This window comes from Bufo gargarizans, chromosome 1, assembly GCF_014858855.1.
Source record: "Bufo gargarizans isolate SCDJY-AF-19 chromosome 1, ASM1485885v1, whole genome shotgun sequence".
NCBI classification, from domain to species: Eukaryota; Metazoa; Chordata; class Amphibia; order Anura; family Bufonidae; genus Bufo; species Bufo gargarizans.
This window is the reverse complement of record NC_058080.1, coordinates 221,834,271-221,978,449: the sequence shown is the minus strand read 5'-3', so window position 1 is coordinate 221,978,449 and position 144,179 is coordinate 221,834,271. Positions and strand designations below refer to the sequence as shown.

Below are 144,179 nucleotides of genomic sequence, written 5' to 3'. Positions count from 1 at the left end.
ATAGTCAACTTCTTCTGACTATAGTTTGTCCCCCATCTATAGTCTTAAAATTTGTCAAGAACTTTGTTGCTGGGATTTATTAGCAGATTCTGTCCTTACAATGTCAACTGTCCAAACCAATAGTTTTATGTAACAGAATAGTCATATGTCCATCAAGTTCAGCCTCCCACAGCCAGTGTTAATCTCTTACTAAGCAGAAAAAACAAGGGCAATATTTTGACAATATTTTATTAGTCATGCAACATACTGAATAATGTGAAAGAAATATTTAGAAGAATAAATTAGGCAAGATACAAACACAAAATTGTACTGCTGAAGAAAAAATATTCAGGTTTAAAATGTGCATGAGCCCAAAACATATTGTTCAGGTATTCCCTTTTATTTTCCCAATATTTTACAGTGTGTGGCACCTGTGTGAACAGCTAGGTGTCAAAATACTGAATGAAGAAGCTCTCCCTCCATCTCTCCCAGTAAAAAGTCCCAGCACAATCTAAAGCACTAATCAGCAACTAACTTGCATCCACTTGATCAGCTACATGAAAAGATAGTATATAATGGATGCTTAGAATTTTACCATTGTCATAAGTGCTTCAGAAAATGATGTTCATATAATCAAATGTAGCATGAATACAATACAGCGGTAACAAGAATACAACCATTTAGCGATATTCTATGTGACTGAAAATTAAAATTTTATGTACAGATGTGTGCTTCCTTAGTTGCCGGAACTGCCTGCCTGAACAGGCAAACTGTATTCAAACGCATGTCATTTTTTCTGACTGATCAGGCATTTTTCAGACTTATCAGAATCCTGATCAGTCTGAAAAATGCCTGATCGGTCAGAAAAATGCATTGCAATACCGGATCCGTTTTTCCGGTGTCATCCAGCAAAACGAATCCGGATCCGTCAATGCGGCACTTTGAATGCGGTACTAATACATTCCTATGGAATTAAGGCAAGTGCATGCTGCGGTATTATCTCCGTCCTGAAAAGTCAAAAAGACTGAACTGAAGACATCCTGATGCATCCTGAACGGATTTCTCTCCATTCAGAATGCATGGGGATATAACTGATCAGTTCTTTTCCGGTATTGAGCCCCTAGGACGGAACTCAGTGCCGGAAAAGAATAACGCTAGTGTGAAAGTACATTTACCTTTTCTCTTGGCTTGAGATATCCCAAGATGAGTGGCAAGAGATGACCAACCTTGAAAGAAAAACGTTAAAACTTTAAGTAATGCTAAACATTTTTTCAAAGCTTTTGATCTCGTGTTATTCATTTTGGGACAACTTGAGTCATAATGAAAGGCAAGGAACAACGTATCTAATGCGTATGGTTGAAACTTATTTTTGAATACCCTATTACGGAACAGTGAGTAAACAATAGGTCCCCCATTCGGGACCCTCATCTAAAAACCACAGCAGAGAGCAGGTTTTAATTTTAATGGTGTCTGTGCAATGCTTCAGTTCTCCTGTGGTGGCACTGTAAGGAAACTGAACACTTGCTCTTTGGTTCCTCCACAGATACAACTGTTCCTTCAAGTTCCTGAGCACAGATGCTGACTCCATTCACCAGTACATGCTATGTATAGTATTTGTCTTCTTACATTACATAAGGGCACCAGGTCTGGCTCAAGCATCATCCTCAGCAGCACCTATAATTATGAGAATGGTTCCTCATAGTCTACCTAAACATTATGCTATCATTTTATTGTTGGATGTGAGAATGTGAGAAAACAAAGGAAGGAAAAGGCTATATTACCCACATTTCTCATTAGATTTAGGCAGGTACCTTATGTATGTAAAGATTACTATGAAGTGCTGTCCCCACAAAAAAGTTACGTGAATCAGCATACTAAAAATTATTTTTATTTTATTTATTGAAAGCAAAAAAAAATTGACCAAATGTAAAACGAAAGAAAAACTCTGTTAACATGTAATACAAATATTAGCAGTAGTATTCGGGCCTGGATCCTTCACTTTTGTAAGTAACCTGTGAGTCCATACTTGACCTTGAGCACAAAAGAAGCCTCTCTGATTCCGTTGTGTCTCTGCGTGTCCATAGATCACCGCCAGTGTTTATCGATCTTGGTCTAAGGGACAGGGTCTCAAATTTGACGTAAGTCTCTTTTAACAGGTCTTCTTCAGGAGGAGACCGGGGCTTACGTTGTAGTTTTATCACTTTATAAAGTAAGAAGATGATGATGGGCAAAACCGCAATGCAGGCCACGCTGCTGGCTATTACTAAGACAGACACCTGGGAGTCACTCTCCACATTTCTAAGCAGAACGTCCGTAGAGAACACAATACATTGGTCTTTCTTTGGTGGAGCTGATTTTGGGCAGACACAGGCCATGTATTTTGTATTAGGTTGTAGGCCGTCAATTGTGACTTTATTTTTACTTGGATCTGTGCTTAGGCGTAGCATCTCTTCCTCACCATACTTTGAATAGAGCACTGTCAAAGACGAGCTATTTGTGGTGTTTAGCATCCTCCATGTTAGTGTGACCCGATCCTCAGTTTCAGTAATAACTCTCAGATTACGGACAACAGAATTTGTTTCTGTATTGGCAGCCACATTTTTAAGTGCATCTCCTTCTTTATTGCTTGGAGAAAGTTGTGTTTTCTTGCCACCAGCCGCCTGTGTTTGGACTTTGTTAATTTTCTGAGGTTTCTTTTCTAGGACCCGGATGGTTGTCGATGTGGCAGAAGTGGGCACTACAGTTGGTTCTACTGTTGTTTGCATTATTGGTGATGTAGATATTTCTGTGGGCAGTGAAAAGGATGTTGTGCTTGTTATGATAATTTCTTCCTTTACTTCTGTTAGCATATTAATTGTCGGATCTGCACCTAGTCTCCATCCGAGTCGTGATGGTGATCCCGTTGTAGTGACCACACCGACGACTAAGACTGTTATTGATGCTTCTGATATGCCTGCCAAATTCTTAGCCTTGCAACGGTATTCTCCTGCGTCTTTGTAGGAAATACCATTCATACTTAGAATTGACCATCTCACACCATCTGCTGGAGACTCCTGGATAACTGTTATGTAAAGAAAATAAATCCCATTTAGAAAAAAAAAATCATTTTATTAACAACATTTATCTGAGTGTCAAATCTGATGTGCAATATATCTAATACAGCTACTCTCCAGTATGCGTCTTAATCATAAGGCTTTTGTCAAGGAAATTAGGTAACACTAGATTAAAGATATTGAGGTATGAGGTATAATAGAAGCAGTGTGTACAGATATACAGTATATATAGCAGTGTACTGATATGTGAGGTACGAGGTATAATAGATGCAGTGTGTACGGATATATAGTATATATAGCAGTGTACTGATATATGAGCGACGAGGTATAATAGATGCAGTGTGCGCAGATATATAGTATATATAGCAGTGTACTGATATGTGAGGTACAGGGTATAATAGATGCAGTGTGTACAGATATATAGTATATATAGCAGTGTACTGATGTGAGAGGTACGAGGTATAATAGATGCAGTGTGTACAGATATATAGTATATATAGCAGTGTACTGATATGTGAGGTACAGGGTATAATAGATGCAGTGTGCGCAGATATATAGTATATATAGCAGTGTACTGATATGTGAGGTACAGGGTATAATAGATGCAGTGTGTACAGATATATAGTATATATAGCAGTGTACTGATATGTGAGGTACAGGGTATAATAGATGCAGTGTGTACAGATATATAGTATATATAGCAGTGTACTGATGTGAGAGGTACGAGGTATAATAGATGCAGTGTGTACAGATATATAGTATATATAGCAGTGTACTGATATGTGAGGTATGAGGTATAATAGATGCAGTGTGTACAGATATATAGTATATACAACAGTGTACTGATGTGAGAGGTACGAGGTATAATAGAAGCAGTGTGTACAGATATACAGTATATATAGCAGTGTACTGATGTGAGGTACGAGGTATAATAGATGCAGTGTGTACGGATATATAGTATATATAGCAGTGTACTGATATATGAGCGACGAGGTATAATACATGCAGTGTGTACAGATATATAGTACATACAGCAGTGTACTTATATGTGAGGTACAGGGTATAATAGATGTAGTGTGTACAGATATATAGTATATACAGCAGTGTACTGATATGTGAGGTACAGGGTATAATAGATGCAGTGTGTACAGATATATAGTATATATAGCAGTGTACTGATGTGAGAGGTACGAGGTATAATAGATGCAGTGTGTACAGATATATAGTATATATAGCAGTGTACTGATATGTGAGGTACAGGGTATAATAGATGTAGTGTGTACAGATATATAGTATATACAACAGTGTACTGATGTGAGAGGTACGAGGTATAATAGAAGCAGTGTGTACAGATATACAGTATATATAGCAGTGTACTGATGTGAGGTACGAGGTATAATAGATGCAGTGTGTACGGATATATAGTATATATAGCAGTTGTGAAAATCAGGGGTTTAAGCAGCTCTCACCTGCCAAGGATTCCACTAGTATAGCGCGGACCGGCTCCTTCACCCGAAGTAGGAGAAATATAGATATGAAGAAAAAAAGGATTGGTTGGTCCAGCTTGTATTCGTGGTAATCCAAAGCTTTATTCAATATTCAGTAAAATCCAGGTACAGGAATGCAGGTCTACATGTTTCAGGCACAATAAAATCCTAGCCCTTACTCATGACTAATGAGTAAGGGCTAGGATTTTATTGTGCCTGAAACATGTAGACCTGCATTCCTGTACCTGGATTTTACTGAATATTGAATAAAGCTTTGGATTACCACGAATACAAGCTGGACCAACCAATCCTTTTTTTCTTCATATATATATATAGCAGTGTACTGATATATGAGCGACGAGGTATAATACATGCATGTGTACAGATATATAGTACATACAGCAGTGTACTGATATGTGAGGTATGAGGTATAATAGAAGCAGTGTGTACGGATATATAGTATATATAGCAGTGTACTGATATATGAGGTATAATAGATGCAGTGTGTACAGATATATAGTATATATAGCAGTGTACTGATATGTGAGGTATGAGGTATAATAGATGCAGTGTGTACAGATATATAGTATATATAGCAGTGTACTGATATATATATGCAGTGTGTACAGATATATAGTACATACAGCAGTGTACTGATATGTGAGGTACAAGGTATAATAGATGTAGTGTGTACAGATATATAGTATATACAGCAGTGTACTGATGTGAGAGGTACAGGGTATAATAGATGCAGTGTGTACAGATATATAGTACATACAGCAGTGTACTGATATGTGAGGTACGAGGTATAATACATGCAGTGTGTACAGATAGATAGTATATACAGCAGTGTACTGATATGTGAGGTACGGGGTATAATAGATGTAGTGTGTACAGATATATAGTATATACAGCAGTGTACTGATATGTGAGGTACGAGGTATAATAGATGCAGTGTGTACAGATATATAGTATATATAGCAGTGTACTGATATGTGAGGTTTGAGGTATAATAGATGCAGTGTGTACAGATATATAGTATATACAGCAGTTTACTGATATGTGAGGTACAGGGCATAATAGATGCAGTGTGTACAGATATATAGTACATACAGCAGTGTACTGATGTGAGAGGTACAGGGTATAATAGATGCAGTGTGTACAGATATATAGTATATATAGCAGTGTACTGATATGTGAGGTATGAGGTATAATAGATGTAGTGTATACATATATATAGTATATATAGCAGTGTACTGATATGTGAGGTATGAGGTATAATAGATGCAGTGTGTACAGACACATAGTATATATAGCAGTGTACTGATGTGAGAGGTACGAGGTATAATAGATGCAGTGTGTACAGACATATAGTGTATATATAGCAGTGTACTGATATGTGAGGTATGAGGTATAATAGATGCAGTGTGTACAGACATATAGTATATATAGCAGTGTACTGATATGTGAGGTACAGGGTATAATAGATGTAGTGTGTTCAGACATATAGTGTATATATAGCAGTGTACTGATATGTGAGGTATGAGGTATAATAGATGCAGTGTGTACAGATATATAGTATATATAGCAGTGTACTGATATGTGAGGTATGAGGTATAATAGATGCAGTGTGTACAGATATATAGTACATACAGCAGTGTACTGATATGTGAGGTATGAGGTATAATACATGCAGTGTGTACAGATATATAGTATATACAGCAGTGTACTGATATGTGAGGTATGAGGTATAATACATGCAGTGTGTACAGATATATAGTATATACAGCAGTGTACTGATATGTGAGGTATGAGGTATAATACATGCAGTGTGTACAGATATATAGTATATATAGCAGTGTACTGATATGTGAGGTATGAGGTATAATACATGCAGTGTGTACAGATATATAGTATATACAGCAGTGTACTGATATGTGAGGTATGAGGTATAATACATGCAGTGTGTACAGATATATAGTATATACAGCAGTGTACTGATATGTGAGGTATGAGGTATAGTACATGCAGTGTGTACAGATATATAGTATATACAGCAGTGTACTGTTTTTTAAAATACAAGGTGTAATTTTTACCTAGTCTTGCACATATCAGCACACTGCAGTATATACTATGTATACCCACTGCATCTATTATACCTCTTGCCACGTGACCATCAGCAACATGTGACTTGTGACATCACACCTTCTGTTACCCACTGCATTCTAGCTTCTACCGAGTATTATAATACAGTGTGTGTGCACTGTATTCAGGGGGCACATATAAGAGGCACTATACATAAAGGGGGCACATATATAAGAAGCAATATACATAAAGCTGGCACATATAAGAGGCACTATACATAAAGCACGCACATATAACAGGCACCATACATAAAGGGGCCACATATAAGAGGCACTATACACAAAGTGAGCACATATACGAGGCACTATACATGAGGCACATGTATGAGGCACTATATATAAAGGGAGCATATATAAGAGGCACTATACATAAAGCAGGCATATATAAGAAGCGCTATACATAAAGGGGGCACATATAAGAGACACTATACATAAAGGGAGCACATATAAGAAGCAGTATACATGAAGGGAGCACATATAAGAGGCACTATACATAAAGTGCGCACATATAAGAGGCACTATACATAAAGGGGGCAGATATATGAGGCACTATACATAAAGGGGCACATATAAGAGACACTATACATAAAGAGGGCACATATAACAGGCACTATGCATAAAGGGAGCACATATAAGAGACACTATACATAAAGAGGGCACATATAAGAGGCACTATACATAAAGGGCACATATAAGAGGCAATATACATAAAGGGGGCACATATAAGAGACACTATACATAAAGAGGGCACATATAAGAGACACTATACATAAAGGGAGCACATATAAGAGGCACTACACATAAAGGGAGCACATATAAGAGGCACTATACATAAAGGGAGCACATATAAGAGGCACTACACATAAAGGGAGCACATATAAGAGGCACTATACATAAAGTGCGCACATATAAGAGGCACTATACATAAAGGGGGCAGATATATGAGGCACTATACATAAAGGGGCACATATAAGAGACACTATACATAAAGAGGGCACATATAACAGGCACTATGCATAAAGGGAGCACATATAAGAGACACTATACATAAAGAGGGCACATATAAGAGACACTATACATAAAGAGGGCACATATAAGAGGCACTATACATAAAGGGCACATATAAGAGGCAATATACATAAAGGGGGCACATATAAGAGACACTATACATAAAGAGGGCACATATAAGAGACACTATACATAAAGGGAGCACATATAAGAGGCACTACACATAAAGGGAGCACATATAAGAGGCACTATACATAAAGGGAGCACATATAAGAGGCACTACACATAAAGGGAGCACATATAAGAGGCACTATACATAAAGGGGGCACATATAAGAAGCAGTATACATGAAGGGGCACATATAAGAGGCACTATACTTAAAGGGGACACATACAAGTGGCATTATACACGAAGGGGGCACATAGAGGCACTCTACATAAAGGGGCACATATAAGAGGCACTATACATGAAGGGGGGCACATATTAGAGGCACTATACATAAAGGGGCGCATATAATTGGTGCTATACATAAAAGGACACATATAAGAGGCAGTATACATAAAGGGGGCACATAGAAGATGTTCTGTACATAAAGGGGCACATATAAGAGGCACTATACAGTGGCGGAAATAATTATTTGACCCCTCACTGATTTTGTAAGTTTGTCCAATGACAAAGAAATGAAAAGTCTCAGAACAGTATCATTTCAATGGTAGGTTTATTGTAACAGTGGCAGATAGCACATCAAAAGGAAAATCGAAAAAATAACTTTAAATAAAAGATAGCAACTGATTTGCATTTCATTGAGTGAAATAAGTATTTGAACCCCTACCAACCATTAAGAGTTCTGGCTCCCACAGAGTGGTTAGACACTTCTACTCAATTAGTCACCCTCATTAAGGACACCTGTCTTAACTAGTCACCTGTATAAAAGACACCTGTCCACAGAATCAATCAATCAAGCAGACTCCAAACTCTCCAACATGGGAAAGACCAAAGAGCTGTCCAAGGATGTCAGAGACAAAATTGTAGACCTGCACAAGGCTGGAATGGGCTACAAAACCATTAGCAAGAAGCTGGGAGAGAAGGTGACAACTGTTGGTGCGATTGTTCGAAAATGGAAGGAGCACAAAATGACCATCAATCGACCTCGCTCTGGGGCTCCACGCAAGATCTCACCTCGTGGGGTGTCAATGGTTCTGAGAAAGGTGAAAAAGCATCCTAGAACTACACGGGAGGAGTTAGTTAATGACCTCAAATTAGCAGGGACCACAGTCACCAAGAAAACCATTGGAAACACATTACACCGCAATGGATTAAAATCCTGCAGGGCTCGCAAGGTCCCCCTGCTCAGGAAGGCACATGTGCAGGCCCGTCTGAAGTTTGCCAATGAACACCTGAATGATTCAGAGAGTGACTGGGAGAAGGTGCTGTGGTCTGATGAGACCAAAATAGAGCTCTTTGGCATTAACTCAACTCGCTGTGTTTGGAGGAAGAAAAATGCTGCCTATGACCCCCAAAACACCGTCCCCACCGTCAAGCATGGGGGTGGAAACATTTTGCTTTGGGGGTGTTTTTCTGCTAAGGGCACAGGACAACTTATTCGCATAAACGGGAAAATGGACGGAGCCATGTATCGTGAAATCCTGAGCGACAACCTCCTTCCCTCTGCCAGGAAACTGAAAATGGGTCGTGGATGGGTGTTCCAGCACGACAATGACGCAAAACATACAGCAAAGGCAACAAAGGAGTGGCTCAAGAAGAAGCACATTAAGGTCATGGAGTGGCCTAGTCAGTCTCCGGACCTTAATCCAATCGAAAACCTATGGAGGGAGCTCAAGCTCAGAGTTGCACAGAGACTGCCTCGAAACCTTAGGGATTTAGAGATGATCTGCAAAGAGGAGTGGACCAACATTCCTCCTAAAATGTGCGCAAACTTGGTCATCAATTACAAGAAACGTTTGACCTCTGTGCTTGCAAACAAGGGTTTTTCCACCAAGTATTAAGTCTTTTTTTGTTAGAGGGTTCAAATACTTATTTCACTCAATGAAATGCAAATCAGTTGCTATCTTTTATTTAAAGTTATTTATTCGATTTTCCTTTTGATGTGCTATCTGCCACTGTTACAATAAACCTACCATTGAAATGATACTGTTCTGAGACTTTTCATTTCTTTGTCATTGGACAAACTTACAAAATCAGTGAGGGGTCAAATAATTATTTCCTCCACTGTACATGAAGGGGGGCACATATTAGAGGCACTATACATAAAGGGGCGCATATAATTGGTGCTATACATAAAAGGACACATATAAGAGGCAGTATACATAAAGGGGGCACATAGAAGATGTTCTGTACATAAAAGGGGCACATATAAGTGGCACTATTTCTAAGAGGCTCCAAGCATGTGGCGCTATATACAGGGGGCACAGAGCATGTGGGACTAGCATTGCGGGCGCTGTGTGTGGCACTGTAAACAGAGGGCACAGTGCATATGACACTATATACAGAGGGCACAGAGCATGTGACACTATATACAGAGGGCATAGAGTGTGTGACACTATATACAGAGGGCACAGAGCATATGGCACTATATACAGAGTACACAGAGCTTGTGGCACTATGTACAGAGGGTTTAGAGTACTGTATTTGGCATTATATACAAAGAAGCCATTCTGTGTAGGCTACGTTCAGTGACTAAGATTCCTACATGCGATCCTGGCCGGGGGGGTTAATAGTCCCAGGTGTCTAGAGCTTATCCTGGGAAGTGAGTGTACTTGATTTTATTTCCTCCATCTCTAACACCAACATTGGAGTATTTGTTTATTCTGTACTAAGTTTCATCCTTAAAAAGACCCATTTGAGGGTCAGAAACAATTTAGTATAATCTCCATCACTAATATTGACTAAGGGATTTGGCGCCTATCACGTGTTTCTTTTTACAATGGGTGCAAAGGGTTCTTCCCTTACCTTACCTTTCTCATTTTTTCCTGCACCGCCTATTTTTTTCTAGTATTATATACAAAGGCCACAGAGTATGTGGCACTGTATAAAGAGGGCACAGAGCATGTGGCACTATATACAGAGGACACAGAGCATATGGCACTATATACAGAGGGCACAGAGCATGTGGCACTATATACAGAGGACACAGAGCATATGGCACTATATACAGAGGGCATAGAGCATGTTACACTATATACAGAGGGCATAGAGCATGTGGCACTATATACAGAGGGCACAGAGTATGTGGCACTGTATAAAGTGGGCACAGAGCATGTGGCACTATATACAGAGGGCACATAGCATGTGGCACTATATACAGAGGGCACAGAGTGTGTGGCACTACCATTGGGGACCCTGTGTGTAGCACTAATGCTGCTATTATATTCAGGGCACAGCATGTGGCACTAAGATGAGTTTGTGTTAGTATGCAGGGTGCCAATTTGTTGGTAAAGACTGAAGCTGAAGACATCTTCTCGGCAAAATCTATGGAGCTGAATTGTGGCCGGGAGATGTCATCATGGTGGCCTGAACCAGATGGAGAAGAATTCTGTAGGAGACATCCCCTGTAAGTCACTAAATGGAAATGATCATTCTGCTACTGACTGTGTATGATGAGTGCTGTAGTCACCTGGATGATCTACAGCTGATGATGGGTGGTAGCATGCTGTTTTGTGCAACAGCAACTCCCAGCATCCCTTTACTGCTGTTCAGGCCATGCTGGGAGCTGTAGTTTCACACCTTACAAGCTTATATGGTGAGGGCTGACCTGACTACTCAAATGGTATCTGTATTCAATTTGTAAAATCTGATGATGTACAAACCGGATTCCCAAAAGGTTGGGACACTATACAAATCGTGAATAAAAACTGAATGCAATGATGTGGAGGTGCCAACGTCTAATATTTTATTCAGAATAGAACATAAATCGCGGAACAAAAGTTTAAACTGAGAAAATGTACCATTTTAAGGGAAAAATATGTTGAATCAGAATTTCATGGTGTCAACAAATCCCCAAAAAGTTGGGACAAGGCCATTTTCACCACTGTGTGGCATCTCCCCTTCTTCTTACAACACTCAACAGACGTCTGGGGACCGAGGAGACCAGTTTCTCAAGTTTAGAAATAGGAATGCTCTCCCATTCTTGTCTAATACAGGCCTCTAACTGTTCAATCGTCTTGGGCCTTCTTTGTTGCACCTTCCTCTTTATGATGCGCCAAATGTTCTCTATAGGTGAAAGATCTGGACTGCAGACTGGCCATTTCAGTACCCGGATCCTTCTCCTACGCAGTCATGATGTTGTGATTGATGCAGAATGTGGTCTGGCATTATCTTGTTGAAAAATGCAGGGTCTTCCCTGATAGAGATGACATCTGGATGGGAGCATATGTTGTTCTAGAACCTGAATATATTTTTCTGCATTGATGGTGCCTTTCCAGACATGCAAGCTGCCCATGCCACACGCACTCATGCAACCCCATACCATCAGAGATGCAGGCTTCTGAACTGAGCGTTGATAACAACTTGGGTTGTCCTTGTCCTCTTTGGTCCGGATGACATGGCGTCCCAGATTTCCAAAAATGAAACCGCCTGAGCTTGTGGATCTTGCTTAGAAATGGCTTCTTCTTTGCACTGTAGAGTTTCAGCTGGCAACGGCGGATGGCACGGTGGATTGTGTTCACTGACAATGGTTTCTGGAAGTATTCCTGAGCCCATTCTGTGATTTCCTTTACAGTAGCATTCCTGTTTGTGGTGCAATGTCGTTTAAGGGCCCGGAGATCACGGGCATCCAGTATGGTTTTACGGCCTTGACCCTTACGCACAGAGATTGTTCCAGATTCTCTGAATCTTCGGATGATGTTATGCACAGTTGATGATGATAGATGCAAAGTCTTTGCAATTTTTCGCTGGGTAACACCTTTCTGATATTGCTCCACTATCTTTCTGCGCAACATTGTGGGAATTGGTGATCCTCTACCCATCTTGGCTTCTGAGAGACACTGCCACTCTGAGAAGCTCTTTTTATACCCAATCATGTTGCCAATTGACCTAATTAGTGTTAACTGGTCTTCCAGCTCTTCGTTATGCTCAAATTTACTTTTTCCAGCCTCTTATTGCTACTTGTCCCAACTTTTTGGGGATTTGTTGACACCATGAAAATTTGAATCAACTTATTTTTCATTTAAAATGATACATTTACTCGGATTAAACGTTTGATCTGTCATCTACGTTCTATTACAAATAAAATATTAACATTTGCCATCTCCACATCATTGCATTCAGTTTTTATTCACAATTTGTTTAGTGTCCCAACTTTTTGGGAATCCGGTTTGTATATATGTACTGCACATGGTTCTGGTGCTATATTTATGTAGTGAACTTGGTTCTGGTGCTGTATTTGACTTCTAAGCTTGGTTCTGGTGCTATATGTATGTAGTGATCTTGGTTCTAGCACTGTATTTGTGTGTTTAACATGCAGCTGATGCTATACTTCAATCTAATACTATCAATTCACACCTGAGTTCGAGCCACTGTCACAGACTCTGTCAAAAATACCAGACAGAAAAGTCCTGCATGGAAGACTTTTTTGTCCGGTAAAGAAGCAGCATTCTGAGCAGACCCCATTATAGTCTATGGAGTCTCTTGAGCTCAGAAGTTGGTAAATCTGACCCCTCTAATGACCATGCTGTTGCTACGGACTCAATCATGTCCTGTATCAGGGATGGCACATGTGTGAGCGATCCCAACATGAAAACGCAACCAGCTGCCGCCTTTTAACAATTTAAAGCCCATTTACCTATACCGCCACTATATGGTAGGCGGAGTTAAACAGGCTAAAGGTGGTCCGCTACACATGGGCCAGTGCAGCGAGCTTACCAACCAGGCTAAAATTTGCCAACCAGCCATGTACATAGGCAAGGGAATAACGATGCAACTTCTATGCAGAGATAGAGTATGCATTATGTAGTCCATGGACAAGCAGCAGCATTACATGTCAGAGCGGCACATTTTCTAATTTGTGACATGTAATTCTTACATCCACCAGTCATGGCTCATGTATACAATGATATGTAGACAAAATTGGGGTCTGCACACTCAGTCAAATTTGTGTTGGTGCTAGTGAAATGACCAGATGGTCAATGTATCAAGAAAAGAGGAAAATCGCTGCAGTCCAATGTTATGTTGCAAATAAAGATATAGTTTATTATCCTGTACACAGTGATAACTGCAAGAAGATCTCTATCTGTCTGTAACTGTACACAAGCTGCTTATGCCAGGGCAAAGCTTCCTTTTCTTTTTGTGGATTTTTAAGCAATTGCCTAATCAGTAGCAGTAGTTACTTTAAAAAAAAAAATTCACCCATTGTTGTGCTGCCACTTAATTCTCCGGCCCTAGGCACCTGTCGCTTTGTGCCTACTGGTAAATACAGCCCTGCTTGCACAGGAAAACTGCTATCTTCAGTTCTCTGAAATTCGAATCAAGAATGAATGGAAATATCACGCAAAACTGCTGACCACACAAAGGGCTAGGGAAAGCAGGAGAAATATACATTTTGAGAGCCTGTTATATAATATCAGGAGTAGAGAGAATATGACATTTTATTCTGTCAGGCTCTGCTTCTGCAAGTACCCAGGCAGAGCTTCACTGAAATGCTCTCTGGATTGAGCTGCTTCATAGCCCCTCAGCTCTGCTTTGAGTGACAGCAGCAATTTTATCCTGTTTGGATGTTATAGCTGTCCCTCACAGCACAGGGGAGAAGTTGTGCAGAGCTGTATTTACAACAAGGCACATGAGGGCATGTGCCTAGGGTGTCGGGAAGGAGCGGGGGCAGCACTTTACAGAGAAAACGAATGATTTGTGTTGATTATTTCACCTTAGTGCTGCTTCTCATGTCTCCTTATCGCTTTATTGTAGCTTCAAGTCAGGAGATTTAACCCGCATATTGCTTAATTACAGCTAATGTAACAGTCATTTCTGCAGGCAGTCAGGTTAAGGGTTAAATCCGGACTTGGTGCTGCAATAAGTGGTAAGGAGACATCAGAGCAGTCAGATTAAGGGCTCATGCACACGACAGTATTGCTTTTTCATTGTTTTGCGGTCAGTTTTTTACGGATCCGTTGTTCCGTTTTTTGTTTCCGTTGTGTTTCCGTTTCTTTTTCGCTTTTCCGTTCCGTTTTTCCGTATGCCATATACAGTATACAGTAATTACATAGAAAAAATTGGGCTGGGCATAACATTTTCAATAGATGGTTCAGCAAAAAACGGAATGGATACAGAAGACATACGGATGCATTTCCGTATGTGTTCCGTTTTTTTTGCGGACCCATTGACTTGAATGGAGCCAAGCACCGTGATTTGCAGACAAGAATAGGACATGTTCTATCTTTTCACGGCACAGAAATACTGGAATACTGAAACGGAATGCACACGGAGACACTTCAGTATTTTTTGCTGAACCATTGAAATGAATGGTTCAGTATATGTACCGCATACTGAACTAAAAAAACGTCCAGTATACTGAACGCAAAATACTGTTGTGTGCATGAGCCCTAAGAGAAAGGTGAGGCTAGTATAGGACCAAATGGACACTGCCAACCAGCAGAGAGGATTTCTCTGCCTGTCACTCGGCAGACCATTACATAAACCACACACTGACATGAAGGTAGAAAAGTTCCTTAGTATAAATTTAAGATTTTTTTTTTTTTAAGCGGCCACAGAGTAAAGGTAGCCATACACCTAGCAATATTTAGGACTGATCCAGAATACAGATAAGTGATGTTAAACTAGTTTGTTCTCCGGCCTGTGAACATGGATGCATTTTTATGTTGACCACTCATGGATGATGCATCCTTGTCTGTTTTTCTTGAAGACCCACTCACTTGAGTGAATGAATTTTGAGGAAAAATCTGAGCTGGATAGTGCATGTTATGATTTTTCCAATTTTCAACCATCCATTTATGAGATGCCTTTGGACTTGTGCATTAGGGTTATATTTTACTGACAACTGTGTAAGAGTATATTTAGATGAAATGTTTTTGACCAAACAGTCAAAATTGCATTAAAAAAAGGCAGTCAAAACAGCAGCCAGTTTTATGGGTTTGTTGCTGTTTTGTGATATGGTTATTTGCTATGCATTTTATCCAGGTTAAAAATGTGACATTAGTGTGGTTTACTTGTATAAACTGCATGGACAATAACCACATCACAAAACCACAGCAATAACGGTAAAACCAAGTGCGTTTTCAACAGCCTTCTTTAGTACATGGTCAAAATCATTCAATCAGGAAAAATCAGGCAACTTTAACCAAACTAATAGGGGGTGTAAACACTAAACATGCCTAAGGCAGCATAAAGATTAAATACAGCCTTGGGGTTGTGAAGCAGCTCAATGCAGTGAGTACTTCACAGTGAAGCTCTGCTTCCTAGGCACTTGTAGGAGCAGAACCTGGCAGAATTACACTTCATATTCAGACCACTCCTGATAATGAGGTTATGTTAGTCCTGCTCTTCCCAGCCTCTACCTTCCACTGTCAGGAGTTTTCCCATTAATTGTATACTTTGTCCCAAAGTTTGTACATTATACCCGCATGCTCTCTTGATGATGCCATAATATGTATTAACCGTTACCTGTATAATTAGCAGCAGAATTGTTAGTTCTGCTCCAGATTAATTGTGGGGTAGGCGAACCAGTAGCATCACATCGTAGTAGAACATTGCTGCCCAGTGGGGATGTAATTTTAGTGGCTGAAGTCATCACAGAAGGCTTGAGACATTGTTCTAGTTCAGCTTTTTGGAAAATGATGCCAGTAAGAGATTCAGGCCCACTGCAGACCACTAGAGTATCCAGGAATACCACTTGTGGATCCACTATCTTTGATAGTTCAATCAGCTTTGAAATTCGGCAGTCGCAAAACCAAGGGTTGTCTTGTAAGCCTTGAGTTAGAGAATAATTAAGAAGTATTTAGTTTGATGGAAAAATATTGCCCCCCAAATTTGCAATTGTAAATTACAATTCTAACAGGTTAGTAATAAAAGTGGATATACACAAGGGTTGCTTTACCACTAGATGTCACTGTATTCCTAAAATAACTTGATAAACACGTATAATACTGCAACAGAAATTTCTTAATATGATCCTGCATTGTAAGTGGGTCTGACAGGAGTTGTGCAAGATTTTTTTAATGCCCCTCCCCACAACCGGCGGAACCTGTGAAGGGAACTATACTGACCTGTTCCTCACCGCTTGGTTCCTGTTCCCTGGGTTCCTTGCTGTCTTCACTGCTTTTTCGGGCCCCACATATATAATACCTGCATGGACCAGGTCACATGTGCTGCTACAGCCAATGTCTGGCCTCAGCAGTGACATTCCAGCAGTGGCCAGAAGTGCAGTTAATATAGCTGCTGACCCCAAAAGCTGCAAATGAGTGTCAGGGACCAGATAAGTCAAATTCCCTTCACAACTCCCATCGTGGAGGGTGGATTTAAAAATAAAAATGGACAACCCCTTTAGTATTAAAAAGGACCTTTCACCAATCCTGACATTGTGAACTAAGTATACAGACATGGAGAGCGGCGCCCGGGGATCTCACTGCACTTACTATTATCACTGGGCGCCGCTCCGTTCTCCCGCTATGCCCTCCGGTATCTTCGGTTACTAAGTTATGGTAGGCGGAGATTTCCGTCACTAAGTTATGGTAGGCGGCGTCTGCCCTTGTTCTGCTGTAGTGCTGGCCAATCGCATCGCAGAGCTCACAGCCTGGGAGAAAAGAACCTCCCAGGCTGTGAGCTCTGCGCTGTGATTGGCCAGCGCTAGAACAGAACAAGGGCAGACTCCGCCTACCATAACTTAGTGACCAAAATCTCTGCCTACTATAACTTAGTGACCGAAGATACCGGAGGGCATAGCGGGAGAACAGAGCGGCGCCCAGGGATAATAGTAAGTGCAGTGAGATCCCGGGGCACCGCTCTCTATGTCTGTATACTTAGTTCACAATGTCAGGATCGGTGAAAGGTCCTCTTTAAGTAGACATAAATATGTTTTAGAGATAACAGTTGCTGGGTCCAGTATTATGCATATTGCATAAATTGCCAATGATCAAAGGTCATAGGATTCATTAAATCTGAATAACAATACTATATTTATTTAAAGGGTTTTTCTGGAAGTAGAATATTGATGACCAATCCTCAGTATGTGATAGGTGAGACTCCAATATCGGGCACTAGCACCGCCACCCATCAGATGTTTAAAGAGCCTATGGCACTGGTGAGTGCTGCGACCTCCTCACGGCAAACCAAGCACGGCTCTGTACATTTTATACTTTTCTGGAGCACATGTTGTTAAATGATGTAATTGTAGGCCACTGAGCTCCCATCTGTGGCCCACCTCCTCCTGCCCAATTTTCAAAAAAGAGGTGAGGGTGTCAGAAAAAGCTAAAAAGTCACAAATGTTGTCACAAACTGATGACAAAATGTTAGATTTTTGGTGTAGATGCATAATAAATGACCCCTATTGTATCACTCCTCATGTTTAGACCTTCACTGTGTGACATAATATGTTAAGCTTCCATGCTTCTTTAAACAATGTTTTACAGTATACAATAGGAGTCGCTAATGAGATGGTTCTCTTTCTTGGGAGATACCTCTTTGCATATTCATTTCCTATGGAGCATTACTTATAAGTCTCCATTCCATGGTGCACTTCTCAGGGATCTCAAGTCTCCCGGACGTTCAGGGAGTCTCCCGCTATTAGATAGCGGCTCCCTGACGCCCGCATGTGAAACAATATATCCCGGAAAGGTTTACTCGCAGTAAACCTTTCCGGCAACCTGTAGCAGTGTCCCCTTCTCGGCGCGTGCGCACAATGCAAGAAGAAGCTGATGCCAGCAGTCCGCAACGGCGCATCAGGCTGAGCATGTGCGCACGCACGGGATCTCAAAGCGGGAGGAGGGGGAGGGAGGTAGAGGGAGAGAGAGAGGGAGAGGCGGCACTGAGGAGTAGAAGGCGGTGCTGGGCACAAACGGCGATGCTTGGGCACCTTAATGATTGACAGGTTAGTAAAAACCTGTTTTTGTTCGTGAAAGAAAGAAAAAAAGAAAACCTCCCAAATATGAGAAGTGCACCTCCCGGAAATGAGTTTTTGCAGGTTGGGATGTCTGACTTCTAGTAAGTCTCCATACAGAGCTGGTCTCTTTAAGGAGATTCAGCACCTTGTCTAGACAGCTTACACAACAAATGAATCTACATATAAAGTTGAGTAACTTTGCCTATCTCTCTGTTTACCTTGTACTGATCCAGATTTACGGTCCGCTTTATAGCTTAGAGCTGAGGGCACAATTCTCTTAATTCCTTGCTGGCTCAGTGTCTGAACAGAGCTTGCTCTAGTGATTTGCAATCTGAGAAGTGTAACCTTTAGGGCTCATGCACACGACTGTATGTATTTTGCGGTCTGCAAAACATGGATCCGCAAAAAATACGGATGACGTCCGTGTGCATTCCGTATTTTGTGGAACGGAACAGCTGGCCCCTAATAGAACAGTACTATCCTTGTCCATTATGCGGACAATAATAGGACATGTTCTATATGGTTCTGCATACGGTCTGCAAAAAAACCGGGCACGGAAAGAAAATACATACCTGTAGCATGAGCCCTTAGGCTACCTGCACACGGGTGCAGGTTTCAAAACAGAAATTTTGTGCACATTTTTCTGCGTTTATGCATGAAATCTGGACCAAAATCTGCAAGCCTGCACAAAAAATTTCTAAATCCGCACAACTGGTCAATTTCAGCACGGAATAAAAACAATGGGCCAGATTTATCATTAGCTCAGGTCAGAATAATGGAGTGAAAAAGTCCCCGAAAAAGTCCCAAACGCTAAAACTGCGCACGAATTTGCGACTTTTTTCTGCTCTGCACTATGCTCGCCAGTTTTCTGAAAGTGGGCGTGTTTTCTTATGTAAATGAATCTCTAGACATATTTACTATTGGGACTATTTAAAAAGTCGCAATTTCACTCCAGTGAGGACCATGCTTATCTTATAAGACTTTTTAATAGAACATGCGACTTTTTCATAAAAACTTGCAAGTTTTTCGTAAAGATGTGCGACTTTTGTAAAGCTGATTACTGACGGATAAACTGCTACCGTCAAACCACATTTATTACAGTCTTAAAGGGCCGATCATAAATCTGACTTGGCTAAAACTGACTTTAGCCATATGTGAAAGTGGAGTAAGCTGTCAGAGTCGTGATAAATCTGGCCCAATGTTTACATGAGATTTACCAAATTTTATTCACTTTGCTGGCACCGGATTATGCTGCAGTTTTTTGTAAGGCAAAGTATGGCCCCTTTTACACAGGCGAGAATTCCGTGCAGGTGCAATGCGTGAGGTGAACGCATTGCACCCGCACTGAATCCGGACCCATTCAATTCAATGGGGCTGTGCACATGAGCAGTAATTTTCACGCATCACTTGTGCGTGGTGTGAAAATTGCAGCAAGCTCTATATTGTGTGTTTTTTTTTGCACAATGCAGGCCCTATAAAAGTGAATGAGGCTGTGTGAAAATCACAAGCATCCGCAAGCAAGTGCGGATGTGGTGCGATTTTCTTGCATGGTTGCTAGGTGACGATCGGGATGGGGACCCGATCTTTATTATAAGGGAAAATAATAGCATTCTTAATACAGAATGCTAAGTAAATTAGGGATAGAGGGGAAAAAATAAAATAATTAAACTCACTTCATCCACTTGTTCGCGCAGCCCGGCTTGTCTTCTTTCTTCTTCTTTGAGGACCTGGGAGAAAAGGACCTTTGGTGACGTCACTGCGCTCATCACATGGTCCATCACCATGATGGACCTTGTGATGGACCATGTTATGAGCGCAGTGACGTCACCAAAGGTCCTTTTCTCCCAGGTCCTCAAAGAAGAAGAAAGAAGACAAGCCGGGCTGCGCGAACAAGTGGATGAGGTGAGTTTTATTTTAACCCTGAATCCCTAATTTACTTGGCATTCTGTATTAAGAATGCTATTATTTTCCCTTATAACCATGTTCTTAAGGGAAGAAGTTCGGGTTAGGGTCACAAAAGGTGCAACACCAAGTGATCAAAAATGCGTATGTCCCACAAAATGGTACCAATAAAACAGTCACCTCATCCTGCAAAAAATTAGCCCCTACATAAGAAAATCTCTAAAAAAATAAAAAAACTATAGCTCTCAGAACATGGACACATTAAAACATATTTTTTTGTTTCAAAAATGCTATTATTGTGTAAAACTTTAATAAATAAGAAAAAGTATACATATTAGGTATCGCCACGTCCGTAACAATCTGCTCTATAAAATTGTCACTTGACTGAACTACTCAGGTGAATGCCGTAAAAATAAATAAATAGAAACTGTGCTAAAACAACCAATTTTTTGATCACCTTGCCCCATAAAGTGTTATAATGAATGATCAAAAAATCATATGTACCCAAAAATAGTACTAATAAAACTGGCACCTTATCCCCTAGTTTCCAAAATGGGGTCACTTCTTGGGAGTTTCTACTGTAAGGGTGCATCAGGGGGCTTCAAATGGGACATGGCATCTAAAAACCATGTGGAGTTCCTTTTCTTCTGTGCCCTGCCGTGTGCCCATACAGCAGTTTATGACCACATCTGGGGTGTTTCTGTAAACCACAGAATCTGGGTAATAAATATTGAGTTTTGTTTGGCTGTTAACCATCGATGTATTAAAGAAAAAATTGGATTAAAATGGAAAATCTGCCCAAAAAGTGAAATTTAAAAATTTGATCTCCATTTTCCTTTAATTCTTGTGGAACGCATAAAGGGTTAACAAAGTTTGTAAAATCGGTTTTGAATACCTTGAGGGGTGTAGTTTCTACAATGGGGTCATTTATGGGGGTATCCACTATGTAGGCCCCACAAAGTGACTTCAGACCTGAACTGGTCCTTATAAAGTGGGTTTTGGCAATTTTCTTAAAAATTGGAAGAATTTCTTCTAAACTTCTAAGCCTTCTAATGTCCTAAAAAAATAAAATGACATTTCCAAAATGATGCCAACATAAAGTAGACATATGGGGAATGTTAAGTAATAAATATTTTATGAGGTATCACTTTCTGTTTTAAAAGCAGAGAAATTGAAATTTAGAAAATTGCGAATTTTTCAAATGTTTGGGTAAATTTGGGATTTTTTCATAAATAAAGGTGAAATATTTTGACTCAAATTTATGACTATCATGAACTACAATGTGTCTCGAGAAAACAATCTCTGAATGACTTGGATAAATAAAGGCGTTCCAAAGTTATTACCACATAAAGTGAGATATGTCAGTTTTGCAAAATTAGGCCTGGTCAGGAAGGGGGCAAATGGCCCAGATGGGAAGTGGATAATCAATTTAGTGCCCCAAGGCTGGGTTACAATATATATATATATATATATATATATATAAATGAAGAAAAATGGCGGCACTGGCTCCCAAGTGAGAAAACGGGTGCACGTCCCAAAGGGAATGGATTGACTTCCCTGATGAATATTCTAGGAAAAATGAGCGGCACTCCAGAAGTAAAAATGGTGAACCCTTTATTCACACCACTGGTGTGAATAAAGGGTTCACCATTTTTACTTCTGGAGTGCCGCTCATTTTTCCTAGTATATATATATATATATATATATATATATATATATATATATATATAGGTTAGATTTTATCTACTATTTGTGCATAGTGGGGAAAATTCATTAAAGGGGTTTTCTTGCTATTTGTAACTGATAACTGATCTTCAAGCAAATATGGTTAAGCTACTCCTAGGCCACATCACTAATTGTCGTGGATTGTAGGGTAAGCAGCGAGAAGGCTTTGGCACTCAGAGGAGTGACGGGCCTTCTCAAACAGTTGATCGACGGTCTCGGGTGTCAGACCCCCACCGTTCCAATGCTTATGACCTATCCACGCTATTTAATAACTTTTCAATAGGTGCTCAACAACCTTGTCATGGAGGTGGACCTTCATCTACATTTGAAAAATAGTGTGATTTCTAAAAACCAACTTGCGAATCCAGAGATAATACAGTATAATAGTCATAGTATTGGGTGAGTAATGCAATTCCACTGTTGGGCTGGCCCTCCAGAGTACCAGAGGATCCTGTAAGCCGGAGCACTGAAGCAAAAATAGGATCCTAATAAAACAGGGCTTCTGACCAGTGATGGCTAGTTTGCCGTGTTCGCCCGCAAACACATGCGAGCTACCATCTTAACTGACAAGTCCGGCGATGCACAGGTAAGTCCTTTTCTGTGCGCGAGCCGGTCTAAAATGAAATGCGGTCTCCGGGTGCAGGCAGTTCCGAGAACAGCCCGATGAAGGCCCCCGGCGGCTGTTCTCTGAACTGCCTGCTCCCGGTGACCGCATTTCATTTCAGACCGGCTCGCGCACAGGTAAGGACTTACCTGTGCATCACCGGACTTGTCAGTTAAGATGGCAGCTCGCATGTGTTCGCGGGCGAACGCGGCCACCTGGTCATCACTGCTCCTGACATCTAGCAGAAGACAATCTCATCTGCAGCTGATTTTGGGTCTAATAGCCTCAGTAGTGGACATACAATACATGAAGCCTGTGCAGCTGCAATAGGAAAAGGGGTCCACCAACATTTTACCAAGAAAATACCATTGTTTGCTCAGGCCTGTTTCATTGCTCATAAAGGGCTTTTATCTGATGTCGTAGCTGTTATTAGTGGATTGCAATCCAGAAGAGAAGTTGGTACACCATTAAATAACTTGCTATTAACAAGTCCCATGCCCTAACTTTCAACAAACTAGCTATTTTATAAAAGGGGTCCTCATACTTTTCTTGTACAAGGACCCTTTGTAGTCTATGTCCACCTAGAACAAGATATCCTATTACATTTTCTTGATAAGTCCTGTATGTGCCATAAAAGCAAAAATTACTTTGAAGTGGACATGAACTTGCTCTGTCCCACCGACTCTATAAAAATATCACATGATCTACCGTATCAACTTTTTTTTGTCACCTCTCCTGACAAAAAATCATAATGTCAAATAATCAAAAAGTCTGTCCTGCAAAAAGCAAGCCCTCAGACATCTATGTTGACGGACAAATCAAAATGTTATGGATGTTAGCAAATGGCGATGAAAATAGAACAGATTTTTAATAAAAAATTATTTTATTATACAAACGTAGTCATTAAAAAACTATATATATGTGGTATCGCCATAAGCGTATCGACCTGTAGAATAAACCATTCATATATACCACATGGTGAACCTCATTAAAAATAAAAAACACTGACAGAATTTTAGTTTTTGCTCACCTCATGCCCAAAAACAAGATAAAAAGTGACTGGAAAGCCAAATGTACCCCAACATGGTGCCAATAAAAACTAGTTTGACCCACAAGAAATGAGCCCTCACATAGCTCTGTCAACAAAAAAATAATAATTCCATGCTAGAAAATCCAGATGCTGCTCCTTCCCTTCTGAGTCCTGACATAGCCCCAAACAGCAGTTACCACAAATGAGAAAAAGAAAGTTTGGGCCTAAAGCCCAATTGTTTGTAAAAGAAAAAAAAGGAATTTTAATTTTCACAGCCAAATGTTATAAATTCTTTGAAACGCCTGTTGGGTCAAAATATGGTCTCTTTTTGGGGGTTTCCACTGTAGGGGTACCTCTGAGTCTCTTCAAATGCAACATTGTGCCCAAAAACCTTCCCAACAAAATATGCCCTCCAAAAATTATATGGCGCAATGTGCCCATACAGCAGTTTACGATTACGTACGGGCCTATTATTTAAACTGCAGAATCAAGGTAATAAATATTGAGGTTTGTTTTGATGTTAACTCTTGCTGTGTTACAGGAAAAATGGGTTGAGATGGAAAATCTGCAAAAAAAAGTGACATTTTTAAAAATTTCACCTCCATTTTGCTATAATTCTTGAGGAATTTTAGTTTCTAAAATGGGGTAATTTTTGGGTGGTTTCTATTATGGAAGCGCCTCATAGTGACTTTAAAACTGAACTTAAAGAGTTGATTTTGAAAATGTTATTCAAAATTTAAAAAATTGCCTCTAAAATGGTTCCAACATAAAAAAGAAATATGGTGAATGTTAATTAATAACTCTTTTATGAGGTATCTATCTGTCTTAGAAGCAGAGAGATTCAAATTTAGAAAACTGTGAATTTTTCAACATTTTCTGAAAATTTTGCATTTTTTCATCAATGTAACTTTACCACTAACATGAAGTACAATGTATCACGAGAAAACATTCTCAGAATTGCTTGGATACGTTAGTACCACATAAAGTGACACATCTCAGATTCGCAAAATTAGGCTTCGCCAGAAGTGGGGGAGGGGGGGAAATAGCCTGATCTTGAAATGGTTAATCCTTGTAATCAACGTTGATAACTTTGTAGAGATATTCTTTTGCTATGACTTTCTTAAATTTTCTAAAAAAAAAAATATATATATAATAAAATCTCAATTATTCAAGTTTGACAATGTCCAAAAGGGAATGCATAGTTGTTGTTTTTTTAATTGTTGACCAAAGGACATATTTGGCCTAATTAACATGTCACATTTCCTCTGTCCTCCCTCAGGAACGGCTTGGTGTAAATTAAAGATTGTAAAATGGTTGATCTGGAACAGTTCATTAATTAAAAGATTTAGAAGCAGGTGAAATAAGGATGAAGATTTACGATGTGTGTTTGAAGTCAGGACTGTGTGCCTTAAACACATGACTGAGATTAAATGATTTCTGGAGTACAAGGCAGCTAATTAGGAAATCCCTGCTAATCCTGCCTCTCGCAGTACACAGACTGGGGTGCACACTTTGTGTCAATTAGTGCACGTGTCATGTACTTAAACTAACATAACATGTCTTCATTGACAAAGTGACTAAAGATATTCATGAAGCAATGCCTTATGGATCTGAAAACACAGCGCAGAACATTTTCCCTGCAATAGTCGTAGGCTCTCATTCATTTTCCTATGTGAACACTGGTTTTCAGACAGTATTTTACTTAGTAGTCATCTTATTCTTCCTATGCCAGTTCTGCAAGAACAGAGACAAAGTTGGGGTCATTTATCAAAGTGGTGTAAAGTAGAACTGGCTTAGTTGCCCAATCAGATTCCACCTTTCATTTTCCAAAGGAGCTGTGAACAATGAAAGGTGGAATCTGATTGGTTGATATGGGCAACTAAGCCAGTCCTACTTTACACCAGTTTGATAAATTACCCCAATAATGTCTCTTCAGTAGAAGTACCTGCCAAGTAGGGATGTAGAGACAGATTTTGTTTAACTGCATTGAAGCTTTTCGTTTTTTTCATATAAGTAAAAATTTAAAGGGGTATTCTGGTTGTGTGACGAAACCCCCTATCCAAGGGACAGAGATAACTATTAGATTCATGGGAGTCCCCCCAGTGGGACTGGGCTGTTCTTGGCTATCTTCAAAACTCCATGAGAAATAAATGATCAGCTGCTATGTTCCTTTTGGGGGTCTGACACTTCTTGGCTGTGTTCTGGTTCCTAGACGCTTTCACTTTGAAATAATTCCACTCACAGTTGATCATAGAATATCTAGGAGGGATGAAATTTTGTAAACTGACTTGTCCCAACAGTGACATCCTATAACGGTTACTGAAATTCAGTGAGTTCTTTGGAATGACCCTTTTGTTCATAAATGTTTATGAGACTGCATGGCTAGGTGCTGGACTTTATACATCTGTGGCAATAGGACTGAATGAAACATCTCAATTCAATGTTTAAGAGATGTGTCCTAATACATTTGTCCCTATAGTGTATGTCTGACCTTCCAGTGATGCAACACTGGAGAAATTCTAAATCAAAAATTATCTCTGACCCAATGTTTTCTTATCTGGTCAGTTTTGTTCCTGGTGGCTTCAGTTTTACAGCGGAAGTTGGACAGAAAAATGTTGCATGCAGAATTTCACAGATCAACTTGTCATCAGTGGTGTTCGAATTAGGACAGAAACTGGCTGGACACAACTGATATAATGTATATGAATCCAGCTTTAAAGGGGTTGTCTGGTCAATATATGGAAACTAGTTTGTATAATGGGGAGTAAAAAAGGGAGTTTGTATAATGGGGAGTAAAATGGGGGGCCAGTCAACCCGGAAAAAAAAAAGTAACAATCAACTAAGTTTAAGACCCCAATCTCTTATTTATAGGTTAGAAACTTAGCACTGATCATATAGATAATGGCACAACAGGGTCATTAGAGAAGGTGATGGGTAGAGAGCAGTTTCAGGGTACAATACATCTACCACAGGCTCTTCTCTAGTTGACTGAGAGCTCATGCACACAAGCATGTGTGCCCGTGCCTGTGCTGCGGACTGCAAATAGCAGTCCACAATGCACGCCCACAGTCCGTGTATATGCTGTTTCTGGGGTGCAGAGGTACGAACCGAAATCCCACGGAAGAGCTTCATAGTGCTTCCGATCCATGCCTCTACTCCGCACCACTCCGTATCTTGAGGATTGCAGACCCATTCAATTTAATGGAGAGTGCACAAGGCCGGGGCCTGTATATTGTGGACCCGTTGTTTGCGGGCACTGGGCACACACGCTCGTGTGCATGAGTCCCGACAAGTGTTTTCCCAATCAGTAGTTTTAAGAAGAGGCAAGCATGCCTTGTGCCTGGCTCCATTCTTATCTGTACCAAAAATATATTTAAAAAATCTAACCTTTTCCCCAGTAGAACAGGAGTTTGAAGTATTTTTTTTCTCTAATACAGCTGAGATGAAACAAATTATGGATTGAATCATAGATGAAAAAGAATGCCATCACTTTTACACATTGCCACTTTAAATGAAATGGTAGAACCCTTTTTTCATTTACATATATGCAAATGTGGTTTCAGCAGGGAAATTTCGAAATAAGGGTTCTTACACACATGAATTTGGCTATATCATTTGTTACCTGCCAGAAAAGTGCTTCTAGGCGGGCAGGGGGTTGGCACCTGCATTTTTAGTGAAGTTTCCTTGTGTTTCCTGGTATTTTTTGCACACAGTATGGAAGATTTATCAAAACTAAAATAAAAAATACAGTTGCGTGCATAAGGCCTATTACACTACACTTGGGCAGGATTTGCGCCGATGGATGATAAACACATCCATCTGTATTCCTTATCGCCAGTCTATTACACAGGCCGATTCAAAATGAATCTGGGAAGAAGATTGCTACTACAGTCGTTCCTGTTTTAGTTAGTTCTGTTGATTATCGGCAGCACATATCTGATTGCACATGGAGATGTGCTAAAGATAATTGTGCATGTTTAATCCTGATGAAAGATGCAAATCAGCAGACAAACCATTAAAAGATGGGGTTATTTCTTGAGGTTTCCACTGTACTGGTACCTCAGCACTTGCACGTTTGCAAGTTTGACATGGAACCCAACCCCATTGGAGTAAACCTGTGTTTCAAAAGCTAAATTGGAGTGGTTTTTCTACCTTTAACCCTTGTAAAAATAAACACACATAGGGTCAAAATGCTCATTACATCCCCATATTAATTCCTTGAGAGGTGGCTTCCAAAATTATTCCTTTGAGGGTGTTTCTTATGTTTTAGCAATTTAAGGCCTCTGCAAACCTGAAATGGTGCCTGAAAAACCGACCGAGCCCAAAATCCACAAGGTGCTCCTTCAATTCTGTGGCTGGTATTTGAGGCAAGTAGCACTCTAGGACCACATATGGGATCTTCCTAAAAACTGCTGAATCAAGGTAATAAATGTGGGGTTCTAGTTTTATTTTATCACCTTTTTTGTTCCAAAAAATGTATTAAAACTGAAAAACTGCAAAGAAAAATGAAAACTTCCACTTTTGCATTAATTCATGTGAAACACTTAAAGGGTTAGTAAACTCGCTAAATGTCATTTATGGGATCATTTATGGGATCATTTATGGGGTGGGGGTGTTTGTGAACTGAATTGGTCCCTAAAAAAATTTGATTAGGAAATTGTTTTGAAAGTAATTGTAACCTCTCCAAAAAATAAAAATAAATGTACGATTTAACTATGATGTCAACATAAAGTGGACATGATAAATTACTAAACTAGTAAACGCTATGGATACATTTAGCATTTTTATTATTGCATTGTACTCATTTTGAGCTAAAATCATTTTTTTCAATTAATCTTAATTAAAAATGTTGAGCCCCTTTATCTGTACAGACTTGAGATTCTCTAGTAGCATGCTCTGTGTTTTAGAACTATGTTCTGTCAGTCAGCTCAACTTACAGTTCCTTATCTCTGCTCTCAGACCTTATAAAAATGTATTATAGCTCAATTCTTATCTCACTAATAAGAATGTGGCTTAAATAAGTGTTTTTGAGTTATTAGTAAGTTAGATATAAGGGCTATTAGATGACTGGCACAAAGTGAAAGTGCGATTCTCACAGCTAGGCAGAAGTTAACCCTTTATGACAAAGCTGCTGAATATTGAAAAAATAATTTTAAGCCCAAGATGAGTAAAATGCAATCATAAAAAATTGTCCCGAAGTTATTATTTTGTGAGCTATGTCTATGTCAAAAGCAGAGAAATACAAATTAAGAAAATTGCTAATTTTTTTGAAATTTTCTTTCAATTTTAGATTTTTTTTAAATTAATTAAAAAAATATATACTAACAAAAAAATAAATAGATATATACTAACATAAAGTATGATGTGTCATGAAAAAAAAACTGTTTCCAAACTGTTTGGATAAGTATTCCAAAATTATTACCATATGAAGTGACGATTTGAAAAATGGGGCTGGGTCCTGAAGCCCCGAATAGGCTTCATCCTTAAAGAGGACCTTTCACTAGTTTAAAAACCTAAAAACTAACTATATCAGTGGGCAGAGCGGCGCCCAGGGGTCCCCCTGCACTTACTAGTATGTCTCGGCGCCGCTCTGTTCACCCGGTATAGGCTCCGGTGTCTGCAGCTCCCTCTGTTGTACTGGGTGGAGTTTTTGTATTAGGCGTGTCCCTTGCTGCAGTGCTGGCCAATCGCAGCGCACAGCTCATAGCCTGGGAGTCCCAGGCTATGAGATGTGCGCTGCGATTGGCCAGCGCTACAGCATGGGAGAATGAGACGACGACAGGTTCCCCTGGGTGGAGCCTAACTATGAAGATTCCGGAGGCTATAACGGGAGAATGGAGCGGCGCCCAGGTATAACAGTAAGTGCAGGGGGATCCCTGGGCGCCGCTCTACATGTCTGTATAGTTAGTTTAGATGTTTTATTCTGGTGAAAGGTCCTCTTTAAGGGGTTAGAATATAAAAGTATTAATAAATGGCCAAATTGCCACTTTCTTATGTTGTGTCTCCTCCCCCCCCCCCCCCCCAAAAAAAGTGATCTAAAAGTCATGCATAACCTAAAATGGTGTCAATAATAGCTACAGGGTGCCCCATAAAAAAGAGACTACCTGGCTCTATAGATTGAAAAAAGTTAGGGTTGTCAGAATATGGCAATGCAAAGGAAACATTTTTTTTTTAGTTCATTTTTTTTTTACTGGACACAAACAATTTGGTATAGCTGTAATTAGGGATGAGCGAATCAACTTGGGTTGGGAAACCGAGTTCGGGAAAAGGTATTTAATGTAGAAACTAATTTTTGAAGTTATTACCTGAAGTCTCGCAAGACTTTGCGAATTAATAACTTTGGCTCATCTGAGCCAATGCATTCTAATACTGTACAGAGCGCTCGCTCCGTGCTGTATTCAAACTGAGTTTTATCCGAATAGACTTTGGATGTTTCATCCAAAGTCGATTCGCTCATCGCTAGCTGTAATCATATTGACCCGTAGAATGTGTCTTTTTACAGTGAATACAAACAAAACCTGTAAAGCAAAGGCACAATTGCATTTTTCCCAATTCCACCACATTAATATTCATTTGGAATATTAAATGGTGCCTTATAAAGTACAACATATGGATATGTGCATGGAAAATATAAAGGTTATGGCACTTGGAAAGCGGGAGAATAAAAAAATGAAAAATTGCTGCAGCAGGAAGGATTTAAAATATATTACATTTTTTCACAGAAGGTGTTAAAATCACTGAAGACTATCTCAAATTAGAGTATTGGGGTTCCCCAATCCCATATTGCAGCTGCTGTGAATTAAGAGGTGGCCACACATGGTAGGTTCTCTTCATTCACTTCTATGGAAGTTCTGAGAATAGGTGAAAAAACATGCTTGGCTTTTTTCAGAACTCCACTAGTAGTGAATGAGAAAAGCAAGCCTACTCTGTCAGTACTCCATTTATAGCAGCGTTTGGATGGGCATCAGGGGATCCTGTGGGTATGCCATAAACACCCAGATGGGAAAAGCCTAAGGAACTATTTGGTATTTAAAATAAAACAATGCACATTTCATGAATTGCATTTTTAGGGCTTTACCTAGGATGATTCTTGGGTAAAGTTGCTCTGTACCCTTTAATGCTGGGTCAGAGAATGGAGGCCAGATGTCCAAAAGATCAGAAGGCAGAGTGGTGAGCTTGTTGCTGGAGATGTCCAGGTATGTGATGTTCTTTAGGTAGCGCGCTGCCTCAGCTGGGATAGTTGCTATCTTATTGTTATGTAGGTCCAGGATCCGCAATCGAGGCATCTCCAATAAAGATTCCCATGGAAAAATTGATATAAAATTTCCATCTAGACGTAATTCATGCAGCTGCTTCAGATTGTAAAAGCTGCTTGAGTCAATGCTAGTAATACTGTTGTAGGTGACCCAAAGATATTTCAGATCGACCAGGTAATAGAAGGCTTCAGTAGGTATTCTACGGATAACAGTTTTTTCAACCCGAAGTTTAACAGTGTCCACTGGAACGTTGATAGGAATGTCAACCATGTCAGGATCATTGCACAAAACAGACCTGATAAGGCAAATAAAAAGACAATGATGTTGGGTAGATAACATTTGCACACATCTGAAAGTCAACAGGTAGTTAAACAGTTAAAAAATAAAATTAATTACAAAAAAGCATATTTTTTGTGCTGCCATGTTTGGAGATTCGTAGTTGTTAGTTTTTAGTTTTCTGTCAACTGAGTTGTGTTATTTTTTTCCAAGATGAGTTGATGTTTTCAGTGGTATCACTTTCAGTCGAATTTACTGATCACCAGGGGCGTAGCTATAAGGGAAGCAGGGGAAGCGACTGCTGTGGGGCCCAAACTCAGAAGGGGCCCACCCAGGAGATGGACTATAAGATTTTATTATCAGGGCCCCTCAACAGTATTATTAAATGACATTATATACAGTAACACAGTAAGAAATGGACTGAGTGACTGCCGGGCCTCGTCTGAGAGTGTGATCTTGACTATCTACGTGAGTGGGGGTTGCACTGGAGGAGGGGGTTGCTTAGAATTTTCTAGGGTGGGGGTCCCTTTCAAAAATTTGCTGTGGGGCCCAGTCATTTCCAGTTACATCATTGGGTGATCATTTTTCATTCCATTGCTTTTTTAAATATTAAAATATTTTTTAACTAGGGGACTGGCCCATGTGATCACTTTACCGGTATAATACATTACAATACTTCTGTTTTGCAGTGTATTATGCCTGTCAGTGTAATGCTGACATGCATCTTATTAGGACCTGCTTCTGGTGTACTAAGGTGGTACACCTGGGGAAACTTAGGCTCCCAACTGCCATAACAACCCTTCAACATCCTTTGGTTACATCAAGGTGTAGAAGGTGGGGGTAACCCATGACTTGAATGTCGAATGGCTTGAATGGCTCCTATCGCCGATCCTGGTGGCAGCAGCATAGTGTTACAATATATGTTGTAACTGACTTCCCGACCGTGTCATACTTTTCTGGTGGATGTCAGGAAAGGGATATAAAGCAGGTTTGTTAAAAATTCAGTATTAGAAATCTAATGTATGCCTAAAAGGGTATGGATTAAAGAAAAACATGGCTGCCAAAAACACCTGTCCATGGCTGGTGTCTGGCATTTCAGCGCAGCTCCATTGATGTAAAAAGGGACTGAGCTGTTATACAACACATAACCTGTGAACAGATGTGATACTGTTTGTGGGGGAGAAAAAAAACTTAAGTATTAACCCTTTAAGCAAATCAGTGCATTAAGTAGCTTTAGGGAGATATTTTAATCGCATACATAAACTTCAGAGGCATATTGCACATAACCATCCCTACACTATACTTCTGAACCACCCTACACTATACTTCTGAGGTCTTGCTTTACTCTTTCTTCAACAGCAACTATTAGGGTCCACCATGGCCACACAATTTAAATTGTTGGTGGATCCCTATGAATTTACAATGTCCTATAATAAAATGAAATCACATGTTCTCTGCATATAAGCAAAGCTGCACATATTATTCACCTGTCTGAAAACTTCATATCTCTATCTATCTATCTCATATCTATCTATGTATCATCTATATATCTATGTATCATCTAATATCGCTATCTATTTATTATCTATCTATCTTATTTGTGCTGTTCATTTACCTATCATGTACTTACTTTGCCCCAGTTCCATCACTCCTCCCATGAAAAATACAAGTGCACTGTGAAGGGCAGAATGCCTCAAGTTTGGCAAAAATCTGTACTGAAAAATAAAAGAATATATAGAAAATCATGGCTTCTGTTCAATTAGGAATAAGTCACCCAATGTTGAGACTTCATTGTCCAAGCCATGCAAGTAGCCTTCAGAGAAATGATGCTGGGAAGGTACACCCTCATTTAGTAATAGGAGATTACATGAGATTAGCAGAGATCTGGAGTTACTTAACCTTCAAATGTGTTCTCCGGAGGACTGCAGGGTCACGCCGTGCATACATAACGGTGGAGTGTCATTCCATCAAGTACGTCCTACACCGATGAATGACACATGGACTGATTACATTGATGTAATTGTAAAAAGTATCTTCATAGAGGTAGGTACCTGCATATGCCACATGCATGATTATAGGGATTAAAACTAACTCAAACAGGACCAGCCCAGGTTATTAGTGGCTCCTTGAGTGAAAGATTCTACGTATTCCACTCCTGTGAGACATTTGTGGAGTACAGATGAAACTCGAAAAATAAGAATATTGTGCAAAAGTCCATTGATTTCAGTAATGCAAATTAAAAGGAATTGCACTAATGCAGCTTAAAATTAGAATTTTGTGAAAAGGTTGGATATTCTAGGCTGAAAGTGTCACACTCTAGTCAGCTAATTAATCCATACCCCCTGAGCAAAGGGGACCTCAAAATTGTGACTTTGGGGTTTCATAAGCTGTAAGCCATAATCATCCAAATTATAACAAAGGCCTGAAATATCTCGCTTTGCATGTAATGAGTCTGTCTCATATGTTAGTTTCACCTTTTAAGTTGCATTACTGAAATAAATGAACTTTGCACAATATTCAAATTTTTCAGGTTTCACCTGTATGTCTACCCAGAATACAAGGCCCCCTTTACCCAAGCTCTGTGGGCCCTGGCATCTGTTTAGGTCTACCAGGTACTAATGCAGCCCTTGCCCTTGAACGTGTGCAGCGACTTCTTCCAAGCAATAAACCATTGTGACTACATAAAGCTGCAGACCAGATTTTATTTTATGCAAAGCAACAGATTCTTGGCTTTCAACAATCAGGACCCTTTTTCTCATAGTCAGATTTGAAATATTGGCAGCCAAAAGCCTTCTGTTTTTGATATTCGTTTTCAAATCACATATTGATGACCCTAACTCAATATAAGGACCTAAAAGGGTTATTCCACGAGTAATGTAAAAAACTGAAAACTTATTATCTATTACATGACAATCTCTTTCTAACAAATCTAGATCCAGCCCTGTGCCTCACGTGGATCCAGAGATCTCCCCAATCATTGCTCAAATTTCTCTGCTGGATTTATTTCAAGATGGCAGCTCAGGGGACGTGTCCTTTATCAGGGGTGTGTCCTTTCTGCTGCAGCTGGTACCAGTTGAAGGATGGAACTGAGCATGTGCTTCCGTCTCAGTGAGCTGGACAGAGAAATTAGAAAAGCAATAGGTGGGCCTATACAGATAGATTCCATTGAATAACTCAGTGGATATACTAAATTACAAAGGTATACATATCCAGGTGCTGGTTTGAAAACTGTAGAATATTATTTGGGACAACCCTTTTAGGTTAGTGTAGGCAGATTTTAATATGTTACCTTTATTTTTTATTATAAGCCCCAATGCTGTCCAGCCCCTAAAGGAACCTTGACCACCAGTATGCCTGCATAAGTATCAGACCAGAGGGCAGCTGCACTCCTACCTCAAGGGATTTTATGTGTGTGTATAGTGTGAGCAATAGGTAAGTATTTAGAAGAAATAGGCTGATTTCATACACAGTTTATTTGAACTGTGTTTTTAGGGGGGTACAGGGTAAGATATTAGTTTAAAATCTATAGTGAATGATGAAATTCACTACAGACAAAGCGTTTTCGTTTTTGCATGATGATTTTTGTAATGTTTGTATTTGTGCCATTTTGAAACACTGCATGCTCTAGGTTTTGCATATTTTCATGTTTCCCATAGGAATCTCTATGGGAGTGTAAATATCACCTAAAAAATGTAAAAAATTGATTTAAAAAAAAACCTGCATTTTTTTACCACAAAAAAATGCATACAAAAAATAATGTGTGAAATAAGCCTAAATTTTGTTGATGTGAACAAGATCGAAAAAGTGAGACGTAGGGCACAGTCTTTGATCCATAATAATATGCATAATATTAATCAGTTCAGGACCACCCATGGACAGTCTGGACAGTCAGGTTTTATCTCTACAAAGATGTTTCTGGACATCCTCACAAACATGGCAGCTGTATGAAGATTGTGCAGCTGCAGGAGCAGGGAGCGGGTTGTCAGTAAAAGCTACTATTCCCATAGAGAAGGCAGAGATTTTTTTATACGTTCCCTGCCTTCCCCATTGCTGTATGCACAATGTTTAATGAGCATTATGTATTCAAATCAGGCAGTAGCAATGTTGATTCCTGCTTTGGTCCTAGTAAACTTGTAATGAACAGGTGACTGTATGAGCTGCTGGGTCTTAGCAGACTTAAACATTATGGCTTTTGAAGTGCCATGCACTAACAAAAACATGAAAATATGTCTGGTCAGGAAGGGCCTAATCTTGAACTGGGTTATCTGTTGACTTATATAGCTGGGCATACACATAAGATTAAAGTAAACAGTATCATCCTACAATCTTATGTGTATGGGGCCCTCCTGTTGGACAGTCTGTAGATAATAGTGGAAAAAGGGATTTCAACATGTTTGATCCTTTTTTCCTATGATAGATAAGCTGCTATCAGAGGTATATGGCAAGTGCTTCTTCACCTCTACCCATTGAAATAAACATGCTTGCTCTGCCAAGTGTGCATGTGTACAATCAGGAGATATAGCTGTTCAAACAACATATACTTTATGTATACAGCTACGAGGTTCACATGAGATTCTGAGGCTCATTCATATACAGACGTGACATCGCTTACAGATGGGAAGTATACTTGACAGTCAATACTGGCCAGGTCAAGGTGCCCCCTATTAAAGATCCTCAGATCAGACCCCCATATCAAACCTCAAGAGATCCCCCATCAGACCTTCATGTCAGACCCCCCATATTAGACCCACTGTGAGACCCCCATATCAGACCTCAGATCAGGACTCCATGTCAGACACACTCCCCATATGAGACCCCCTTTAGATCTCCATGTGAGACCTCAGATTAGGACTCCGTACGAGGCGGGGCTCCCATATCAGACCTCAGATCAGACCTCAGATCAGACTTTAAATTAAACAAATTAACTCACCTCTCCTGCTCCATCAGCAACCTGTCCAGTTGCACTCCCTCAACTTCTCTGGGTCCATTCACTACGTCCTGGCATTGTAGGTAGTCAGCACAGTGAAGTGTAGCCCCAAGGAGACCAGGGAGGAGGGACATACATCGCTTCACCTCCCGCCTCCTGCACACTAGCGAAATGGAAACCACTAGTATTCACTTTATAAGACGCACTGTATTTTATAAAGTGAAAAATGCAGTGCCACTGTGGCTTAGAGGCCAGTCGCAACTGCGACCCCTATAGCTACGCCAGTGGCAGTGGGGCCCCCAGGAGCAGTGGGCCCCAACAACCCTAACTTGACACATATAGAATAGTGTCCTGTGTTTTTAAATTTTTTGGAATTACACATACATTTAAAGTGTACCTAACCTTTTGAACAATTTTATTAAGTGAGCGCTGTAGTGGCAGGAGCACACATCATTGTCTCTGCCTGGGCCTGCTCCTCTACGCTGAAGCCTGGCACAGCTCGCCTGATGTGGTATGCAGAGCTGTTAGCAGAGCAAAGTGAGCACAGGCTGGACCTCTGAATAGCACATTGCGGCTCCAGCCTGTGCCTGCTCTATTCCTGCCTGGCATAACGCATCGGACATGCTGTGCCAGGCTTTAGCAGAGCAGGACGGGCAGAGGCAGGCATAGCGTTGTGTGCTCCTACCAGTACAGCGTTCCACCGTGGAATCCGTACTCCCATACACCAGTGATATGTCAGCAGTGTACGAGTGTACGGATTCCAAGGCGCTGTAGACACTTGAACCTCTGCTATTTTGTAAAATGTGAAAAAATAAATAAAATTGTTCAAAAGGTTAGGTACATTGTAAATGATGTATTGCCCCTTGATTACATAAGAACAAGGCTAGAAAGTTAGAATATGATTAATCCTTTTCACATCCAACCACCATGTTCCACCAGTTCGCAAAGACATGTCAGCTCTGCAGGTTTTTGTAAACATCTCATTTCACGTGATATATCCTCGCTGTTTGTGTAGTTGCCATAATTCATGGCTGCCTTCACATATCGCATACCAGGAATATTTGTACAGCACTAGTCGTTCCTATCCCTGGGTCCGTATATCAGGTACTAAAATACAAATAGTAAATTGCTGCTACATGTAATAATAAAGAGCTATAAAACGACTATAGTTTATTTGCTTTAATGTATGTGGAAGTGAAAGTACAAAAATATTTATATTCTAAAAAAAATGGTCTGCATCATGCTGCCATCCAGCGGATGAGGGACGACTGTGATGGCCAACAGTGCATGCTTATATGGATTGGGGAAGAAGCCACATACTGTGACATCACTGTGTAATATAACTTTCCCATGACTTCAGTGCTTATTATCTATGTACTGTGACATCACTGTGTAATATAACTTTCCCATGACTTCAGTGCTTATTATCTATGTACTGTGACATCACTGTGTGTAATATAACTTTCCCATGACTTCAGTGCTTATTATCTATGTACTGTGACATCACTGTGTGTAATATAACTTTCCCATGATGTCAGCGCTTATTATCTATGTACTGTGACATCACTGTGTAATATAACTTTCCCATGACTTCAGTGCTTATTATCTATGTACTGTGACATCACTGTGTGTAATATAACTTTCCCATGATGTCAGCGCTTATTATCTATGTACTGTGACATCACTGTGTGTAATAATCCTTTCCCATGACTTCAGTGCTTATTATCTATGTACTGTGATATCACTGTGTAATATAACTTTCCCATGATGTCAGCGCTTATTATCAATGTACTGTGACATCACTGTGTGTAATATAACTTTCCCATGACTTCAGCGCTTATTATCTATGTACTGTGACATCACTGTGTAATATAACTTTCCCATGACTTCAGTGCTTATTATCTATGTACTGTGACATCACTGTGTAATATAACTTTCCCATGATGTCAGCGCTTATTATCTATGTACTGTGACATCACTGTGTGTAATAACCCTTTCCCATGACTTCAGTGCTTATTATCTATGTACTGTGACATCGCTGTGTGTAATATAACTTTCCCATGATGTCAGCGCTTATTATCTATGTACTGTGACATCACTGTGTAATATACCTTTCCCATGACTTCAGTGCTTATTATCTATGTACTGTGACGTCACTGTGTGTAATATAACTTTCCCATGATGTCAGCGCTTATTATCTATGTACTGTGACATCACTGTGTAATATACCTTTCCCATGACTTCAGTGCCTATTATCTATGTACTGTGACATCACTGTGTAATATAACTTTCCCATGACTTCAGTGCTTATTATCTATGTACTGTGACATCACTGTGTAATATAACTTTCCCATGACTTCAGCGCTTATTATCTATGTACTGTGACATCACTGTGTAATATAACTTTCCCATGATGTCAGCACTTATTATCTATGTACTGTGACATCACTGTGTAATATACCTTTCCCATGACTTCAGTGCTTATTATCTATGTACTGTGACATCACTGTGTAATATAACTTTCCCATGACTTCAGTGCTTATTATCTATGTACTGTGATATCACTGTGTAATATAACTTTCCCATGACTTCAGTGCTTATTATCTATGTACTGTGACATCACTGTGTAATATAACTTTCCCATGACTTCAGTGCCTATTATCTATGTACTGTGACATCACTGTGTAATATAACTTTCCCATGATGTCAGTGCTTATTATCTATGTACTGTGACATCACTGTGTAATATAACTTTCCCATGATGTCAGCGCTTATTATCTATGTACTGTGACATCACTGTGTAATATAACTTTCCCATGACTTCAGTGCTTATTATCCATGTACTGTGACATCACTGTGTAATATAACTTTCCCATGACTTCAGCGCTTATTATCTATGTACTGTGATATCACTGTGTAATATAACTTTCCCATGACTTCAGTGCCTATTATCTATGTACTGTGACATCACTGTGTAATATAACTTTCCCATGATGTCAGCGCTTATTATCTATGTACTGTGACATCACTGTGTAATATAACTTTCCCATGACTTCAGCGCTTATTATCTATGTACTGTGATATCACTGTGTAATATAACTTTCCCATGACTTCAGTGCCTATTATCTATGTACTGTGACATCACTGTGTAATATAACTTTCCCATGATGTCAGCGCTTATTATCTATGTACTGTGACATCACTGTGTAATATACCTTTCCCATGACTTCAGTGCTTATTATCTATGTACTGTGACATCACTGTGTAATATAACTTTCCCATGACTTCAGTGCTTATTATCTATGTACTGTGACATCACTGTGTAATATAACTTTCCCATGATGTCAGCGCTTATTATCTATGTACTGTGACATCACTGTGTAATATAACTTTCCCATGACTTCAGTGCTTATTATCCATGTACTGTGACATCACTGTGTGTAATATAACTTTCCCATGACTTCAGTGCCTATTATCTATGTAATGTGACATCACTGTGTGTAATATAACTTTCCCATGACTTCAGTGCTTATTATCGATGTACTGTGACATCACTGTGTAATATAACTTTCCCATGACTTCAGCGCTTATTATCTATGTACTGTGACATCACTGTGTAATATAACTTTCCCATGATGTCAGCGCTTATTTTCTATGTACTGTGACATCACTGTGTAATATAACTTTCCCATGACTTCAGCGCTTATTATCTATGTACTGTGACATCACTGTGTAATATAACTTTCCCATGATGTCAGCGCTTATTATCTATGTACTGTGACATCACTGTGTAATATAACTTTCCCATGACTTCAGTGCTTATTATCTATGTACTGTGACATCACTGTGTAATATAACTTTCCCATGACTTCAGCGCTTATTATCTATGTACTGTGACATCACTGTGTAATATAACTTTCCCATGATGTCAGCACTTATTATCTATGTACTGTGACATCACTGTGTAATATACCTTTCCCATGACTTCAGTGCTTATTATCCATGTACTGTGACATCACTGTGTAATATACCTTTCCCATGACTTCAGCGCTTATTATCTATGTACTGTGACATCACTGTGTAATAACCCTTTCCCATGACTTCAGTGCTTATTATCTATGTACTGTGATATCACTGTGTAATATAACTTTCCCATGACTTCAGTGCCTATTATCTATGTACTGTGACATCACTGTGTAATATAACTTTCCCATGATGTCAGCGCTTATTATCTATGTACTGTGACATCACTGTGTAATATACCTTTCCCATGACTTCAGTGCTTATTATCCATGTACTGTGACATCACTGTGTAATATAACTTTCCCATTATGTCAGTGCTTATTATCTATGTACTGTGACATCACTGTGTGTAATATAACTTTCCCATGATGTCAGCGCTTATTATCTATGTACTGTGACATCACTGTGTAATATACCTTTCCCATGACTTCAGCGCTTATTATCTATGTACTGTGACATCACTGTGTGTAATATACCTTTCCCATGATGACAGCGCTTATTATCTAAGCACTGTGACATCACTGTGTAATATAACTTTCCCATGACTTCAGTGCTTATTATCCATGTACTGTGACATCACTGTGTAATATACCTTTCCCATGACTTCAGTGCTTATTATCTATGTACGGTGACATCACTGTGTAATATACCTTTCCCATGACTTCAGTGCTTATTATCTATGTACGGTGACATCACTGTGTGTAATAACCCTTTCCCATGACTTCAGTGCTTATTATCTATGTACTGTGATATCACTGTGTAATATAACTTTCCCATGACTTCAGTGCTTATTATCTATGTACTGTGACATCACTGTGTAATATAACTTTCCCATGACTTCAGTGCCTATTATCTATGTACTGTGACATCACTGTGTAATATAACTTTCCCATGATGTCAGCGCTTATTATCTATGTACTGTGACATCACTGTGTAATATAACTTTCCCATGATGTCAGCGCTTATTATCTATGTACTGTGACATCACTGTGTAATATAACTTTCCCATGACTTCAGTGCTTATTATCCATGTACTGTGACATCACTGTGTAATATAACTTTCCCATGACTTCAGCGCTTATTATCTATGTACTGTGACATCACTGTGTAATATAACTTTCCCATTATGTCAGCGCTTATTATCTATGTACTGTGACATAACTGTGTAATATACCTTTCCCATGACTTCAGTGCTTATTATCTATGTACTGTGACATCACTGTGTAATATACCTTTCCCATGACGTCAGCGCTTATTATCTATGTACTGTGACATCACTGTGTAATATACCTTTCCCATGACTTCAGTGCCTATTATCTATGTACTGTGACATCACTGTGTGTAATATACCTTTCCCATGATGTCAGCGCTTATTATCTATGTACTGTGACATCACTGTGTAATATAACTTTCCTATGATGTCAGCGCTTATTATCTGTGTACTGTGACATCACTGTGTAATATAACTTTCCCATGACTTCAGTGCTTATTATCTATGTACTGTAACATCACTGTGTAATATACCTTTCCCATGACTTCAGTGCCTATTATCTATGTACTGTGACATCACTGTGTGTAATATACCTTTCCCATGATGTCAGCGCTTATTATCTATGTACTGTGACATCACTGTGTAATATAACTTTCCTATGATGTCAGCGCTTATTATCCATGTACTGTGACATCACTGTGTAATATACCTTTCCCATGACTTCAGTGCTTATTATCTATGTACTGTGACATCACTGTGTAATAATCCTTTCCCATGACTTTAGTGCCTATTATCTATGTACTGTGACATCACTGTGTGTAATATACCTTTCCCATGACTTCAGTGCTTATTATCTATGTACTGTGACGTCACTGTGTAATATAACTTTCCCATGACTTCAGTGCTTATTATCTATGTACTGTGACATCACTGTGTAATATAACTTTCCAGAAAACCACAGAAATAAGATAATAATGCACTTAATAAAGCAGATGCAAGCACTATATATGGACTAAGTCCTCACTCTGATATGATAATGTCTGAGACACTTAGTCAATATATTTTGATCAAAACACATCTAAGCCCGCCTACCGAGCGTCAAGGTGGTCTCAGGTCAGGCGGGTCCTACGCTAAACCTACCTAAGCCGTTGGGCTTCTATGTTCAGGAGCGCAGACGCCGCACATATGGTGTGCTGCTCCTAGTAACCTCAATGTGCATCAAGCAACCAATGGGAGGAGGAGCAAGCACAGCCATATGTACCACCTAATTAAGGCGCTCATTGGATAGGGGAGGGGGGCAAAAGTGCAGAGGAATGCTACTCCCAAGGATACTAGGTGCGCATTCACACTTGAAGGTGCCACTCCCTCAAGCAAACACTACATAAACAAACAAATCACAGAAAAAACTAAGATAAAAACATCCTGCACAATATGATACAAGCATGACTTTAGTGCTTATTATCTATGTACTGTGACATCACTGTGTGTAATAACCCTTTCCCATGACTTCAGTGCCTATTATCTATGTTCTGTGACATCACTGTGTAATATAACTTTCCCGGGGCGTGGCCTGACTGAGAATGTGAGCGGACGCACGGCTCTGAGCTCCCGGCTGCTCTATCCTGTATATACTCCTTCCACCCAGGCTCGGACTGGCCCACAGGGGTACAGGGGAATCCCCCGGTGGGCCCCTGAGTAAAGTGGGCCACTAGTCTCCCACCCCCTGCACAAGTGGCACATAACACTGTAGACTTACTGCACTACATACATATATTCAATGTACAGCACCTCAACCAGCCTATGTTAATATAAAAACTTGTTAGATTATTTATTATATTTAAATGCATGCGTACGGTGGGCCCCCAAATTAAATTTTACTGGTGGGCCCTAGGTACCCCAGTCCGACACTGCTTCCACCAGATTGCTGGTGCTTTCTTTACCTCACGCCTCTAAACAACCCGCAGGAGTTCTGCTTTTGTCCGGCTGCAGTATGGGGCGGCAAAGACCACGAGAGAGGGACGGAAAGGACGGCGATGGTGCTACTCCGCAGAAGCAAGATGGCGCCCCGCTGGCAGGGAGGCAGGCGGATGTTGCGGCGCACCTGGTGAAATTTACACGTGTGCCTGCTCCGATGCCCCCCACTCCCGAATCGGGAGCCCTTACCAGTGACTGGCCGCCGGATCCTGTAGTTTAGGAGCCCTCTGATGCTGCTCATGCTGTCGCCCAGGTCAGTGCTAGCACTCTCAAAATGGCGGAGCTGGTGCCTGAACCCACTATGAAGGACGTTTTTGTGGCTGTGTCGCAATGTAATTCTGCATTAACTGCACTAACTACCTCTGTGAGCAGCTTGAAGGAGGACGTAGGCCTTATTCGTCAAGACATGAGGCAAGTTAAGGAACGGCTGGGGGAGATGGAAAGTCGTAGAAGTGTGCTGGAAGATCAAATGCCTCCTGTTCGGAGGGACATGCAAAAAGTGATTCATAATGTCACCATGCTTATTGCAAAAACCGACGATATGGAAAATCGGCTATGCCGCAATAATGTCCGCTTGATTGGGGTGTCTGAGCGCTCTGAAGGCGCTGATCCTGTTGCCTTTGTTGGAAAATGGCTGCTGGACAAAATCTGCAAAGATAAATTGTCCCCAATATTTGCTGTGGAGGGGGCACACTGGGTGCCGTTCCGCCCACTGCCTCCTGGGGCGCCGCCACGCACACTACTACTGAGAGTACTTCATTTCCATGATCGAGATACCATCCTGCAGAGTGCTAGAGACTGCGTCGATTTAACCATTAATGGGAGTCAGGTTTCCCTGTTTCTGGACTTCTCAGCCGAGGTCCAGAGGAAGAGAACAAGATTTCTTGATGTCAAAAAGAGGCTGCGACAACTACAACTACCTTTTTCCATGATCTACCCCGCTAGGCTGTGGGTAGTAGCCAAGGATAAGTCGCATATGTTCGAGGACCCGGAGGCAGCGTGTCAATGGCAATACCACCTGATTGACTGTTATTACTAATATCAGGGTCCTTTGGCATAGCATGCTACTCCTGTGGAATTTGTCACCCTCTAGTGCTTTGAGGTCTAGTGCTCTGGGGTACATCAGTATGTTTAGAGAGGTATGTGATGCTAAGCACCGGGGGTTCTATCCCTGATGTTAGGGGCATGTCCCCTGTTATCTGTTCACCTGTTATGGAGCCAGTTGGGAGGATTTCCTAACTGTTAGGTAGCTGGGATAGTGAGCCCTAAGTTCAGCTACAAAACTTTCGTGTTTTTGACGCACGGCGTCTACTTGTTTCCTCTAGTTCGGGATTTTTTTTTTCCCTAGTCCTTCGCTAATGAGCAAGACGGTTTTATCTGTTCCTTCATGGTTGGGAAGGGTGGGGTGGGTTTATTGGGATGATGAGCATACAAATGTTGGAGACCTTAAAGGGACACTGACAGGGCCAATAAGCATATTAAGGTATATATATGGCAGTACAGGTCTTATAATGGGTATTACAATCATCTAAGTATCCCCCCCTGTCCACATTATACATACAGTAAACTTAAGTTTTATAACCTGCTCCAACGGTCTTCAATCTGCCCAAGGGGCGGCGTTTCACCTCTCTTGCGCCCAGCCAGCCTCCCCCAACTGCCGCCCCTTGGGGCCCTGCGCATGCGCCGGATCTTGTGAAGTCGGGGACAGTAAGCGCCGCCCAGCGAAGTGAATATTGATGAGCTGGGCGGCGCTTACTGTACCGGACTTCACAAGATCCAGCGCATGCGCCGGGCACTGTTAAGCGCAGCGCTTCAGAGCGGGGACCGCAGAAGCCGCCCAGCAAACTGAATATTCATGAGCTGGGCGGCGCTTCAAAGCGGCAGTTGGGGGAGGCTGGCTGGGCGCAAGAGAGGTGAAACGCCGCCCCTTGGGCAGATTGAAGACCGTTGGAGCAGGTTATAAAACTTAAGTTTACTGTATGTATAATGTGGACAGGGGGGATACTTAGATGATTGTAATACCCATTATAAGACCTGTACTGCCATATATATACCTCAATATGCTTATTGGCCCTGTCAGTGTCCCTTTAAAGATTGCATAGACATGTGGCATGGGGGCAGCGGTAGATCCTGTAATTTCTGGCTTCATTGTGATTATGGGGACACCTAAAATCATTGCTTGGAACGTGAGAGGCCTGGGACAGGCCGCCAAGCGCAATGCTGTTTTTTAGGCACTGCAGACGCACCAGCCGGCTGTGCTATGCTTGTCCGAAACACATATTGTCACCACCAGACATCTGAGGGTCACAATTCGCGACCCTTATCCGCCTCCTCTGATCCCGGACCTGTTTAACCAGATTGTTGGGGCTAAAGTTTTTTCCAAGTTGGATCTAAGAGGGGCATACAACCTGGTCAGGGTCAGAGAAGGAGACGAATGGAAGACAGCCTTCAATACCCCTGAGGGCCATTTTGAGAATTTGGTTATGCCTTTTGGTTTGATGAATGCTCCAGCCGTCTTTCAGCATTTTGTGAACAGCATTTTTTATCATTTAATGGGGAAATTTGTATTAGTGTATCTAGATGACATTTTGATTTTTTTCTCCTGATTTCAAAACACTTACGTCAGGTCTTGCTCATCCTGCGGGAGAATAAATTGTACGCTAAACTGGAAAAATGTGTGTTTGCGGTTCCAGAAATTCAATTTCTGGGGTTTCTTCTCTCCGCTTCTGGTTTTCGCATGGACCCCGAGAAGGTCCGCACTGTGCTTGAGTGGGAGCTTCCTGAGAATCAGAAGGCGCTGATGCGTTTTTGGGGTTTTGCCAATTATTACAGGAAGTTTATTTTGAATTATTCCTCTGTTGTTAAACCACTCGCTGATATGACCAGAAAGGGGGTAGATTTTTCCTCCTGGTCGGTAGAGGCGCGTAAGGCCTTTTCTAATATCAAGGAGAGTTTTGCTTCCGCTCCCATCTTGGTACAACCTGATATTTCTCTACCCTTCATAGTTGAGGTTGATGCTTCTGAGGTGGGTGTGGGTGCGGTCTTGTCTCAGGGTCCCTCTCCTGCCAAATGGCGACCGTGTGCCTTTTTCTCGAAGAAACTCTCCTCCGCAGAGAGAGAGAAATTACGATGTGGGAGATAGGGAGTTGTTGGCCATCAAGTTGGCTTTTGAGGAGTGGCGCCATTGGCTAGAGGGAGCCAGACACCCTATTACCGTGTTTACCGACCATAAAAGTCTGGCCTACTTTGAGTCAGCCAAGCGTCTGAACCCGAGACAGGCCAGATGGTCTTTGTTCTTTTCAAGGTTTAATTTTGTTGTCATGTTCCGCCCTGGGGTTAAGAATGTGAAGGCGGATGCCCTGTCACGTTGTTTTCCGGGAGGTGGTGAATTTTGAAGACCCGGGTCCCATTTTGGCTGAAGGTGTGGTGGTCTCTGCTCTTTATCCTGAATTGGAGGCAGAGGTTCAGGTAGCCCAGTCAGAGGCTCCTGATCTTTGTCCTCCTGGGAGGTTGTTTGTGCCTCTCGCTTTAAGACACAAGATTTTCAAGGAACACCACGATACTGTCCTTGCTGGGCACCCGGGGGCAAGAGCCACAGTGGATCTCATCGCTCGGAGATTCTGGTGGCCGGCGCGTCGTAAGTCGGTTGAGGGTTTTGTGGCAGCCTGCAAGACCTGCGCTCGTGCCAAAGTCCCTCATTCACGGCCATCAGGTCCTCTCCTTCCGTTACCCATTCCTTCCCGTCCTTGGACACATCTGTCCATGGACTTCATTACGGACCTGCCTCGTTCTTCGGGGAAGACTGTGATTCTGGTGCATTTCATTCCTTTTCCTGGCTTGCCCAATGCTAAGACGCTGGTGCAGGCATTTATTGATCACATTGTCAATTTGCATGGTATTCCTTCAGACATAGTCTCTGATAGGGGCACACAGTTTGTTTCCAGATTCTGGAAGGCTTTCTGTTCTCGCTTGGGGGTTCGGTTGTCATTCTCTTCTGCTTTCCACCCGCAGTCAAATGGTCAGACAGAGCGCATCAATCAGAATCTGGAGACATATCTGCGCTGTTTTGTGGCGAAGAATCAGGAGGATTGGTGTTCTTTTTTGTCCCTTGCTGAGTTTGCTTTAAATAACCGTCGTCAGGAGTCCTCTGATAAGTCACCATTTTTTGGTGCATATGGGTTTCATCCGCAGTTTGGGACATTCTCTGGAGAGGGGTCTTCTGGTTTACCTGATGAGGACAGATTCTCCTCGTCTTTGTCATCTATTTGGCAAAAGATTCAGGGTAATCTAAAGAGCATGAGTGAGAGATATAAGCGTGTGGCGGATAAGAGACATGTGCCTGGTCCGGACCTGAATGTTGGTGATCTGGTGTGGTTGTCTACTAAGAATATCAAATTGAAGGTTCCCTCCTGGAAGTTGGGTCCTAAGTTTATTGGGCCTTACAAAATCTTGTCCGTCATCAATCCTGTTGCCTACCGTCTTGATCTTCCTCAGACTTGGAAGATCCATATTGTTTTTCATAAGTCCTTATTAAAACCTTATGTCCAACCCATTGTACCCTCGTCTTTGCCTCCTCCTCCGATTGTGGTTGATGGTAATCTTGAATTTCAGGTCTCTAGGATTGTGGATTCTGGTGTTGTCCGCGGTTCTCTCCAGTACCTCGTTCATTGGGAGGGTTATGGTCCTGAGGAGAGGATGTGGGTCCCAGTGACGGACATTAAGGCCACTCGTCTCATCAGGGCTTTCCATAGGTCCCATCCTGAGAAGGTGGGCTCTGAGTGTCCGGAGTCCACTCGTAGAAGGAGGGGTACTGTCGCCACCAGACATCTGAGAAGCTCTGACAGACGTCCTTCAGAACCTCCTCCTTGAGGTTCCTTTTGTTTTGCTTTCATTTTCTCATCTCGTTAGCCTCTCTCAGCTGTCATGTAGTTGCACTGATTGCATCCCTTTAAATCCCTTCCCATACTGCATCACTTTGCGGTTTATATTACTTCCTGGAGTGTGTGCATGCTGATCCTACTTCTGAGTCTTCTACACATAAGTTTTGTTCGTTCATTTGTGTTTTCCTGTTTGCTGGATCCCAGGTGACCCTGACTACCTCCGTATCAAGTGTAGGGAGCCGGTGGTCGTGTCCCTTCACTATTATAGGGTGTTCAGGTGTTATACAGTCGAGGTACGAGGATATGCGATCATCTACCATTGAGATTTTCACATAGGCTGAGCAGTTAGGGAGAGAGCCAGGTCTGATGCAGGGCTCTCCCTTTTGTTCCTTAGTTTTGGATCCAGTCAGTCGGATCTTCATTTTGTGTCTTCTAGTTTCCTGTACACCTTCCGTGACACATATTGTTCCGGAGAGAACGAAAAGCCTATGTAAAGCGTGGATATCGCATCACTTCCACTCCACATATTCTGCACAGTCGAGGGGGGTGAGTGTGCTGATACACAGGAGCCTCCCTTTCCTGTCTAGAAAGGTGTCAGTGGATAGTGAGGGCCGGTTTGTATGTCTTGACTGCACTTTCTTTCATTTTCGCCTGATATTAGTTGCTATTTACATACCTCCTCCTTACTCTTGTGAAGTTTTGAAAGCAGTGCTGACCTTTACTTCCAGGTTCCCAGGTGTACCGGCCATTATGGTGGGAGACTTCAATATGTACCTAGTTAAAGCCTTAGATAAATTTCAGCCGGGTGGAGCCAGAGAGGACCCCTCCCCAACGTCAATTGCTAGACTACTCCAGGAAGTTGACCTCTGTGATCTCTGGAGAGCCAGGAACCCCGGGGTGATGCAATACTCCTGTTACTCATCTTCTTATCGCTCCCTATCAAGAATAGGTTGCTTACCTGCCCCGCGGTCTTTCAGATAATTCCCCTATTCTGGTGGTACTAAATTTGGGTGGAGATGGGAAAGCTCAGAGAACACTGTGGAAACTTAACCCCTTCTGGATGCAGCTGATGGATACAGGGGATACTGTTGCCTCGGCTCTGACGGAATTCTTCAGCCTTAATGCTGGGTCTGTCAACCCCGGTGTGGTCTGGGAGACCATGAAGGCATATGTTAGGGGTTTATATTAAGCTGATTAGTGCCCATAAAACTAATAGCAGATCGTTTCATATTGAGCTCTCTAACAGAGTCTACGCTGCAGAGGCTGATTATGTGGCTGATCCAACAGAGGCTAATGCTACAAAATTATTAGAAGTGCAAAAGCTACTAAAAGAACACCAAACTCATAGGGCAGGGGAGAAACAGTTTTTTTTCGCAGCAGAAATATTTTATGGAGGGAGAGAGGGTTGGTCATCTCCTAGCCACTGTCATCAGGGCCCAGGATGGTCCCTACTGTGTTTCCGCTATAACGGATGCATAGGGGTCTGTGGTGGGGGGTGATGGGGAGGTGCTGGAGGTGTTTCATGCTTACTATGCGGAGGTCTATAGGTCTAGGCTCCAGGTTACAGCGGAGGAAAGAGATAGCTTCTTACAAGCCATTCAAATGCCTTCTCTGTCAGACGACCATAGAGAATTGCTAGATGGCGGTCTTACGGTGGAGGAACTGGAGTTGGCGGTGCAATGCCTTCCCAATGATAAGGCGCCAGGGGGGGACGGGCTGCCAGGGGAGTTTTACAAGAAACATCAGGAGGTTCTCGTTCCGCACCTGTTGTCTGTTTTCAACACTTCCTATGAGTTGGGTGTGTTGCCAAGTTCTATGAGAGAGGCGGTGGTTGTGGTTCTTCCTAAGCCCGGAAAGGATCTCACTAAGGTAGACTTATACAGACCCATCTCGCTTCTAACGATATCAAACTGTTGGCCAAGGTACTGGCGAATAGATTGCTCTCTGTTATCTCCCATATTATTGAGGACCAATGTGGCTTTATGCCAGGAAAGGCTACCTCCTTTAATTTGCGCCGGCTGTTTCTCAATTTGCAACTACAGTCGCTGTCGGGGGGTGTGTCCGGCGGTGGTTTCACTCGACGCTGCCAAAGCTTTTGACAGCATTGAGTGGTTGAGTGGGACTACCTGTGGGCGGTCATGTCAAAACTGGGATTCGGACCGGTGTATATTAAATGGGTACTATAGTCAGCCACGGGCCCGTGTCTGGGTCGACGGAAGGCTCTCATGGATGGTGGCATTGGAGAGGGGAACTAAGCAGGGTTGTCCTTTGTCGCCCCTCCTTTCTGGTATTGCGATCGAGCCATTGGCATGTGTGCTGCGGTCCACCCCGTTGATTAGAGGTCTGCGGAGAGGGGAGGTGGAGGAAAGAATTTCGCTATACGCGGATGAAATGCTTCTGTATGTTTGAGATCTGGCTTCATCGATAGATCCTATTATGACGTTAATATCAGACTTCGGCAGTATATTAACTGGAATAAGTCGGTCATTCTCCCGCTGTGCCCTCTACCTCAGTCCTTGTGCCTGAAGCATGTTGATCTCAAGGTGGTTTCGTAATTTAAATATCTGGGTGTTGATGTCTCGACCAACCTGCAGGCTTATATAGCAGATAATCTGTTACCGTTATTGGTCAAATTTAAAATAAAAACAGCTGTCTGGAATAAGCTTCCCCTCTCGGTGGTAGGTCGAGGGAATCTTATCAAGATGATTTTTATGCCACAGTTATTATACATCCTACACAACTCGCCAGTTTGGGTAGCTCAGCGTCACTTCTATAAGATTCAGCAAATTTTCAGTTCATTGGTATAGAAAGCCAGTCGAAGTAGAATTCGGTATGAGACTTTACAGAAAGGGAAGGAAATGGGGGGGCTTGCTCTGCCGAACCCCTTTTTATATTTTTTGGCAGCTCAACTACAGCACTTTAAAGGCTGGGGTGGGACAACAGGAGCTGGGAAAAGCGGGGAATTGGTCACATGGGCAACCGGGTATGGTCCTCCAATGGCGATTCTGGAAAAAGACCTGGTGGAGCCAGTGAAGTCCCTCCCAATCTTTAAACTAATGCGCACAGTATAGGCTAAATCTCGGGAGGTTTTAAATGTAGCGGATATGCTCAACTTATCACCGATCTGGAATAATCCTAATTTGGTGGAGTTATTTGGGCTGTCTGGTTTTAAGGGTTGGGAGCGTAAAGGGCTGTGGAGAGTAGGTCAGCTTTATACCCAGGGTACCCTGAAGCAGTATGAACAACTCCGTACAGAATTTGAGCTGGAGTCCAGGCAATTCTATAAGTACCTACAGCTTCGGCATGCCATAACCACACAGACCAAAGGTGGGCCATTGGTTTTTGCTTCCCACCAGGTGTTGTTTATGCTGGCGGAGGCGGGACCCTCTAGAGGGGCGATTTCTAGGGCATATTGGGCAATGCAGGAGGAGAATCTGAAAAAATATCCATTAACGATTAGAAGCAAATGAGAGAAAGATGTAGGCCCTATCTCAGATGCTCAGTGGAAGGAGGTGTTGGCGCTAACTCCGGCTTTGTCACTTAGTGAGACGGCGAGATTATCTCAGATCTTTCTTCTGCATAGACTCAGATCGCCACTCCTTCTGGAGAAGATAGGGTCTCGTCCTGATTCCTCTTGTCCAAAATGTAGGATGGATGAAGCTGGATTGTTGCATATGATCTGGAGCTGTAGGGCACTACATAAATATTGGTCGAAGATACTGTCTTTGATTAATAAAATATATAGTGCTACGTACATGCTAGATGCTAGGATGTGTATACTGGGGTTATTCGACTCTGACTCCTTACAGCCTCCCATTAAGATAGGCATAAATAGGATCTTATATCAGGCCAGGAAAACCATTGCTGCTGAATGGATTAATCCGTCTCCTCCTAGTTTTGCGGAATATAACTTTCCCATGACGTCAGCGCTTATTATCTATGTACTGTTACATCACTGTATAATATACCTTTCCCATAACGTTAGCGCTTAATATCTATGTACTGTGACATCACTGTGTAATATAACTTTCCCATGGCGTCAGCGCTTATTATCTATGCACTGTGACATCACTGTGTGTAATAACCCTTTCCCATGACTTGAGCGCTTATTATCTATGTACTGTGACATCACTGTGTGTAATATAACTTTCCCCTCTATTACTTAGTTTGGAGATATCCCAAATTGTTTTGTTATTGATAGCGGATATTATTAAAAAGACTATAGAAGTACAAATAGAAGGAGATCCAGCAGTGTGTGTATTAGGAGGCACAACACAATTTCGGATTTAAAAAATGGATAAGAGGGTACTTTGCAAACTCCTATTTCAGGCAAGCCTTATTACGGTATAACTAAAAAGTGGATTGAAAAGGACCCACCCTTGGTGGCAGATTGGAGGAGATTGGTGGAAAATATGATAAAGATGGAGAGAACAATATACAATAACAGGGGAATGAAGGACTATTTTGATAAGTTTTGGAAAGGATGGTTAACCAATAAGAATGCATGAGATAAAAGATTAGGAGTATGAAGATGATTAAGAAGAAGGAAAAGGAGAAAAGAGAAAAAATAAAATTTATATTAAAATATTATTATTATTTTTTTCTCTCTCAGGGGTGGGTGAGAGGAGGTAGGGTAAAAACATAAATAATAGAAAATATTTAGTTGTTTTATATAATTATGTATTTTGTGTTTTCTTGAATATGAATAAAAAAGAAAAAGAAAAATACCTTTCCCATGACTCTAGTGCTTATTATCTATGTACTGTGACATCACTGTGTAATATAACTTTCCTATGACTTCAGTGCTTATTATCTATGTACTGTGACATCACTGTGTGTAATATAACTTTCCCATGACTTCAGTGCTTATTATCTATGTACTGTGACGTCACTGTGTGTAATATAACTTTCCCATGATGTCAGCGCTTATTATCTATGTACTGTGACATCACTGTGTAATATACCTTTCCCATGACTTCAGTGCCTATTATCTATGTACTGTGACATCACTGTGTAATATAACTTTCCCATGACTTCAGTGCTTATTATCTATGTACTGTGACATCACTGTGTAATATAACTTTCCCATTATGTCAGCGCTTATTATCTATGCACTGTGACATCACTGTGTAATATAACTTTCCCATGACTTCAGTGCTTATTATCTATGTACTGTGACATCACTGTGTAATATAACTTTCCCATGACTTCAGTGCTTATTATCTATGTACTGTGACATCACTGTGTGTAATATAACTTTCCCATTATGTCAGCGCTTATTATCTATGCACTGTGACATCACTGTGTGTAATATAACTTTCCCATGACTTCAGTGCTTATTATCTATGTACTGTGACATCACTGTGTAATATAACTTTCCCCTGACTTCAGTGCTTATTATCGATGTACTGTGACATCACTGTGTAATATAACTTTCCCATGACTTCAGTGCTTATTATCTATGTACTGTGACATCACTGTGTAATATAACTTTCCCCTGACTTCAGTGCTTATTATCGATGTACTGTGACATCACTGTGTAATATACCTTTCCCATGACTTCAGTACTTATTATCTATGTACTGTGACATCACTGTGTGTAATATAACTTTCCCATGACTTCAGTGCTTATTATCTATGTAATGTGACATCACTGTGTGTAATATAACTTTCCCATGACTTCAGTACTTATTATCGATGTACTGTGACATCACTGTGTAAAATACAGTTGCCAGAAATAGTATGTGAACCCTTTGGAATGATATGGATTTCTGCACAAATTGGTCATAAAATATGATCTGATCTTCATCTAAGTCACAACAATAGACAATCACAGTCTGCTAAACTAATAACACACACAGAATTAATTGTTAGCATGTTTATTCTTGCAATTGTGACTTTCTTACAGTGCTTATTATCTATGTACTGTGACATCACTGTGTGTAATAACCCTTTCCCATGACGTCAGCGCTTATTATCTATGTACTGTGACATCACTGTGTGTAATAATCCTTTCCCATGACTTCAGCGCTTACTATCTACGTATTGTGACATCACTTTTTTTCTTAGTTTTGTGACATCACTTTGTGTGTTATCCTCTACAGCGACATCACTGTGCATATAATCCCTGCACTGTGACATCACTACGTCTATCATTCCTGTGCTGCTACTTCATTTTGGCTGTTCATCATTGTGTACATTAGACAGTTTTTCAGTAAATGAGATGCAGAGGTTGCAGCTATACATAGGAACTAGTGCCTGATCTTCCAACAGTTCTGATAAATGCGAGTGAAATAAAGTGGAGATCCAAACAAATACAACGCTCTGTTCGATTTTTTTTTTTTTATTATATATTAGGATTGGATACAAAAAAGGGCAGATTAGCCTTCCTTTACATACATATCCTGTCTTTATTATTCACTCCTAGTTTTAAGTAAAAAAAAAAAAAGAAAAACATGGAATCTGCGCTGTGTGTTCAGGACCTTACAGAATGCACATTAAAACTAAGAAATAACTGGTCTTAATTTTATTAATTTAACTTGTTGAGTATGTCCTGCAGTGGTTTGACTAATACTCACTAAGGATTTCTACACCTTTCACAATGTGAGTACACATTCTGCAATTTATTACAGTAATTACTGGCCGAGCCGATTCAATGCCAATTTTAATAAATCATTTTTGCAAACAAAAAGTGAAATTCTATTAGTATCAAAAGAAAAGTGTCCTGTATAGAATATGTAGCTGTCCTACTAAATGTGGTATAAGATTACCTTCTTGTCACTATTATCATAGTGATGATGCAAAAGTTTAGGAATTTACATTTATTGTCCTAAATCTGACAATATGTATTTGATCGAATTTATGTATTTAGTCACAGATTTTGGCATGATCAGCCAAAAATCGAATGTGTATAAAACAGCCTAACAATCCCAGGAAGGGCAGAACGATCAGACGTGTTGAATTACAAGAGCACTTGTGTTCATGAGGAGGTTGGAGGAGACAGCTCTTGGACATTTGTTCAACAGCTATCTAATGTCTATTGCCAGCTTAAAGGAATACAATATAGAAAACCTATGCTTAGGATAGATCATCAATATCTGATTGGTGGGGTTCTGACTCCCTGCACCCTCACTGACAACCTCTTTGAGGAGGCCACGCTCTGGTCAGTGCTGCGGCCTCCTCACAGAAGACCCACACCAGTCAGATATTGATGACCTATCCTGAGGATAGGTCATTAATATTGAACTCCCAGAAAACCCTTTTAACTAAAGACCATTTAGTCTAGAAATTGCTGACAATATATATATGACAGATACAGTAATCGGTCTGTTCACTTAGGGTGAGCGACCAATCTCTCAACATTAAAACTGCTCAGTGCATTGGGTTCACAACTTCACATATTTTATGAACAATTATTCCAGGAGACTTCTATTATTGTCCATACAGAAGCTGGATTATTTGCCAAAATTTGAGCTGCGTTATGTTGTCAACGTGCTTTGGGAGATGCTCATCGGAAAGTGGTTGTCTAGAGTCACCTCTTGATGTGACTTGCACCGAACCATAGACAGGATTGCTCTCCTGAACCTGAAAAAAGAGGGTAGTTTTAAGGCTTAGTATGCATATCCATTTATAATATTTTAAGGTGAATGCCTACCATATTCTCCAGATCAACATATGGAGAACTAGTGCCTGATCTTCCAACAGTTCTGATAAATGCGAGTGAAATAAAGTGGAGATCCAAACAAATACAACGCTCTGTTCGATTTTTTTTTTTTTATTATATATTAGGATTGGATACAAAAAAGGGCAGATTAGCCTTCCTTTACATACATATCCTGTCTTTATTATTCACTCCTAGTTTTAAGTAAAAAAAAAAAAAGAAAAACATGGAATCTGCGCTGTGTGTTCAGGACCTTACAGAATGCACATTAAAACTAAGAAATAACTGGTCTTAATTTTATTAATTTAACTTGTTGAGTATGTCCTGCAGTGGTTTGACTAATACTCACTAAGGATTTCTACACCTTTCACAATGTGAGTACACATTCTGCAATTTATTACAGTAATTACTGGCCGAGCCGATTCAATGCCAATTTTAATAAATCATTTTTGCAAACAAAAAGTGAAATTCTATTAGTATCAAAAGAAAAGTGTCCTGTATAGAATATGTAGCTGTCCTACTAAATGTGGTATAAGATTACCTTCTTGTCACTATTATCATAGTGATGATGCAAAAGTTTAGGAATTTACATTTATTGTCCTAAATCTGACAATATGTATTTGATCGAATTTATGTATTTAGTCACAGATTTTGGCATGATCAGCCAAAAATCGAATGTGTATAAAACAGCCTAACAATCCCAGGAAGGGCAGAACGATCAGACGTGTTGAATTACAAGAGCACTTGTGTTCATGAGGAGGTTGGAGGAGACAGCTCTTGGACATTTGTTCAACAGCTATCTAATGTCTATTGCCAGCTTAAAGGAATACAATATAGAAAACCTATGCTTAGGATAGATCATCAATATCTGATTGGTGGGGTTCTGACTCCCTGCACCCTCACTGACAACCTCTTTGAGGAGGCCACGCTCTGGTCAGTGCTGCGGCCTCCTCACAGAAGACCCACACCAGTCAGATATTGATGACCTATCCTGAGGATAGGTCATTAATATTGAACTCCCAGAAAACCCTTTTAACTAAAGACCATTTAGTCTAGAAATTGCTGACAATATATATATGACAGATACAGTAATCGGTCTGTTCACTTAGGGTGAGCGACCAATCTCTCAACATTAAAACTGCTCAGTGCATTGGGTTCACAACTTCACATATTTTATGAACAATTATTCCAGGAGACTTCTATTATTGTCCATACAGAAGCTGGATTATTTGCCAAAATTTGAGCTGCGTTATGTTGTCAACGTGCTTTGGGAGATGCTCATCGGAAAGTGGTTGTCTAGAGTCACCTCTTGATGTGACTTGCACCGAACCATAGACAGGATTGCTCTCCTGAACCTGAAAAAAGAGGGTAGTTTTAAGGCTTAGTATGCATATCCATTTATAATATTTTAAGGTGAATGCCTACCATATTCTCCAGATCAACATATGGAGAACTAGTGCCTGATCTTCCAACAGTTCTGATAAATGCGAGTGAAATAAAGTGGAGATCCAAACAAATACAACGCTCTGTTCGATTTTTTTTTTTTTATTATATATTAGGATTGGATACAAAAAAGGGCAGATTAGCCTTCCTTTACATACATATCCTGTCTTTATTATTCACTCCTAGTTTTAAGTAAAAAAAAAAAAAGAAAAACATGGAATCTGCGCTGTGTGTTCAGGACCTTACAGAATGCACATTAAAACTAAGAAATAACTGGTCTTAATTTTATTAATTTAACTTGTTGAGTATGTCCTGCAGTGGTTTGACTAATACTCACTAAGGATTTCTACACCTTTCACAATGTGAGTACACATTCTGCAATTTATTACAGTAATTACTGGCCGAGCCGATTCAATGCCAATTTTAATAAATCATTTTTGCAAACAAAAAGTGAAATTCTATTAGTATCAAAATCAACAGGCGAAGGGGGCGTTTTTTTTTAAAGGAGGATGCGGCGGCTACCAGCAAGTAACCGCCCTACTTGCTGGTAGCCAGGTAATTAACATATTATAAAAGTGCGGTTTTTAAAGAAACTAAGCCACAGAAAAAGGGAAGAGCACTATATATTGAATAATCGCACTATAAGGATTTTAATTAGCCCAAAAATGAAAAATGACTTTTGGGGGGTGACAGAAGCCTTTTAACTAATATAAGCTTTAGTGTGTCTTTTACAGACTGAGGTCATGATGATGTTTTTTCACCAAGTAGAGGACTCATTAGTTTATCTGCATCTAAAGCATTTACAGTAATGGAAAAGGAAAAAAGAATATGGCAATATGGAAATGATGGAGAGTGTTATATGTTGTGATCAAAGTTCCAAGATCATTTCTTTACATACAGTTGTTCCACAGATTTTTTTTTTGTCAGGCATCACTTTTTTTTCTGACTGACAGCACTGTTTTTCATCTTCTTTTTTTCAGGACTGTTGATGGATGTGGATCCACTGTGTCACTTAAATAGCTTTGGCTTGGGGCTACTCCTAAGGGCATTATCTAAGTTGCTCCCCAGGTATTCACCTTTAACCTCTATAAAGGGACCTAGACTTTGCTGCAGGGAACAACCAGGCAGCTACCTTTTGAAGTAGTCTTGGTTCAAGTGACCACTGACTAATGCAGAGCACCGGGGGAACAGGCAACAACCATAGTCATGGTGGGCAGCTCAGGGTCAGAACAGAGAACAGTTGGAGATCAGGTCCACAGAACAGGCAAATTAAACTAGAACCTATTGCTCAGGCACCTTCCCACAGGAGAAGGTGCCTACAGTACCTCAAGGTAACCAGCCATTAGGGTTAGGGTACTTGTGTGCTGGCCCTTTCAGAGCCAGAGGGAGCACACATGCACGCAACCTACAGGCAAAGAAGAGCATTGTCGACAGAAAGCAGGGCTCAGCCTGCATGGAAGGAGCAATACTACTCGTGTTGTCAGGACCACCGGGCAGGAAGAGGAAGACCCCGGTGGGAACAAACTGCTGAAGCCCTGCAGCTATGGAGCCAGTGAGCAAGGCGGTGGCAGTGAGAACATTGTTGAAGTGTTCACTGTGCCTACTAGATGAAGGTGTACATCTTTTGTTGCCCGAAACACTTCAGAATTCATCCTGCTGCTTTTGTCAGCAGTCACATCATAAATAAATACAAGAGAAACAGTTCCATTGGCAGCCATACATGCTCATGCCATGACTCTGGTGAAGTCTTCTTTTGATTGTTGACTTTGACACACATACACCTACCTCCTGGAGAGTGTTCTTGATCCGGCCAACTATTGTGAAGGGTGTTTTCTTCACCAGGGAAATAATTCTTTGGTCATCCACCACAGTTGTTTTACGTGGTCTTCCGGGTCTTCTGGTGCGTTCCCTCTTTTTAAGAAAGTTCCAAACAGTTGTTTTGGCCACACCTAATGTTTTTGCTATCTCTCTGATGGGTTTGTTTTGTTTTTTCAGCCTAATGATGGCTTGCTTCACTGATATTGACAGCTCTTTGGATCTCATCTTGAGAGTTGACAGCAACAGATTCCAAATGCAAATAGCACACTTGAAATGACATTGTAATGGGGATAATTAGGGAATAACACACACCTGGCCATGGAACAGCTGAAAAGCCAATTGTCCCATTACTTTTGGTCCCTTAACAAGTGGGAGGCACATATGCAAACTGTTGTAATTCCTACACCGTTCACCTGATTTGGATGTAAATACCCTAAAATTAAAGCTGGCAGTCTGCAGTTAAAGCACATCTTGTTTGTTTAATTTCAAATCCATTGTGGTGGTGTATAGAGCCAAAAATGTTAGAATTGTGTCAATGTCCCAATATTTATGGACCTGGCTGTATGTAACTGAAACTATTATTGTATGTAATACCTCTAAGGTATCTACTGGCAGTAAACAATAGAATTATTTCCTGACATATACATCAAATAGATGCCTTAAATTTGATGTGAGCCTAAAGAACAAAAGTTGACATGTAATAGTAAAAAAAAAAAAGATAAAAAGGCACTTACTTTTTATTTGCAATTACATATATGCAAGGATTGTAGAAAGTTGAAGACTTGGCAAAGAGCGGAGCTATGATAGCCATTGCTGGTGAAATGTGTTTAGGATCCCCAAACGATGACCACAGGCAGACAATAGAATATGGGGACCAGGCTACCAGAAACATCAAAATCATCACTACAGACATCTGCAAACAGAAATGTGGCAACACTCACTATCATTACTAGGTCACGGTTATGTTGTATTTTAGGAATACGTGCTAAGTAATATAAACATGCTCATATTTTTGTATATTTACTATTTGTTTTATCACTGAATTATTTGCTTCTGTGTTACTGCAAGAAGGTGGTACTGGTAACAGGTGAATTGAAGGTAATTACCTTTTTATTATCTTTATATTAATACATTGCAGAATCAGTCTACTAACACTATATGGGGGAAATCTACTATGAAACTTGCACCAGTTTTCTGGTGTAAAAAATCTGCTAATCTTGGCATATTGGTTTTGTGCAAAAATGTCACCACCAGACATCTGAGAAGCTCTGACAGATGCCTTTCAGAACCTCCTCCTTGAGCTTCCTTTTGCTTTGCTTTCATTTTCTCATCTCGTTAGCCTCTCACAGCTGTCATGTAGTTGCACTGATTGCATCCCTTTAAATCCCTTCCCAGACTGCTCCACTTTGCGATTTATATTCCTTCCTGGAGTGTGTGCATGCTGATCCTACTTCTGAGTCTTCTACAGATAAGTTTTGTTCATTCATTTGTGTTTTTCTGTTTGCTGGATCCCAGGTGACCCTGACTCCCTCCGTATTAAGTGTAGGGAGCCGGTGGCCGTGTCCCCTCACTATTATAGGGTGTTCAGGTGTTATACAGTCGAGGTACGAGGATATGCGATCATCTACCATTGGGATTTTCTCATAGGCTGAGCAGTCAGGGAGAGTGCCAGGTCTGATGCAGGGCTCTCCCTTTTGTTCCTTAGTTTTGGATTCAGTCAGTCGGATATTCATTTTGTGTCTTCTAGTTTCCTGTACACCTTCCGTGACAAAAAATGTGAAATTTTTTGGTTGTTGGCCACTCTTTCCACTTTTCGAAAAAGCAGATCGATCTTAGTGGGAGGGACAGATTTGCTATTATTTATGATTTATTATTTTACTGATGTAGTTTGCTTTTTTGGTGCATTGACTGCCAGAAGATGAACAAACTTAATACACATAATACACAATCAAATTGGTTCATCTTACTCGAGTGCACCTCTGATTAAAGGGGTATTCTTATCTTAATAATCACTGTTAAATATGTTAATGATTTGATAGTGATCATTTTTCTAAATACATGTTATTAGCCAATTCCCACCCTTTTTTAGAAAATAAGTCCCCTCTCACCTGATGTTGTCTTTGGTCTCCCCTGGTTACGGCCACCTCTCCTGTCGAATCCCGCCGGGCCGCGCTTGCGCAGAAGACTGAAGATTCTCTCCTGGCCGGGCCGCGCAATGTCCTGAACGCGCATGCCGCCGTGCATGCGCCATGATGACTTCTTCCTGGCCAGTATAGTACAGAGCCGCGAACGCGCACGCCGACTCTGTACTATACAGGCAAGGAATAAGTCACCATGGCGCATGCGTGGCGGCGTGCGCGTTCAGGACATTGCGCGGCCCAGCCGGGAGAAAATCTTCAGTCTTCTGCACAAGCAGGAAGTGAACGTCGCGCTCAAGGAAGGTAAGTATGAAAAGGGAAGATGAGAATACCCCTTTAACCCCTTCCCGACCTATGACGTGTATACTCGTCATAAAACACTGCTAGTTAGTGCTCCATGACGAGTATATTCGTCATGGCATTAAACTGTCACCATGTCTGCAGACATGGTGACAGCGCTGAGTGCCGGCTGTTACACACAGCCAGGCACCCAGTGTCAATGCCGAGGGGGGTCCTGTGACCCCCCCCCTATCGGCGATTGCTTCAAACCGCAGGTCAATTCAGACCTGCGGTTTTTAGCGCTTTATGCCGTTTCTGATCCCTGCGGTCCCTGACCGCAGGGATCAGAAACTTTAAAATTACCAAAATCACGTTTTTTTTACCCCCCCCTGCACCCCTGAATAGTATTATGTGGGCGGGTGGTGCAGGGGGAGGGTTGCGGGCGGTGCGGGCCGTGCGGGAGGCGGGCGGTGCGGCAGGCGGGATCGCGATCCCCCGCCCGCCTCCCCTTCAATAATCGTTGGTGTACAGTGGGTATACCAGGGTGCCAGCACATTGCTGGCACCCTGGTATAAACGGCTGACATCGTTGATGCGATGTCAGCCGTTTAACCCTTTCCATACAGCGGTCCGTACGGACCGCTGTATGGAAAAGGTTAACAGTAAGAGAGAGCTCCCTCCCTCTCCGATCGGGGGGCTGCTGTGCCTTTGCAGCCCCCGATGGGAGAGGGAGAGAGCCCCCAGACAGTCCCCCGCCAGCCCCGTCCTCACCCTTCCCCGTCTGCGCAGTTGTGACAGACGGGGAAGGTTCCCATGGCAACAGGATGCCTTCTCAGGCATCCTGCTGTCCATGGTACTGAACAGATCTATGCTGAAAGCATAGGTCTGTTCAGGCAAACTGTAAGTAAAATACAGTGCAGTACTGTATAGTATATTGTACTGTACTGTATTATACAGACATCAGACCCACTGGATCTTCAAGAACCAAGTGGGTCTGGGTAAAAAAAAATGTTAAAAAAAGTGAAAAAAGTAAAAGATAAAAAAAAAACATTTATCACTGAATAAAAATAAAATAAATAAAAAACGCTACACATATTAGGTATCGCCGCGTCCGCAACGACCTGATCTATAAAACAATCATGTTAATTTCCCCGCACGGTGAACGCCATAAAAATAAAAAAATAAAAACTATGAGGAAATAGAAATTTTGCCCACCTTACTTCCCAAAAAAGATAATAAAAGTGATCAAAAAAGTCACATGTACGCCAAAATAGTGCCAATCCAACCGTCACCTCATCCCGCAAAAAATGAGCCCCTACATGAGACAATCGCCTAAAAACTGAAAAAACTATGGCTCTCAGACTATGGAGACACTAAAACATGATTTTTTTTTGTTTCAAAAATGATATTATTGTGTAAAACCTAGATAAATTAAAAAAAGGTAGACATATTAGGTATTGCCACGTCCGTAAGAACCTGCTCTATAAAAATACCACATGACCTAACCCCTCAGGTGAACACTGTAAAAAAAATTAAATAAAAACGGTGTCAAAAAAGCCATTTTTTTGTTACCTTACATCACAAAAAGTGTAATAGCAAGCGATAAAAAAGTCATATGCACCCCAAAATAGTACCAATCTAACTGTCATCTCATCCCGCAAAAATGATACCCAACCTGAGACAATCGACTAAAAACTGAAAAAACTATGGCTCTCAGACTATGGAGACACTAAAACATGATTTTTTTTTGTTTCAAAAATGATATTATTGTGTAAAACCTAGATAAATTTAAAAAAGGCAGACATATTAGGTATTGCCACGTCCGTAAGAACCTGCTCTATAAAAATACCACATGACCTAACCCCTCAGGTGAACACTGTAAAAAAAATTAAATAAAAACGGTGTCAAAAAAGCCATTTTTTTGTTACCTTACATCACAAAAAGTGTAATAGCAAGCGATCAAAAAGTCATATGCACCCCAAAATAGTACCAATCTAACCGTCATCTCATCCCGCAAAAATGATACCCAACCTGAGACAATCGACTAAAAACTGAAAAAACTATGGCTCTCAGACTATGGAGACACTAAAACATGATTTTTTTTTGTTTCAAAAATGATATTATTGTGTAAAACCTAGATAAATTTAAAAAAGGTAGACATATTAGGTATTGCCACGTCCGTAAGAACCTGCTCTATAAAAATACCACATGACCTAACCCCTCAGGTGAACACTGTAAAAAAAATTAAATAAAAACGGTGTCAAAAAAGCCATTTTTTTGTTACCTTACATCACAAAAAGTGTAATAGCAAGCGATAAAAAAGTCATATGCACCCCAAAATAGTACCAATCTAACTGTCATCTCATCCCGCAAAAATGATACCCAACCTGAGACAATCGACTAAAAACTGAAAAAACTATGGCTCTCAGACTATGGAGACACTAAAACATGATTTTTTTTTGTTTCAAAAATGATATTATTGTGTAAAACCTAGATAAATTTAAAAAAGGCAGACATATTAGGTATTGCCACGTCCGTAAGAACCTGCTCTATAAAAATACCACATGACCTAACCCCTCAGGTGAACACTGTAAAAAAAATTAAATAAAAACGGTGTCAAAAAAGCCATTTTTTTGTTACCTTACATCACAAAAAGTGTAATAGCAAGCGATCAAAAAGTCATATGCACCCCAAAATAGTACCAATCTAACCGTCATCTCATCCCGCAAAAATGATACCCAACCTGAGACAATCGACTAAAAACTGAAAAAACTATGGCTCTCAGACTATGGAGACACTAAAACATGATTTTTTTTTGTTTCAAAAATGATATTATTGTGTAAAACCTAGATAAATTTAAAAAAGGTAGACATATTAGGTATTGCCACGTCCGTAAGAACCTGCTCTATAAAAATACCACATGACCTAACCCCTCAGGTGAACACTGTAAAAAAAATTAAATAAAAACGGTGTCAAAAAAGCCATTTTTTTGTTACCTTACATCACAAAAAGTGTAATAGCAAGCGATCAAAAAGTCATATGCACCCCAAAATAGTACCAATCTAACCGTCATCTCATCCCGCAAAAATGATACCCAACCTGAGACAATCGACTAAAAACTGAAAAAACTATGGCTCTCAGACTATAGAGATACTAAAACATGATTTTTTTTGTTTCAAAAATGATTTTATTGTGTAAAACCTAGATAAATTAAAAAAGGTAGACATATTAGGTATTGCCACGTCCGTAGGAACTTGCTCTATAACAATAGCACATAATCGTACCTGTCAGATGAACGTTGCAAATAATAAAAAATAAAAACAGTGCCAAAACACCTATTTTTTGGGAAATTTTCCATTTTAATCAATTTTTTCCCGTAACAAAGCAAGGGTTAACAGCCAAATAAAACTCAATATTTATTGGCCTGATTCTGTAGTTTATATAAATGCCCCATATGTGGTCGTAAACTGCTGTATGGCCACACGGCAGGGCACAGAAGGAAAGGAACGCCATATGGTTTTTGGAAGGCAGTTTTTGCTGGACTGGTATTTTTGACACCATGTCCCATTTGAAGCCCCCTGATGCACCCCTAGAGTAGAAACTCCAAAAAGTGACCCCATTTTGGAAACTACACCCCTCAAGATATTCAAAACTGATTTTACAAACTGTGTTAACCCTTTAAGTGTTCCACAAGAGTTAGTGGCAAATGGAGATGAAATTTCAGAATTTCTATTTTTTGTTACTTTGCCTCACAAAAAGTGTAATATAGAGCAACCAAAAACCATATATACCCTAAAATAGTACCAACAAAACTGCCACCTTATCCCATAGTTTCCAAAATGGGGTCACTCTTTTGGAGTTTCTAACCTAGGAGTGCATCAGGGGGGCTTCAAATGGGACATAGTGCCCAAAAAAACAGTCTAGCAAAATCTGCCTTCCAAAAACCATATGGCATCCCTTTCCTTCTGCGCCCTGCCGTGTGCCCATACAGCGGTTTGAAACCACATATGGGGTGTTTCTGTAAACTACAGAATCAGGGCCATAAATAATGAGTTTTGTTTGGCTGTTAAACTTTGCTTTGTAACTGGAAAAAAAAAAAGTAAAATGGAAAATTTGCCCAAAAATTGAAATTCTGAAATTTCATCTCTATTTGCCAATAACTCTTGTGGAACACCTAAAGGGTTAACAACGTTTGTAAAATCAGTTTTGAATACCTTGAGGGGTGTAGTTTCTTAGATAGGGTCACTTTTATGTAGTTTCTACTCTAGGGGTGCATCAGGGGGCTTCAAATGGGACATGGTGTCAAAAAAACTGTCCAGCAAAATCTGGCTTCCAAAAACCATACGGCGCACCTTTCACTCTACGCCCCGCTGTGTGGCCGTACAGTAGTTTACGGCCACATATGGGGTGTTTCTGTAAACGGCAGAGTCAGGGCAATAAAGATGCAGTCTTGTTTGGCTGTTAACCCTTGCTTTGTTAGTGGAAAAAAATGGGTTAAAATGGAAAATTAGGCAAAAAAATGAAATTCTCAAATTTTATCTCTATTTGCCAATAACTCTTGTGCAACACCTAAAGGGTTAACGAAGTTTGTAAAATCAGTTTTGAATACCTTGAGGGGTGTAGTTTATAGAATGGGGTCATTTTTGGGTGGTTTCAATTATGTAAGCCTCACAAAGTGACTTCAGAGCTGTAGTGGTCCCTAAAAATTGGGTTTTGGAAATTTTCCGAAAAATGCTTCTAAACTTCTAAGCCTTGTAACGTCCCCAAAAAATAAAATGTAATTCCCAAAATGATCCAAACATGAAGTAGACATATGGGGAATGTAAAGTCATCACAATTTTTAGGGGTATTACTATGTATTACAGAAGTAGAGAAACTGAAACTTTGAAATTTGCTAATTTTTCCAAATTTTGGGTAAATTTGGTATTTTTTTGTGCAAAAAAAAATTTTTTTTTTACTTAATTTTACCAGTGTCATGAAGTACAATATGGGACGAAAAAACAATCTCAGAACGGCCTGGATAAGTAAAAGTGTTTTAAAGTTATTCACACATAAACTGACACTGGTCAGATTTGCAAAAAATAGCCTGGTCCTTAAGGTAAAAAATGGCTTGGTCCTGAAAGGGTTAAGATTGGGGTGTGAAACACCAGTCTTAATAAATTCCCCCTGTATATTACCAGAATTTTGCTAAATGCTTTAGTATGGAGCAGATTACGTGTATAATGAAAAATATACTACGGCCTATCCTCCTTACCTTTGTAACATCAGCTTGATCGGACCAGTCCAAATTGCCACCTCCAAGGCTGTTTCGGCTGTCATATCCCTTCATTGTGCGGGACACATTGTAGTAACAGTAAAACATCACCAGCAGTGGCACAATAAAATTGACCACAACTACAGTCATTGTGTAGGATATAAATGATCTGCAGGAGAAAAAGCAATATTAAGTTTGCAATGTAAACATAAAATGAAATATTACCATTGTAAAATGCAACAATAAGTGGCTAACTGAAGAAAGCCATCATCAGATGACTGAAAGGGCTCATTCACACGGCCGTTGTTCGGCCGTTCCGCGCATTGGGGGCAGCAATTTGCCGGGCACCATCCGTGCGGCTACTGAGACGGATCCAGACCTATTCAACTTGAATGGGTCCGTGATCCATCCAAGCCGCAAAAAAATAGAACATGTTCCGCGCCGACCTTCCGGATTTCGGACCTATTGAAGTGAATGGGTCCGCATCCGTGATGCGGGGTGCCCTAGGCTGGTGCCTGCATTTTGCGGACCTGCTGTTTGCGGCCCGCAATATGGGCACAGCCGAACAGTGGCCGTGTGCATGAGCCCTTAGGTGTGTGTACTTCTATATCTATATATACAGCAATCAATAACTTGACACTTAACATGTTAAATATACAGTTACAGCACACTTTAACCTTTTCTCGCTCTGTGCCATAATAGTATGTCAAGGATGGTTGATAATATTTTGCAACATACTATTACGGCTCGAGGTTACACAGCGGGCACTCCTCTCCAATGGCACAAAAAAACAGCTCGTACTGGGTAAAAGTTGGAAAACTTTCACTAATATATATATATATATATATATATATATATATATAGTACAGACCAAAAGTTTGGACACACCTTCTCATTCAAAGAGTTTTCTTTATTTTCATGACTATGAAAATTGTAGATTCACACTGAAGGCATCAAAACTATGAATTAACACATGTGGAATTAGATACATAACAAAAAAGTGTGAAACAACTGAAAATATATCATATTCTAGGTTCTGAAATGAGCTTCAAGAGGTAGTCACCTGAAATGGTCTTCCAACAGTCTTGAAGGAGTTCCCAGAGATGCTTAGCACTTGTTGGCCCCTTTGCCTTCACTCTGCGGTCCAGCTCACCCCAAACCATCTCTATTGAGTTCAGGTCCGGTGACTGTGGAGGCCAGGTCAACTGGCGCAGCACCCCATCACTCTCCTTCATGGTCAAATAGCCCTTACAGAGCCGGGAGGTGTGTTTGGGGTCATTGTCCTGTTGAAAAATAAATGATGGTCCAACTAAACGCAAACCGGATGGAATAGCATGCCGCTGCAAGATGCTGTGGTAGCCATGCTGGTTCAGTATGCCTTCAATTTTGAATAAATCCCCAACAGTGTCACCAGCAAAGCACCCCCACACCATAACACCTCCTCCTCCATGCTTCACGGTGGGAACCAGGCATGTAGAGTCCATTCTTTCACCTTTTCTGCGTCGCACAAAGACACAGTGGTTGGAACCAAAGATCTCAAATTTGGACTCATCAGACCAAAGCACAGATTTCCACTGGTCTAATGTCCATTCCTTGTGTTCTTTAGCCCAAACAAGTCTCTTCTGCTTGTTGCCAGTCCTTAGCAGTGGTTTCCTAGCAGATATTCTACCATGAAGGCCTGATTCACACACTCTCCTCTTAACAGTTGTTCTAGAGATGTGTCTGCTGCTAGAACTCTGTGTGGCATTGCCCTGGTCTCTAATCTGAGCTGCTGTGTATCCATCTGACTTCTCCACAAGGCAACTGATGGTCCCAACCCCATTTATAAGGCAAGTAATACCACTTATTAAACCTGACAGGGCACACCTGTGAAGTGAAAACCATTTCAGGTGACTACCTCTTGAAGCTCAACAAGAGAATGCCAAGAGTGTACAAAGCAGTAATCAAAGCAAAAGGTGGCTAATTTGAAGAACCTAGAATATGACATTTTCAGTTGTTTCACACTTTTTTGTTATGTATCTAATTCCACATGTGTTAATTCATAGTTTTAATGCCTTCAGTGTGAATCTACAATTTTCATAGTCATGAAAATAAAGAAAACTCTTTGAATGAGAAGGTGTGTCCAAACTTTTGGTCTGTACTGTATATGTATATACAAACCGGATTCCCAAAAAGTTGGGACACTATACTAATCGTGGAGACCAGTTTCTCAAGCTTAGAAATAGGAATGCTCTCCCATTCTTGTCTAATGCAGGTCTCTAACTGTTCAATCGTCTTGGGCCTTCTTCGTGCACCTTCCTCTTTATGATGCGCCAAATGTTCTCTATAGGTGAAAGATCTGGACTGCAGACTGGCCATTTCAGTACCCGGATCTTTCTCCTACGCAGCCATGATGTTGTGATTGATGCAGAATGTGGTCTGGCATTATCTTGTTGAAAAATGCAGGGTCTTCCCTGAAAGAGATGACGTCTGGATGGGAGCATATGTTGTTCTAGAACCTGTTCCAGATTCTCTGAATCTTCGGATGATGTTATGCACAGTTGATGATGATAGATGCAAAGTCTTTGCAATTTTTCGCTGGGTAACACCTTTCTGATATTGCTCCACTATCTTTCTGCGCAACATTGTGGGAATTGGTGATCCTCTACCCATCTTTGCTTCTGAGAGACACTGCCACACTGAGAAGCTCTTTTTATACCCAATCATGTTGCCAATTGACCTAATTAGTGTTAATTGGTCTTCCAGCTCTTCGTTATGCTCAAATCTACTTTTTCCAGCCTCTTATTGCTACTTGTCCCAACTTTTTTGGGATTTGTTGACACCGTGAAAATTTGAATCAACGTATTTTTCCTTTAAAATGATACTCGGATTAAACGTTTGATCTGTCATCTACGTTCTATTACAAATAAAATATTGACATTTGCCATCTCCACATCATTGCATTCAGTTTTTATTCATAATTTGTTTAGTGTCCCAACTTTTTGGGAATCCGGTTTGTACAATGTTGCGCAGAAAGATAGTGGAGCAATATCAGAAAGGTGTTACCCAGCGAAAAATTGCAAAGACTTTGCATCTATCATCATCAACTGTGCATAACATCATCCGAAGATTCAGAGAATCTGGAACAATCTCTGTGCGTAAGGGTCAAGGCCGTAAAACCATACTGGATGCCCGTGATCTCCGGGCCCTTAAACGACACTGCACCACAAACAGGAATGCTACTGTAAAGGAAATCACAGAATGGGCTCAGGAATACTTCCAGAAACCATTGTCAGTGAACACAATCCACCGTGCCATCCGCCGTTGCCAGCTAAAACTCTACAGTGCAAAGAAGAAGCCATTTCTAAGCAAGATCCACAAGCTCAGGCGTTTTCACTGGGCCAGGGATCATTTAAAATGGAGTGTGGCAAAATGGAAGACTGTTCTGTGGTCAGACGAGTCACGATTCGAAGTTCTTTTTGGAAATCTGGGACGCCATGTCATCCGGACCAAAGAGGACAAGGACAACCCAAGTTGTTATCAACGCTCAGTTCAGAAGCCTGCATCTCTGATGGTATGGGGTTGCATGAGTGCGTGTGGCATGGGCAGCTTGCATGTCTGGAAAGGCACCATCAATGCACAAAAATATATTCAGGTTCTAGAACAACATATGCTCCCATCTAGACGTCATCTCTTTCAGGGAAGTCCCTGCATTTTTCAACAAGATAATGCCAGACCACATTCTACAAACCGGATTCCCAAAAAGTTGGGACACTAAACAAATTGTGAATAAAAACTGAATGCAATGATGTGGAGATGGCAAATGTCAATATTTTATTTGTAATAGAACGTAGATGACAGATCAAACATTTAATCCGAGTAAATGTATCATTTTAAAGGAAAAATACGTTGATTCAAATTTTCACGGTGTCAACAAATCCCAAAAAAGTTGGGACAAGTAGCAATAAGAGGCTGGAAAAAGTAAATTTGAGCATAACGAAGAGCTGGAAGACCAATTAACACTAATTAGGTCAATTGGCAACATGATTGGGTATAAAAAGAGCTTCTCAGAGTGGCAGTGTCTCTCAGAAGCCAAGATGGGTAGAGGATCACCAATTCCCACAATATTGCGCAGAAAGATAGTGGAGCAATATCAGAAAGGTGTTACCCAGCGAAAAATTGCAAAGACTTTGCATATATCATCATCAACTGTGCATAACATCATCCGAAGATTCAGAGAATCTGGAACAATCTCTGTGCGTAAGGGTCAAGGCCGTAAAACCATACTGGATGCCCGTGATCTCCGGGCCCTTAAACGACACTGCACCACAAACAGGAATGCTACTGTAAAGGAAATCACAGAATGGACTCAGGAATACTTCCAGAAACCATTGTCAGTGAACACAATCCACCGTGCCATCCGCCGTTGCCAGCTGAAACTCTACATTGCAAAGAAGAAGCCATTTCTAAGCAAGATCCACAAGCTCAGGCATTTTCACTGGGCCAGGGATCATTTAAAATGGAGTGTGGCAAAATGGAAGACTGTTCTGTGGTCAGACGAGTCACGATTCGAAGTTCATTTTGGAAATCTGGGACGCCATGTCATCCGGACCAAAGAGGACAAGGACAACCCAAGTTGTTATCAACGCTCAGTTCAGAAGCCTGCATCTCTGATGGTATGGGGTTGCATGAGTGCGTGTGGCATGGGCAGCTTGCATGTCTGGAAAGGCACCATCAATGCAGAAAAATATATTCAGGTTCTAGAACAACATATGCTCCCATCCAGATGTCATCTCTTTCAGGAAAGACCCTGCATTTCTCAACAAGATAATGCCAGACCACAGTCTGCATCAATCACAACATCATGGCTGCGTAGGAGAAGGATCCGGGTACTGAAATGGCCAGTCTGCAGTCCAGATCTTTCACCTGTAGAGAACATTTGGCGCATCATAAAGAGGAAGGTGCAACAAAGAAGGCCCAAGACGATTGAACAGTTAGAGGCCTGCATTAGACAAGAATGGGAGAGCATTCCTATTTCTAAGCTTGAGAAACTGGTCTCCTCGATCACCTGTACTGAATACCCTATAATGACAAAGTGAAAGCAAAATGTTTGAAATATTTGGCAATTTATTGAAAATGAAAAACTAAAATATTGTGTTGACATCAGTACGAAGACACTTTACTCAGGACTTAGTTAAAGCATTTTTGGCAGCGACTGCAGCCTCCAGTCTTCTTAAATATGATGCCACACCTGGCACACAGTTTGCACACCTGGATTTGGTTCTGCCATTCTTCTTTGCAGATTCTCTCAAGGTCTATCAGGTTGGATGGAGACCATTGGTTTACAGCCATTTGCAGGTTTCTCCAGAGATGTTCAGTTGGGTTCAACTGTCTGGACCACTCAAACGTGTGGGACACTCAAGAACATTCAGAGAGTTGTCTCTAAACCATTCCTGTGTAATTTTGGCTGTGGGCTTAGGATCATTGTCTTGTTGGAAGGTGAACCTTTGGCCCAGTATGAGGTCCAGAGCACTCTGTATTTTGCTCCATTCAGCTTTCCCTCAAATCTGAACAGTATCCCTGTCCCCGGCACTGAAAAACACCCCACAGCATGATGCTGCCACCACCATGCTTCACTGTAGCAATGGTATTGTGCAGTTTATAAGCAGTGTCTGGTTTCCTTCAGACATGATGCTTAAAATTGTAGCCAAAAAGTTCAATCTTGGTTTCATCAGAGCAGAGAATCTTGTTTCTCACAGTCTCAGACTCCTTTAGTTCCTTTTCTTGTAAACTCCAGGCAGACTTTCATGTGTCTTTCACTGAGGAGAGACTTATTTCTGGCAACTCTGCCATAAACCCCATATTGATGGAGTACTGCAGTGATGGTGGGCCTTCTGGATGTTTCTCAAATCTGCATAAAGGATCTTTGAAGCTCAGCCAGGCCCTTCTCCTACCATTACTTAGTTTGGTGGGCTGCCAGTTCTAGGAAGAGTCCTGGTTGCTCCAAATTACTTGCACTTTTACACGTGTATTCCATGGACCAAAATAGATTAAACAGTTCCTTTATTCATAAATCCATTCGATATTCCATAAAAAACTAAAATTCAATAAAACATTACATACTCCATTCTGCCACGTTTAGACTGCCACGTCTCTGTGCATTACAATCCATGTGCACTCAGTCGGCGTTTCTATACAGCAACATCCACAAGCGCTGGAGCAGCAATATTGTACAAAGCTGAAGTGCAACGTTTTGGGGGACATGCTCCCATTGTCAAGCACTTGTGCTTGATGGAACTGCGGTATATGAGGAACTTGCTACATTTTCTATTTTTTGGATGTTCCAAAATACTTACAGTTCAGAATTTTGGAGGCCACTGTGCCCTTGGGAACTTTCAGTGCAGCAAAAAAAAAATTGCACCCTTCTCCAGATCTGTGCCTCCAAGCAATCTTGTCTCAAAGCTCTACAGGCAGTTGTTTCCTCCCTGTGACTTGATTTGACTTCTTATGATTGCTAAGTCACCTTTAAAATCTTACTATATGTCAAGACGTACATTACAGGTGTGCGGCATAAGTGCGGCGGTTGCATACAATGCATTTGTAAAACATTAAGACCCTTTCACTTTTTTCACATTTTGTTATATTGTGGCCTTATTTATGCTAAAATAAAAAAAATCATGTTTTCCCCAAGTTTTCAATCTGCACTCAATACCTCATGAGAAACTTAAAACAGAAATGTACACATTTTAGAAATTTATTATAAAGGAGAAAAAAAAGATTCACATGGACCCCTTGCTATGACACTTGAAATTTAGCTCTCAGGGGCTCATATTTCTCTTGATCATCTTTGAGATGTTTCTACACCTTGATTGGAGCCCTCCAGTCGTAAATTCAGTTGACTGGACATGATTTGGAAAGACACAGCACTGTCTATATAAGGTCTCACATCTGACAATACATATTTAAATATCCTGTTTGCAGATGGGAGAAACTTCCAGAAGGTGGATTTATGGAAGAGTGGCCAAAAAGAAGCCTCTCCTGAGTAAAAGATACATGAAAGCCAGCGTGGAGTTTGCCAAAAAGCACCCACCTAAGGATCCGACTGTGAGAAATGATATTGTGTATTCAGATTGAACCAAAATTAAACTTTTGGGACTCAATTCTAAGTGTCATGTTTGGAGAAAACCAGGCACTACCCAATACTATCTCTACAATTAAAGGGGTTGTCCGGGTTCAGAGCTGAACCCGGACATACCCTTATTTTCACCCCGGCAGCCCCCCTGAGCCTAGCATCGGAGCATCTCATGCTCCGATGCGCTCCAGTGCCCTGCGCTAGATCGCGCAGGGCACAGGCTCTTTTGTTTTTAATAACACACTGCCGGGCGGTAACTTCCGCCCAGCAGTGTGTTCGGTGACATCACCGGCTCTGAGGGGCGGGCTTTAGCTCTGCCCTAGCCGTTTTACTGGCTAGGGCAGAGCCAAATCCCGCCCATCAGTGCCAATGACGTCACCGGGGTTCCTGTCAGCCCCATGGAGAGCCCGGTACGTCACCGGAACTCTGAAAAATGCCTTTGCCCTGCGCGATTTAGCGCAGGGCAAAGGAGAGCATCGGAGCATGAACTGCTCCGATGCTCATGTCAGGGGGGCTGCCGGGGTGAAAATGGAGGGCTGTCCAGGTTCAGCTCTGAACCTGGACAACCCCTTTAAGCATCGTGGTGGCAGCATCATGATGTGGGGGTGTTTTTTTTTTTTTCCAATTTAGATTTTATTGAAATTTTTGGCACAACAAAAATAGAGACGTGTGCACATTCAAACAATGTTAACAGTTCAAGCACGATGTCCACAGAACTGTGTTGGGCATACACCCATCATCACATAGTACAGCTCATGAAAGAATATGAGGTAGACATATCTAATGTAAAAACACGTAAAATTTCAGTAACATATAAACATACAAGACGCTGGACAAGGGGGTAGGGGGAAGGAAAGGGGGGGGGAAGGGTACAATTTCTACTGAAGCTGCTAAACCTGCGCATCACGAAATGCGGCTGAAGAGCGAAAGGTTTCCCACGGGCCCCAAATCCTCACATATCGTGCGGTGTCTGCGGGCGAAATGCAAATGAGATCTTCCAACCTCTGATACAGAGAAATTTCGTCAAACCACTCCTCAGGCGAAGGGGGAGAAGGGGATTTCCAATGCCTGGGGATCACCGCCTTTGCCGCCTGAACCATATATTTTAGGAGGGATTTCTTATATGCCGGGACATTCAGGACACTATCGAATAACAAAAGAGCTTCTGGGGAGTTTTGGATAGGGACACCTGTGACCTCTTTAATTATTCTATGAACGAAGTTCCAAAAGGGCCGTAAGCCGCTACAGTTCCACCACACATGGATCATCGTGCCTTCCTCTTTAAGACATCTCCAACAACGGTCCGATACCGTCGGGAACCATTTGTGGAGTAGTGCTGGCACTCTGTACCATCTAGATACAATTTTGTAGCTCGTTTCCTGAGCTTTGGCCGAAACCGTTGATTTGTGTGCTAGAAGGAAGCATCTGTTCCACTGGGCTGGGGTATACTGATTCCCCAAGTCCCGCTCCCAGGCTTGACAATATGGAGGAAGGCACGAGGATCGCTGGTGTATCAGTAGTTTGTATACTGCGGATATGGGGTGTAAGGTTGCTGAGGAGGAGATACACATCCGCTCAAACTCAGTGAGTTTTCTGGCCAGAGTGTGAGTTCCCCTCAGAGAGGTGTAAAAGTGTTGGAGTTGTAAGTATTCAAAGGAATTGCGGGTTAGTGGAGCCTCTAAAATCTGGGCCAGGGGTTTAAGTGTGGGGCCAGAGAGAACATGGCAGAACCTGATCGGTCGGGTTCTTGAGCTTTGAAGAAAATGTTTAGAGGAGTGTCCTGGAGGGAATCTAGGATGATCCGTGATTGGTACCAGAGGGCCTTTAGGGTCAATCAGTGAGGTAGAGCGGCCAATGGATGCTAAAGTTGCAAGGGTATGGTGAGCAGAGAATGACAAATGTAATGACAGTTGACGTGGAGAGCCTACTAAACATGGGAGGGTTGAAACCGCGCACATTGAAGTATCCCTAGTAATTTGTACCCACGCCTTGGGAGAATCAGCACGTGTCAGGACCAACAGTCGGGCATATGCTGCGGAATGATAGTATAGCCTGCAATCTGGAAGACCCACCCCTCCCGTTTCCTTGGTGCGGGTCATTATCTCCCATTTTATCCGCGGTCGGCCAGGGGCCCATACAAATTGTGTGAAGCACCTACGTAGTTGGGACCAGAAACTAGACGGTATATGAAGGGGAATAGTCTGTATAAGGTACAATAGTTTCGGCAAAAGGGTCATCTTTACTATACTAATCCTTCCAAACCAAGAAAAATCTCGTTTACGCCATCCGTCTAAATCTTTTTGGAACTGCAGGAGGAGGGGCGCAAAGTTCAACTTATGAAGTCGTGAGAGGTCTGCTGTCAATTTAATCCCCAGATACGTTATGCCCTTAGGCAGCCAGGCAAAGGGAAAAGAAGCCTTGAGAGCTTGGGTCATTTCACTTGTCAGAGTGACGTCTAAGGCCTCCGACTTGGACATATTAATCTTAAAATTGGACCAGGTACCAAATTGAGATATTTCTCTAAGTAAGGACGGCAAGGAGATACGTGGGTTGGTTATGTATAGAAGGAGATCGTCAGCAAATGCCGCGCATTTATACTCTCGTGATCCGATCTTTATTCCCGTTATGTCCGGGTTGGCACGAATAGAGGCCAACAGGTGCTCCATGACCAGAACGTATAACAAAGGGGACAATGGGCATCCCTGCCGTGTCCCATTATGGATTGGGAAGGGGGGGGAAAGGGCACCATTCACTTTGACTCTAGCGGTGGGATGTTGGTACAGTGTCAGGACCTTTGACAGGAATATCGGGCCCAAACCTATATGTGAAAGGGTCTCCTGGATGGCGCGCCAAGAGATCCGGTCAAAGGCCTTTTCTGCATCTAGGGAAAGCACTATGAGGGGGACTTTTTTAGATTTGGCATAGTGGATGATGTCGAGGGTTTTAAGAGTGTTGTCCCGGGCTTCCCTCCCCGGCACAAATCCGACCTGATCAGCGGAAACCAGGGAAGGCAGATAGGCGTTCAATCTGTTCGCCATTAATTTGGCGAAGATCTTGAGATCTACGTTTAAAAGGGAGATAGGACGATAGCTGGCACACAGGTGGGGGTCTTTTCCTGGCTTCGGAATGACCGTAATATGTGCCTCCGTGGTCTGCGCCGGGAAGGGGAGCCCAGGAGACACTTCATTGAAGACTTGGAGCATAATAGGGGAAAGATTGGAGGAAAAGGCTTTGTAAAACCTAGCCGTGAACCCGTCAGGGCCTGGGCTCTTGCCACCCGGGAGCGATTTAAGTACAGCACGAAGTTCAGTGTCCGTGAATGGAGCCTCTATAGCGGCAGAATCAAGCGCAGAAAGTTTGGGAAGTAGGAGGGGTAGGTCAGGGTGACTGCCTATTACTTGAGGGGATGTTTGGGGCAGGTTGTAGAGCTTCGAGTAGAAGGAGTGAAAAGCAGCCGCAATATCAGCGGTTGTGTGGATCATACGATCCTGGCAGGGGCGGACTGGGCCGGGGGGCAGGGGGGCAATTGCCCCCCGGGCCTCCCTGGCTTGCTGTCCCGGCCGGGCCGGAATAAACATCCGCTTTATGCCAGGGAGACGGGTAGCAGGGGAGCAGTGGAGGCGTGTTGCGGCAGCCTATCAGACAGGCCGCCGGACCGGCGCAGGCGGCGCGATGACGTCATCGGCGCGATGACGTCATCGCGCCACCTGCGCCGGTCCTGCGGCCTAACTGAGCCGCTGCCGTAAAGTGATTGCAGTGTGTGCTGGCGCCTGGCTGGAGGCGGGACCGGAGTAGTCCAGAGAAGCAGGGAGGTAAGTATGTCTGACTGACATTTTATTTTTTTTTCTTTATTTCTGTCCCTATCTGGCTACTACTGGGCTGGCACTTTATGAGGGGGGTGGGGGGCAGGGGGCACAATCTGGCTAGTGGTGGCTACTCCTGGCACATTATAGGGGGGCCCCCCCCTAATCTGGCTACTACTGCCAGTAGTAGCCAGATTAGGGGGGCCCCCCCTATAATGTGCCAGGAGTAGCCACCACTAGCCAGATTGTGCCCCCGTGCCCCCCTGCCCCCCACCCCCCTCATAAAGTGCCAGCCCAGTAGTCTACTGGGCTGGCACTTTATGAGGGGGGTGGGGGGCAGGGGGGCACGGGGGCACAATCTGGCTAGTGGTGGCTACTCCTGGCACATTATAGGGGGGCCCCCCTAATCTGGCTACTGGGCTGGCACTTTATGAGGGGGGTGGGGGGCAGGGGGGCACAATCTGGCTACTCCTGACACATTAGTGGGGGGGCCCTATCTGGCTACTGGCACATTAGTGGGGGGCCTATGGCTACTGGCAGATTATAGGGGGGGCCTATGGCTACTGGCACATTATGGGGGACCTATGGCTACTGGCACATTATGGGGGACCTATGGCTACTGGCAGATTACAGGGGGGGCTATGGCTACTGGCAGATTATAGGGGGGCTATGGCTACTGGCAGATTATAGGGGACCTATGGCTACTGGCACATTATGGGGGACCTATGGCTACTGGCAGATTACAGGGGGGGCTATGGCTACTGGCAGATTATAGGGGGGGCTATGGCTACTGGCAGATTATAGGGGGGGCTATGGCTACTGGCAGATTATAGGGGGGCTATGGCTACTGGCAGATTATAGGGGGGGCTATGGCTACTGGCAGATTATAGGGGGGGCTATGGCTACTGGCAGATTATAGGGGGGGCTATGGCTACTGGCAGATTATAGGGGGGCTATGGCTACTGGCAGATTATAGGGGACCTATGGCTACTGGCACATTATGGGGGGCCCTATGGCTACAGGCACATTATAGGGGGGCCCTATGTGGCTACTGGCACATTATAGGGGGGCCCTATGTGGCTACTGGCACATTATAGGGGGGCCCTATGTGGCTACTGGCACATTATAGGGGGGCCCTATGTGGCTACTGGCACTTTATAGGGGGGCCCTATGTGGCTACTGGCACATTATAGGGGGGCCCTATCTGGCTACTGGCACATTATAGGGGGCACTATGGGGACATTAGCTCAACTGGGGATATTACAAGGGGGTATTTTGTGCACTGTCTATTATAAGGAGAATTATTTCTACTGGGGGGGTGGGGCATTATGGTGGGCGTTATTACTCCCCCATGGTATGACCCCCTAGTAGCAGCCCCAGCCTCTCCCTGCTCTGTGACCCCTCTGCCCCTTCTCCAAATCCTTATTATGAAATCTTTCTCATTAGGATAAAACACAACATCAGCTCCGCTGAGCCCCCGGCCAAAGCGTGGAAGTGGCGTCCGAGATCCCCAAGGGTCAAGTAACTGTAAGTTTTCAAATGAAATATGTTTATGTTATACACATATAGCCTACACTGTGCCACACAATATACAGTTTCTCCTGCAAAAGTCATCAAGTGTCATGGGGGGGACACAGAGCAGCGCCCAGCGGGGAGGAGAGAATACACGGATGCAACACTGTATCAGCCAGAAAATGACACTTTCGGCATTATACCAAAAATGCAATTTTCGGCTGATGTGTTTCGGCGGCCGATATATCGGAGCATGCCTAGTTTATTTTGTTTTACTGTGTTCTAATTTACATGGCTGACGAAAGTGGGGGGGGGGGGGCTCAGTGGGCCTCTGGGTGTTACTTGCCCCCTGGGCCAAAAGTTGCCAGTCAGCCCCTGGATCCTGGGAATTTTTGATAGCGGGAATATGGGAGGCTGCCAGTCTCCCCTTTAGAGCCCTCGCCAACATACGACCACTTTTATTCCCGTATTCGTAGAATTTACTCCTGCAAACTTGCACCATACGTTTATAGTAGACCTCTAGGAGGCGCTTAGCTTCCATACGTGCATTCTGGAGATCATGCAGGGTTTGCAGGGTAAGTGCTCGTTTGTGGGCAAGTTCCAGGGAAGTGACTCTTTGTAGAGCAAGCTTAAGTGAATGGGCTTTCTCCCTCTTGAGACGGGAGCCATGCTTAATGAGTACACCTCGAAGAACACACTTCAAGGCCTCCCATCGGATTGGTATTGGGGTAGAGTCCTCCTCATGATCTGATAAGAAGTTTGTTATACTGCCAGCCAGGTCAGCAGCGCACCCCGTGTCAAGAAGGAGACTTTCATTCAATCGCCACGTCCATTCCTGTCTAGAGAGGAAGGGCAAATTCAAGGAGCAGTATATGGGAGCGTGGTCAGACCAAAGGATAGTTCCTATTTGCGTGGAGTCAAGCCAGGATAGGGCCGATTGCTGGATAAGGATATGATCAGTGGGGGTGTTTTTTATGGTTGGGACAGGGAGACTGGTCAGGGTCGAGGTATATCTGAATAGAGCAAAGTACATATATATTCTTAAAGAGGTTGTCTCACTTCAGCAAATGGCTTTTATCGTGTAGGCAAGGTTCACACAAGGCACTTACTAATGTATTATGATTGTCCATATTGCCTCCTTTGCTGGCTTCATTAATTTTTTCATTGTATTATATACTGCTCGTATCTATGGTTATGACCACCCTGCAATCTAGCAGCATGGCAGTGCTTGCACACTATAGAAAAAAGCACCGGCCTTTCTGGTGGCCAGGACTGTGGGAGCATGTATAGGCATGCATGTGCAGGAGTTCTCGTCCCGGCCATCTCAAATCTGCACTACAGCGGTGGCCATAACCCCTGACAATGAGTAGTGTATAATATGATGGAAAAATGAATCAAACCGAGGCAATATGGACAATCACAATACATTAGTAAGTGCCTTATATTAACTTTCTCTACATGATAAATGTCATTTGCTCAAGTGAGACAACCCCTTTAATGAAAACCTGATCCAGGGTGCTCTGGAACTCAGGCTGGACCAAACTTCACCTTCCAACAAGACACTAACCCTAAGCACACAGCCAAGATAACACAGGAGTAGCTTAGGGGCAACTCTGTGAATGTCCTTGGGTGGCCCAGTCAGAACCCTTACCTGGAAATAGCTGTCCACCAACAGTCCCCATCCAACCCGACAGAGCTTGAGCAGATCTGCCTATATGAACATAGGCTGGTTGAGGTGCTGTACATTGAATATACAGTTGCAAGAAAAAGTATGTGAACCCTTTGGAATGATATGAATTTCTGCACAAATTGGTCAGAAAATGTGATCTGATCTTCATCTAAGTCACAACAATAGACAATCACAGTCTGCTTAAACTAATAACTTAAACTAATAACACACAAAGAATTAAATATTACCATGTTTTTATTGAACACACCATGTAAACATTCACAGTGCAGGTTGAAAAAGTATGTGAACCCCTAGACTAATGACATCTCCAAGAGCTAATTGGAGTGAGGTGTCAGCCAACTGGAGTCCAATCAATGAGATGAGATTGGAGGTGTTGGTTACAGCTGCCCTGCCCTATAAAAACACACACACACCAGTTCTGGGTTTGCTTTTCACAAGAAGCATTGCCTGATGTGAATGATGCCTCACACAAAAGAGCTCTCAGAAGACCTACGATTAAGAATTGTGTTTCACGGCCGTGAAACACGGCCGTGTGCATTCGGCCTTACACAGATGCAACAGATCTTTACGAATGTATTAATGAACCTGCGTCAATGAGAAAAAAGTATCTTTAGTGTTTCTTACGCATCATTTTTCCTCCAGTTAATTGTACATGTAGCTCCAGTTGGGTCTGGGGCGTAACTTGACCATCCCACAATGGGCATTACAGACCAGAAGACGGCATTTATCCAAGCCGCCAGAATCATGGCTGCATAGTGAAAGCTTGTTATTCTTCTTCCTGGGAAAAGAAGATCTGTCATTCCAGCAGCTGACAAATCTACACCATATAAGTGAGTATAATAATAATAACTTCTCTAAGCTGAAGGTCCTTTTAGACGATACAGCAGGCGATTCCAGGCAATCTCCAGTCTGCTCATCAGTGGAGGAAACCGCTGCATTTACTTGCTGCAATCTCCTCCACAGCATGGGGAAGAGTGATCGCTAATGCCATCGCTCGTCCCCATACAGACTCGTTGTTTTCCGGCAGCAGAGGCTGTTTACACAGCACGAGCGGCTGCCTGCAAACAATAACAATAATTTCTATGTCTACACAAATTATCGAATTACCGAAGAACAAGCGTTTCACGCATTCATCGTGTAGTCGGCAGCACCATTACACCACCAGATAATAGCTAATGAGCATTCCTATGGACACTTGTTAGCGATCTTGCAGAGAATTGCCCCATGTAAAGGGCCCTTTAGTTTGAGTAAAACCACAGAAAGAGTTCACATACAGTAACTGTTAAATCCTGGCCCGCGAGGAGAGGGGTACCCTGAAGCTCCTGGGGCCCCTGCAAAATTTGTAACAACTAGCATGCATATTTATAATACTGGTGTATTAAGAATAAGTGGTAGAAGAACCTTTGGTCTCTTCAGACACCAGAGCCTGGATGCAACTGCACCTTCTATAGCTACGCCCCTGTCTTTGACTGTTCAAGTTATGCAGAGCCTTACCTCTGCATAACTTGGCACATTAGTGATTATCATCAATAACATCCCTGTATATCTGCAACACTTACCCCATACAGTTAGGTCCATATATATTTGGACAGAGACAACATTGTTTTGTACATTACCGCAATGGATTTGTAACAAAACCATTCAGAAGCAGTTGAAGTTCAGACTTTCAGCTTTAATTCAGTGGGTTCAACAAAATGATTGCAAAAAAATGTTAGGAACTAAAGCAATTTTTAAACTCAATCCCTTCATTTCAGGGGCTCAAAAGTAATTTGACAAATTAAATAATTGTAAATAAAATGTTAATTTCTAATACTTGGTTGAAAACCCTTTGTTGGCAATGACTGCCTGAAGTCTTGAACTCATGGACATCCCCAGACGCTGCGTTTCCTCCTTTTTAATGCTCTGCCAGGCCTTAACTGCAGCGGTTTTCAGTTGCTGTTTGTTTGTGGGCTTTAACAAGTGAAATGCATGCTCTATTGAGTTCAGATCAGGTGACTGACTTGGCCATTCAAGAATATTCAATTTCTTTGCTTTAATAAACTCCTGGGTTGGTTTGGCTTTATGTTTGGGGTCATTGTCTATCAGCAATATGAAACGCCGACCAATCAGTTTGGCTGGATTTGAGCACACAGTATGTATCTGAAACCCCCAGAATTCATCCGCCTGCTTCTGTTCTGTGTCACATCATCAATAAACACTAGGGTTGCACCGGGTATCGAATTATCGATACCCAATCGATACTTTTGAACCAGTATCGATTCAATTGCGGTATTTGCCTTTTACCGATACTAGGCTGCGCTACTGCACAGCCTAGTATCAGAGAACAGGGAGTGCGCTGCTCTCAGCGCGCTCCATATTCTCCTCAGCAGCACAGGGTAGAAGGAGTCTCTCCCTCGCTCCCCCCTGTGCCACTGCTGCTGCCAATAAGAAGAGAGACTGGAGGAGGAGGGGAGGGGCTGTTGCCACTGCGCCACCAAAGAAGATAACTAATGTTTAATACAAATACAGGCAGCTGGTGCCGGCAGCAGAATCACATAGCCTGCACCCGACCTCTATGACAGGGCGCTGCGATCTACGGCAGTTAACCCCTAAGGAGCTCTATTACGGTGAATAGGACAAGGGATCAAAAGATCCTAGGTTCTAGCCCCTAAGGGGGCTAATAGTTATTAAATAAAAAGTAAAAATAAAAATAAGTTTAAAAAAAAAAAAACACCAAATATTAAGTTTAAATCACCCCCTTTCCAAATTTTAAATATAAAATATATAAACAATAAATAAACATATTACATATTCCATAAAATGTGGAATGCACACAGCTTTTTTGGTGTTTTATTTTTTTCACGTGGTATCGAATGGTATGAGGTATCGCATTACTTTTTTATTGTATCGAAATCGAATCAAAATTTTGGTATCATGACAACCCTACTATTGACCCAGTGCCACTGGCAGCCATGCATGCCCAAGCCATCATACTGCCTCCGCCGTGTTTCACAGATGATGTGGTATGCTTTGGATCATGAGCTGTACCATGCCATCGCCATACTTTTTTCTTTTCATCATTCTGGTAGAGGTTGATCTTGGTTTCATCTGTCCAAAGAATGTTCTTCCAGAAGTGTGCTGTTTTTTTAAGATATTTTTTAGCCTTCTTATTTTTGAGGCTTATGAGTGGCTCGCACCGTGCAGTGAACCCTCTGTATTTACTTTCATGCAGTCTTCTCTTCATGCATCCTGTAGAGTGTTGGTCACTTGGTTGGATGTTCTGAAAGGGTTTCTCTTAACCATGGTAATTATTCTGCGATCATCCACCACTGCTGTGTTCCATGGGCGTCCAGGTCTTTTTGCACTGTTGAGGTGACCAGTGCTTTCTTTCTTTCTTACTCAGGATGTACCAAACTGTAGATTTTGCCACTCCTAATAGTGTAGCATTTTATCGGATGGTTTTTTTCTGTTTTCGCAGATGAACGATGACTTGTTTCACCTGCATGTAGAGTTCCTTCGACCGCATGTTTACTTCTCAGCAAAATCTTCAAAATGCAAGCAACACACCTCAAATCAACTCTAGGCCTTTTATGTGCTTAATTGAGAATGAAATAATGAAGGACTTGCCCACACATGCCCATGAAACTTTGAGTCAATTGTCCGATTACTTTTGGTGCCTTTAAAAACAGGGTGCCACATGTAAAGGAGCTGAAACTCCTAAGCCCTTCATCCAATTTTAATGTGGATACCCTCAAATGAAATCTAAAAGTCTGGACTTTATGTCTATATCCATTATTTAACTATCACGAAAAAAAATCACTGAAAAAAAGGATACTAATGCACTTCTATGTTCAGGAGTGCAGACTCTGCACATATGGTGTGCTGCTCCTAGTCACCTCTATGTGCATCAAGCAACCAATGAGAGGAGGAGCCCACACAGCTATATGTACCACCTAATCAAGGCGGTCTGTTTGATAGGAAGGGCAGAAGTGCACAGGAATGCTACTCCCAAGATAAAATAGGAGCGCATTCACACTTGAAGGTGCCACTCCCTCAAGCATATACTACATAATAAACAAAAAATGACAGAATAAACAAAGATAAAAACATCCTGCACAGTATGCTAAATAAATATGCGGATGTCCCTGGCCACATTCATGAAAAAAAGGATAATAATGCACTAACAAAATAGATGCAAGCTATTTATGTAAGCTGAGATCATGTAGTATATGCTTAAGGGAGTGGCACCTTCAAGTTTGGTAGGTTTAGCGTAGCACCCGCCTGACCTGAGACCACCTTGGCGCTGGGTAGGTGGGCACAGATGTTTTGATCAAAATATATTGGCTAAGAGTCTCAGATTTCATTACATCAGAGTGAGGGCTTGGTCCATATATAATGCGTGCATCTATTTTGTTAGTGTATTTTTATATTTTTTTCTGTGATTTTTTTTATGAATGTGGCCAGGGACATCCGCACATTTATTTACCATACCGTGCAGGATGTTTTTATTTTTGTTTATTCTGTGATTTTTTGTTTATTATGTAGTATATGCTTGAGGGAGTGGCACCTTCAAGTGTGAATGCACTCCTATCTTATCTTGGGAGTAGCATTCCTGTTAACTTTTGCCCTTCCTATCAAACAGACCGCTTTGATTAGGTGGTACATATAGGTGTGCTTGCTCCTCCTCTCATTGGTAGCTTGATGCACATGGAGTTGACTAGGAGCAGCACACTATATGTGCAGGGTCTGCTCTCCTGAACATAGAAGCCCAATGGCTTAGGTAGGTTTAGCGTAGGACCCGCCTGACCTGAGACTACCTTGGTGTGGGGGTAGGCGGGCACAGATGTGTTTTGATCAAAATATATTGGCTAAGAGTCTCAGATTTTATCATATCAGAGTGAGTGCTTGGTCCATATATAATGCTTCCATCTATTTTGTTAGTGCATTATTATCTTTTTTTCTGTGATTTTTTTTTGTGAATGTGGCCAGGGACATCCGCATATTTATTTATCATACAATGCAGGATGTTTTCATCTTAGTTTTTTCTGTGATTTTTTTAGTTTATTATGTAGTATATTATGCGCTCCTATTTTTATCTTGGGAGTAGAATTCCTGTGCACTTTTGCCCTTCCAAGCATATTTATTTATCATACCGTGCAGGATGTTTTTATCTTAGTTTTTTCTGTGATTTTTTTTGTCCATTATATACAGTTGCAAGAAAAAGTAAGTGAACCCTTTGGAATGATATGGATTTCTGCACAAATTGGTCATAAAATGTGATCTGAACTTCATCTAAGTCACAACAATAGACAATCACAGAAATAAATCAAAAATAGGGCCCGCTCACCTCTGTCCCCTCAGGGCAGGTGCTCTAGTCCAAAAATTGAGACACCCCTCAAAGCAAATTGTGAATAGAAAAATAGGTTGGACTGGCACTCATATAGAGAATATAAACATGGTTTATTGAGTATAATTAAATAAAAATGTGAAATATAATTTTTCACCTGTCACAAATAAATTTTCAATAAAATGCAATGAATACACTATTCAAATCTAAAATCTTATTAAATCACAAGAAAATAAAATAATATATATGTAGTGCAGGAACCGCAGGCACCAGCCGTTCTCTGGACCCAATGGTTCTAGTTGTTAAATCCGATAAACAATGGTGCCACCGGTTACTGCAAACCCATATGGTATTCTCTAAAACAACAGTTTAATTTCCATGTATTATTCCAACTTTCCCTAATCAAAGTCCCACATATTAAGAAAATCCCAGATGCGCAAAGTTCAAGGCTTTCAATATATTGGTACTTGAAAGGTATAGCAACTTTTCAATAAGATAGTGTGTCTTTATCCTTGATGTTACAGAACGTCGTTTGATAGTTAGTGCTTGAGATAAATCAATAGTTCCTGCACAGCAACTTTTCTAGGAAAACAGTGTAGCAATTTCCATAGCTGACACTGTTACAATCAAATTGTCCGCTGTTTTTGGTTACCGGCAGAATATTTTCTTTACATGGAAGGCTATTGATTAATCCACTATATAGTGCGGCTCTGTTCTTTTCCTTATATAGTAACGGCGGTGATCACCGTGGTAAGTGTCACTTCAGTTAGAGGGTTATGAATTCCCCCACAGGTGTGGGCTTACCTCCGCCTGTGCTCTGCTCCGTGGGACTAGTAGGTGGTCTTTTTATGCCACTCGATATGCCGGCGTCCCGGCTGCGGTATTCGCGTCCCTCGTGTCTCTTCCCTGCTGCTTCTCACATGATGTTCCTACGTGAGGTAAGCAGTCGCTTGTTTCTGAGCGCTAGCGGGATGACGTATCCACTCTTTTCCAGTGCGTATCCAGGAAGTCTTTCTCTTTGTAAAAGTACACTTTTTCTCCAAAATAGGATTCGGGGTCTTTAGTCTAGGGTATTACCCAGATGCTCACCAAACGCGTTTCGGGGAGACGCTGTCCCCTTCCTCAGTGGTATCGCCCCGATTCTATTGTCCCTGCATTTTATAGTTGCTATTGGTATTTTTGAAAGTCCGTCCTGGATCCCAATTCTAACCAAAATCTGGTCTGGATCTCCAAGATTGCATATTAATCGCCTTTATTGGGATAATTGTGGTGCGTTTTTTTTGCACTGCATTTTTTCTATATATATGGAGCGGACAACACATTATAATACATTATTACTATCTATATAATCCTGTGTTTTCATACTATTACACTCCTAAAAAGGCTAAAATTCATGCTCTTCACATGGACAGAAGTTACTAACCATGTGAAATCACACGTATATGTTATTAAAAATCACTATAAAAATATAAATATTGTGCAGGTCAGAAATTTCCACGGATCCTTCATATTGATATGACTACATTTTTTGTCACATCATTTACATAAAAAACTGAATGAACTTTATTCGGATACCTCCGGAAATATCAATTTTGGATCCAATTCCTTTTTCTCATACTGTAAATTTTTTTATTTATTTTTATTTTATTTTTCTTTTATCATTGTTGGGCCTCATGCTTGAATATTTTTATCAATCCTTTTTGCAAATAATTGTAGAAAATGAAGTAAAGAGGGGGGCACGTGTGGGGTAGAGGCAGAGTTGCAGTGCTGACAAACAGCCTGACATGCAACTCTGCGTCGACACCCAAACGTACCACCCTATATGAACCCGAATATTTCTAACTCGGCATTTAAGCCTCTTGGTAGGAGACTCCCAAATTCGTATATTTTCCTAGATTCGGCTCTTGATAATCTCTCAATCTGATTCCCTCCTCGCCAATGTTTCTCTACCCTCTCCAGTGCCATGAACGAAAGACCCTTAGGGTCTTGGTTATGTACCTCCTTGAAATGTCTGGATAGCGAATGTTTATCATAGCCCTTGGCTATGTTATTCAGATGTTCTACTATCCTGACCTTCAAGGTACGTTTAGTTCTTCCTATATACTGCTTCGAACATGGACACTGGATTAGGTAGATAACATCGGTGGAATCGCAAGTGAGAAAATTTTTGATGGTCATAGAGTGAGAGTTTTGCGTTGATATAGCCGTTGTTGTTTTCCTAGGAAATTTGGTTTTTCTACAGCCCAGACATTTGCCACATCTAAAAAAGCCTTTTAATTGAAGCCAATTTTGTGTCTGGCCTCCCCTGTGTTGTTTTTTTACTGATGGGGCTATTTGAATCCCCAGATTTGGAGCCCTCGAATAAATAATTCTGGGAGTTGGGGGCAGGAGCATCCCTATTATCTTATCATTATGTAGGTGATGCCAATGTGCTTTAATTATAGATTCTACCTGCTTTGTCTGGGTGTTATATGGGAGAATAATTCTAAATTCTGGATTATCTCCTTGCTTAGGTTTCGGTGTCTGTTCAAAAAATTCCTTCCTGTCCAAATTTCTTACTTTAATTAGGGCCTCATTGACTATCGATTCAGGATAGTTTTTTTCTCTAAATTGATTAATCATTAAACTGGCCTCCTCCTCAAATTTATTGTCTTCGGTACAGTTTCGCTTCAATCTGCTTGAGAATGGAATATATCCGTTTCTAGCCGTGGGCTTTTGGAATGTATTACAAGTATATCTGTTGTTTTTTCGTACAATCTGGATATCCAAAAATTCCACCTTTTCCTCTCCAATACTGGAGGTAAACTTTAGATTATTAGTATTGTCATTAATTTTGACAATGAATTTGTCCAAATTTTCTTGTGATCCATTCCAAATAAAAATAATATCATCAATATAACGCCGCCATAGGACCAAGTTCCCCCCCAGTTCCGGGTCTATGTTGTTAATTTCCCATTGCGCCAAAAATAAATTGGCGTAACTGGGGGAGAACCTGGTACCCATGGCAGTTCCCCTTCTCTGTAAATAAAATTGATCAGAAAAGGAAAAATAATTATGATGTAAGATGTGTGTAACTCCCTCCAATAGATAGTCAATTTGGTCCATATTCCAGGTTATATCCTTCATTAGTTGTTCCTTCAAGGCCAAGACACCCTGATCATGATCTATAATAGTATAGAGGGACTGGACGTCCAGGGTACCCATAATCCAATGGCCCTGGACGTCCAGGTCCTCCAATGTTCCCACAATATCAGTGGTGTATGATCTTATTTTCTTCACTTGTGGCTGTAACAGTGTGTCAATATATTGTGACAAATTTACTATTAACGATCCAATGCCCGAAATAATGGGCCGGCCTGGTGGGTCCACGTTATTTTTGTGGACCTTAGGTAGACAGTAGAAAACAGGCCTTCTACCCGGTGTGTTAACGATAAAATTATATTCTTGCTTTGTTAAGATTCCTTCCTTGAGACCTTTTTCACAATAGTGGGAGAGAGCACCTTTGAAATCTTCCATGGGGTCCTTTTTTAATGGAATATATGTAGATAAATCTGATAGCTGTCTGAGGCATTCTTTATTATACTGATCTTCTCCCCAGATAACTATTGCCCCCCCTTTATCTGCAGGGCGGATAACTACTTGGTGGTTCTTCTGTAATTGTTTTATAGCTTTTATTTCCCCATTGGATAAATTATTTCTATATCCTTTTTTTATTCTTAATTTTTCTAGATCTGTTTCCAAATTTTTTTGGAATGTGGCCATTTCAGGGCCAATCTCCACTCTGGGGAATTTTTTTGATTTACTTTTTAATTGTGTGTGAATGAATACATCTTTTTTCGGTTGTTCCATAACCGGTGGGTTTTTAATAAAATGCTTTTTTAGGCAAATTTTACGAATGAACTTCTGAATGCCTATATATGTGTCAAATTTGTTCAGTGAAGATGAGGGTGCAAACTTCAAACCCTTATTCAATAGTGTGATCTGTGTATTAGTTAGTTTTATTTTGCTCAAATTAATAATATTATCTGTAGTTACTGATGGTGTTTTCTGTATTCCCCTCTTTCTTTGGGATCTCCGTGTCTTCCTCTTTTTTGAGGATTTTCCCTGTAATGTGTCTCCCGTAAATCCTTTATATGTTGATTGGTCTGTATCTCTGATGTCCAGGTTTTCTATCTGTCCTAATCCAATCTTGGATATGTCTGATTCCTTTCTACTTGTGGTACCCTGTGTATGTGAGCTATTGTCCTTCTGTGATCTGGTGTTGTCCTTCTGTGTTCTGGTGATTTTGGTTGTCTTTGTTTCAATCGTGGGGAATGGTGAGGAGGAGTTTGGTCTAAAAAAGAGTGATTAGCCAAAGTTTCATACCTATTTTGGGTTGGTATGTTATATCTTTTTGTTTCTCTTTGTTCCTGTTTGGAATAGGAATTATCATTTTTTTGCGGTTATTGTTCTTCTCCGTTTTCTTTTTCTTTTTTATCTTCTCTTCTATTTATATTCCTATGTTTTTTTTGTTTTTTTGGCTATTATTTCTTGTTCTGTTTTGTCTAAACTCTTTTGTATTCTCTCTTGCCACATTTGATCTTTCGGGAATTTATCTAGTATTGTTTTTAATTTCGTTATTTTTTCGGATAATTTATCCAGGATAATAATTCTCCTTTTAATGATGAGTTCAATAAGGGCTCTCGATTGTGTGCATAATAATTCCTCCCACTCTTTATTGAAATCATCTCCCATTAAATCTTGGGCGGGAATCTTAAATATTTGTAGGCCTTTTGGGATTTTACTGTGATTTAAATAAAGCTGAAGTGAGCGTATTTCCCAAATCTGCCTAAGTTTTTTATGTAATAAATCTTCCAGATTTCTGAAGGTTTCCGCCAGAGATTTTTCTTCTATTCTAATCTCATTTCCTCCTTCTATATACTCAAAATTGTAAGTTTCAGCCTTAAGTTGTTTAGTTTCCATGTAATTCCATATATCCATGATGGGGGCAAAGGGAGCCGGACCCTGGATCGGGTGAATGATAAAGCCCAGAAATAAATCAAAAATAGGGCCCGCTCACCTCTGTCCCCTCAGGGCAGGTGCTCTACAATTATTCGCAAAAAGGATGGATCAAAATATTCAAGCTAGAGGCCCAACAATGATAAAAGGAAAATAAAAGAAAAATAAATAAAAAAATTTACAGTATGAGAAAAAGGAATTGGATCCAAAATTGATATTTCCGGAGGTATCCGAATAAAGTTCATTCAGTTTTTTATGTAAATGATGTGACAAAAAATGTAGTCATATCAATATGAAGGATCCGTGGAAATTTCTGACCTGCACAATATTTATATTTTTATAGTGATTTTTAATAACATATACGTGTGATTTCACATGGTTAGTAACTTCTGTCCATGTGAAGAGCATGAATTTTAGGAGTGTAATAGTATGAAAACACAGGATTATATAGATAGTAATAATGTATTATAATGTGTTGTCCGCTCCATATATATAGAAAAAATGCAGTGCAAAAAAAACGCACCACAATTATCCCAATAAAGGCGATTAATATGCAATCTTGGAGATCCAGACCAGATTTTGGTTAGAATTGGGATCCAGGACGGACTTTCAAAAATACCAATAGCAACTATAAAATGCAGGGACAATAGAATCGGGGCGATACCACTGAGGAAGGGGACAGCGTCTCCCCGAAACGCGTTTGGTGAGCATCTGGGTAATACCCTAGACTAAAGACCCCGAATCCTATTTTGGAGAAAAAGTGCACTTTTACAAAGAGAAAGACTTCCTGGATATGCACTGGAAAAGAGTGGATACGTCATCCCGCTAGCGCTCAGAAACAAGCGACTGCTTACCTCACGTAGGAACATCACGTGAGAAGCAGCAGGGAAGAGACACGAGGGACGCGAATAACGCAGCCGGGGCGCTGGCATATCGAGCGGCATAAAAAGACCACCTACTAGTCCCACGGAGCAGAGCGCAGGCGGAGGTAAGCCCACACCTGTGGGGGAATTCATAACCCTCTAACTTAAGTGACACTTAGCACGGTGATCACCGCCGTTACTATATAAGGAAAAGAACAGAGCCACACTATATAGTGGATTAATCAATAGCCTTCCATGTAAAGAAAATATTCTGCTGGTAACCATAAACAGCGGACAATTTGATTGTAACAGTGTCAGCTATGGAAATTGCTACACTGTTTTCCTAGAAAAGTTGCTGTGCAGGAACTATTGATTTATCTCAAGCACTAACTATCAAACGACGTTCTGTAACATCAAGGATAAAGACACACTATCTTATTGAAAAGTTGCTATACCTTTCAAGTACCAATATATTGAAAGCCTTGAACTTTGCGCATCTGGGATTTTCTTAATATCTGGGACTTTGATTAGGGAAAGTTGGAATAATACATGGAAATTAAACTGTTGTTTTAGAGAATACCATATGGGTTTGCAGTAACCGGTGGCACCATTGTTTATCGGATTTAACAACTAGAACCATTGGGTCCAGAGAACGGCTGGTGCCTGCGGTTCCTGCACTACATATATATTATTTTATTTTCTTGTGATTTAATAAGATTTTAGATTTGAATAGGGTATTCATTGCATTTTATTGAAAATTTATTTGTGACAGGTGAAAAATTATATTTCACATTTATATTTAATTATACTCAATAAACCATGTTTATATTCCCTATATGAGTGCCAGTCCAACCTATTTTTCTATTAACAATAGACAATCACAGTATGCTTAAACTAATAACACACAAAGAATTAAATGTTACCATGTTTTTATTGAACGCACCATGTAAACATTCACAGTGCAGGTGGAAAAAGTAAGTGAACCCCTAGACTAATGACATCTCCAAGAGCTAATTGGAGTAAGGTGTCAGCCAACTGGAGTCCAATCAATGAGATGAGATTGTAGGTGTTGGTTACGCTGCCCTGCCCTTCAAAAAACACACACCAGTTCTGGGTTTGCTTGTCACAGATAGCATTGCCTGATGTGAATGATGCCTCACACGAAAAAGAGCTCTCAGAAGACCTACGATTAAGAATTGTTGACTTGCATAAAGCTGGAAAGGGTTATAAAAGTATCTCCAAAAGCCTTGCTGTTCATCAGTCCACGGTAAGACAAATTGTCTATAAATGGAGAAAGAAGTGAAGAGGATTGCGCTGCAGGAGAGAGTTATTTTTCTATTAAGGTCAAATCCTATTCGTTTATATGCGAAAATCTTCAGTCAATAGGACCACATGTACACATCAATCTCAGCTGCGGTATGGAAACCTGAAATGGAATAAAAACCGCACTATGGTGTAGTAAATTCTCAAATGGTGATATCACCTTGTGAACAGATTGTACTCACAAGACTCCACTGATATCATGCGTGGATAAAGATCTCATCGGTGTCTTCAACCAGAGAACTTCACAAGTTGCGGTGAACGTAGGTCTGGAGCGGTCGGTTAAGCGGATGATCGCACGGACAGAAGTCCTGAAGATGTCCTGTGTGAAGGAACTCTGTGTATATCGTAGACGCAAGCCTGGAGTCATCAATTCAACAGAAGTTCAATGGGTGGATTACCGCAATCCAAAGGATGGAATACCGCTTGTCAAAGGATAGCACCAGACTCCCCACTTTCCAATGTCTCAAAGAAAGGAGGTCACAACAATAGTGAAGTACATACCAAAGTGTAAGATAAATTTTTTTAATATACTCACAAAAGTACAATTATAGGAGCGTGTTAAAAACAGTCTGACGTGTTTTTAACACGCTCCTATAATTGTACTTTTGTGAGTATATTAAACATTTTTATCTTACACTTTGCGACCGTTGGGTTCCCCCTCCCCCCAAAGAAAACTTTTTGATATGTCTCATATCAAAAATTTTCTGAAAACTCAGTGACCCCAAAGGGGAAGAGTTTGTGCTAGGCAAAAATAAAGTAGTTGGCATCCAATCAGAGCAGCTAGCCAATTGGTTGTCATGGGCAAGAACTCCACTTTTACTTTGCACTAGTTTTGATAAATCTACCCTCACGTTTTGCTTTTCTCTATCAGGATGTTGAGCAGACAAGGCATGCTAGGAAGTTTTGAGGAATATATAATCTGAAACGCCAACCCTCATTTCCTACCAAGTTTATGGTTTACTGCTGGCAAAAATGACAGGAAATCTTCCATTGTGTAGGCCAATGTGCCCACAGAATTTAATGGTCAAATTGCATACAGTCAGCTTTTCAAATGGTTACACATTGGAACACATTGTTAACTTAGCCTAACAGCTGATTTGGGGTCATAAATACACAATTTATAATTTAGTTCCCCATCTGACACACATATAGGCACAGCACAATGGTGGAAGGGTTGAACGTAGAAAGTTTGAAACAAAACAAAATCTATAAATTACCTATGTTAGGGCGGCAGATTGTCAGGTAGCGATCGATGGCAACCACAGTCAGAAGGCCAATACTTGCCATGCCAAAGAAAATGTTGAGGCCAGCATAGATCTAATAGAAGACATTGACAGGGAATTATCATTTACACTAATATACTTACAATGTAAGTTGTTGGGTTTGCAGAAGATCAGAATACAGATGTGATCATTTTAGGGTTAGGTAGTGTTAAAGTAGAATAAATATATCTTGGATGGCCATAAAATGTTTGTTTTTTTTTTAAATACACTATCTTATACTCTCCTCGCCAATCATACACCAATACTGCTGCACTACACTTGTCTCAATACAGCAGGAAGTAACAAAGCAGGTGGAGCGCAGCAGGGACCGCGGGGCACTCTTAGAACATCAGCAATGGGGGATTAGCGACGTGAATATAAGCATTTTTACTTTTTTAACCATTTCATGGCCATCCAAAATATATATATTTTTCTTCTTGGACACCCTTTAATGAGTTTATCCTAAATAAATATGAAATGAATGAGCTAGAATCCTTAGTTCAGATTCTCATAAGTATATGGGATATACAGTCCGATACATAGACAAAGGGATTTTCTCCCCCTCCCCAAATTATAGCATAGTATAAGGACCAAATTATAGTGTTCAAAATTGCATGTACAGCAGTGGCCTCTGCTGGACAGTTGTAGAATTGTACTAGGTGAGTACAGATTTACCGTACATTACTAAACTGGTACTACGGTATGAGTGCAGTGTCCCAGGGGGTCAGTAGTGTATGCTGGGCTTTGTAGTGCAGATTAACCCACTAACCTGGGATCCACTGTCGTCTTCAAATCTGGGCAGATACTGGAACAGGCAGGTATTTAATGTTCGTGACGCCAGTGTCAATTAAACGGTGACACGCCGTGTAAAGTAATGTGGAATAACGGAACAGCCACGGGATAGCCAACCAAAACTGGAACTTTACTGAATGTCAGTGAGAATCATACATGGACGCAGTTGGAAGCGCAGTTTCATGGAAGACAGTTGATTTGCATTTGAATACAGTTGGTTCTTAGAAGTTACAGACTGGCCGGTTATAGCAATGTTCTTTACAGAGTGTTAATTACAGGAGATGCAGTACAGGCGGCTTGCACTCTATTCCTGACTGGTCCTGAAACATGTGACTTATTCTCCAAGGTCTAATGCCCTATATCTGGCGTATCCTTGAAGCTGTCTTTATCTAGTACCTCCTCTGTTATCTTGAGTACCTCTTGCTTTATCAGATTGGCCTCTGTTGTATTCTGTGTCCTCAGGCTGTTTAGCTATGCCCTTCTTGCTTCTATGAATACGGACTCAGGAGGGGAACCTGCTCCTCGGATCTGGAATCCGGTCACAGGGCTTACGCTATCCTCTCAGCCCTGAGTCTAGAAACTTCTGCCTTCCTGAGCTAGGCCCTAGCCTATTTATACTGAACTGGGGCTCCCTCTGCTGGCTGTGACAAGGATTGCCGGTAACCGGCCTGACTGGCTTAAAGGGAAATACACATTCAAATCTAGCAGTGTCGGGTAGCCTACCCGTATGCTGCACACCCCCAGACTTTAACGTGAGTAAGGCCTCGTACTCACACACATGCCTGAACCAACATAAGCTGATGCATAATTTAAACATTGCATTAGAAATATAATAAACAACTATTTCACACAAAAATATAACATTTGCAATAAATGACGCAAGAAAAAGGGGCGTCTTCTTTCTTCTTAGGCACGGCCGCTGACCTGGCACAGCGGACTTAAGGTGAACCAGGTTAGTCTATTTTTCTTGACTGAAGTATAATAAGGAACTACACAGGGTTTCCCCGTGGGTGTAGAACAGGCAAGGGCTCACGTGGAGGAGTCCATTCTTGCGCGCACACGTCAAGCAGGCTATTTCTAGTAACAACTGTTCGGGAGGAGACACCACCAGCATAGTCAAAGTCTCCTAAATGGACTGGCGGATGTCCCCTGGTCATCCGGGTGGACCTTCTCAACACAGGGGTTTCCTCTTCCCTTAGCACCGAGGTAGAAGAGAGAGGAGCAACAGGAGGATCTCCATCCGTGAGACCTTGGTCAGGAACAACAGGAACAACAGGATCCACTAGAGGGGAACTAGATCCGGGGCATCTTGAACCGGCTCTTCTGGAAGTAAAGGTACAGTAGGTGCCGGAGCGGGCACCAACAAGTTCAACCATGGTGTCAGAAGCCAATGCATGGGATCAGCGTCATACCTTAGATTACGGACAGCCTGCATAGGATCCTCGGGCTGTATCGATGACTCTGACACAGGGGGTTCAGATATAGAACTCTCGGCACTGGGTCCTGGTGTCAGGCAGAGCTTTAACCGGTTTCGGTGTACAATTTGGGATCCCCTGCCCTCCCGGGTGATCTCATAAGTGTGAGTTCCAACATTTGGGATTGCAGTGACAACATAAGGACTTTGCTCCCATTTACTGTCCAGTTTACTGGTACGGCGGTTATTTTTTAACCATACCACAGCCCCTATCGTCAGGGGTTCTGCATGGGCTGCTTGGTCATAGTCTCTCTGCTGCCGGTCTCTAGCATAGTCCATACGTTCCTGAACAATAGCTTGGGCCGTATTCAATCGCCTTTGGTGTTCAGCAACCCAGTCGGTATTAGGTAATGGGTTGATGCAATCAGGTACGAGTACGTCCAAGGAGTGGTCAGCAGGCAATAACCCTTGGCGCCCAAACATCAAATAAAAGGGGGTATACCCGGTGGAACAGTGTATGGTATGATTGTACGTGAACATGAGCTGTGGCAACAGATTAGGCCAATCTCCCCTGGTTTCAGGAGGCACGGTCCTCAGCATCTCTATCAAGGTCTGATTCATTTTTTCACATAATCCATTACCTTGCGGATGGTAGGCCGTCGTCCGGATCTTCTTACAGTTGTGCAGGCGGCACAGTTCATGGAACAGATGGGACTCAAAAGCAGGACCTTGATCGGTGAGGATCTTTTCTGGACAACCGTAGGGCAGGAGGAAGTGTTTCCAGAACAGTTCAGCTGTAGTCTTGGCCGTCTGGTCTCTCACAGGCACCGCTACAACAAACTTAGTGAAATGGTCAATAATAGTCATAGCGTACACATACCCTGAGCGACTAGGCTCCAGTTTCACATGGTCGATGGCGACAAGTTCAAGAGGACGAGTACTTACAATGGGTCTCAGTGGTGCCCTCTGATCATGGTGTTCACCTCGTTTCAAGGCACAGGCTACACACTCCCGACACCACTTCTCCATGTCTTCTCTCATGCCCACCCAGTAAAACCGCTGGCGGATATTTGCCTCAGTCTTTTGGACCCCAAAGTGACCGGATTGATTGTGGTACATCTCCAACACCATACCTGCATCTCGTCGGGGTATGAGAATTTGATGCACTCTTTCGTTGGACACTGGGTCTAGGCTTCTCCGTAGCAACAGGCCCTTTTGTATGAAGAGTTGATGGCGCTGTCTCCACAGTTTGATGAGCTCAGGATCTGTACTCTTACGCCGAATGCTCTCAGGGGCTCTGCCACTGGTAATGAAGTCCAACAATTCACCCAGCACTCTACTTTCAGACTGTAGTTTCACCCACCTTTCTTCTTTGAGTTCAGGCCTACTGGAGGGTGAAGGAACTGCAGCTCTGTCACTGGTAGCCCGAGCCTGATCCTGTTGAGCAAATTTATGGTAGAAGGCCGGCATTTCTACATCTTCCCAAGCATCTCGCACATCATCAGGAGCTGTCTCTGTGGGAAGCCTGGATAAAGCATCAGCATTGTCATTAGTACATCCAGCCCGATATTTTACAGAGAAATCATAGTTGGCGAGGCGAGAGGCCCATCTTTGCTCCAAAGCCCCCAATTTAGCTGTATTTAGATGTGCCAGAGGGTTATTATCAGTGAATGCAATGAATGGGGTAGCGGCTAGATAATCTTTGAATTTTTCCGTCACTGCCCACACTAATGCCAGGAACTCTAGTTTGAAGGAACTATAATTCTGGTCATTTTTCTCAGCTCCTTTCAGGGAGCGGCTTGCATAAGCTATCACTCTTTCTTTTCCCTCTTGAATCTGGGCTAACACAGCCCCCAGGCCTCGCTTGCTAGCATCAGTATACAGATGGAAGGGCTTGCTGTAGTCTGGATAACCTAACACGGGAGGCTCGGTCAGTTTTTTTTTTAACAACTGGAACGCTATCTCTCTTTCTTCATTCCACTCAATGAGCACTGGAGTTCTAGGACTTTTCTTGGGCTGCCCCCTCAAGAGTTCCTGGATAGGATCGGCTATTTGAGCAAAATGGGGGATGAAACGTCTATAGTAGCCGGCAAAACCAAGGAAACCCCTCACCTCTTTGACGGTAGTGGGGACCGGCCAGTTACGGACAGCCGCTAACTTATCCGGGTCAGGTTGTACGCCCTCTCCACTTACCACATGCCCCAGGTATTTTACCGCAGGTTTGAGCAAGTGGCACTTGGATGGCTTTACCTTCAGGCCATATTTGATAAGGATTTCAAAGACCTCTGCTAAGTGTTTCAGATGGTCTTCATATGTTTTTGAGTACACAATGACGTCATCTAGATACAGCAGCACTGTTTCGAAGTTTTTGTGACCCAAACACCGCTCCATTAGTCTCTGGAAAGTTCCTGGGGCATTACATAACCCGAACGGCATACAATTGAATTCGAACAGGCCCATGGGAGTGGTGAAAGCAGTCTTTTCCCTATCTGCCGGGGCCATGGGTACTTGCCAGTAGCCACTGGTCAAGTCCAATGTGGAGAAATAGGCAGCGGAGCCCAGAGCAGTTAGTGACTCTTCAATGCGGGGCAGTGGGTACGCGTCTTTGTGGGTTATTTGATTAATTTTTCTATAGTCCACGCAGAAACGGATACCACCATCCTTCTTCTTTACAAGGACCAGGGGTGCCGCCCACGGGCTACGACTGTCCCGGATTACATTAGAGTCTTTCATTTCTTGGATCATTTCTTTTACAGTCTGATATGAAGTAGGCGGTAAGGGTCGGTATCTCTCCTTGATAGGAGGATGAGAGCCAGTAGGTATGGTGTGTTGTATGGCACTAACCTCTCCATAATCAGCAGCATGTTTACTGAAGGCCTGGTGGTGCTCTTTGACAAGCTGCAGTATCCCTTCTTGTTGATGTTGGGGGGTAGTCTCGTCCCCGACATGTAGCTCTTCCCACCAGGGTACTTGTGACTGGGGCACCGGCGGACATCCGCTGACTGCAGCTGGCGGCTTTTCTGTCACTGGAAGACGGATGATGTCTTGGAAGAACACCTGAGAAAGCTGGGCAACAGGGTAATGCTTAGTAAGCGCAACAGGATGATCACTCAGGTTAATCAGACGGACAGGTACTTTACCTTGGGAGACGTTCACCAGGCACTTGGCAGCTCTCACATAAGGGTAGTTCTCCATCTGGATTGGTTCCACCAGGGCTGGATAATCTTGGCCTTGGACTCCCAGGACAGCACGACACCATAAGAGAGTTTGGGAATTAGGAGGCAAAGTCACAGGCTTATTATCACGAATCCTGGCAGTACAAATTTCTCCTTTCCCGTTAGCAAACCTCTGCTGGGCACTTAACACAGTGATAGTCTTTTGAATCACCCTCTTGGATGCAGAGGAAGCGGTGGGCAGAGTCTGGTGTAATACGGCAAGTATTTCTGCATAACAGTTTTTGAAGACATTGGTGCCTAGAATGACAGGATGTCCTCCTCTGTCGCCGGCCTGTACTACTATCACCCCCTGTTGAGGCAAGGTTACTTCTCCCACCTGCAGGGTGGGTTCCCAGTATCCATGGATCTTTACCGGTTTGCCATTGCTGGCGATAATCTCTACCCAGGATTCAGGCGGCTGGGTCAATTGGTTGGTGTCCCAGAATCTTTCAAAGGCGGGCAGCTGAATAGTAGTGACCTGAGACCCAGTATCTAATAGGGCTTCAAAGGGGACCCCGTTAATCTCCACATTGATTTTAGGATGGGATCCTACATACCGTGGCATCCAATTTGGATCTTTTGGACCTAGTGTTCTACCTCCCGAGCAAGTGGATTCTGTGTGTCCCACCTTTTTGCAGTATGTACACACGGGCCGCTTGCGAACCCTATTGCGCCTCCCAGGATCCCTGGGGTGAGTCTCTTGGTATGGAGGTGGGAACGGCTTAGAGGGTGACAGGAACTCCTCTTCTGACATCATAGGTTTTTCCCATTCCTCCATTTTTCTGCACACTCTCTCTAGGCTTTTAGTGAGGTGATTTACTTGCTCTGTCAGCATGGCAATAGTATCGGTAGCTGTAGCTTGAACAGCTTGACCGGCCTCAGCTCGGTTAATGATAAACGGTTTTGACCTGCAGGCTGATAACTCAGGTGGGGTGCTCAACTCTGTAGATACTGCTGACCCCAGAATTTTTATAGCCAGTTCTTTAAAGTCCAGAAAGGTACTGTTAGGGTGTTGGGCGGACAGCATCTTTAATTGGGTCCTTATTTGCTCACTAGACACTCCGGTAATAAATTGTTCCCTCAGGGTCTGATCCTGGTTATCAGCTTCCTTGGGATCTATCTGAATTACAGCCCCCAAAGCCTCCTGAAGTGATAGGGCATAGTCACGGAGGGACTCACCGGACTTCTGTTTCTTGCCAAAGAAGTGCATCTTTATCTCTGAGGCAGTCCTCGTTTCAAAAGTGGCCCTGAGGCGGGTGAATATCTGCTCTAGAGTACTCCGTTCCGCAGCAGGCCAGGATAATACCTCTCTGCGGGCAGCCCCCTCCAGTTGCGCTAGCAAGATTTCCATTTGCTGATCGGCATTTATGGGGTATAGTTTGAATAAGGCCAGCAACTTTTCTTTAAAGTCTCTTAGGGTATGGGCCTCTCCGTTATAGCGGGGAAACCATGGGGCCCCAAAATAGTAAGGCATGGTAAAGGGCATCATGCTGGGGGCTATAGGATGATTAGGAGCCGCGAGCTCTCCCGGGTCCGGCCGCTCGGCAACTCCCGGATCTGACATGTTACCTTATTACGAGGTGGCCGCTGGTGACTAAAGGGGCCGGAACAATCCCCTTCCCTCTGGATACAAGTTCTTACCGGTTTCGCCGGGTGTGCGCAGGCCAAATCTCGAGAGACTCCGGACTTCCTGCGACCGCGGTGACGTAGAGGAAACAGGGCAGCGGCGGTGCGATGATGAAGAGGGGCGGGCTTTTTGGTGTCCTTGAAGGGATCCGCCCACGAAGGTCCTCAGCAGCGCGGGAAACTTTACTCCAGGCGGCTGGTGGCCATCTTGATCACGATTCCCTGACAGCAAGCAGGGTGTTGAAAAGTCCAATAAATCACAGTCCACAAATACGATTTTCCCTCTGGGGGTAGCGCAACACAGTACAGCGCCTCTGATTCCTCCCAGGCACAATTTTAATCCACCGGCTTGGAAATAAAGGGTACAGTCCTCGCAATACGGTGGTGGAATAGTTAAAGCACACAGTTCACACTTCTCTGCACTTCAGAAATATGCGTATCCTGTTTGTGACGCCAAAAAGAGCGATGCAGTGTCCCAGGGGGTCAGTAGTGTGTGCTGGGCTTTGTAGTGCAGATTAACCCACTAACCTGGGATCCACTGTCGTCTTCAAATCTGGGCAGATACTGGAACAGGCAGGTATTTAATGTTCGTGACGCCAGTGTCAATTAAACGGTGACACGCCGTGTAAAGTAATGTGGAATAACGGAACAGCCACGGGATAGCCAACCAAAACTGGAACTTTACTGAATGTCAGTGAGAATCATACATGGACGCAGTTGGAAGCGCAGTTTCATGGAAGACAGTTGATTTGCATTTGAATACAGTTGGTTCTTAGAAGTTACAGACTGGCCGGTTATAGCAATGTTCTTTACAGAGTGTTAATTACAGGAGATGCAGTACAGGCGGCTTGCACACTATTCCTGACTGGTCCTGAAACATGTGACTTATTCTCCAAGGTCTAATGCCCTATATCTGGCGTATCCTTGAAGCTGTCTTTATCTAGTACCTCCTCTGTTATCTTGAGTACCTCTTGCTTTATCAGATTGGCCTCTGTTGTATTCTGTGTCCTCAGGCTGTTTAGCTATGCCCTTCTTGCTTCTATGAATACGGACTCAGGAGGGGAACCTGCTCCTCGGATCTGGAATCCGGTCACAGGGCTTACTCTACCCTCTCAGCCCTGAGTCTAGAAACTTCTGCCTTCCTGAGCTAGGCCCTAGCCTATTTATACTGAACTGGGGCTCCCTCTGCTGGCTGTGACAAGGATTGCCGGTAACCGGCCTGACTGGCTTAAAGGGAAATACACATTCAAATCTAGCAGTGTCGGGTAGCCTACCCGTATGCTGCATGAGTACAAACCATGGTCATAGCTAGGCAAAATAGAGATAAAGTTATTGATAGAATAGATACAAATGCTGGGCCTTATTTATTGTATGCGGTTTACTAGGGATAGTCTGAACATTTCAAAAATAAGTCTACAGGTGGCCAAATACCGTAGTATAAATAGGCAACAAGCAAGCAGATTTATCAATCTCCTAATGTGAGTAGAAGATCGAATGTAACCTCTTTTCATCTCACTCCCAAAAGGGAAGAAAATATCATTATAATCAGTAGTAGTAGTAGAAACGTTTTTGTACCTGGCAGCCTACATTTCCAAATTTCCAACTTCCATGTAAGTCAGAGGCAGCAGACATGGGATAACCAATTCCACTGACACCTATATCTGTGAATGCCAGATTGATGATGATGGCATTAGTCGCTGTACGAAGCTCCTTGTATTTAACGAAGATTCCCAATACTACAATGTTGCTTAAAATGCTCACTGTACCTGGGAAAGAAAAGATATATAATAAAATATAGAAGAGTTACTCAATATCCTCCTGAGCACTTGAAGACTGGGACTACAAAGTGAAATGGGACATGAAGATCGCAATGTCACATCGCAACATCACACCTAATGATTATCAAAGGGGTTATGTGTCGCATATGACATGCCACAACTGACATGACAGTGGCAAAAAAAATTCCAAGGTTGTTAGACTTTTGATTGCTGGATGTGAATCACATGCAACTTTGCCACCATAGACCACAGTAGAAGTTGTGTGCAACTGTGACTTTTCTGCAATTTGGCTATGCAAAGCACAGCTCTAAAATATTCAAACAACAGCACGTTACAGACTAGCTGCGCAAATGTTTTTGGTTGTGTGAATTTTCTGAGAATTGCTGTTGTCGTGTGGCCACTGCCTTAAAGGGGCTATCCCATGAGTAATGTAAAAAAGGAAAATGAGACTTTATATAGTACATGGCAAGAACCAGCTAAAACCAGCCTTGTACCTCACATGGATTGAAAAATCTCCCCATTCATTGCTCTGCTTGATTTATTCCAAGCTGGAAGCTCAGGGGTGTGTCCTTTCTATCTTTTGCTGCAGCTCTCTCCCTGGAACTGTCACAGCTTCTAACAGTAATCACAGCTGGTGGCAGTTGAAGGATAGAATTGAGCATATGTGACCACCTCGGTGAGGTGGACAGAGAAATAAGGAAAAGAACAAACAGCAGTAGGCACTATACAGATACATTTTACTGAATAATCAGTAGCTATACAAAATTTTTACTTGCATGCAATTACAAAACTATTCAGGTGCTGGTTTAAAAAATGAATGAAAAAATTTAATTGAATTGAGAAACACATTTTTTGCATAGTAAGATGATATGCTATCTTTATGTAAAGTGCAATGTATTAAAGGGGTTGTCCAGCTATGCAGTCAGCGTAGCGGCATGACGCAATAGCGCTGACGTGCCGCACTCCCTCCCGCCCTTCCTCCCCTCCATCGGATGCATGCCCTGCCTCCTGTTTCTCCCTGGATGCCCTCTGGCTTGGCATTCGGATCGCTGTGATTCACGTCTGAGATCTCGTGATGGCTGCGAACCAGTGCGCCTGGACGCTTGAGGTATTGCTGGGAACCGGCGCGAACAGCTCCTGAGGCTTCGTGGACAGCGTCCTGCATCTGCCGGCCCCCCTTGTAAACCGCAGTGACCCTGGCTAGAGGTGGTGATCTCCGGGAATGTATACAAACCCGTGAATACTGTGGGTCCCCACATCACTCCCTCACTTTGTGTGCATTTTGTGAGCACCCATGGACGCCTCTACTGGACCGTTAGGGCCTGTGTTGTTACCAGCACCTATTAGAGGAGGCCCCTGCCTTTCTGCTTAAAGGCTTATTGGGGCTGAAGACTCGTGAGTACAGAGGCAGGGAGCCACCTTTTAAGCACACATAGTGTCCCAGTATAGTATTATTCTTTGCTCCTAGTGGTGGGGCGGTTTGAATTGCTGTACTTATCTAAGAGAATTGTATTTTGAGACGCTGTGCAGAGAAGGGGTCCTCTTAGACTTCAGATTGCCTCTTTCCAGGGGAGATAAGGAGAGACACGCTTGTGTTAATACATGTTGTGTTTGTGTGGCTACATTGTATTGTCTTCCCTACCGGCGCCCATCGGCTCAGGGAGCCGGTTGCAATCTATAGTGGTGTCTTTGAGCTTGTTGACATACTCCAGCACATTGCTTCTCTTAACGCCCACTCATGATTTAAAAAGGAATTCTTGTGGCCCTGTTATATCGAGGACACTAAAATTACACAGGTGGACCACATATGACCACATCACATTCCTTTACTGCATCGTGGGAGATATCCAGTGTAGACTATACATCCTTTCTTGATGCCCAGAACATCCCTCACCTATGACTATATTATTGGTGTCTACCTGGCTTGATTTGGGGGGTTTCATGATGGAAAGTCCTATAGTTCTCTGGGATTTTGGAAATCTGGGGTACCCAGTGATGTGATAAGCCTCCTTTTTAAATAGGAAAGGGCCATTAAGCTTATAAGTTTAGCAGTCTTTACGAAGCATCATCGATCTTATTATAGAAAGAGAAAAAGGGGGGAGGGGGGAATCATTATGCCCACAAAAAAATACAACCGGAAATCTTCCGGTCAATCCTCTCCCAAGGGGAAGGACTGAGTAGCCCACTGAGCAATATAGATACATTTTTTTAAATCTCCCCCCATAAAAACAATAACAACTCAGAAAACACAGGGGTCCATGGACAACAGGACTTCAGAAAGAGAAGTAAACACACACAGTATGTTAGAAATAGGGGGAGAGGCAGGAATTAGACAAGAAGATTTACTCAACTGACAGGAAACTAGAAGACATACTGGGGGCAGTTAAACTCTCCACTCAATCTATAGGGGAATTATCCACCAAGATCGCATCAGTTCAATCAGATATCATATTAATAAGAGAAGATATTAACAAAATTCATGAAAAAGTTAAAGGCCTTCAGGAGATCTCAAAAGACATCAAAAAAGAAATGTCCCTTATCACTAAAATAATGGAAGTATCTGAGTTAGAGACAAAATCACTGCGGCAAAAACTTCTTGAGTTAGAACAGGGATCGGCAAACTGCGGCTCTCCAGCTGTTGCAAAACTACAAATCATGCCCCGCTGTAGGCTGATAGCTGTAGGCAGACTGGGCATACTGGGAGTTGTAGTTTTTCAACAGCTGGAGAGCCGCAGTTTGCCCATCACCGAGTAAGAAAATAGATCCAGGCAATCCATTCCCTGAGGGAACAGCGAGCCACGACATGGCAGACTTCGTTCAGAAATGGCTATTGTCTGTATTTAGTGTTGATCAACTTTCTCCTGTGAGTCATGTGGGAAGGGGGTTAGGGGGAAGGGAAGGTTTTTCGCTGTCTCGGGGGCCGTGGAGGGGAGCAACTCGTAGAAATACACCATTAATGATGGCATAGCACATTGAGAATCGTAATAATTACACATAGAATACTGGTATAGAATGTCAGGGGCCTAGCAGATAGAACCAAACGAACAACTGTAAATGATAGAGCCAATACTCATCTTCCTGCGATAATCAGATTAATAGAAACCCATTTAACCGCAGAGACGGTGAAATGTATGAGGAAAAGATGGATACAATATGAGTATCATTCAGTCTATCGTCTTTCTCCCAGGGCTTTAGTGTTTATACACAGAGGTGTGGAGTTTGAGCCTATTGGACATTTTTACATTGTTGCTGGATTGAGTAATTTGTGTTTTGGCCTTTGTCTACACCCCCCTCCCTTTTCTTTGCATGTTATCATGTTATCTTGTTTGGCTGAGTTTGTAAGTAAGAGGGGTAAATGTCCGACATTTGTTATGGGCGACTTTAATAATGTGATGAATCAGAAGGATAGAATATCAATGACATCTGAGTCAAGGACCAGATTAAAAGGTCATACTATTCTTTATAGGGCATGCCAGGAGTTGAAAAATAAGTATTCTTCTGTTTCAGTCGCTCATTTTCTACCATGTCAAGAATTAATTTAGCTCTGGCAAGCTCTGATTTCTTAGATAAGGTTGAGCGTATGAAATATGAAGCCCAGAATATCTCTGACGACACCCCCATTTTGCTTACATTAAAAGACTTATAGAATTAACTCTCACTGGCTTAATTTAATCAAGGAGCATGATAAAATAAGTGATGAATTCAAGGAATTCTGGTGCCTAAACCTTAATTCCACACATATACATTATGTTTGGGATGCCTTAAAAGTATTCATTCGGGGTACCCTCTCCATCCAAATTAAAAAGATCTAATCTTCCTTTGCAGAAAAGGAGAAACAATTAGAACAGATAGTTAGTATCCTGCAGAATGAGATAATTAATCAGCAAAATATTACAGTACAGCTGGATCTTGAGAACGCCATAAAGGAATACAAATCGTATCTCCATGAGAAAGCCCATGGTCAGAAACAATTTTGTGAGGCGGGTAAACCAGATCGCCTTCTGGCCATGATCATTCAAAACCAAAAAGCCCCTACACAAATCAAATCAATTAGGTTGAGAAATTACATTCTGTCTTCAGATAGAGAGGATATCAAACAGGAATTTCTGGCACATTTCTCCTCATTATACAGATCGGAGAGAAATAGGGCGAGACGAGATTTTTATTCTTTTTTCTCTAGGATTAACCTCCCAGCTCTTTCTAAAGGGGACAGGGATGCGCTAGACCTCCCAATACAACTAAATGAGTTATAGTAGGGTTTGAGCTTGATTAGCGGTAATTCTACCCGGGTTCGGACGGATTGCCTTTTGAGTTGTATAGGAGATATGGTGATGTTCTGCTCCCTTGCTTATTCCAAGGAGGAGGAGAATAAGCTTCCTCCCTACCTAGCCGAAGCTAATATTACATTGATAGTAAAGAAAGGCAAGGATGAGCAGGAAATCAGTTCACATTGTCCTATATCATTACTTAACACAGACTATAAAATATATGCCAAAGTCTTAGCTAATAGATTGGTGATGATGCATATTTACATGGGGGAAGGAGGGGACCGCTCCATCCTGTCATTGGACGCCTCCAAGGCGCTTGACAGGGTGGAGTGGGACTTTTTATGGTACACGATGGAAAAAATGAATAAACATTAATGGAACATATACAAATTGTTTTAGTCTGTCCCGAGGAACGAGACAGGGTTGCCCCCTCTCCTGCCTTTTGTTTGCGATCTTTCTCGAACCCCTGGCATGCAGAATAAGATCTGAGGAAAGGGTGCGGGGATTTGGTGGGGGGTGCACAATAAAATCAGCCTTTACGAGGACGTTGTTCTTATTTTCCTGCGTGTGTCACGGACGGTGTACAGGAAACAAGACAAAGCAACATGCATATATGACTCACTGGATCCAAAGCTAAGGAACCAAGGGGAGACCCCTGCACAAGACCTAGCACTTTCCCTGGCTGCTCAGCCTATGCAAAGATCCCAGAGGTGGATGGTTGCATATCCACGTACCTCGACTATATAACCCCTGAACACCCTACAATAGTGAGGGGACACGACCACCGGCTCCCTACACCAGACACGGTGGGAGTCAGGGTCACCTGGGATCCAGCAAACAGAAAATAACAGATGAAAGTACAGCACTTAACTTTAGTAGCAGACTGGGAAATGGGATCAGCATGCACACACACTCCAGGAAGAAATATAAGCCGCCCAGTAATGCATTATGGGGAGGAATTTAAAGGGAAGCAATCAGTCCAACTACATGACAGCTGAGAGAGGCTAACGAGATGAGGAACTGAACAGCACAACAAAGAAAACTCAAGGAGGAGGTTCTGAAAGGCTTTTGTCAGAGCTTCTCAGCTGTCTGGTTGTGACAGTACCCCTCCCTCTACGACACTCAGACCCCACCTTCTCAGGATGGGACCTATGGAAAGCCCTGATGAGACGAGTGGCCTTAATGTCCGTCACTGGGACCCACATCCTCTCCTCAGGACCATAATCCTAGAGACCTGAAATTCAAGATTCCCATCAACCATAATCGGAGGAGGAGGCAAAGGCGAGGGTACAATGGGTTGAACATAAGGTTTCAATAAGGACTTATGAAAAACATTATGGATCTTCCAAGTCTGAGGAAGATCAAGACGGTAGGCAACAGGATTGATGACAGACAGGATTTTGTAAGGCCCAATAAACCTAGGACCCAACTTCCAGGAGGGAACCTTCAATTTGATATTCTTGGTAGACAACCACACCAGATCACCAACATTCAGGTCCAGACCAAGCACACGTCTCTTATCTGCCACACGCTTATATCTCTCACTCATGCTCTTTAGATTATCCTGAATCTTTTGCCAAATAGATGACAAAGACGAGGAGAATCTGTCCTCATCAGGTAAACCAGAAGACCCCTCTCCCGAGAAAGTCCCAAACTGCGGATGAAACCCATATGCACCAAAAAATGGTGACTTATCAGAGGACTCCTGACGACGGATATTTAAAGCAAACTCAGCAAGGGACAAAAAAGAACACCAATCCTCTTGATTCTCCGCCACAAAACAGCGCAGATATGTCTCCAGATTCTGATTGACGCGCTCTGTCTGGCCATTCGACTGCGGGTGGAAAGCAGAAGAGAATGACAACCAAACCCCCAAGCGAGAACAGAAAGCCTTCCAGAATCTGAAAACAAACTGCGTGCCCCTATCAGAGACTATGCCTGAAGGAATACCGTGCAATTTGACAATGTGATCAATAAATGCCTGCGCCAGCGTCTTAGCGTTGGGCAAACCAGGAAAAGGGATGAAATGCACCATTTTGCTAAAACGGTCCACCACCACCAGAATCACCATCTTCCCCGAGGAACGAGGCAGGTCCGTTATGAAGTCCATGGACAGATGTGTCCAAGGACGGGAAGGAATGGGAAGGAGAGGACCTGATGGCCGTGAATGAGGGACTTTGGCACAAGCGCAAGTCTCGCAGGCTGCCACAAAACCCTCAACCGACTTACGAAGCGCAGGCCACCAGAATCTCCGAGCGATGAGATCCAGTGTGGCTCTTGCCCCCGGGTGCCCAGCAAGGACCGTATCGTGGTGTTCCTTAAAAATCTTGTGTCTTAAAGCGAGAGGCACAAACAACCTCCCAGGAGGACAAAGATCAGGAGCCTCTGACTGGGCTGCCTGCACCTCTGCCTCCAATTCAGAAAAAAGAGCAGAGACCACCACACCTTCAGCCAAAATGGGAACCGGGTCTTCAAAATTCCCGCCTCCTGGAAAACAACGTGACAGGGCATCTGCCTTCACATTCTTAACTCCAGGGCGGAACGTGACAACAAAATTAAAGCTTGAAAAGAACAAAGACCATCTGGCCTGTCTCGGGTTCAGACGCTTGGCTGACTCCAAGTAGGCCAGATTTTTATGGTCAGTAAACACGGTAATAGGTTGTCTGGCTCCCTCCAGCCAATGGCGCCATTCCTCAAAAGCTAATTTGATGGCCAACAATTCCCTATCTCCCACATCGTAATTTCTCTCTGCAGAGGAGAGTTTTTTCGAGAAAAAGGCAAACGGTCGCCATTTGGCAGGAGAGGAACCCTGAGACAAGACTGCACCCACACCCACCTCAGAAGCATCAACCTCAACTATGAAGGGTAAAGAAATATCAGGTTGCACCAAGATGGGAGCGGAAGCAAAACTCTCCTTGATATTAGAAAAAGCCTTACGCACCTCTACCGACCAAGAAGAAAAATCTACCCCCTTTCTGGTCATATCAGTGAGTGGTTTAACAATAGAGGAATAATTCAAAATAAACTTCCTGTAATAATTGGCAAAGCCCAAAAAACGCATCAGCGCCTTCTGATTCTCAGGAAGCTCCCACTCAAGCACAGCGCGGACCTTCTCGGGGTCCATGCGAAAACCAGAAGCGGAGAGAAGAAACCCCAGAAATTGAATTTCTGGAACCGCAAACACACATTTTTCCAGTTTTGCATATAATTTATTCTCCCGCAGAATGAGCAAGACCTGACGTAAATGTTCCTTATGAGTTTTGAAATCAGGAGAAAAAATCAAAATGTCATCCAAATACACTAATACAAATTTTCCCATCAAATGATAAAAAATGCTGTTCACGAAATGCTGAAAAACGGCTGGGGCATTCATCAAACCAAAAGGCATAACCAAATTTTCAAAATGGCCCTCAGGGGTATTGAAGGCCGTCTTCCATTCGTCCCCTTCTCTGACCCTGACCAGGTTGTATGCCCCTCTTAGATCTAATTTGGAAAAGACTTTAGCCCCAACAACCTGGTTAAACAGGTCCGGGATTAGAGGAAGCGGATAAGGGTCACGAATAGTGATACTGTTCAGCTCCCTGAAATCCAGACAAGGTCTTAAAGAACCATCTTTTTTCTTAACAAAGAAAAAAACAGCGGCAACAGGTGACTTCGAGGGTCGTATGTGTCCTTTTCTCAGACTCTCAGAGATATAAGCACGCATAGCGATCCTCTCAGGTTGGGAAAGATTGTATAAACGAGATTTAGGCAGCTTGGCGCCTGGGATGAGATTAATAGGGCAATCGTACTCCCTGTGCGGGGGCAAATCCTGAACTCCACTCTCAGAGAAGACATCCTAAAATTCAGAGAGAAAATATGGTACAGTCTTAGTAGCAACCTCAGAAACAGATGTCGTGAGGAAATTCTCTCTGCAAAAGTCACTCCAACCATTTATTTGCCTCGCTTGCCAATCAATGGTGGGATTATGTTTAGTGAGCCAGGGTAGCCCCAACACTAGAGGAGTAGGCAAACCGTTAAGGACGAAACATGACACATCCTCAACATGAGCATCACTCACAATTAAACGGATATTGTGAACTATGCCCTTTAATGATTTCTGAGAAAGTGGAGCGGAATCAATAGCAAAAACGGGAATATCCTTTCCCAAAGTGCACACCTGGAAACCATGAGTTATTGCAAATTGACTATCAATGAGATTGACCGCTGCTCCACTATCCACAAAAATCTCACATAAAAAGGCTCTTGCTCTCTAGCGCCACCCTAGCAGGCAGGACAAAACGGGAACTACAAGCAAACGGAAAACCTTCAATTTCCACCTCAACCCTGCCAATAGTAACAGACGGAACATTTTTAAAAGATTTTTTCCTGTTTGTTTCTTTATTACTCCCAGAAAACTGCCTGAATCTCCTAGAGGGACAAACATTTGCCAAATGATTTATACCTCCACAACAAAAACAAACCCTCCCATGCGAGCTGAATCTTCTATTGTCAGAAGCAATCAACCCCAGCTGCATGGGCTCCTGCTCAGAAGGGGCTGACAGCGACTGAGACCCCTGCGCACAGAATGGGACCGCTGCACTGTCCTGGGACTGAGTATGACAGGAAGGAGAGATCTCTCCTCTCTCTCTAAGATGCCTGTCAATACGAACGGCCTGAAACATAGCAGAGTCCAAGGAAATAGGCCTTTCATGAAAGGCAAATGCTTCTTTCAATCCCCCTGAAAGACCATGGCAAAATTTACTTCGGAGTGCAGCATCCTTCCAACCAGTATCAGCTGCCCATCTCCGAAATTCTGAGCAGTATATCTCTGCGTATCCGGGAGCGAGATCTTAGGCTCAGAACAAACTCCATGAACGCCAGCTGAACTGGTCACTTGAAGCTGAGAAAAAGTCCTGCGGAGATCAGCTACCTCAAATAAAAGACCCTGAAGGTGTTCAGCCAAAAGTGAAACCGGATCCATGCTTGAGACCGTTTTGGCGGCTTATAATGTCACGGACGGTGTACAGGAAAGAAGACAAAGCAACATGCATATATGACTCACTGGATCCAAAGCTAAGGAACCAAGGGGAGACCCCTGCACAAGACCTAGCACTTTCCCTGGCTGCTCAGCCTATGCAAAGATCCCAGAGGTGGATGGTTGCATATCCACGTACCTTGACTATATAACCCCTGAACACCCTACAATAGTGAGGGGACACGACCACCGGCTCCCTACACCAGACACGGAGGGAGTCAGGGTCACCTGGGATCCAGCAAACAGAAAATAACAGATGAAAGTACAGCACTTAACTTTAGTAGCAGACTGGGAAATGGAATCAGCATGCACACACACTCCAGGAAGAAATATAAGCCGCCCAGTAATGCATCATGGGGAGGAATTTAAAGGGAAGCAATCAGTCCAACTACATGACAGCTGAGAGAGGCTAACGAGATGAGGAACTGAACAGCACAACAAAGAAAACTCAAGGAGGAGGTTCTGAAAGGCTTCTGTCAGAGCTTCTCAGCTGTCTGGTTGTGACAGCGTGATGGTTATAAAGTTTTGCCCTATGTAATGAAACTCAAACGATTTTGGGGCCATATAGGGGTATGAATGAACTGGTCAAAATCTGTTTTACTACCTTTAATCCGGCCTCCCCACTTGAGAAAAGCTGACGTGCGGATTCTTTCCTCAAATGATTAGTTGACATACTTAGGTATTAGAATCAGCAACTCGGTTCAGGATTTTTTTTAATTGAATATAACGCCTTTAATCAACTCTACCAAAGATGAAGTTCGAGTTTGGCAAAAGATCTGGATCGAGGACTCTTTTTTTTAGGCATATGGAAAGTGTTCTCAACTATTTGATTTGGGGAAGGAAGAAAGTCAGGACAAATCAAAAATATCTATGGCTCCTAGAGGAAGATGGAGGTTTATCTCTCCCCTATTTTCAAGGATACTATCTCGCGGCCCAAATCCAGTGGTTTATGAATGATATGGGTAATTTTTTTCAACGGTTTACAAAAGAATATCCTGGCTCTCAACACAATATTTTTTGTGTGTTGGAATCAGGCTATATGGGTACACGAGGAAAAGAATAAACAGAGTTTGGGAAAAGTTAAATTAATATTAGGGATCACACACTCTTTAGATTATAATGTATTAAACTGGAAGAGTATATACGGTCCTGATCAAAAGTTTAAGACCACTTGAAAAATGGCAAAAAATCATATTTAGCATGGCTGGATCTTAACAAGGTTCCAAGTAGAGCTTCAACGTGCAACAAGAAGAAATGGGAGTGAGACAAAACATTTTTTGAGCATTCAATTTAATGAAAACAACGAATAAACTGAAACAGGCAGTTTTTCAGCTGATCAAAAGTTTAGGACCACACCTTCAAAAAAAAACTAAACCCCCCCAAAAGAGAACTCAGTAATGAGTAGCTCCGCCATTATTGTTTATTACTTCCAAAATTCGTTTTGGCATGCTTGATGCAAGCGTTTCCATGAGGTGAGTGGGAACATTTCTCCAAGTAGTGAAGACGGCCGCACGAAGACCATCTACTGTCTGGAACTGTTGTCAATTTTTGTAAACTTCCCTTGCCATCCATCCCCAAAGGTTCTCAATTGGATTTAGATCAGGGGAACATGCAGTATGGGCCAAAAGAGTGATTTTATTCTCCTGGAAGAAGTCCCTTGTCCTGCGGGCATTGTGTACTATAGCGTTGTCCTGTTGAAAAACCCAGTCGTTACCACACAGACGAGAGCCCTCAGTCACGAGGAATGCTCTCTGCAACATCTGGACATAGCAAGTGGCCGTTTTACGCCCCTGCACTTCCTGAAGCTCCATTGTTCCACTGAAGGAAAAAGCACCCCAGACCATTATGGCGCCCTCTCCACTGTGGCAAGTAGAAAACATCTCAGGTGGGATCTGCTTGCCATGCCAGTAACGTTGGAAACCATCAGGACCATCAGGGTTAAATTTTTTCTCATCCGAGAATAAAACTTTCTTCCACCTTTGAATGTCCCATGTTTGGTGCTCTTTTGCAAAGTCCAAACGAGCAGTTCTGTGGCGTTCAAGGAGACGAGGTCTTTGAAGACGTTTTTTGTTTTTGAAGCCCTTCAGTCTCAGATGCCGTCTGATGGTTATGGGGCGGCAGTCAGCACCAGTAAGGGCCTTAATTTGGGTCGAGGATCTTCCAGTGTCTTGACGGACAGCCAATTGGATCCTCCGGCTCAGTGCTGATGAAATTTTTTTAGGTCTTCCACTGTCCATTGTTCCATAACCCTCAGGATCATTTAAGAAATTCCAAATGACTGTCTTACTGCGTCCCACCTCAGCAGCGATGGCGCGCTGTGAGAGATCCTGCTTATGCAGTTCAACAACCCGACCACATTAAAAAGGGAGAGTTTTTTTGCCTTTGCCATCACAACGTGTGACTACCTGACAGAAAATGACAATGAATCCACATCTTTGCACAGATTTGGCCCTTTAAAGTCATGTGGTCCTAAAATTTGGATCAGCTGAAAAACAGCCTGTTTCAGTTTAATCGTTATTTTCAATTAATTGAATGCTCAAAAAATCTTTTGTCTCACTCCCATTTCTTCTTGTTGCATGCTGAAGCTCTACTTGGAACCTTGTTAAGATCCAACAATGTAAAATCAGATTTTTTGCCATTTTTCAAGTGGTCTTAAACTTTTGATCAGGACTGTATAAGAACATAAAAAAATCTTCTCTTTCCAAAAACCATATGTTAATACAGTTTAATATCCTACATCGCCTATATTATACTCCAGCGGCTTTGTCTAGAATGTCTAAAAATGCAAAGTATAGCTGCTGGAAATGTAAAACAAAGCAGGCTGATTTTCTCCATATATGGACCTGCCCACGAATACAGAGTTTTTGGAGTAGGGTCTTTGAGGAGTTAGTCTGTAGATCCTCTATCATCCCCCCCCCCCCCCCCCCTCCCCAGGATGTCCCCGGGGCTATTATTATAATTTTTTTCTCCATCCGCTGAGATGAGGGGAAAAGTGAATATCTTTTGGCTTAAAACTCTGCTTTTAGCTAGAGTAGTTATAGTGAGAAAGTGGGGTTCAGACCTCCAACCGGATATTGAGGAGTGGAAAACAATAGTGTCCAAAGTTAAAAGTTTCAAAAAAAATTAGAAACCAGAGCCCCCGGCAAAAAGTGGAATGGGTACAAACTTGGGCTTTTTTTCTTTTTTGTATGGGAATTTTTGATATTTTTATAAGCGTCATGGCTTCTTTTTGATTCAACAATATGAAGTAATGTAGTGTAATTATGTAAATGGTGGTAATGTTGCCAAATTTCCCAGCATGTAATATTTTATACGAATATTAAATAAAAAAATTAAAAAAAGACCAACTATGCTGACATGTACATGATTTGCATTAAGGGGCTATATGGAGAGAGCTGGCACGCTGAGCTCTCTCCATACATGGCGGGTGTTGGCTGTATAATACAGTAAGCACCCACCAGCAGTGACCATGATCGGAGACGATGCTGATTCAGGTCATTTAACCCCTCAGATGCCCCCATATTAAACACCAACAGCTAAGAAGGAAATAGGAACATTGTCAGCATTCTACCAATTTTAGGCTGCTATAGTAATCAGATTTTTCTAAAATACATTAAACGAGAAAACTTCTTTAGGGCTGGTTTTACATATAATTGTGGTGTTTTTCTGCACTTCCGAGTTAATTTTTTGCACCTGTGTTTTTTGTTTGTGGTAAAAACTCCACCTCTAGATATCTAGGTGTCTGCCGAAGGTCTATGAGAAATATGGAACCCAGGACACAAGCATTTTATTTAGCTCCTTCCATTTTTGTAAATTAGGTGTCTCTTTTTTCTCTTCCTGAAATCTTTTCAAAAACATGAATACTATTCCTCTTGCAATTTTTTATGGCATTTTGATATCTCCTTCTCTATGGGGAGAAAAAAGAAACCACGAAGAAAATTATAGTGGTAAGACACATTGGGGGTCATTTATCATGTGCGTCGGTTTTGCATCGTGCAATTAGACCGGCGTAGTGGATAAACCTGTCAGTATTTTACATACTATTTAGGCCCCATGCACACGGCCGTTGTTCACGGCCGTGTGCGGGCCGTGGAACCGCGGCCTGGATCCCTTCCTGTGAGCTGGAGCGCACGGCGTCACTGGTTGCTATGACGCCGTGCGCCCCCTGCTGCCGGCACAGTACAGTAATACACTGGTATAGATCATACTGTACTGTGCCGGGTGTCCGGGCTTTTAATATTGATGGCCTATCCTCAAGAGTATGTTTAATTCAATATTTCTCCACACTGGTGATGAAGGCTTAATAATACAGAGATCCTATAAAGTCTTTAATAGACATTCACTTTTTTATGGGTCATTGATGCAGGAATTTTTTCTTCTATTGCCAAACTTGGAGTCAAAAGAGGTTTTTTCACCCTTAACCCCTTAGTGACCAGCCTGTTTTGGTTGACCAAGCGTTTTTCTTCTTTTTTTCATAGTCGCATTCCAAAAGCTATAACTTTTTTATTTTTCCGTCTATATAGCTTTATGAGGGCTTGTTTTTTGTGGGACAAGATGTACACAACTTTCTGATAAACTTTTATTAACTCTTTCTAGGGAGAGAGATGGGAAAAATAGCAATACTGCCACTGAGTTTTCACATTATAAATTTTACGGCGTTCATTTTTCGGTATAAATAACATAATATCTTTATTCTCTGAGTCAGTATGATTACAGTGATACCAAATACATATAGTTTTTTTTTACATTTTACTACGTTTTTGCAATGAAACCCTTTTTAAAAAGAAAAAAATGTCTTTGCATTGCAGCTTCCCTAGACCCATAACTTTATTTTTCTTTCTGTGGAGTTATGTGAGGACTTGATTTTTGCAGGACGACTTGTATTTTTCATTGGAATCATTTTGGAGTAAATGGCACTTTTTGATCACTTATTAAGTTTTTTCGGTGGCAGCTAAGAATAAATTAGCAATTCTGTCTTTTTTTATGGCTTTTTTTTTATGGCGTTCAATGTAGGGGATAATTTACATGATATTTATGTAGTCTGGGTTACAAACATATAGGGAAATACCAAACATATGGGAAAGATAATTTTTTTAGCAATTTTTTTTATTGAAAAGCATATTTTCAATGGGAAAAAAGCTACATTTTTTTATGCGATTTTTTTTTTATTGAATAAATGATTTCATTTTCTTTACTTATTTTTACCACTTCATAGTCCCCACACGGACTTTATGATTGCTGACAGATTTTTGATTGCTTTTAAAATGCAATGCACTATCCCTATAGTGCATTGCATTTTAATGGCAATGCTACTCTAACATTGACCAGCAGGCTGCGCCATAGAGGCGCAGCCTGCTGGAAATTGCTGAAGGCTAGTCTGGGGCCTACATCAGACACCAGACAGCCTTCACATGCATCGGCCCCCTGCAATCGCATTTGCGGGGTGCCAATGGGAGACAGAGGGAGTCTGCTCCCTCTGTCAGCACTCTACATGCGGCGGGCGCCATTTCCTACAGCATGTAAAATGCTAAACAGCCCTTATCGGCACTCCAAAATATCCTTTTGGTCTCAGTGTGGCCAGTATAAAAAAAAAAAAGGGGGGGGGGGGCTATGGTATGGTACTATGGTACAGCATTCAGTGAAAAAACATATGTATTAAACAGATGGGTGATGAATATTGCTGTATTTTTTAGCATCTATCAAATGATTTAATTAAATAAACATACCGCATATCTCATATACATTGTGGGCCATACACGTGATGGGAGCAGAGCCTTTAGACCCTATGGCAGTTCCCGATAATGCGTTTGTGTAATCAAGCAGCCGATGAACAAACAACCACACTCTCGTTGATGATCGGCATCAGCAAGAATGGACGAGAGGATATAAGTGCAAATGAACATGCAGTTCCACCAGGACCTGAGACAATGGATTCTATGTACTCCAGTAGAGAATGCATAAACTACAAATTTAGAAAATAAAAGACCATACCTGCTGTAATAAGATAAGCAGCAACAATATTATGTTCACGCTGGGAGAACACAGAGAGGACTTCAGTGGTGGCAGCAGAAGTGTTAATGGAGATAGTTCCAGCTGGTTGCAATGTTAAAACCTCTGGTGTTTTGTCCATCGCAAACCTTGAATGCGTGACTACTAAACAATATTTTTAGTCATTATTCCATGAGATTCTTGAGAATTAAACTTCATGCATATATTAAAGGATTCTAGAGGGAATTCTTGCCCCAGTAAAGCTTGAGAGCTAAACAAAGACCAACACAGAAGCTCAGATGTTCACAATGAAGTGCTTAGTTTTCATTCAGAGCCTCTTTTCTAGACAGCTTAAATGTGTCACATGCTCCTATTAAAGAGCACTAGGGAATGTGGCACAGATTATGCATTTGTATGTCAATATACTTTAATTTCTAAGGAGTATTTAGTGGTCCTCATAGTTTGCGGGTAGCCCAAGAGCTAGCTTCACACCACTAGGTATGTCCATGTGGGATGTGCAATGCATTTGGAAAGTCTTCACACCATGTTGCTGCCTTGTGCTAAAATAAAATAAAAAATTCACATTTTCCCCCATCTGCACTTAATACACTTAAGTTATTAAAAGGAAAAAAGTAACATTTCACATGGAAATTAAGTATTGAGACTGTTTGCTATGAAACTTAAAATTTAGCTCTGGGGAGCTCCCATTTCTCTTGATAATCTTTGAGATGCTTCTACACCTTCATTGGATTCTATCTGTTGTAAATTAAGTTGATTGGACACGATTTGGAAAGACACATCCCTGTGTATATATATGGTGTCTCACAAATGACAATGCATATCAGGGTAAAAACCAAGCCATGATGAGAAAATAACTACCTATAGAGCTCAGTGACAGGATTCTGTGGAGGCACAGATCTGGATACAAACCTTTAAGAGACAGAGTGCCAGAACTGCAACCAAAAATGCACTTACTTATTGCAAAGTGCCAGCATGGCGATTTAACCTGTATACTACAGTCCAATATAGTTTATATTCCATGTTCCTGTATCCTCTAGCTATAACAGCCTGCCTACATTCAGTGTGCTCCCTGTGCTGTTCATAGCGCGCCCTGCGCTGATGAATGGCAGGAAAAGACTAAGGTGAATTGGTACACCATAGACTTTTTCCAGGGCGTGGGTGCCCACAGAGAGGGCTCTGACTACCACCTCTGGCACCCGTGCTATAGTTTCACCACCACCGCTTTAGTCTGATGAAACCATGACTGAACTTTTTGGCGTCAATTCTGTGTGGCATGTCTGGAGGAAACCAGGCACTGCTCATTACCTGCCCAATGTCATGCCTACAGTAAGAAATAGTGGTGGCAGCATCATTCTGTGGGGGTCTTTCAGCAGGTGGGTCAGGGAGACTGGTCAGTGTATAAGGAAAGCTGAAAGGAGCAAAATACAGTGGCCACCCCACTAAACTAAGTAAGTGGGTAAAAGAGGCGATTAAGAACCAACAGGTTACTCTGGCTGAGCCAAAACAACACAGGACTGGCTTAGGAATAACTCTGTGAATGTCCTTGAGTGGCCCAGCCAGAGTCCTGACTTTAAACCAATTGAACATCTCTGGAGAGACCTTAAAATGGCTATCCACAAATAGTCCACAAGTTAACTGATAGAGCTTGAGAGCACCTTGTGGCATCATACCCAATAAGACTAGAGGCTGTATTAGCTGCCTAAGGTAAAGGGTCTGAATACTTATATCAGTGTTAGATTGTAGCTTTTAAATAAATTGTACAGTATGGCACTTATCTCGTTCCCACACCATGCTGTACATTTACAGAACAGCTATGGTGCCAGCTGTAACATACAGCTGACACCCTGTACCATACAGTTGACACCCTGTGCAGTGGCCGGGTTTGAAGTGGCCCCAATGCTACTCTGGGTCCCGCGGACACCGTCGAAGTGTCACCACGTGTTGATGCTCCCTGGAAGTGATGGTAAGGCGTGGAGCACCCCAATGGGAAATAAGTCCAGACAGTCAGGGTCTGCATTAAACCAGGGTGCTTCTTTATTGGAGGAATTCAGGTACAAAAGAATACAGGCGAGGCATTGGGCTGGCTTCTTCAGGCTCCACCCTGGCCAAAGGGTTTGATGCTGAGGAAAGACCTGAGTTAGCTGTCCCTCTCTCTTTAGAAGGCTGGTACCCTGGTCCAAGGCTGGTGATCCAGGGTCTGTGGCAGCGCATCCCTGTCTCAGCGTCTTCCTCTGGTCACGCAGTAGTCTGTCAGAGTCTCCTCTTCCAAGCACTGTTCCCTAACTGCAGCACACTAGGGACTCTGACTGCTCTCCTTATATACAGTTTTTGCTAGACTAGAACCTTCTTGTGGCAGGGGTGGAGTGGAGAAACCCAACACAATCAGATACATTGTTTCAGCTCCCATCTGGTATAGACTTACATTAGAGCTTCAATTATACTCAATGGCAATGACACCGCAGGTTTTCCAGACAAAAACAAGCTAAAACCAGACATTTAAAAGGTCAGGTTGTCCTGCTTTTGGTGGTAAACAAGCCTGGGTTTTTCTCTCCAAAACATGGTAGTAAACAAGTCCAGCTTCTCAATCAAAGCCCTAACAGTGTCTCAGTATTAACCCTTTGCACAGAGACATGTAAATACAGTGATAATGAACAGGATATATATCATAATATATATATAAAATACAGTAACAGTAATAAACAGTATAAATTAACTTTCAAGATAAATAAAGTAAGGCCTTGTTCACACGTCAGTTATTTGATCAGTTATTTCCATCAGTTATTGTGAGCTAAAACCAAATGTGGATCAAAAACACAGAATAATAGCAGATCTTTCCATTATACCTTACCTCTGTGTAGCCTCCACTCCTGGATTTGGCTCACAATAATTGATGGAAATAACTGATCAAATAACTGACATGTGAACAAGGCCTAAGAAGTTTTAACTTTGCATAGGGGATATAGGCAAATATCCACATGTCAAAGTACTCCCTGTTCCAGGGCACTACACCTGCTGCAATGGCAGAGATTGGTGTTAGAGCTGATCCCGGTCGTTTAACACCTTAGAGGCCAGTCAGTAGAACTGAAAAAGGCCATTGGGTCTGCCATGCATGATAGCCTATTATGTCCGGTGTCTAAAAATATCCAAATAGAGTTAGGTCCATATATATATTTGGACAGTACATTACCACAATGGATTTTAAACAAGACAAGTCAGATGCAGTTGAAGTTCAGACTTTCAGCTTTAATTCAGTGAATTGAACAAAATGATTGCATAAAAATGTTAGGAACTAAGGCAATTTTTAAACTCAATCCCTTCATTTTAGGGTCTCAAAAGTAATTGGACAAATTAAATAATTGCAAATAAAATGTTAATTTCTAGTACTTGGTTGAAAACCCTTTGTTGGCAATGACTGCCTGAAGTCTTGAACTCATGGACATCCCCAGACGCTGCGTTTCCTCCTTTTTAATGCTCTGCCAGGCCTTTACTGCAGTGGTTTTCAGTTGCTGCTTGTTTGTGGGCTTTAACAAGTGAAATGCATGCTCTATTGGGTTCAGATCAGGTGACTGACTTGGCCATTCAAGAATATTCCACTTCTTTGCTTTAATAAACTCCTGGGTTGGTTTGGCTTTATGTTTTGGGTCATTGTCTATCAGCATTATGAAACACTGACCAATCAGTTTGGCTGCATTTGAGCACACAGTATGTCTCTGAAAACCCCAGAATTCATCCGGCTGCTTCTGTCCTGTGTCACATCATCAATAAACACTAGGGACCCAGTGCCACTGGCAGCCATGCATGCCCAAGCCATCACACTGCCTCCGCCATGTTTTACAGATGATGTGGTATGCTTTGGATCATGAGCTGTACCATGCCTTCGCCATACTTTTTTCTTTCCATCATTCTGGTAATGGATGATCGTGTTTTCATCTGTCCAAAGAATGTTCTTCCAGAACTGTGCAGGTTTAAGATATTTTTTAGGAAGGTCCAATCTAGCCTTCTTATTCTTGAGGCTTATGAGTGGCTCGCACCGTGCAGTGAACCCTCTGTATTTACTTTCATGCAGTCTTCTCTTTATTGCAGATTTGGATATTAATACCCCTATATCCTGGAGAGTGTTGGTCACTTGGGTTGGCTGTTGTGAAGGGCTTTCTCTTCACCATGGTAATTATTCTGCGATTATCCACCACTGTTGTCTTCCGTGGGCATCCAGGTATTTTTGCATTGTTGAGGTTACCACTGCTTGCTTTCTCAGGATGTACCAAACTGTAGATTTTGCCACTCCTAATAGTGTAACAATTTCTTGGATGTTTTTTTTCTGTTTTTGCAGATAAAGGATGGCTTGTTTCACCTGCATGGAGAACTCCTTTGACCGCATGCTTACTTCTCAGCAAAATCTTCAAAATGCAAGCAACACACCTTAAATCAACTCCAGGCCTTTTATGTGCTTAATTGACAACTAAATAATGAAGAAATTGCCCTTGAAACCGCCTTTGAGTCAATTGTCCAATTACTTTTGACCCCTTTAAAAACAGGGTGCCACATGTAAAGGAGCTGAAACTCCTACACCCTTTATCCAATTTTAATGTGGATACCCTCAAATTAAAGCTAAAAGTTTGGACTTTATGTCCATTATATAACTATAACTTGAATATGTTTAAGTAAACAAGTAAAAAAATAAATAAATGTGTCAATGTCCAAATATATATGGACCTAAGTGAAAAAAGGTGCAAAGGTACAATAATACTGCAAATTGGCGTATCTTAGCCCCACCCCCTTTCCCGCAAAGCACCACCCATTTTCTGATAAGCCCCACTCGCTTTTTCAAATGTCTAAAAAATGCATAGAAAACCAAATTACTTACCGGTAATTCCCTTTTCATAAATCCTCCATGACGGCATACCATGAGAGATGACCCGCCTCCAACCAGGTAGGGACAGAAAGACACTCCAGCTCTTCCTCAGTGTCTTTCTGGACCGATAGCCTAGAGCAGTCTTTCCTAACCAGTGTGCCTCCAGCTGTTGCAAAACTACAACTCCCAGCATGCCCGGACAGCCAAAGGCTGTCCGGGCATGCTGGGAGTTGTAGTTTTGCAACAGCTGGAGGCACACTGGTTGGGAAACACTGGCCTAGTCTTATCCTCACATATAAAGGATTATTATATATCTACAAATATATATATATATATTATTTTTTTTTCGCATTCACACCCACACACACCGTCACCTAATTTTTTGGCCTGTATGTACATATTCCTACATATATTTATTCATATACGTAATTAGGGTGGGAAATCCGTGCAGTCATGGAGGATTCATGAAAAGGGAATTACCGGTAAGTAATTAGTTTTTTCCCTTTCATCCTCCATGACGGCATACCATGAGATATAACAGATTAATACTCTTATTAGGGAGGGACTATGGCCTGAAGCACCTTCCTGCCGAAAGCGAGCTCCTGACTAGCTGTAGTATCCACTCTATAATGTTTAATAAATGTATGAGGACTTGACCATGTCGCTGCTTTGCATATCTGTTCTAATGAGGCATTTGCCCTCTCTGCCCAGGATGCAGCCACAGATCTTGTGGAATGTGCTGTAAAGGACTTTGGTGGAGGCATATTTGACACTTTATATGACTCTGAAATTGCCATTTTTATCCATCTGGATAAGGAGTTTTTTGTGGCTTTTTGCCCTTTATGAGTTCCATTGAACTGGACAAATAGATAGTCCGTTTTCCTAAACGTTTTTGTAACTTCTAGATAGAGTAACACAGCCCTACGTACATCTAATTTGTGAAAATTATTTTCCCCTTCTGTTTTTGGGTTTGAGCAGAATGATGGGACAATAATCTCCTCCTGCCCGTGGAAGTTTGATGCCACTTTAGGAAAAAAATATTGAATTGTTTGTCAATGAATGGAAGGAGCTACATAAGGATTTCTCAATGAAAATTCTACAAGCGGTTATGAATAGAAACGAAAGGGAATATGATGCAGTCAATATGGAGTTAAAAAGAGCGAAAGAGGAATTAAAATCACGTATATCAGAGGTCCAATTTGTTGCATTTGAGAAACGCCTTAACAGGAAACTTGTGGTAACACAAACTGAGATTAAAGAAAAAAAAGAAAAAAAGAAGGATAAATTCCTACGAGACAAAGCGGACTATGATACGGGGCGTATCTTAGATTGGAATAAAAAGAGGTTCAAGAAACGCCGCCCATTCCGGAGACCCAAAAGCGACTATTGGACAACGGAGTCGGAATCTAGTGCGTCTGATGACGCAACTAATCTATCCACCAAACCCCGCAGTAATATCCCTTTAGGAGGAGAACCCGGAGAGGGGGGCGGGGAAGAAGAAAGCGTGCGCAGGTCAGCACGCAGGAAAAAGCAGGTCTCATGGAGGAGCTAACAGAAGGGGACAGTGTCATTTCTTCTAACCTTGTCATTAACATCAGTGGTGTTGAGTTGCCCTCTGACTGCACCTCGGTCCTAAACTTGGGACTGGGGTTCAGTCCGACGGAACAATTCGACAGGACCACATTCGAAATTGATCTATTTAAAAATGTACGTAAGCTGTATTTAAAGAAGCATTTGAATAAGGCCACGGTCTCCCAGTATATTACAAGGGAAGGAGACAAACCTGTGGATATTGATCCTCTGGGTTACAATATCTCTGAACCCTTTAATGCACAAGAAATAGCCTGTCTAGAATTTTTGGCAGACACGGATCTAAGCCCTGACTCTGCACCACCCACCCCACATAGCAGTTTCAGAGGAGGTATTCCATCCTCTTTTTGCCCCCCTATGCCCGCCGGCTCGATAATTGATGTATTTTATAAGAGGATTCTGAGAGATACAAAGGCCTTAATATATCCAAAAGAGAAGGAGAATTTGAATAAGAGGCAACTTACTGCCATACAATGGCTGCGTAACTCGGACCTCATTATCAAGCCGGCGGACAAGGGGGGTAACGTTGTTGTTATGTCACGTGATTTTTATGTCACTGAGGCGGAAAGGCAGTTGAATGATGGTTTGACATGCAAGAAATTACTCTCTGATCCCATTCCCGAAATGAGGTCCAAATTGGTGGACCTGTTGCAGAGGTACATTGAGGCAGGTGTCCTCCATGGATATACCATTGACAAATTGGTTCCTTCCTTTCCGAATAGACCCTCTTGGTATTTTCTCCCTAAGGTGCACAAGTCGCTGACCCATCCCCCTGGACGTCCTATTGTGGCGGGGGTTGGGTCAGTGACTGAACCCTTGTCGAGGTACCTAGATTGGTTACTGCGTCCTGTTTTATTTAGGTTTCCCACGTATCTCGGTGACACCAACGACTTCCTCCTGGCCCTTGATGGCTTCCAGTGGCAGGAGGGTTGGAGTTTGGTGTCCCTGGATGTGGTTAATCTTTACACCCGGATTCCATGTAAACGCAGTTCTTGAACTTATTGAACATTTGGGAAGGGACTGTCAGTTCAGTGAATTTGTAGAAGAATCACTTTTGTTCATTTTGGAAAACAATACGTTTCTCTTCAATGACCAGTGGTATAGGCAAATCTTTGGAACGGCCATGGGGACGCCTGTCTCGTGTACCTTTGCAAATATTTTCCAGTGCAGATTCGAAGATAGGTATATATTCTCAACGTCTAACCCTTTCATCAGTCACATACGTCTGTTTTTACGCTACGTGGATGATATCTTCATGGTGTGGTCGGGTACACAGGAGCAGTGCGAGTATTTTGTGGCACATCTTAACGACGCGAACGACATGAACATGATGTTCACCCTCAATTTTAGGGGGGCGACCGTCGAGTTCTTGGACGTTCGTGTTGTTGTAGAAGATGGAACCCTACATACCGAAGGGTATCGCAAACCCACTGCCACAAATACCCTGCTGCACCATGGGAGCTATCATCCACGTAGCGTAACCAAATCAGTCCCTTATGGACAGTTTTTAAGACTTAGACGCATCAACAGTCAGGATGCAATATTCCTGAAACAGGCGGATGAACAGATTGATCCAGCGCGGATATCCACCAGAGCAGTTAGATACAGCCCTAGTGAGGGCTAAAACCCACACACAACAATCACTAATGAAACGCAGGAAAAGAAAAAGTGGGATGGACAGTGGTGCAGAGAAAAAGGATAGATTTGTGTTCGTGTTCAAGCATAGTCCTATGGCAGACTATATAAAGAAAACAATATTAAATAACTGGGAAATCTTAAAGGCAGAGGATGATTTGCGTGAATTCACAGATCAGAAACCCATATTAGCTTTTAAACGATGTCGCACGTTTAGGGACATCCTGGTGCGTAGTCGTTACAGCAAGCAGAAACCGCGCGATTGGTTGTCACTCGGCAAGCCGGTTGGCAACCATCGCTGTGGTGACTGCTCCCTGTGCGGATACATGTTTAGAGGCCGTCATTTTTTCTTTGGAGGTCTGGAACACTGTGTGCATCAATTTATCAATTGCAGAACGACGCACGTAGTCTATGTGTTAATTTGTGTATGTGGATCCTTCTATATAAGAAAAACCAAGAGATCCTTAATGGAGCGGGTACGAGAACATCGTAACTCAATTAAAACAGGCAAGGGACGTACTCGCCTAATTGAGCATGTACGGTGCCAACATGGGGGAGACGCAAATGTCTTGCGATTTGCGGGCTTAGAACATGTCCCCCCACCAGTTCACGGAGGCGATAGACACCGTACCCTGATCCAGAAGGAGGCTCGGTATATTATTAAAACGGATGCCACAGGTTGTTTAGGCTTAAAGGGAACCTGTCACTGGGATTTTGGGTATAGAGCTGAGGACATGGGTTGCTAGATGGCCGCTAGCACATCCGCAATATCCAGTCCCCATAGCTCTGTGTGCTTTTATTGTGTCAAAAACCCGATTTGATACATATGCAAATTTACCTGAGATGAGTCCTGTCCCTGACTCATCTGACACACAGGACTCATCTCAGGGTAATTTGCATATGTATCAAATCGTTTTTTTTACACAATAAAAGCACACAGAGCTGTGGGGACTGGGTATTACAGATGTGCTAGCGGCCATCTAGCAACCCATGTCCTCAGCTGTATACCCAAAATCCCGGTGACAGGTTCCCTTTAAACGAACGCAATGATTTGGCAGCATTCATTGAATAGGACGCTATTTAAATATGATTCTCCTATGTATACATCTTAGATTATCTTTAGTCACTGCACATATGTTTATACGTTTTTGTATTTACACATTATTGCATTAACTTTTGCATCCCCTTCATTTATATTTATGTACCCCTCCATGTGTATAGATACTATTCGCAGACTATGTGTCACTTTTTGTAACTCTTGTTTCATTTGTGTCAGTATTGTTTTTAAACTTAAACTTGCACTGATGTATCGATGCACCTGTGTTTCAGGTGTGTGCAGGGGGTGTAGCATCAAGGGTGTTTGAGTGATGGGTCAGCTGACCCTCCCCCGTATGATGCTATAAACTAGCACACACTTGATTCCCAGAGTGGATCAAACAGCCGGAGGGCTGTGGATTGATACTCCATGTGAGTCTGCCCCCGCAACATGCCCTACAATAAAGAAGCGTGAACACGAATGGTGAGTGCGGCTTATCTCTGTATCTTGTTCTCCATTAGGAAAAAAAGAATTGTCCAGTCTGAATACAATTCTGTCCGAAAATATGGTGCAAAAAGGTTCCACTATTTTTAGAGCTTGGATTTCACTCACTCTTCGCGCTGAGGTGATTAATACCAGGAATAAAGTTTTCAGAGATAAATATCTCAATGAGGTTTCTGACAGAGGTTCAAACAGAGCGTTTGTCAAACCTAATAGCACTACATTGAGATCCCAAGGGGAAACTGTAGGTCTTAGGAACGGTCTTAACCTATCTGCTCCTTTTACAAAACGGATCACCCAAGGATGTTCCGCAATTTTTTCACCGAACACTGCGCTTAAGGCCGATACGTGAACTCTTAACGTGTTTGGGCGTAAGCCTTTTTCAAAGCCGGCCTGCAGGAAACCTAGAACTGCTTGGACTGAGAACTTTTGTGAAGAAGTTTTTTCCTGGTTGCACCAACATCAAAATTTATCCCACATCTTATGATAAATTTTAGAAGTTACATCTTTTCTGCTGGCTGACAGTGTTAATAATGGCTTCCGATAGGCCCTTAGCTCTCAAAACCATCCTTTCAGGTTCCAAGCCGTTAGGTGTAACCTTTCTATCTGGGGATAGTAGATCCTGTTGCCAAGGAAGGATCCATGGGCTCTGGACTGAAAGAGTTTTCAGTAACGGAAACCATGTTTTTTTTGGCCATAGAGGGGCTATTAGTATGACGAGCCCTGTCTAGCCAAATCTTTTTTAGGACCCTGGGAATTAATTGAAGGGGGGGGGGGGGGGGGAGGCATATGCTAGTTGAAAATCCCATTTTTGGGACAGTGCATCTACCCCTATGTTTCCATCGAACGGATTCAGAGAAAAAAACTTTAGTTTTGTGTTTGTGGCTGAAGCAAAAAGATCTACTTGTGGGGTTCCCCCACAATTTTGTGATTTGGAGAAAGACGTGTCTTTCTAGGCTCCATTCTGTTGTTTTTAAGGAAGTTCTGCTTAAAAAGTCTGCTTCTATGTTTAGGGATCCTTTTAGATGGATTGATAGGGATTTTAATTGAATCTCGGCCCAGGAGAATATTTTTCCTGTTAGTTTGCTCAATGCTAAACTTCTTGTCCTGCCTTGATGGTTCAGGTAAGCAACTACTGTTGTATTGTCCGTTCTTACCTGAACATCTTTGTTTTGTATAAGGTGGGCAAACACCTTTATCGCTTCCCAGACTGCCGTGAGTTCTCTTTGATTTAACGACAGAGATTTTTGAGTGACAGACCACTCTCCTTGGGAATAGAGATGAGAACAATGCGCTCCCCATCCCCAAAGACTTGCGTCCGTCGTGATAACGACTAAGTGTTCGGGGTTCCAAGAAACTCCCTTTAACAGATGGTTTGACTGTTTCCACCACTGTAGGGACTGAAACACTAGTCCGGGAATTTGAATTATTTCCTCTAGAGAATCCGGGCTTCTGTTCCAACCGTCTAAAATCCATTGTTGCAGGATCCGGGTGTGGAACTGAGCCCATCTTACAGCCAGGATGCATGAGGTCAGAGAGCCCAGTAGTTTTATTGCTTCTCTGATCGTACATACAGGTTGATTTGGGAAATTTGTTGCCTTTTCGCTTATCCCCATTACCTTCTGGTCTGCAAGAACTGTCTCTTGGTGGATCGTATCTAGACGAACCCCCAGGAAGGTTAGGTTCTGGGATGGGCAAGGATTGGACTTTTTCCAATTTATTAGCCACCCTGTACAGTACAGAGTTTGGCAAGTCAAAAACAGATTGTTTTTGAGATCTGTCTCTGAATTGCCTACGATCAACAGATCGTCTAAGTAAGGGAATATCAGGATATTTCGTCTTCTTAAGCGAGCCACTACCTCTAACATTACCTTGGTAAATACCCTTGGTGTGGAGGTAATTCCAAATGGGAGAACCTGAAACTGGAAATGAGTTTTTTTTCTTAAGAAATCCACTATTCGGAGAAACTTTTGGGATTCCTCGCCAATTGGGTTTTGGAAATAAGCATCCTTTAGGTCGATTGATGCTAAAAAAAAATATCCTTTTAACAGGTTTATTATGGACCTTATTGTTTCCATTTTGAACCGGACTTGTTTTATGAATGTGTTTCATTTTTTTAAGTTTATTAGTCGAGATTTTCCGTCTTTTTTTTTACCAGAAAAAAACTGTTGAATAACAACATTTCCTCTGTTGAGAGAGAGGAACTGGTACAATGGCCTTTTGGGCCAACAAATTTTTCTGTAACACAGCCGATCTTTGGATGGGGGTTTTTCTGAATACATTTTGGGGAGGAGAAAGGCAATATTGTAACCTTTTTAATTATGTTTAACACCCAGGGATTTATTGTGATATTTTCCCATTCCTTTAAGAACAGCTTCAGTCTTCCTCCTACCTCTCGGGCATCATTGTTTAGTGGAATCTGTATTTCTTGGGGTAAATAAGAACCCTCTGTTACCACTTTTTTGATTTTTTTCCCTTTTGACCAAGGAGTGTCCCTAGAGGTTCTCTTGGCCTGGAAAGAGGCTCCTTCTTTCAGGAGAACCTCTAACTGTAATAACCACTGTTTTAGAGACCTTGATACAGATGTGGCTGCCAGATTAGGCTTGAATAGTGCTGTGCTAGCCTTCCAGACTTTTTTAAAAACCTAATGATTTTTTTTTTTGTCCATGGGATCCTTTAAGGTCCCCATATCTTCAAATGGGAGAGCATTAGCCCCTTTCACTAGTTTGGATAGATACACATCCACTTTGGGGCAAGTTGTTTATAGGGCCTTGTTTTCTTTACAGAATGGGAGGCGACGTTTCATTGTTTTTGGGATAGTTTTTTTTATCTGGAGATTTCCATTCTCTTTTAATTAGTTCCATCATGTTTTTATGGACCGGAAATACCCTCTTTTTTCTTTGTTCTAGACATTTGGTCCTGGACCGACCTCTGCACTCTCTCATCTGAAAGCACCATAGTAGCCCTAATGGCTTTTACTAACTCCTCTGTGTCCTCAGAGGGAAAAAATGAAGAAGTTTTTATACTCTGAATCAGACCCAGAAGACATCTCGGAATCTTCATCCTTCGAATCCGACTCAGGCTGAGTCAGAGGATGGCACGGAGATGGTCAATTTAGGATCTCTGTGTTTAGAGCAAGATGTCCCAGGAGTAACAAATCAGACTTTCTGCCATAGCAGATCTCATTTCTTCCCAGATTGCATGTCGTAGCTCCTCTCTAATTGACGGAACCATATTAGAGGTACATTTTTTGCAACGTTTTTTGTTATAAGCGTCGGGCAATCTAGCTGAACACAACACATTTTTTAGTTTTTGGACTAGCTTTTTTCTGAGCTATATCCTTATCACTCTGCATTCATACAGGGAGAACCATAGAGGGGGAGAGATAGAGATGAGAGGCACATACTGGGGTTCAACCCCCCCAACAGACCTATCTATCACGATCAATGGCTGCACATTATCCCCAGTCAAAAAAGCCCGCTGCCTTGGAGTGACCTTAGATTCTGCCCTTTCCTTCCGACCGCACATCCAAGCCCTTTCCACTACCTGCCGCCTCCAACTCAAAAACATCTCCCGCATCCGTGCTTTCCTTAACTTTGAATCTGCGAAAATGCTCGTACATGCCCTCATTATCTCCCGCCTAGACTACTGCAACATTCTCCTCTGTGGCCTTCCATCTAGCACCCTCGCACCCCTCCAATCTATCCTCAACTCCGCTGCCCGACTAATCCACCTCTCACCTTATTACTCCTCTGCCTCTCCCCTCTGCCAATCCCTTCACTGGCTCCCCATTGCCCAACGAATCCACTTCAAAGTACTGACAAACACATACAAGGCCGTCCATAACCTGTCCCCTCCCTACATCTCTGAGCTACTTTCCCGATACATCCCCACACGCACTCTCCGATCCTCACAAGACCTCCTTCTCTCCTCTCCTCTTATCGCCTCTTCCCACAATCGACTCCAAGATTTCTCCCGTGCATCCCCCATACTCTGGAACTCGCTACCCCAACATATCAGACTCTCACCTACAGTGGAATCCTACAAAAGAAACCTGAAAACCCACCTCTTCAGACAAGCCTACAACCAATGACCCTGCTGCCTCTATACAGCCATGACCAACTCAACCCGCACCTACTGTGTCCTGCTCCCATACCATGCAGATTGTAAGCCCTCACGGGCAGGGCTCTCTCCTTCTGTACCAGTTTGTAACTCATCTTGTTTATGATTAGTACAATTGTCTGTTATGTATGTGTACCGCTTATCATATGTACAGCGCTATGGAATGAATGGCGCTTAAATAATAATACAACCAGCACTCACCCAACCCCCAGGACCTTAACTTACAATAGAGGGTCCCTGAGAGGTTTCCATCTGGCCAGGTTGTTCAGACATATTTGCAGCAACCCTCTCTATAAAACCCTCCTTAAATACTCTCACCTGAAGACCTCAGATCAGTGGGCGACTTCCGCCATGATCAGTGTGCCGATTTGCCGCTCCGCCCCCACCGTGTGCGTTCCACAGAGCGGAAGTTCCGGTTGCAACGCACGTGAACCGCATAGGACTTCCGGTGGCATTCTTTGCGAGAGCCGAAACTATCGGATCGCAATGCAGAGCTCCTAAACAGACCGGAGGGACTCCCCTGAGTGTCCGGTCGCACATGGACCTCCACACCATGCGGGAGGTAAGGAGCATGGATCCTGACATCTTTTCAGCCCCGCAATACCCAACTAGGGCACGGGTGCTGTCTGCTTCCCTCATGTGCTTAAGGCATTTCTTTTCTTCTTACCACCTCTACCTGCCTGTAACAAAAACGGGCCCATAGCATGTGCCATGAGGATGATCCATCTCCTACCTGGAGGGACAGGAAGACACTGAGGAAGAGCTGGAGGAGGGTCTAATTTATACTTCCTGTGCCTACCTGGTTGGAGGCGGGTCATCTCTCATTGTATGCCGTCATGGAGGATGAAAACCCTAGATGAGCCGAATTACCCAAACTTTTTAGACATGTTTTGGCACAAACATTAGTAAACCTGGGCAATTGACATTTGTCAAGTGTCAAAAGATTACACAAAACTTAATCTCTGGTCTCTTCTTATACCAAGCTCCGCGGTACATTGTACAGCAGATGTGCTTTGTGCTGTAGCTCAATTCACTTGAACGGGTTGTGTGCCCGATGGAGGTGACGGCACAGACTGATCAGTATGATGACACATCCTCATGACAGGTCATCTATACTTAAAGTGGTATTCCCATCTTGGACACTGGGGGCATATCCCTAGGATAGGTGCAGGTCCAACCTATACTTAGAACGGCTCTTGCAAAGTGCCGCACTGTACATGCGTGGCCGCCCTCCATTTTTTTCTATGGGACTGGTGAAAATTTTCAAATGTCCCATTGAAATGAATGGGAAGCGAACCGCGCAAGCACAGCCACCGCTCCATTCACTTCTATGGGGCTTATGGAAATAGTCTGCGCTCTGCTATTTTCGGCACTCCCATAGAAACTAATAATATAAAACTTAAAAACAAGTAGTTACTGTATGTCAGTTAATGCAAGAAAAGCATCACTTTTTTGCAAGCTACATGATAACGTCAAGATCTCTGAATACAGTGGCAATGCATACCTGTTCACCACTCTATTCAAGTCTATGGGACTGTTGCAGACACTGATCCATTCAGAGTAGGTATTCACGACCCCCCGTTCTCAGGATTGCTGGGGTCCCAGTGGATGGACTCTTGTGATCCAATATTTATCACCTAAATGCTATGCATAGGTAATACATTCAATATATAAATGAGACAAAAGATGTGGTAGAAAATTTATTGTCCTAGCATGTTGAAGTAATACAGATTCCTATTTACAATAGTACAACATTAAAAAGTGTACACGCTTTAATTACTGAAAACATTTCTTACCACAATTCTTCTAAAATGTGAAATGACAATATGCCAACTAAGGCGGCTTTAGTTATAAACATGACTGATGTTCAGAGTGTCCCTTATTGACTACATGTTCTGTAGCAGTAAGTATTGCTTGGAGTCGCTCATCTCTCTCACGTGGTCTCATTGAATTAGTCCCATAGCAAAAAGAAAGTGAAGGTCTCTTCTCTAACCATAAGATAATCAACCACCGCTGGTTTCACATGGCTCATCACCGGCCTCCTTCATACAGGCAGAAAAAAAGGTAGTATTTAGTAGAAGAAAAAATAAAAACCCTACACAAAAAAGGAAACCTAAAGGGGTTTTCCAGCACTAACACTTCATGTATCACTATACTTCATGCAGGCATTACAGTAACACGGTCATGTACTTACAGTACTAAAAGTTTTGTTTCGCTGGTGGGTTATGTGATCAGCAATGTTTAGTTCCTGCTGTGATGACATGTTGTACACATCACATGTGCCTGGCCCTAAATCACAGGCCCGTAATGTACAGCTCATCAATGACATGCCATTTAGGGGGCTGTAGCCTGCACTGTTCTGAAGGCCGCATGCATGTGATCATGTACAGTCCAGAAAACATGGCCCATATGTCGGCTGCCTCTCTCAGATTGATAGCAGCTCATCTGAGCCTAACTTACAACAGACCTGCAGGAGCTCACTGCATCATAAATCACCATGATGTAATAAGCTTGGGCCAGGAGATGCGGCCGACACACGTGTGCATGCTCCGGATGAAGCATGTGTGTTCCCAATTCCCTTTAGCTGGGTTCACGCGAGCACGCATATTACTGCACTATATTTCAATAAAACATTTTTTTTTGTGGGGGGGGGGGGGGACGGACTTGCAATAACCTCTTTGATGGATGAACAGAACTATGAGCAAAGGGATGAAGCTATGGTACAGTCTTTGCGGGATATGTAGTTTTCAGCATGGCACTTAAACTACTCTACAAGAAGGGGTCGACAAAGACAGCGCCCAACTGTATTGCTGATAACCTATTCCTTTTTTTTTCTAAAACAAAGGCCATCATGTTGGTTATAAAACACTGAAATAGTCTGACAGAGCATAAATGAGATATGCTGTAGGCAGTTTTACTACAAACTATATAAATATAGGGTGGTCATAGTAAAAAATTTGCAACTTTTTAAATGCCACTTGCGCAAAAATTTCAGCCTCGCTACTTTACCATCTTCTACGCCTGGGACTGGCGTAGATTTCGATTGAGGCACACAGATTGCCAGATGCTGCACCTAATTTATGACGAGGCATATGCCAGGTCATAAATTACCGTAGGCGCCGTATTCGGCAGCGTGCACGGGTATCCTAGCCTTGCGTACTCCACCGGGCTATGATAAATTTCACCCACAGTCTGAGAAAATGCATATATGTTGTAAGCAAACAAAGCACAAAACCTTGGATGTGTTATATGAAGGTACATTTAAAGAATGTCGTAAGATTTTTCCTGCTTCACTTCTGCACTCCAAAGTCTTCTAATGCGCATGGTGACATGCAGAGGCAAAAGCCTTATTTAAAGGGAACTTGACACCTCAGATATGCAATTTAAACTGCCCACGGTACCTTATTCATGCACTTATGAAGCACTGGAAGCTGTTCTTGCTGCGTAAATCTAACTAGTAAATGCACTGAAAATGCAATTTTAAAAAAGGGTTTCTGTCACCAGAATTGACCCTCTTAAAACTGTCTGACATTAGCGATGTGCTAATATCAGCAGAATCTAACTCTGCTATTTTTATGTTTATTGATGGCCCCCTTACAGCACAATTTTTACTTTTGTAATATGCTAATTAGCCTCTAGGAGAAGAGGGGAGGGGGTGGGGGTGGGGAGCGTTGCTTCTGCTCCTAGAGGCTCTGTTCTCCCACCTCATTCCACGCCCTGCTGTCCTTGATTAGGCCAGCGTTAGTCTTCTGCCGACCCTGTGTGCTGATTGAACGGCACTGCGCAGGCGCGAGACTTACCCAGAACACAGGGCCGGCAGGAGAAGACGAACACTGGCCTGTCAATCAAGGACGGCAGGGCTTGGAATGAGGTGGGAGAACAGAGCCTCTAGGAGTAGGAGCAACGCGCCCCCCGCTCCCAGAGGCTAATTTGCACATTACAAAAGTAAGAATTGTGCCGTAAGGGGGCTATCATTAAAAATAGCAGAGTTAGATTCTGCTGACATTAGCACATTGCAAATGTCAGACAGTTTTGAGAGGGTCAATTCTGGTGACAGAAACCCTTTAATCTTCTTCCAGTTGTATGGAAATGTCTGTTCAGGTCAAGGAGACCTGTGTTTTACTCCTCCGAGTCAAGGTTTCCCTGGCCGCCCCCTGCAGCTTGAACTGAACTGCTTGCAGAGCCCTATAAGCGCATGAATAAGGTACTCTGGGCATCTAAATTTGCGCATCCGAGAAATCAAGGTCCCTGTAAATATCCATAAGGCTTTAGCCTCTACAAACAAACCTTGTGTGTAGTCTTATTCTGCCATACATGCATGAGGAGCATCTTCTCTTCAATTAGAACAAGGGCTAAGGCATGTTAAAGAGGTTGTCTGCTTTTTTATTCTGATCTGTGGGGGTCCGACCCTGACACCCCTACCAATCAGCTGTTTGAAGACAAAGTGGTGCTTTCCCTACAATGGGACAGGAAGGAGCTGTCCCACTGAAGTGAAATGGACGGTAAACAATGAACATTCGTAAGATCACCGCTTTCTCTTCAAACAGATGATCGGCGGGGGTGCCAGGAGTCGGACCCCCACCAATCTGATATTGATGACCTATTCTGATAGGTCATCAATTGAAAAAAAGCAGACAACCCCTTTAAACTCCCCCTTTTCACCATAAGAAAACAGTTGGGAGTGTGCATGGCCTACGTAATACACAAGTACACGAGCTGGACACACAAAGTGGCAGGACATTGTTATAGGCTATTTGCATAGATGCTTCAATGTTTTATTTCACAAGCACTAAAGCAATACAAACTGGTTGCATAGATTTATATAGCCTTCCATTTGCAATCATACGCTTTTACATAACATACTAGTACAATGTATCACAGTTTTCCCCTTTAGGTTAAATGCACACGATCAGGATTGAGTGCGGATTTGCTGCCCGAAAAATCCGCACCATTGGTCATGTACATTGTATTCTATGAGAATTTGAAATTCTCATGCACACAATGCGGATTTTGAGCTTCGGCGAGGATTTTAAAATCCGCAGCATATCAATTTATTTTTCCAGTCCAGATTTTCTCCATTGACTTCAATGGGGACAGTAAAATCTGCACCATAACCACATGCAAATCCGCACCAATTGATGCGGATTGACCGCACGGATTTCCCTGCGATCACCTGCAGATTTCAGTGCGGCTTGTCCGCACATAAATCCTGAACATGTGCATTTACCCTAAGGGTACGTTCGCACGTCTGCAGTGAGTGATATGCACCAATATCCGCTTAAATACTGCAACACGTCCGAATTCCATTGTTTTCAATGGGAATTAGTGTCACTGCTCACATGGCCACAGATTTTTGTCAGCGGAAAATGAAGCCCAGTAGCCGCACGCAGATCAGGCTTTTGAATGGGGCTAATCCACTACCACTGTATTCAGATTTTAACACGTACTGTAGGCTGTACGAACATACCACTATAAAGCTACCATTGCATTAAGATGAGCTTTGCCCTGAAAAAGATAAAGTAAACAATTCCAAATCAGGAAGAGAGTCACACATTTATACTAACCTCTGAAACCACGGCCTCCACCTCCTCCTCTGCCTCCCCTGAAACCACCACCACCACCACCACCAAATCCTCCACGTCCTCCTCTGAATCCTCCTGAGGGGGAAAACAATTTCAGCACAAAATATTACAAAATCTCTAATCTACAAACTTGCACAAATAAAATGTATTCCAAGCTTTTGGTGCCAGAAGCACAAAAGCTGTATTGATTAATTAAAGGGGTTGTAACTCTGGCTAGATAAAGGATCAACTTGCAATAAAGTGATCACTATTTACCTGACAGATAACAGGCTGCCGCTCCGATTCTTCGGGGCAGGATCTGTTTACCTGGCTGCAGCAGTGATCTCACACAGACAACAAGTGACCACTGCAGCCAATCACTTGTCTTGCGGTGAACCGAAGAGGCCAGTGATTGTCGTTGTTGTAATGTCACAACTGCAGAAGGGTTAACAGATTCCAGACTGGAGAACCAGAGAGGCAGCAAGGCGTCTGCCAGGTAAATAATCATCACTTCTTTATTATAGGCTGATCCTCTGTTTCGCCCAGTTTACTACTGAACTTGGACAACCCCTTTAAACGTCATACTACAGCAGGGATCAGCAACCTTCAGCACTCCAGCTGTTGTGAAACTGCAATTCCCAGCATGCCCCTTTCATTTCTATGCGAGTTCTTAGAAGAGCAGAGCAAGTATGAATGTTGGGAGTTGTAGTTTCACAACAGTACTACCCCTGTACTACAGGGTCTGTAAAAAAAACTGTAGCAGCATTTCATAAAGCTACGAAAGGACACAAACCTCCACCTCCTCTGCCAAATCCACCTCTGCCAAATCCACCTCGACCACCTCCTCTACCACCGCCTCTTCCACCTCTTCCTCCTCTAGGAGGGCCTTTTTCACCAGGCGGCCGCGGAAGGAACCTTTGTAATGGCAACAGCTTTGCCGGGTCAATATAGAACTGTAGGAAAAAGATTGGCAGTGCAATCATTTAACAGCACAAAACATGACTGCATATCGTACAAGCATGGAATAAGCACAAGCATGGAATTCTATTTCCATGAAAGATCACGTCTGTTGTAGTAACTACTCCCATTCCCAATGTAATCATTCTGCGGCATCTTTTCTTATGCCACCCCACTATTATTCCTGCTACAATTTTATGACTAAAGGTATAACTGGGTGTTACCAGCTCGCGGTGTGTCCCTGCAGACTGCCACTCACAGCACTGATTGGACAATTACATTTATTAAAAGAGACATGCAAGGAGAGGAGACCAGTCCTCTTTAAAGGGGCTGTTCCCATTTTATGTAAAAAAATAAAAAATAAATATTAAATATTAATTCTCTGCTCTGGGGCTGTCTTCACTGCATTTTTGGTCTCTGCCTTTTAACTTCCACTTGCGTCACTGCAGCCAATGACTGACCTCAGCAGCAACAAGTCTCCAAGCGGCATATGACACAGCAGTGTTGATAAGCTTGGGCGCACATCACAGCTCAGGCCAAACTGGAGGCGCAAGACAGCCCCTTTTAGAGGAATTTTGTGACTTGAGGCAGTTTTCAGGCATAATAGTCCTACACCGGTTTTGCTACTTAAAATTTTGCATCGCTTCTGCCAAGTCTTAGAAGAAAAACTAAAACTAATAATGTGTTGTGGGGGCTATAGCAGCCCGACAATCACTAGAATTCATGACATAAATTAGTGTACATTTGCTTTTGTGGGGCACAAACATAAAAGTTAACCAAATTTATTAAGCATCCTGTGCCTCTTAAAAAATATGGAGCACACTTCTGACTAAGGGCCCATTCACACGACCTTATTTTTCAAGTTTAAGGGTCGGATGTGAACCCGATCATTTCAATGCGGCCACAGAAGATACGGACAGCACACGGTGTGCGGTCTGTCCCCGCACTTCTGTTCTGCGGCCCCGCACAAAGGATAGAACATGTCCTATTCTATACACATTGTTTAATAAGTCATCCCGCAGAAGTCTGCCCACAAACCACCTCCTCCCGCTCAGTTTGGCAAGGGTGTTGGTAAAAACAAAAAAAAAAAAGTCAGATTGTGCTGCGAACTGCAACTTGCAACAAATTTTAAAGAACTAGAAAGCTAGTGTAGAGCTATAACAAATTACCTCCTCTGTGTCCAGTTCAGCCCTAGACTAGTGATGGCTAACCTCCGGCACGCCAGCTGTGGTGAAATTACGACTCCCAGCATGCTCCATTCATTTTTGTGGAATTCTGAGAACAGCCAAGCAAGTGTGCATCTTGGGAGTTGTAGTTTTACCACAGCTGGAGTGCCAGAGGTTAGCCATCATTGATCTAGACCAAAATAATAATAAGTAATGCAGAAAAGAACTAGAGGGCAGTATTAAAGGGCATCCGGTACCAGAGACTCCCTATGAAACCTTTTGCATACACATAGCTGTAGTTCACCGGCTCTTTTTCTTTTGATTATTTGAGGCTCTATTCAAGTAAAAAAAAAAAAAAAATCTTAATTTGTATATCAGGGTACTTTCACACTAGCAATTTTCTTTTCCTGCACTGAGTTCTGTCCTAGGAGCTCAATACCGGAAAAAAAAAACGCTTCAGTTTTATCCCAATGCATTCTGAAGGGAAAGCAATCCGTTCAGTATGCATCAGGATGTCTTCAGTTCAGTCACTCTTACGGTATTTGCCTAGAGAAAACACCACAGCATGCGGCAGCATTTTCTCCTGCCAAAATGCCGGAATACGACTGATTGACGGATCCGGCATTGATTTCCATTGAAGTGTATTAATGCCGGATACGCAGACCTTTAAAAAATGAGAAAAAAAACAAATACCGGATCCGTTTTTCCGGATGACACCGGAGAGATGGATCCGGTATTTCAATGCATTTGTCAGACGGATCCGGAAACAAATAGTATCCGTTTGCATATGGATTTCCAGATCCGGCAGGTAGTTACGGCAACAGAACTGCCTGCCGGATTCCTCTAACACAAGTGTGAAAGTGCCCTTAGGTGCAATGAAGGCATCACCATTGCTCTTGTTGCACCCATGCCCCACTCCATTCTGTGGCCAACCCCTCCGTCACTGCTTTGATTGAGAGGGTCAGGCCGTGGCAAGGCAGTGAGGGAGGGAAGAAGTGGGGCATGGGTGCAACAAGAGCAACGCTGATGCCCTCATTGCACAAAAGGCCATATTTGCACATCAGGAAAAAGTATAACTCAGGAAAAGAACCTCATATCAACAAAATAAAAACTGTGTTTTAATCAGGTGAACCACAGCTATGTGTCTATGCAAACAAACAGACAGGTGGGGGTCACTGGTGACAGATTCCCTTTAACCATTTCGCTACCAGCGCCGTACATGTACGGCGCTGGTAGCACTGTGCAAGCATGACACCCGATCATGGGTGCAGCGGGCGTCATTGCCGGCAAGTCTCTGCTGTTTTAAACAGCAGAGACCTCCGGCTAATTACCACAACTGGTAATAATGCCGATCGCGGTAATTAAATGCTTTAGATGCCGTGATCAAGCGAGATCATGGCACATGAATGCACACTTCCGGGTTAAGTACTGAAGCCCCGTGCGGCCAATCGGAACTTCTATACATGCGATGAATGCTCTGAATCTCTATGAAGACATCTAGAGCATTAATGCTGCAATTCTTTTTTTTGGCCACCAGATGGCAGGCCAACATAAGAATGAGCAAAATGCAAAGAAATTGTCATTTTTTTTTATCGCTTATAGGTCAAAATAAAAAATTCAAAACATATTGCTTCTCTTACCCCCAAAAATGTAATCCAAAAGTCATGCACACTCAAATGGTATCTATAAAAACTATGAATTGTCCTGCAAAAAATGAGCCCCTAAACAGCTCAGTAGACATAAGTATAAAAAAAAGTTATGGGGGTCAGAATATGGTGATGTAAAAAAAAAATAAAAAAAAAAATAATGAAAAAAGTTGAGGTATCGTTGTATTCGTACTGAACCAGAGAATGAAGGGCATGGGTCAGTTTTGCCGTAAACAAAACCCATAAAATGGTGGTGGGATTGCGTTTTGTTCCAATTCCACCCCATTTGGAATTTTTTTCCCCGCTTCCCACTACATTTTATGCCATAATTAAGGGTGGTATTAGAAAGTACAACTTGTCCCGCAAAAAATAAGCCCTCTCACAGCTATGTGACTGGAAATATAAAAAAGTTATGACTCACAGAAAATAGGGAAGAAAAATGAAAACGCAAAAACCTCTGGTATCCTAAGGGCTAAGCACCTAAGGAGCCAAAGAATCATACAATAAATGAAACACTTACCTTCTGTAACTTCTTAAAAGATGAAGCTTTCATATTATCAGAGAGTTTTACAGAAAAATACTTGCATAAGTCATTAAGGAAGTGATAAATGAAATAGTAGACAGCTTAAAAATGTGCCACGCACAAAATGTGTTTCAACCCCTTTGTGACCAGCCTGTTATGGGCCTTAAAGGGGTTGTCTCGCTTCCGCAAGTGGCATCATGTAGAGAAAGTTATAGATACAAGGCACTTACTAATGTATTGCGATTATCCATATTGCTTCCTTTGCTGGCTGGATTCATTTTTCCATCATGTTATACACTGCTCGTATCCATTGTTACGACCACCCCGCAATCCAGCAGCGGAGGCCCTGCTTGCACACTATAGAAGCACTACACTGAAAGCACGGCCACATCTGCTGGATTGCAGGGTGGTCGTAACCATGGAAACAAGCAATGTATAACATGATGGAAAAATGAATCCAGCCAGCAAAGGAAGCAATACGGACAATCACAATAATTCTGGGATTTGCGTCCCCACCTATCCCTTGGTTGAACTTGATGGACGTTTGTCTTTTTTCAACCGTATTAACTATGTAACAATACATTAGTGTCTTGTATTACTTTTCTCTACAAGATACCACTTGCTAAAGCGAGACAGCCCCTTTAAGGCCCAAAACAGGCTGATATGTATAGTAAGAGAGCAGGCAAGAGTCTTCCTTGTTGTGCATAACTTGAACAGGGCAGTTTCACGCTCAAGCATATTTTTTATACAATAAAAACGTTTCTAATACAGTTTGGAGGGACGTTTTCAAGTCCTGCCCTTCAGAATTCTCACTTCAAAGAGTCGCCAAATAAGGCTTTGCAACTTTTTGCATGTTTATGCCACTCACTCAAGTTCCAAAAAGTAGCTGTGGGGGTGTTTAGCCCGTCGGGCTGATTTAAGCCAAATTTATCAACCGACTTTTTACAAAAATTGTCCCAGTCTTAGTTCAGTATAGGGGTGGGGGTAGAGTTGAGCGGTAAACCAGTGTCAACAATATACCGCGGTATTAAGAAACAGTGATATGGCGATATTGCCGTTAAACGAGGTATTTTGTGACATCGTAGGAGCGGTCGTCATATGTGTGCTGACTGCTCCTAAATCTGTGTCAGCCTGCCCCTACATCGTGCAAATGCGTACCATACATATTAGTTCCTGCAGCGGCCGCCCCCCTGCTCCTCCTCGCTCTCATATTAAAGTCTCCGCCCAGTGGCCGAGCACAGGAGTGAGGCGGGCAAAGTCAGTAAGCAGTCCATGTCCCAGCCAAGATGGGAGAAGAGGAGTGAGAGACCCTAACAGCCCGGGTGTCATAAGTAAAGGCGATACTGTCCATCTAGGTCTTCTGTGGCCCTGGCCCTGCCTGCAAGCTGCACTGCATGGTGATGGCACTTGATCTCTCATAGCAGGCATTAGGGAACAATATACAGGTCACCATGAGTCCCATCAGTATAATAGCCTCATACAGTATAATGTCTCCCTGTTGCCCCCATACAGGAGTATCAAGACATTAATGTATGTGGGCCACAAGAGGGGGGGGGAAGAGTTACAAGTTGTTGTCCCATACAGTATAGTGACTCTTGTAACCCGCTGCCTGCCCATACAGAATGTCAAGGCTGCGCGCTGCCTGCCCATACAGAATGTCAAGGCTGC

At 42.2% G+C, this 144,179-nt stretch overlaps 3 protein-coding genes across 4 annotated transcripts in view; all 3 read right to left on the bottom strand.

Annotated features, from left to right (window-relative positions):
* Nucleotides 1-1,946: 1,946 nt before the first annotated feature.
* On the bottom strand, nt 1,947-43,685 carry LRIT3 (leucine rich repeat, Ig-like and transmembrane domains 3). The gene is made up of 5 exons (XM_044277346.1): nt 43,634-43,685; nt 33,160-33,244; nt 31,076-31,548; nt 16,303-16,608; nt 1,947-3,040 (listed from the first exon to the last, which is right to left on the bottom strand). The coding sequence occupies exons 1-5, from the start codon at nt 43,683-43,685 to the stop codon at nt 1,947-1,949; spliced, it is 2,010 nt and encodes a 669-aa protein (XP_044133281.1).
* A 13,445-nt stretch (nt 43,686-57,130) lies between these two features.
* On the bottom strand, nt 57,131-120,241 carry RRH (retinal pigment epithelium-derived rhodopsin homolog). The gene is made up of 8 exons (XM_044277330.1): nt 120,228-120,241; nt 118,905-119,050; nt 103,426-103,616; nt 94,759-94,858; nt 81,656-81,809; nt 66,916-67,084; nt 59,980-60,158; nt 57,131-57,339 (listed from the first exon to the last, which is right to left on the bottom strand). The coding sequence occupies exons 1-8, from the start codon at nt 120,239-120,241 to the stop codon at nt 57,234-57,236; spliced, it is 1,059 nt and encodes a 352-aa protein (XP_044133265.1). The 3' UTR covers nt 57,131-57,233.
* A 14,104-nt stretch (nt 120,242-134,345) lies between these two features.
* GAR1 (GAR1 ribonucleoprotein) overlaps nt 134,346-144,179 on the bottom strand; it is a 16,572-nt gene continuing 6,738 nt past the window's right edge. For both annotated transcript variants that reach the window (XM_044306624.1, XM_044306540.1), the window contains 4 exons: nt 142,509-142,568; nt 139,013-139,172; nt 138,223-138,315; nt 134,346-134,700 (listed from right to left, as the gene is read on the bottom strand). In XM_044306624.1, coding sequence (XP_044162559.1) covers nt 134,690-134,700; nt 138,223-138,315; nt 139,013-139,172; nt 142,509-142,568 — 324 coding nt within the window. In that variant the 3' untranslated portion in view covers nt 134,346-134,689. The remainder of the gene's footprint in view (nt 134,701-138,222; nt 138,316-139,012; nt 139,173-142,508; nt 142,569-144,179) is intronic.

Coding starts and splice junctions, on each gene's coding strand:
- LRIT3 (XM_044277346.1), bottom strand. CDS start 43,685: ATGAGCAGCATCAGAGGGCTCCTAAACTACAGGATCCGGCGGCCAGTC. Junction 33,245..43,633: donor GATCCGGCGGCCAGTCACTG/GTAAGGGCTCCC, acceptor TTTATTTTTCAG/TACAGATTTTTGCCAAACTT. Junction 16,609..31,075: donor TTACCCAAGAATCATCCTAG/GTAAAGCCCTAA, acceptor CTCTAACTCAAG/GCTTACAAGACAACCCTTGG.
- RRH (XM_044277330.1), bottom strand. Junction 94,859..103,425: donor TTGGAAATGTAGGCTGCCAG/GTACAAAAACGT, acceptor GTCTTCTATTAG/ATCTATGCTGGCCTCAACAT. Junction 81,810..94,758: donor AATCTGCCGCCCTAACATAG/GTAATTTATAGA, acceptor TTCTTTTCCCAG/GAAGAAGAATAACAAGCTTT.